At 29.1% G+C, this 120,000-nt stretch overlaps 8 protein-coding genes and 1 pseudogene across 13 annotated transcripts; 6 read left to right on the forward strand and 3 right to left on the reverse strand.

Annotated features, from left to right (window-relative positions):
• Positions 1–16,474: 16,474 nt before the first annotated feature.
• LOC145963994 (uncharacterized) lies at positions 16,475–22,334 on the forward strand. The gene is made up of 6 exons (XM_083086348.1): positions 16,475–16,597; positions 16,837–17,112; positions 18,614–18,896; positions 19,189–19,522; positions 19,884–20,250; positions 21,229–22,334. The coding sequence occupies exons 1-6, from the start codon at positions 16,475–16,477 to the stop codon at positions 21,811–21,813; spliced, it is 1,968 nt and encodes a 655-aa protein (XP_082942474.1). The 3' UTR covers positions 21,814–22,334.
• Positions 22,335–32,552: 10,218 nt separating this feature from the next.
• On the reverse strand, positions 32,553–38,171 carry LOC145963825 (LIRP-like). Its single transcript, XM_083086077.1, has 3 exons — positions 38,000–38,171; positions 35,675–35,933; positions 32,553–33,353 (listed from the first exon to the last, which is right to left on the reverse strand). Exons 2-3 carry the CDS (start codon positions 35,931–35,933, stop codon positions 33,178–33,180), a joined length of 435 nt encoding a protein of 144 aa, XP_082942203.1. The 5' UTR covers positions 38,000–38,171; the 3' UTR covers positions 32,553–33,177.
• Positions 38,172–43,470: 5,299 nt separating this feature from the next.
• Positions 43,471–45,397, forward strand: LOC145963995 (uncharacterized). Its single transcript, XM_083086349.1, has 2 exons — positions 43,471–43,821; positions 44,852–45,397. Exons 1-2 carry the CDS (start codon positions 43,471–43,473, stop codon positions 45,395–45,397), a joined length of 897 nt encoding a protein of 298 aa, XP_082942475.1.
• Positions 45,398–47,401: 2,004 nt separating this feature from the next.
• Positions 47,402–52,054, reverse strand: LOC145964111 (F-box only protein 21-like). Its single transcript, XM_083086521.1, has 8 exons — positions 51,789–52,054; positions 50,761–51,084; positions 49,237–49,678; positions 48,949–49,085; positions 48,735–48,849; positions 48,437–48,550; positions 47,930–48,227; positions 47,402–47,679 (listed from the first exon to the last, which is right to left on the reverse strand). The coding sequence occupies exons 1-8, from the start codon at positions 51,944–51,946 to the stop codon at positions 47,525–47,527; spliced, it is 1,743 nt and encodes a 580-aa protein (XP_082942647.1). The 5' UTR covers positions 51,947–52,054; the 3' UTR covers positions 47,402–47,524.
• Positions 52,055–54,011: 1,957 nt separating this feature from the next.
• On the forward strand, positions 54,012–57,671 carry LOC145964109 (F-box only protein 21-like; annotated as a pseudogene). Its single transcript, XR_014436345.1, has 8 exons — positions 54,012–54,294; positions 54,958–55,283; positions 55,418–55,859; positions 56,011–56,147; positions 56,249–56,363; positions 56,540–56,653; positions 56,863–57,160; positions 57,409–57,671. The product of XR_014436345.1 is annotated as an F-box only protein 21-like (transcript).
• A 5,334-nt stretch (positions 57,672–63,005) lies between these two features.
• Positions 63,006–66,107, forward strand: LOC145963996 (uncharacterized). Its single transcript, XM_083086351.1, has 3 exons — positions 63,006–63,181; positions 63,648–64,014; positions 65,439–66,107. Exons 1-3 carry the CDS (start codon positions 63,006–63,008, stop codon positions 66,105–66,107), a joined length of 1,212 nt encoding a protein of 403 aa, XP_082942477.1.
• Positions 66,108–67,456: 1,349 nt separating this feature from the next.
• LOC145964199 (F-box only protein 21-like) lies at positions 67,457–71,096 on the reverse strand. Its single transcript, XM_083086672.1, has 9 exons — positions 71,086–71,096; positions 70,833–71,013; positions 69,927–70,226; positions 69,282–69,723; positions 68,994–69,130; positions 68,780–68,894; positions 68,487–68,603; positions 67,980–68,277; positions 67,457–67,723 (listed from the first exon to the last, which is right to left on the reverse strand). The coding sequence occupies exons 2-9, from the start codon at positions 70,988–70,990 to the stop codon at positions 67,569–67,571; spliced, it is 1,722 nt and encodes a 573-aa protein (XP_082942798.1). The 5' UTR covers positions 70,991–71,013; positions 71,086–71,096; the 3' UTR covers positions 67,457–67,568.
• A 1,496-nt stretch (positions 71,097–72,592) lies between these two features.
• LOC145964119 (F-box only protein 21-like) lies at positions 72,593–76,276 on the forward strand. 2 transcript variants are annotated; one of them, XM_083086538.1, is made up of 9 exons: positions 72,593–72,646; positions 72,719–72,899; positions 73,544–73,867; positions 74,037–74,478; positions 74,630–74,766; positions 74,870–74,984; positions 75,161–75,274; positions 75,484–75,781; positions 76,030–76,276. In XM_083086538.1, exons 2-9 carry the CDS (start codon positions 72,742–72,744, stop codon positions 76,182–76,184), a joined length of 1,743 nt encoding a protein of 580 aa, XP_082942664.1. In that variant the 5' UTR covers positions 72,593–72,646; positions 72,719–72,741; the 3' UTR covers positions 76,185–76,276. The 2 variants fall into 2 exon arrangements, with proteins under 2 accessions (XP_082942664.1, XP_082942663.1); XM_083086537.1 differs by having other exon boundaries at positions 72,600–72,899.
• A 26,010-nt stretch (positions 76,277–102,286) lies between these two features.
• On the forward strand, positions 102,287–105,130 carry LOC145964007 (uncharacterized). 4 transcript variants are annotated; one of them, XM_083086360.1, is made up of 3 exons: positions 102,287–102,610; positions 103,637–104,201; positions 104,687–105,130. In XM_083086360.1, the coding sequence occupies exons 1-3, from the start codon at positions 102,347–102,349 to the stop codon at positions 104,908–104,910; spliced, it is 1,053 nt and encodes a 350-aa protein (XP_082942486.1). In that variant the 5' UTR covers positions 102,287–102,346; the 3' UTR covers positions 104,911–105,130. The 4 variants fall into 4 exon arrangements, with proteins under 4 accessions (XP_082942486.1, XP_082942489.1, XP_082942488.1 ...); XM_083086363.1 differs by having other exon boundaries at positions 104,704–105,130; XM_083086362.1 differs by lacking the exon at positions 104,687–105,130 and adding an exon at positions 104,274–104,546.
• The last annotated feature ends 14,870 nt before the right edge of the window (positions 105,131–120,000 follow it).

Below are 120,000 nucleotides of genomic sequence, written 5' to 3' on the forward strand. Positions count from 1 at the left end.
TGACCATATATTTAAAATTTTGTGAGATATAACCATATATTTACCATTATCGCGGAGATAAAAATGGATCGATTAATATTATAATTATTTTTTATTTCTAGTAAAAGAAGGAAAAAATTATAATTTATCGCAATTCAGAATATTTAAACAGCTATTTTATAAGTAATAAATAATAAATTAATTATAAAGGATAGATGTACTGTTAAAAGCAGATGTACTGTTTTGATAATTAATTAGAAACGTAAGGAGTAAAATATTCTGTGTGAAATTATATATTATAAAAAATGAGAAGTATATGTGTGTAATAAAAAGTAATCTTATAGAATTATAATTATAACAAATCGATTAGTATACATTCTTCATAAACAAAGTGCTTTGATTATGCTGATCGAGATGCTCTGTGTAATGTTCCTTGCAATCATTATTCACAAACAATTAGCAAACAGTTCGAATAATTAATTAACTTCACGGTTAAAGATTTATTAAATGTGTCAAAAGAGTGTGTGATAGATGAGTTATTTACTGAATTAAATATTTCGCGCACAATTTATTCATTCTCAAAGTAAAGATCAAAGCGACGAAAATAGATAATTATTAACTAATACCTCATTGTAATATATTTACAAGCAATAATTATTTTCATTATGATTCTCATGTACATTTCTTATATTCAAATATAATGTCGAATAGTAATAGATCGAATGACTAATAATTAATTTCCGATACAATGTTTTAAATAAATTTGAATTGTGTGATATGTATACTATATAACTTTATAATATATATATTATATATATTTTATAATTTATTTTTTAATTAAAAGGCGAATTAATCAGGACTTGAAGCTTATTTTTTAGAAACATATCTGCATCTTTCTCTTTTTTAATCGAGAAAAAAGAGAGGTGCTATATATAGATAATTTTTCAAAAATTTTATAAAATAAATTTCACACAAATTATATATTAAATTATAAATATATATAATCCACCCCTGTATGGGTACACCTTGACGCGGTGGGGTGGCTCAGTACTTGGATGGTGCCTTGAGGTTTATTTTAAATTTTTTAATTTAGGATAAATCTCAAGGAGTCTGAAGGGGAAGCTAAGTACCCAGCACAGCATTGCCACGAGTCGCACAATGGCTCATATGTGGCACGCGCATCTAATGCGTTGGATGCATTGCGTCGTCGACTTTCCGTCGTCGGTGCCGTCAACGTGTCGCGGACGGCGGCGTTTCGTTTTCGCGTTTTCGCGCTTAGCTTTCTCGCGTCATCGCGTTTTCGCGCTTCCGCGTTGGACTTTTCGTATAAAAATCCCAATTTCATTATTGTCACGAGTCTCTACTTCCGATGCCAACTAACTAGGATTTCGAGTTTGCACACGTTGCTATGCAACGTACATTCGCGCTTCGTGCTTCGTGCTTCGTCAAGTGATTCGGCCCGAATTAGTTAGAACTCGATCAATTGCTCGGAATGGTCGTCAATGGGTCCCTTCTCTTTGCTCATTTACAGCCACACGCACTGCGTGTGTTAACCCTGTTGAGGAGTCGAGTGGATTCCCCTAGGCACGATTTTCGCTCGGTAAAAGGGGTTGCTTCCCCATTTTCTAAATTGCTGAATGTTAGCATTTAAAAAATGTGGGTATCCTCTTCTTTTGCCGTCTACTAGCCTGGTGTAGCATATAGCAACCGCGAGAGGCATAATATGTCCGGGCGGAGCACCTGAAATCGTGCTTAGCGGATCCAGGTTCGATACGAGATAGGATAATTATGCGCGAAAAAGAGCTGGTGAACTTCATTTTCCTCTATTTCCGTCAATCATTTCGTCTTCTTTCCGGTTTGGGCTTAGTCTTTGCTCGTTGTATCGTTGCATTCCCGACCGGTTGACTCGAAGTTGATTCTCGTAAGTGAAATGGGATTTTCGCTCGTACCGAAACCGGGAGTGCCGTTCAAAGTATATACATATTAAGTATATACATCGCGCGATCAAATATAAAATTTTTAATCGCATCGAAATAGTGCGGGAACCGCTCAGTATCGCGCGTAAAAGTGCGAAAATAGCGATAAAAATATCGCTCGTGAGTGCGGGAGTGCCGTTAAGTATCGCGCGTCTAAGACTGAGAGGAGGAGGAGGCCTAGGAGAGACATCAGGCTCCGGCAGAGCAACCTTCTGGTAATTTATTTATTTGTAATTATATATTAAATATTAAATATATTTATTATAATTTAAATTAAACAATTAATCGCAACAATTAATTTGATGTTTTTATTTATATTTAACGCGTTAACTGCCGCGGGTATTTTTGGAAAAAGGTCCTTCAGGCCACACCACTTTTTTTTATTAATTTTCTTAAGAATGATGTATTTAGGACTTTCTAACATTTTTTCAAAAAAATTTCGGCTAAGTTGCAAGGTGTGTAACTTCACGCCACGCCAACCATCCCGCCATAAGAAACCTATGCTAAGCGTGCCCTGGTAGCATACACACGGCCAGAAGTTATTGTTCGTGTATACGAAATTATACACGCGGCGTACTGGACTCAACTAGCGTGTATACTTTTTCATGCACATGGCATTTAACGTGTTAAATAAGAGAGAATTAAAGAAAAAGATTTTTAAATTAAAGCTATAATCTTGTAAAGGTGTAAACTTTTATAAAGTTATAAGAGAATTATTAGTAATGTTTTTTAAAATTTATAGAATTATTTTATTAATCTGCTATTATTATATGCATCGAATATAAAATTCAATGTATACAATAATTTTTGAAATATTAATTATTTTGAACGCTGCTACATTGGAATCTTCTTTTGTATGTTATAGATATATAGATCGATGCAACAACCCTGATGATCTGAGAGGAGGAGCAGGCCTAGGAGAGGCATCCTGCACCGGCGGAACAACCTGATAGTGAATATTATTATTTATATATTAATTGTTATAAATCGTTAACTTGTTATACACGAACAATAATTCGATCTTATTATTTAAATGAATTAAAGAGAAAGATTTTTATAAAAGTCATATAAAATTTTCTATTTAAAAAACAGTTTCAAAAATTTATAAAATTTTTCCATACGTATTACCTGCTTATTATTTTACACATCGGATATAAAATTCCGCGCGATAAAATTTTTTTTAAATATTAATTGCATTTTGTGAGCATTATTATAAATGAATTTTATATTTGTATGTTACAGACAACTAGCTTCGATAACAACAATTCCGCTGTTGCGCATCAGTGCCGGTGAGTGAAAAAAACTTTTATTTAACTTTAAGGTAACGGATTCATAGAGATTGCAGATGTAGATGTAGATGTAGATTGTAGATTGTAGATTGTAGATAAATCCGTTGCCTTAAAATGGATGAGCTAGGATGGATTAAATTAAATAAATTAAATTAAATAATTAAATTAAATTAATTAAATTAAATTAAATAATTTTAATAAGTTCTTTCGAACTTATGCTTTACATCTATTACGAAAATATATTGAAATATTAATTAAAAAAAGAAGAGATCAAGAAAAGATTTCTTTGTAAAGATTTTGTCTAATTTATTAAATAAAGGACACGCATTAACAATTATCAATTTTATTAATTTTTGATGCTAATTTATTCTTATAATACGCACTCATCTTCTAATTGCTCATAGCTCATCCATCGTAGAATTTGTTTGTAGATATTGTTTTTAAACTTTACTTTAACTTAATATAAAGCCAAATGATTAATTAATTAAATAATTTGTAATATGATAAATACACACATTAATTTTATATTTTATTATAAAATATAATTTATAGAAATTTGTAGTAATTTGGCTTTATTTCAGTTAAAATAAAGTTATATTCAATATTTAACGAACGATCGTGAAATCGAACGATCGTTACTAAATGAGCGTAAATATTTCACGCTCATTTGCCGGTAATTATCCGGCAAAAGAAGGAGTAATTATCTCCTTCTTCGATCTCTGATTAGAGATCGAGAAAGAAAGTGGCCAGGATCAACGAAAGGTAGGTTCAACTGGCCTGAAGAGTACGGTTAGGGTACGCGGTTAGGGCACGCGGTTAGGGCACGTGACTAAAATATACATGATTAGGTGAGGTGATGATTAGAGATAGGTTCCTCAAATCTCGAATAATTTTAGTTAATCAAGAAGTAGGGTTGTTAAGGCTATTAAGTAAAATCATTAGAATTCTTCTATTAATATTAGGGTTGTTAGAGTTCTTAAGATCATTAGAATTCTGTAATAGTAGGATTGCTAGAGTTATTAAAATTATTAGAATCCTTTAATAGTAGTATTGTTAGGGCTATTAAATAAGATTCATTCTTTCTTTTAATATTCCAATAATCTTAAGGGTAAATTAAAATTTTCATTAAATTGAATTTATTTTTAAAAACGTTGTAAAAATAAATATAACATGTTTTAAAAATAAAAATGTTTTAAAAGTGAAATTTAAATTATCAAAATTATCTTCAGAAATATTAAAGAAATTGCATAATTATTAACGTTTAAGAAATCTTAACATGTTATATTTTATTTAAAAATTTAAAAATATATGTGTATTAAATCAAATATAATATTAAATCCAAATGTTAATGCTATCAATATCAAATTATTATATCGATGTTATTAAATATTTGAATAAATGGATTATTATTTGATATTGATAGCATCATAAATTTGTAAATTGTAAATTGTAAATTATAAATAGTTATAATTGTATTTTAATTATAATCTAACATTAATATTTTAATTGTAAAATACAATACAATTATGACTATAATTATATTATATGAAATTGTATTTACGATTGTAAATTCTTATGTAAATTACACGAAAATTATCGAAAGCATACGTATAATGATTACATAATAGTAATTAACATAATAGTAATTCATTATATTAAAATATTTATTTCTGTAGTATATATTTTTGGAATATTCATAAAAGAGTAACTGTTTGTATTTTCATGTCAAAGAGTCATTAATAAATTCGGAAAATTTTTATATAAAATGTAAAAATTTGATGCTAAATTAATGATTAAATATAAGCATTATAAAATTTGACGGACGCCTTCGTTATAGAATCGCGAGTCAATTATTATAAATTTAATGATATGCTTTCTGTTAGCTTTATTTATTTATGAATTCCATATCGCGCGGAACTGAATATTCTTAAAATAAATTATTAAATTATGATTGCGAAAATACCGTGTTCTTTTCGCGTTCTCTTCGCATCCTTATACAAGATTATCATTTTAACAGAAAAATTTTATCGCTGTCCCTCTCGTCAGATAATATTCCTAAATATTGCTAATTAAATATAAAGAAATGTCGAAGAAGAGAGTGAAGATTCGATGTGATAAGTCAACGATTAAATATTAGCTTCACAAAATTTAACGATCACCTTCGATATTATAGAATCGCGAATTAATTATTATGAATTTAATAATTTGTTTTTTCAGTTATATTTGTATTTACGAATTTTTTTTTTCGTATCGGAAGATATTCATAATTAAATTAATAAATTACCATTGCGAAAACACCGTGTTTTTCTCGCGCTTTTTCGCGTTCTTAGACGAGATTGTCATTTTAATAAAAGAGTTATCATTGTTCCTTCCGTTAAATAAACGTTAATGAAAGTTGCGTGGCTCGTACCGCCGAGGAGTCGAAACGATTTTCATCATGGAGAATTATTTCTCACCGGTTCTTGTAAGATCCATTCGCGACGTCTAGTTCGGTACTCTGTTGAAAATGGGGAATTTTTATTGTAAGATTGAAGGAACTAATCCCAGGTTTTCCTAGCAATTTCCGAAAGCAATGATTTCGGTAGTAATTCAACGACGATACGCTTCTTAGCGTCGAATTAATTTAAATAATATATATTTAGATGAGAGAAATGTATCTTTTTTTTTTCTTCACTAAAAATGTTCTATCATTATTAGGATTGGTATTATTATTGTCTATATATATAATGCCAGAAAAATTTAATAGTAGATTAAATATGGATATAGCGTTGTGTATAAATTTTAATTTTTCAAGTAATTTCATATTGTAATTAATTTGTATAAACTTTTTGATAAAAATGATTACGAACGAAATATTTTTAATTAATATAATTTGTCTCTTTTGAAAAATTATTTCTAGTTGCTGGGGATATTAACATTAATTTTTAGTTTCTTTTAAGAAACTATTTGCAGGTATTGGACATCCATCGCCATTTTGAAATATTAGTTTTTAGGTATATACTATTTTATATATATGTATAATAAAATACATGCACAAATTCACGTATCCAAAATATTTTTATAATTTTTAATAATGTTATATATTATATATAAGCGAAATTATACATGAATGTTACATAAAATGTGCGAATACTTAAAAATTTCGAGACAAATCGAATGGGTACCCCTATATCAGTAAGATATTGATTAAAAGAAAAGAAATTATTAATTTAAACGTTATAAGAATAAGAATCTAGAGAATTAATCCAGAATTAATTGTTTAAAATTATTTGATTTATTTTATTTTGCACACTGTTCGAATTGAAATTTTTTAAATCTTGCTGATATCGGGTTCGATTCGTCTCGCGCGCGCGAACGGTACCCCAAATTATATGTGTTCGCACATTTAACACAAACTCCAATAATGCATGTATTTTATTATTTATAAATATAATCGTTCGTAATCACATTTCAATAAAAAAGGTCGTTATATCCATTTAATTTTCAATAAAGAAATATATTTCTTAATAATGGAAGAACATGTTTTCTGATGTGCATATCAATTTCGTCAATTGAAGATAATGACGAGGGATAATTGTCGTTGATTTATTACTGAAATCATTGCTATCGGGAATAGTCCGGAAGATCCAGGATTCGTTCCCTCCTACAGTGAAGTTCCCGACGTTCAATGGATCATTTAACTTTTCTTCGCAGATTGATCTTGCGAAATCTGATGTAGAAACAAGATGTTAATCGTTCTCCATTTTTAAGATCGCTCCTCTTTTTATCGGATTACCGGTATGTCACTCGCGTATCTGCAATTGAATATTCTGAATATTATCGATTTATTTATTCGTCGCGTTTTATCGCGAATTTTAAATCGCGAATTATCTTATAAAAATTCACAAGTAAATCGGTCGGTGAATTGCATATTCACAAACATTACAGACCTCAAATGTTTGTCGAAATATTTTCGATTTTCTATATTTACGTGATAATAATTATATCGCGCACGTGTCTATTGAGAGCTTCGATTATTATATTATAAAAATTATACGTATCGCGATCAAATATTCCGCATATTGTCGACTTATTTATTCGTCGCGTTTTCTCGTGAATTCGAGTCGCGATTTATCTTATAATTTAATCGTTGACTTATACATTGAAGCTTTGTTTATCTTTCCACGTCTTTGAATATATACATATTGTTTTTAATAGTTCGTGCAAAATGCTGGTAGTGCAAATATTTTCTTTTATAATTTAAAAGACGATCGATAACTTTATCAATGACTGTTTTAAACGTGATTCTTTACATTATTTAAATCTTATTAAACTCTACAATTACATCGATTATTAGAGGGACTTTGAAAATCATTCGTTTCGTTATTTTCTATTAAACGTGGCCACAACGCGATTTTTAATTATATTTTAAAGCTTATAGAGCTCATTTCATCTTATTCAGCTAATCATGCGCGAAATAGGATATGTATTTTATTTTCAATCGTGAAATTCGTATAAAATCGCGTATTCGCAAATAAATCGGACAGTGAATTTTATGTTCATAAACAATACGGATCACAAATGTTTGTCAGAATATCTTCGTCTGTCATCATTTGTGTGATAATAATTATATCGCACGCGTGTCTATTGATGGTTTCGATTATCATATTATAAAAATTATGCGTATCTCGCAATCGAATATTCCGATTATTGTCGATTTATTTATTCGTCGCGCTTTCTCGCGAATTTTAAATCGCGATTTATTTAGTAATTTAATTGTTGATTTCGAAGTTTATTCTATCTTTTCATTTTGAATATTTCCTTTGATAATCTATACAAAATGCGCCAGTAATGCAAATACTTTCTTTTACAATCGAAGAAACGATCAATAATTTTATTAATGACTCTTTTGATCACGATTATTTACGTTATATAAAACTTATTAAATTCTATTATTGCATATCTATTATTAATAATAACTGTCGCGTAATTAATCTTCACTAATCAGTCTCGTCTGGACTATGTAAAAATTTTTAATAAATTTTATATTATACGTATATTTTGGACATTTTCGTGTAATAAATTATTCCATGTAATAAATTATTTTGAATTAAATTTCGAATTATATTTTATATTAAATTTGTATTATATTTTGTCATATATTTTGTAATATGTATTTAGCATAAAAATATTATGTTGGTATAAAAATTATAATAAAAATATATAAAAATAATGTTAGCTACATTAAAATAGAACATATGAATTCTTTATATTTTACATAAAGGAAGAGACTTAAAGTATTTTGCAACATCTATATTTTTCGAGTCTTAATTATAAAAACTTCAGAAGAATCAGTGATTAATTTGACAAATTCTATACATGTATTAATAATTAAATGTTTAAATAATTAAAAAAATGATTGATAAATATCAGAGATCAGTTTACTGCTAATTAAGAAGATTTATAGAAATACGGTTAAAAATGTTTTTATCCCACAGCAGGCATTTTGTGTTTTGTAAATAAAAAGATATAAATATGACAATGAATATAGAAAAATATTTATTTCATCTTTGAATATTACAGTATCTTTCGCGATTGAATAATTTATTTACTATCAATTTACATACATAAGTATCTTGTTATACAGCACTGGTGCTACCGGCATTTCGTGCACATAGCACGGAACAAAACCAGAAATTGTGCACATTATATATTACCCTCTGAGAACATTCATGGACGTTGGCTTTGTAGTTCATGTCCACGTTTTTCAATGTCCATAGAGGGAGTATCGCTTTCAGGGATCACCTAAAAGCAGGCCATGACATCTCTCAGTCTTCTCTCTGGTTATACATATACACAATATATATATGTGTGTGTGTGTGTGTGTGTGTGTGTGTTGCGTGCGTGCGTGTGCGTGTGTGTGTGTGGATGTGTGTGGGTGTTGGTGTGGGTGTGTGTATGTATGGACGTATGTATGTACAAAAGTGATGCGAGAGTTACGTGAAGAAGCGAGAAGGTAATAAGAACGAGCAAAATAACAATAAGAGCGAATGAGATAGAAATAGCACGAACAACGAGGACTCGAACTCGAGAATCGGATCTTTCTTTCACACTATTATTTTCCTCTCGCTCGCATCTAGTACTGTCTCGCTCGCTCCTATTATTGTCTCGCTCGCATCTATTACTGTTTCGCTCGCTTCTATTATTGTCTCGCTCGCATCTATTATTGTCTCGCTCGCTCTCGATTCTTGGGTCCGCTTATCTTTTCGAGCTGTCTATCACGATTGTCAAGTGTGACGGAGAAAGCAAGACCATGAGTAAAGAGCGAGCGAGATGACCTATCATCAAAGAGTTCCGAAGTCTCTTACAATCGGTTTCTTCGCTTCCTCTATCCATTCCGAATTCATGAAAATGTAAACATCTTATAAAATAAAAATTGAAACTTTTATTTTTAATTTCATCGATTTGAAAATAATTTTAATGAATTAATAAGATTTTTGCGATTAAAATGATATCAAACACGGCGTAAATCGGGTAATTTTTAATTAGTCTGATAATACAAGTTTTATAATTATATATTTAACTAAATTTATGCCACTTATATCGTGTTTGATATTATTTTAATTGTAACATTCTCATTATTCTATTAAAATTACTTTCAAATGAATAAAAAATGCATTTTATTTTCTGACATATATTCGTGAATATTATAAATAAAGTCTCATGTAAGAGACTTCGCAATGTTCGACATCGGAAACTTTTTCGTTTTTTATTTATAATAATTTACGACTTTAAATTTCCATAAAATAAAAAGTAAAACTTTTATATTTTATTTGATCTTTTTTGATAAAAAGGGATTAATGAAATTTTTGCGTTTAAAATGACATCGAACACAATATAATTCGGATAACTTTTACTTATTGTTATATAAGTAAAAGAATGTATCTAATTGAAAATTATTCGAATAAAATGTTGGGTTGTTTAATGTGATTTTAGTCGTAAAAATCATATTAATTCTAAAATTATATTCAGTAAGGTAAATTAAGTAATGTAAAAATTTTAGTTTCTAATACATTTTCAATGTTATCAATTGTGGTGTTCACATGACGTCTTCTGGTCTAAATATGGTCGATATAATTAATATTAAATGATCTATATATTGTGCAGTGAAACAAATTATCTTAATTTATTATACATATTAAAATAATTTATTTATTTCTTTCACATATTTAAATGTACCAGAAGATGTCATGTGAACATCACAATTGATAACATTGAAAATGTATTAGAAACTACAATTTTTACATTACTTAATTTATCTTACTGAACATAATTTTAGAATTAATATGGTTTTTACGACTAAAATCACATTAAACAACCCAACATTTTATTAGAATAATTTTCAATTAGATACATTCTTTTACTTATATAACAATAAGTAAAAGTTATCCGAATTATATTGTGTTCGATGTCATTTTAAACGCAAAAATTTCATTAATCCCTTTTTATCAAAAAAGATCAAATAAAATATAAAAGTTTTACTTTTTATTTTATGGAAATTTAAAGTCGTAAATTATTATAAATAAAAAACGAAAAAGTTCCCGATGTCGAACATTGCGAAGTCTCTTACATGAGACTATATTTATAATATTCACGAATATATGTCAGAAAATAAAATGCATTTTTTATTCATTTGAAAGTAATTTTAATAGAATAATGAGAATGTTGCGATTAAAATAATATCAAACACGATATAAATCGCATAAATTTAGTTAAATATATAATTATAAAACTTGTATTATCAGACTAATTAAAAATTACCCGATTTACGCCGTGTTTGATATCATTTTAATCGCAAAAATCTCATTAATTTATTAAAATTATTTTCAAACTGATGAAATTAAAAATAAAAGTTTCAATTTTTATTTTATAAGATGTTTACATTTTCATGAATTCGGAATGGATAGAGGAAGCGAAGAAACCGATTGTAAGAGACTTCGGAACTCTTTGATGATAGGTCATCTCGCTCGCTCTCTACTCATGGTCTTGCTTTCTCCGTCACACTTGACAATCGTGATAGACAGCTCGAAAAGATAAGTGAACCCAAGAATCGAGAGCGAGTGAGACAGTAATAGATGCGAGCGAGAGGAAAATAATAGTGTGAAAGAAAGATCCGATTCTCGAGCTCGAGTCCTCGTTGCTCGTGCTATTTCTATCTCGTTCGCTCTTATTGTTATTTCGCTCGTTCTTATTACCTCGCTTCCTCATGTAACTCTCGCATCACTTTTATACATACATACGTCCATACATACACACACCCACACTCACACCCACCCACACACACACACGCACACACACATTAATATACACGTACAGATTATATATTTTACCAGATGCGGTTTGCATGTGCGCTTTAGTTATTAATTAAAAAATACTTTTTAAAAAATATTTATCCCAGAGACGATTTATTCGTGGACTGGTGGTTTTTAGAAATATTTCATACCAGATGCGGTTTGTATGTGCGCTCTGGTTATTAAAATATTTATTTCAGAGGCGATCTATTCGTGAGCTGATTATTAAAAAGAATTCCAGAGGCGATTTAATTCGTGTGCTGGTTATTCAAAAAAAATCCAGAGGCGATTTAATTCGTGTGCTGGTTGTTTTTAGAAATGTTTCATACCAGATGCGGTTTGCATGTGCGCTTTGGTTATTTAAAATATTTATTTCAGAGGCGATCTATTCGTGAGCTGATTATTAAAAAAAAATCCAGAGGCGATCTAATTCGTATGCTGGTTTAAGAAAAACCCAGAGGTGATTTAATTTTGATGCTGGCTATTCGAAAAGTATTCCAGAGGCGATTTAATTCGTGTGCTGGTTATTCAAAAAAAATCTAGAGTCGATCTAATTTGTATGTTGATTATTCAAAAAAAATTCGAGAAGCGATCTTAATTTGTGTGCTGGTTACTTTCAAAAATGTTTTACATCAGATAAGATTTGCATGTGCATTCTGAAAGCGAAATTTAAACGAAATTTAATTCAGAGATCATAAAGACACTGCCTCAACTAAAAGGCATATTTGATAAGAATAAAAATCCAGATAAAATGAATCATTGAACCGATTTTTACATGTTATAAGAGGATTCTTATTTTGAAAGTGTGCTATATATTGCGATAATTCTTATATAATTGTAGCATGTCATATAGCGACAAAAGCTAACAAATTATTGGAGCAAATTATACTGATCGCTGGCGATTTTTTTTTATGACACCAAGCTTCGAATGTACGATAGCCTACCCGGCTATGTGGTGTCTATTGGTGCCTAAAAAAATTACTTTCATTGCCGTTTCCTACAAATAATATAATATTTGAAAAGCTTCGACTTGATAGCATATGCTGTGAAATTTATGCTGCGGCTTTCACTATACTACTATAAACTATAGCCTTAGAAGGAAATCCTTGTAAGGAAAAATATTTCAATAATGTGAAATGTACAAAGCAACATTTTTTTAAAATTATAGCAGAAAGTAAATTGCCTTTTCCAAAGTGATAAATTATTCATATATCTTACATTTATCATATCTGATCACGATATTCCAATGAATATCGTTAGAAAAAGACGCATCAGTACAAATATCTCATTTGCATATATCGGAGAAACGAAAAGAATATATATTATGGTTGCGTCTGGAAATGGACGATGAAACCTATTATATTATCGATATAAATCTATCATTTCGATGCTTTTGAGACAAAGAATGTATTATAAAAATATTTATATTATTTATAAATTTTACATTACATCAATTTGCATAAAACATTTTATATTGTTAGCTTTTGATTATATCGATTTAACAAATGTCGTGCATAAATTGTAATTTGTAGATATATGCAAATATCTTTTTTATTGTATATACAGAATGTCACAGAGTACTATACATATATAAGCGCTTGTGAGGAGCGCAGTAAATTGAAGAAACAAGTCCCATAGCATTTTACGATTTTCGCGATAATAGAAATTATAAAATAAATAAATTATATAATAATATTAAATAAAATCGAACGAATGTGTATCTACGTGTGTGTTTGTGTGTTTGTGAGAGAGAGAGAGAGAGAAGTGCTCGGCCATTCGAGCTATCGCATGATCCAGTGTTTTGGCATTTTGTCGGCGCGCGGCAAGGGGAGGGACAGCGCGGCGCGGTGATGACGTTGTAACGAATGACAACGACATGTCCCGCTGTTCTTCCCCTTGCCACGTGCCGACGAAATGCCTAACACGCTGGACCATGCAATAGCTCGAACGGCCGAGCGTTTCTCTCTCTCTCTCACAAACACACAAACACACACGTAGATACACACATTCGTTCGATTTTATTTAATATTATTATATAATTTATTTATTTTATAATGTATTATATTTATAATTTATTATATGTATAGTACTCTGCGACGCTCTGTATATACAATAAAAAGGATATTTGCATATAACTTTCTACAAATTACAATTTATGCACGACATTTGTTAAATCGATATAATCAAAAGCTAACAATATAAAATGTTTTATGCAAATTGTTTGATGTAATATCGTATTCGTTTATAAGTATATAATATTTATAAATATTTTCACAATATATTTTTATTATATATATAAAGAGACATAGCTAAATGAGAGCAATGATATTAGAATTATGTTTAATATGTACGCAATAAAGACAGATCTATGCTCTAAAATCGTTGCTTGTGCGAGACGATAGAGCAGTGAAAATGCAACATATTTTTTGTTCCAATAAACACAATTAAACACAATGTAAAGAAAAGCTTTCACATTGCTCTTTCTAAAATATGCATGTCTTTTTATTCTAGACAATACTGTCGGTAACATAACTATAAGTGTTGGTAATGTACCGACACTTTTAGTTATGTTAAAATGAGGGCGCCTACCCGTCGGAGTTCGGCTGCGACTCCGGCATCCTCCGAAAAAGGAGCCGACAAAGGATCTATCATCAAGATGCGACCGATTTATTTAAATCAATTTATGACCTCAATTTGCACGAGCTTTTTTTTGATAAGGTGAATAATAAAAGAGAATGAGATACTGTAATTATTAAAAAGTTTTGCCTTTATATTGATCAATTGCCTTTATATCATTGATGTATAAGATAAGCCATCTGGAACGTTTACGAAATATGTTCGTCGGAGGATGTTACAAATCAATTCGCGATGTTACAAATAAATTTGCGGTGATTTATGGTCGGGCACATTCGTTATTTATGTATATTTCGGGAATTACGCATGTACGTGTATCAATTTATGTCTGCCCCTCTATGCTAATGTATCAATAATTAACAATTAAAATAAATAGAAGAAAAAGCAAATAGATAATTAGATCTCATTAAATAATATAATTTGGTCTCTCCTTGGTGCAGTTTGTCATTCACATGTATATTCTTCGATTCTTTTGTTTTATTAATGCCCACCTACTATTATTCTTCTATATTTATTCTCAATTTTCCAAGTTATCCTTCCGTCTCCATGTCTATCATTAAATAATTCGTTGAGAATGTTATCAATAATCGTATAGTTAGTCGATATGTATAGTGTATAAGTCTATGCTTTGTGTATATATGTATGTATATATCTACATGTGTATACTTATATCTCAGCACGTATACCATATGATCCTAGGACGATCCACTACTCGATTCCCGGTGAATGACGCATCGTGTCCTTTGCTTTTATTGGATCAGAGCTTTCCAAGGAACCAATTTCCGATTCCCTCCACGAAGAAATGCCGAACGAATTTGCTATCCACTTAGATGCATACATTTTGATCATATAAACCAAAAATGGAATGTAAATGAGGACTTTCGACAAAAACAATAGAGTATATACATGTAATTAAGTTATTCACGTATATTCATTTATTCACAGTCATGCAATTCATATTCGACAATTATTTCAATATTATACATTATCCGCGACTCTTGTTTGTGTGTCGTGTTGATTCAAAACTAAGTAAAACTTAATTCGTGTATAAACGATTTCATATCTTTGACCTTTTCGGCCTTCCTGCCGGTTCGGAAACCGAGGCATCCGCCCTCAAGACACCTCCTCTCTGGATTGTTACGCATTTCCTTCGGCCTATTTTTCCTCGGGCTTGGACGTAACAATATTTTACACGATGTTATTATTTGTCATTTATCACTGTAGCAAGATATTATCTCGTTTCCGTCCATGTCCATAATTTAAGGGGCATAACATTCATATGGAATTATATGTAATTATATTCCTACTAAAATGTGATGCTCTATTCTCTCCTTTTATCAGAAACAAACAAAAATGCGAATCGCATTTGTCATCAGACTATCACATAATCACTGTAGTCCTATTACTGTGAAAGTAATAAGACAAATGTATTAGTACATTAAAAGAGAGTTATCTCATAATCACATGGAAATTATGCATAATGAGAAGAATCAATTGAGGTAAAACAAACATATAATTGTTTATAAGAAAAAATATGAATTTGCAACATGCAACATGCAGCTGTATATTTTTTATGTTAAGAATTATGTGTTTTCGCAAGGATTAAAAAATATTTAATAGCAAATAACGTCAATAAAAGTGAATGGAGATATTTTATTATTGCTTCTGGTAATATTCTGGGTATATATTGTTATTATTACAATACATATATAATTATTTTATTACAAAATCCTCTTTTAGATATATAAGAAATTAGTAGTACGTAGAAAATAATTCATAAAAAGAGAAATGTGTAAATTATATTATTGCAATGAATGCTGGATTATACAATGTAAAACGAGCAACGTTAAATGCCTTTCAACCCTGTTCCATCGGGTTGTCGATTATGAACCCGCTTATTATACCGACATATTCATTTATTATATCACATCACATACGTCGAAGAAAGATATTACTACAGATACATTTCTTCTGATGTCATAATTCTTTTATAATTATAGCTTATAGCATGTGTTATCTTTTTATCCAAATGAATGAAAGTATAAAACACAGTTAAATTAAAATATGACACATATACACACGTGCGCTTATCTGAATAAAATCGATCAACCATGTAATTGTTATAAAAGCATGATATTATAAATATGCCTGACATTCGATTCTCTTCCATCGAAAGAGTAAAGTTAGCAGATTTTCTCTTTGTAAAAAGAGCATTTATTCTCAAGTGTTTAATATTCTACGATTATATAGTAAAATTTTCGAAAGTATGTGGAACGTGTCTCTCTGTGTTCTCTTCTCGTTATTAATTGTAGGCACATTTTCTCTTATTATTAATAATGATGTTACATCGTCAAAAGAACGGCCTTCCTATACAGATTTAGTAACATCGGTAAGTAAATTTTCAAAGAATATGTAGAGATAAAAACTGAAATATTTTTATTTATTATAAAAACGACCCTATCCGCGTCATACACGTTTATTATTGTATATTATTATAACAAATTATCATATAACATTATCATTATAAACTTACAGAAAAAAATTATTACTTTTTTATTTATAAGTACATAATAAAATTATCTTGAAATATTCTCTCTTTATTATTATAATTTTATATTAATTTCATAGGTATTTACTTTAATGAGATGTCTACCAACGGAATCTGATTTGACTTTACTGCTGGGCGGAGATTGTAATGACTTTCTTGTATACTCACATAATAATATGATACCCACAGCATTGATAGATGAAACGAATCCTCGATTTGATACCCTCCGGAAATTTGCTCTGTCAAAATACTCCTATCTAAAGTTTAAGAATGACAATTACCTTCATTTTCTTCGAAAGGCGCATCGTTTCGTGTTAGTGACATCTTCTCAACCTCTCTTGCGAGCTCTGTTACAGGTAAATAATAATAAAACAACGTAATAGATAATAACGTAATAAATATGATAATAAATAGATTATAATGTAATATCTTTATGAAAAAACATATACAATATCAGATACTTCAAAATTGATGATATAAGCAAGAAGCAGATAGTTCTATATGAAAAAATAAGTTGAAAATATTATTATACGAAGTATTATTATATAGTAAAATTTTATTATATGAAAATTTGTCTTTCAGAAAAGCAAATTTAATATTCCAATACACGTGTACTTAATTATCTTTGCTCTGTCTCAACAGGTTTTGTCTCTCTCAGCTTAAACTATATATTAGCTCATAGCTTAAACTGTACAGAGTTTCTAAAAAGGTATGTCAAAAATTTAAGAAGATATTCCTCACACCTGAAGGATGAAAAAATGTTATATGGACATAGGTGCGGAAATGCTTATTTCAGGAGTTATGTTGAAAATACTGTTAGCTGTATTACTTACACAAGGAAAAATTTAGGATTAATTATTGTAGACGACAATCGTTTAATTAGGCTTATTTACATTTGGTTTTAATGTGACCTTGAGTATGTTACAATAAATGTTGAAAATGTTCACCATTTTCCTGAATACAAGCAGTGACACGTCGACGCATCGATTCACGGACACGTTCAAAAATGCCACCAGTGCGTGATATTCAAGATCTTCGTGACCGTATCACTGCAGGTTGCAAGACAATCCGCTGTACGCCAGGCATTTTTGAACGTGTCCGTGAATCGATGCGTCGACGTGTCACTGCTTGTATTCAGGAAAATGGTGAACATTTTCAACATTTATTGTAACATACTCAAGATCACATTAAAACCAAATGTAAATAAGCCTAATTAAACAATTGTCGTCTACAATAATTAATCCTAAATTTTTCCTTGTGTAAGTAATACAGCTAACAGTATTTTCAACATAACTCCTGAAATAAGCATTTCCGCACCTATGTCCATATAACATTTTTTCATCCTTCAGGTGTGAGGAATATCTCCTTAAATTGTTGACATACCTTTTTAGAACACTCTGTATATTAGCTCATAGCTTAAACTATATGTATATTATTACTACTCACAGTTATATTGCTCTTTTGTATCATTTCTGACAGCTTACACTTGTCGATGATAATTTGTTTTTTTTTCTCCGTCTCTTCAACTTTCGATATTCAAACTATGCAATTAAATATTTATATTTATTTAATAAATGATATTTAATAAATAAAATAAAAACTTTTATATATGTATATATATAGGTGTGTATATATATATATATATATATATATATATATATATATATATATATACTTGCGACTCTATTTGTAGTCGTAATAATTAATCTGTGAAAAACTATTTTTTATTTTTAATCGTCGCAAAAAAAGAAGTCTTTTAAATATAACCATATTTACATAAATCTTTGTTTAAAACTCAATTTTTTTAGTCAATAAAAACATTAATTTTATGATTATATACTCTTTTTCTCCATATAGAAAGCAAAAGACTCGCCATACGCGAATCTGGAAGGATTTTATATTCTAGTCGATAAGCAGACCGAGACTCGGGGTTGTATAAATGCTCGCTCATATCTCTGGACAGCTTGGGAATATGATTTGCTGTCGGTCATATTCATATGCATTGATCCAGACGATGGAATTGTTCTTTATACGTTTAATCCGTATTCGAACACTGCGCCAGACAACTGGAGCGAAGTAGGACATATCAAAGGGCGAGCGGGTCATCCTTGGATAATATTGAAGAGGAAATTCATAAATGGTATTTCTTTCTTTCTCTCTCCCTCTTTTCTTCGTTTTCATCTAAAAAGACATACATATTAGCGCGCAAATTAATTTTCAATAATATAAAATATCTTAATATGGTGAATAATTTGTCTATTATTTGTTATATTATTTTAGATAAATACTTTTTATTTAAATTAACAAGACATACTTTTTTTCCTAATTATTATATAATTCATTATTAATAAAACATATTACTAATTTTGCGTGATCCTTAGAAAAATGTATTAAAAAGTTTGAACAGCTATCACTTTTATATCACTTTTTAGACAGTAATATATGCATAGACCTGGATTTTGATAAAACGACCACTCTGAACGGATATCAAATTCGATTAAATGTCATGGAGATGGAACCATTTGTCAAAATCAATTTGAGTTTACCAAAACGAGAGAGATTACGTGGTGAAGACAGTGATATCATTAAAGTACTTTTAAATAAACTGAATGCAAGTCGCGAGATCACTATCCTTCATAGGTTCGTTTTTTCGTTGGGCCGTCTAGAATCGAATGGTACTTATCAAGGTAGGATGGCTGTTGCGAGCGACAGAAGAATAGACATTACCATGAATGCAGGATATATACTCGTATGGTGGAAAATCAAGTATGTCGCTCAGTAATTTCCAAGGAAATAATTATAAAAATAATTTATGTTAATATTTTAAGAGGAATCCTCAAGTATCCTTCTTCAAGAATTTCTCAAAAATCTAACTAAATTATTAACTTCTTATATTAAATAGATTTATATCCATGGAACAATCAATTATACGTCATATATAATAATCTTACAAAAAAATGTTTGTTGAAATATATCTTTTATTGCATTGTTTATTACAACACCTTTCACAAAATAATAAGAAAGAAGAGAGAAGGAACAGAGAAAAAGAGGAACTTCCTTTTCTATGTATTGCATAGCAAATGAAAACATCAGACGAGATAAAAAAGTAAATTTTATTTATTTTCAGTCATCTATATCCCCATATGAGAACAAACATTTGCGTGATAGCGCAACCAAAAAAACAGATCTCCGAATTTATCAAGATAATAACCTTTCTGTCACCGGGAGTAATGGCAAAAATACTCGGGATATGTTTGTTAACTTACATAGTTTTTGTGAAAAGCGTGGGATATGTAAAGGCTGGACTAGAGGTGACAAGACTCATAATCTCTGTAGGATTTTTATATGTGCCCAAAATGGATTCCGCAAGGATCTTCATATGTATGGCATTGATTTTGTTCCTTAATATAAACGCTATCTTCCAAAGTCACTTGTCATCTTTGCTCACTGTGCCGGTCTATTATCGCGACATAGACAGCATACAAAGTCTCAAGGTAATGAAAAAATCTTATTTTCTTGTTTTTCCTCCTTAGATTTATATCTTAATTCTCGCTAAATTAATAATAAATTTTGTATGTATAATGTGTCTTTAATCTTATTTAAATAAATATGCCAAATTATTTTACAAGCAATTAACGAAATGTAAAAATTGTTCCTAAATTATTTTATTTAAAAAGTGAAGTTATATATCTACATAGTATAATTAGTTTTTTGTAAGTAATAATAGAAGATATTTTAAAAACAATTTTATTCTTTAAATGATATCATCTTTGATGTGATATTAATTGTTGAAGTGAATTAAGAAATTTACTTATTAAAAATTATTCAAAATTATGAAAGATTGTAAATTAATATGAAACCCTTTTAAAAGCAAAACGTAAATACTACTAAATTATAGTTATTATATGAAATTATATGAAATTAATTATTGGGGGTAAATATAAAAGATATTTATTGAAATTTAATGAGAAAGATGTTTAATTTACCTTCCATGATTTTAAGTAACTCTTTATTAAATTACTGTTTTAATAAGCGCCATCACATTAAGAGCAAAAAAATAATGTTCAAGAAAATTGAATTGATTTTTAAATCTCCTTCATTAATACTTTAAAAAAAAATATTCAATAATGTTATCACGTAACGTTACCTTCGAGCAATTTTTAGAACTTGTAATACTCCGTATCTTTAATTGTCTATAAAATATATCTAATTAAATCAGGCACAGTGCATATTATGGAGCAAATAAGATCCTTTTATAAACTTTACAAAATACAAATGTTTTATAAACTTTACAAACTCTCATCATTTAGGAATCTTTATATTATGCATAAATTTACTTTAAAGTAAAGCAGCTGTTATATTTTAATTTCAATTACAAATTTTTTATTAAATTTTTTAATAAAATAGTGTGAATTTAATGATATTTTGATATATAAGTAACACATCTTAGTTTAGTTGGTACTTTTTTTTAGGATGCCGGATACACTTTCTATGGACCGAAGGTCTTCCAGAATCAAACTAGCGATCCTGTAATCAACTCGCACTTCGAGAAGGCTGAGTACAAAGGTTGCATGGAACATGTCAAAAATTCGTCGACTGCCGTATGCGTCAGTGACTGCTACCACTTGTATTATACGAACAAGGATAATGATCTTGTTAGATCAAAAATGTTGCATCAAATATTACGATCGTATGCCACTCGTGAGAATTGGCCGCTATACAATCGCGTAAACGATATTATACATCGAATGATGCAGGCTGGATTAATTAAGAAAGCTGAAGATGAGATTCTCTGGCAAATAAAATACGAGGAAGAGAGAAAAAACGCTTTAACGAAAAAAAAATTTAATACAATATCGCTAAAGCAGCTAACATTCAGTTTTTATATTCTTGGATTTGGATACATTTGTGCCATTATAGTCTTTGTGCTGGAGTTGGCAATCGGTAGATCTATTCCCGTATGTCAAAACAGGAAAGTGGCCGTGAAGAAAGAAAAAAAGAATACGAGAAAAAAAGTGAATTTGAAACGGACAGTAATCTTTCGACATTGGCATTAAAAACCGACTTAGAATTTAAAAGAAAGCTTATAATTAAAAGATTATGTGAACGTTAGACATATGAATAGAAGAACAGTGCATATTTAAATTATGCACATCAACAGAGATCGAAGATCAAGAACGATATGTATCAAAATACTAAGTTGTATACTTTTGAGTTTAATCTTGAATTCCTCATAGATCAAGAGAATTAGCAGAATATTTATGACGAAGCTGCAGGAGAGACTGAAACGTTTAAATCAGAAAAAAAGGAAGAAAAGTAGATCAGAGATAGCTTGACGTTTGCTTTTTATATTTATATTATGTTATTCGATGTCTTCGATGTATTGATATTTCGGAGTTATATCGATTACACGTTGAAGTAAATTGTATGAAATAAAAAAAAAAGAAAAAACAAAAAAGATTATGAATGAACGGAGAAATGAGCAAAGTATATCAATGATGAAAAAGCACCGCCTGTTGGTCAATATTTTATGTTTGATCAACATTTTTTCTTCATTTTAGTTTAAACAATTTGTTAATCTGGGAGAGTTTAATAATAATAATAATAATAATAATAATAATAATAATAATAAAGAGTTCTCAATATAATATTATAATATAATGATTAAAATTATTAATAATAATTAGAATAATGATAATAATATTAACTTATCAGGCACAAACATAAATAAAAATATACGATACACGTTATGGTGAAACCGTTCCCATTAAAGGATGGCATTAGTGTTATTGTACGTGAGCATTAATAAACCAATAACAACTGCTTATACGTCATTTCATGAACATCCTCTCTCATCCATCACTTCATTTTAATAAAAGGCATCCTTGCTTCCACTCTCTCCTGAATCTGTTTGTAAGAAATTAATATAAAATAGATAAAAAAAGCCCTATTTCACAAAATATCGCAAATATATAGATATATGTATATACCGTCACGGGTCTTTTTCTCAAACGTTTTATCTTCCTCGTCCCCGTTATCTTACATGATATGTTTTAATTTGTTTTGTCTTCTTATTCTCTCTTCGCATATGAACGTAAGTTGAAAATTGCCAATCCGTAAAGAAAATATGCGTTTTGCAGCACATTTCTGTTCTTTATGGGAAAAGTAATGCACGCGCAAAAAGTGAGGAAAGATATCTAATCAGATGGTCGTAAAAGGCAAAAGCAAAACGAAGTCGAGAAAATTTCTCGGCTAGCATTGCAATTGAGTGAAAATGAAAGAAGCGAGATCGCGAAAATAAAATAAAAATAGAGCACGTCGACAAAGGATTATCATCTGACCGATTTATTTAAATCAATTTATGACGTCAATTTGCACAGAGCTCTTTTTTGGCAATGTGAGTAATAAAGGGATAGTGTAACTATATTAAAGAATTTTATCTATTGATCATTTGATGTACAAGATGAGGTATTTGAAACGTTTACAAGATACATTCATTAAAGGATATTACAAGTCACTTCGTGTGACCACTACGTAAATTTTTTACTTTGTTCCTTCCTTTATGCGTCGAAAAAATGGTATCAACGACGAAATATAAACAATCCGTAATTAATGAGGAAGTTACATTTTTATGACGGATAATGTGCACAGCCGAAAATATTGATCGATCGACTTTCATATCATTTATATAATATTCGTAAACATGCGATAAATATGAATCACATAGAGTGCGAAATTGTGTACGCGAGTGAAGTTCAATCATGCAGCGTCAAATCTATCAATTAAGTTTAATTGCATTTACATTGTAATTTGGACAATCAAGTATTGATACATTTCCAATAGTCGTATAATACACAATTCTGTAAAGATAGTCTTTTCTTAGTCGCATTATTCGCATTCATTCGACACATTATCCGCGACTCTTATTCGTGTGCCGTATTAAGCAATCGCCTTTCCGAAAACAATCAAGCAGCAAGTTATCAATTATTATCAATTATCAATTTTCTTTTTCTTTATACTTCATCTCTTCTGATATGTTCTATGAAAGATGTATAATCTCTTATCTAATTAGATATCCATACCCATGCACAAAAACACACAAATACACGTTCATATATCATTATTATTTCATGTATTAATCTAATTATTATCTATTAATTGATTTTGTCGTTATAAATTACGTTGACTAATCTTCTCTGATTAATAATAAATTCACTCGGTAATTTTAATGAATTTTTGCATTCTATTTAATTAACACCTTTCACCATCCCTACTCCTGAATCGCACTAACTGTAAGTCTTGTCCCGAGTAATAAGAATTAAATTCCTTTACCAAAAAGAGATCATCGAGTGAATATAGGAAACGTAAATAGAGTGTAAAATCTCTCTTTGGCGTTTTCGGCCTCTGCTGATTCTATCCCGACCTCTCGGGAAGTGATTTTTACAATCTTTCTTCTTCCTCGGGATTGGACATTACAATCTTGCATGATGTTATCATTTGTCATTTATCACTGTAGCAATATATTATCTCGCTTCCGTATGTCCATAATTTAGGGGGCATAACATTCATATGGAATTATATGTAATTATATTCCTACTAAAATGTGATGCTCTATTATCTCCTTTTATCAGAAACAAACGAAAATGCGAATCGCATTTGTCATCAGACTATCACATAATCACTGTAGTCCTATTACTGTGAAAGTAATAATAAGACAAATGTATTAGTACATTAAAAGAGAGTTATCTCATGATCACATGGAAATTATGCATAATGAAAAGAATCAATTGAAGTAAAACAAACATATAATTGTTTATAAGAAAAAATATGAATTTGCAACATGCAACATGCAGCTGTATATTTTTTATGTTAAGAATTATGTATTTTCTCAAGGATGAAAAAATATTTAATAGCAAATAGCATCAGTAAAAGTAAATAGAGATATTTTATTATTGCTTCTGGTAATATTGTTATTATTACAATACATATATAATTATTTTATTACAAAATCCTTTTTTAGATATATAAGAAATTAATAATATACATAAGCAGAAAATAATTCATAAAAAGAGAAATGTGTAAATTATATTATTACAACGAATGGATTATAGAAAGTAAAACGAGCGAAATCAAATACCTTTCAATCTGTTCCATCGTTTTATTGTCGAGGATGAACCCGCTTATTATACTGACACATTCATTTATTATATCACATCATATGTCGAAGAAAGATATTACTTTAGATACATTTCTTCTGATGTCATAATTCTTTTATAATTATAGCTTATGTTATCTTTTTACCCAAATAAATGAAAGTATAAAATACAGTATTATAAAAATTAAAATATGACATATACACACGTGCGCTTATCTGAATATAATCGATCAACCATGTAATTGTTATAAAAGCACGATACTATAAATATGCCTGACATTCGGTTTTCTTCTATCGGAAGAGCAAAGTTAGCAGATTTTCTCTAAGTAAAAAGAATTTATTCTCAAAAGTTTAATATTCTATTATTATATAGTAAAACTTTCGAAAGTATGTCAAACGTGTCTCTCTGTGTTCTCTTCTCGTTATTAATTGTAGGCACATTTTCTCTCACTATTAACAATAATGTAACACCGTCAGAAGAACGGCCTTCCTATACAGATTTAGTAACATCGGTAAGTTAATTTTCAAAGAATATATACGAGATAAAAACTGAAATATTTTTATTTATTATAAAAACGACCCTATCCACGTTATACACGTTTATTATTGCATATTATTATAACAAATTATCATATAACATTATCATTATAAACTTACAGAAAAAAATTATTACTTTTTTATTTATAAGTACATAATAAAATTATCTCGAAATATTCTATCTCTATTATTGTAATTTTATATTAATTTTATAGGTATTTATTTTAATGAAATGTTTACCAACGGAATCTCATTTGACTTTACTCCTGGGCGGAGATTATAATGAATTTCTTGTATACTCACATAATAATATGATACCTGTAGTATTGATAGATGAAACGAATCCTCGATTTGATGCCCTCCAGAAATTTACTATGACAAGGTATTCCTACCTAATGTTCAAAAATTACAATTTCATCAATCTTCTTCGAAAGGCGCATCGTTTCGTGTTAGTGACATCTTCTCAACCTCTCTTGCGAGCTCTGTTACAGGTAAATAATAATAAAACAACGTAATAGATAATAACGTAATGTAAAATAAAATATGATAATAAATAAATTATAACGTAATATCTTTATGAAAAAACATATACAATACCAGGTACCTCAAAATTGATGATATAAGCAAGAAGCAGATAGTTCTATATGAAAAAATAGTTGAAAATATTATTATACGAAGTATTATTATATAGTAAAACTTTATTGTATGAAGATTTGTGTTTTAAAAAAGCAAATTTAATTCAAATAGGCGTATGCTTAATTATCTTTGTTCTGTCGCAATAGGCTTTGTCTCAATAATCTAAACTATATATTATTTCTACTCACATTTATATTGCTTTAGTATCATTTCTGACAGCTTACATTTGATAATTTCTTTTGTTTCTTCTTCTCTTCGAACCTTAAACTATGCAATTAAATATCAATATATATTTAATAAATGAAATTTAATATATAAAATAAAAACTTTTATTTGTATATATGTATATTTACGAATCTATTTGTAGTCATAATAATTAATCTGTGAAGAATTATTTTTTTATTTTTAATCGTCGCAATTCAAAAAAGATGTCTTTTAAGTATAACCATATTTACATAAATCTTTGTTAAGAACTCAATTTGTTTAGTCAATGAAAACAATAATTTTATGATTATGTATTCTTTTTCTTCACACAGAAAGCAAAAGACTCGCCATACGCGAATCTGGAAGGATTTTATATTCTAGTCGATAAGCAGACCGAGACTCGAGGTTGTATAAATGCTCGCTCATATCTCTGGACAGCTTGGGAATATGACTTGCTGTCGGTCATATTCATATGCATCGATCCAGACGATGGAATTGTTCTTTATACGTTTAATCCGTATTCGAACAGTACGCCAGACAGCTGGTACGAAGTAGAACATATCAAAGGGCGAGCGGGTCATCCTTGGATAATATTAAAGAGGAAATTCATAAATGGTATTTCTTTCTTTCTCTCTCCCTTTTTTCTTTGTTTTCATCTAAAAAGACATACATATTAGCGCGCAAATTAATTTTCAATAATATAAAATATCTTAATATGGTGAATAATTTGTCTATTATTTGTTATATTATTTTAGATAAATACTTTTTATTTAAATTAACAAGACATACTTTTTTCCTAATTATTATATAATTCATTATTAATAATACATATTACTAATTTTGCGTGATCCTTAGAAAAATGTATCAAAAAGTTTAAACAGCTATCATTTTTATATTTTTAGATAGCAATATATGCATAACTCTGGATTTTGATAAAACGATCACTCTGAACAGATATCCAATTCGATTAAATGCTATTGATATAGAACCGTTTGTCAAAATCAATTTGAGTTTACCGAAACAAGAAAGATTACGTGGTGAAAGCAGTGATATCATTAAAATGCTTTTAAATAAGCTGAATGCAAGGCGCGAGATTACTATCCTTCATAGAGACGCTTTTTCGTTGGGCCGTATAGGATCGAATGGTACTTATGAAGGTTTGATGGCCTTTGTGAGCGACAGAAGAATAGACATTACCATGAATACAAGATATATATTCGAATGGTGGAAAATCAAGTATGTCTCTCAGTAGTTTCCAAGAAAATAATTATAAAATAATTTATATTAATTTTTTAAGAAGAATCCTCAAGTATCCTTCTTCAAAAATTTCTTAAAAATCTAATTAAATTATAAATAATTATAAACTTCATATGTTAAATAAATTTATATCCATGGAAATATCAAATATATGTGATATATAATAATATATACATATATGTATGATATATAATAATCTTTGTTCGACAAAAAATATTTGTTGAAACTTACTATCGCTTATTGCGTTGTTTATTATAACTTCTTTCACAGGATAATAAGAACGAAATATAAATAATAAATATAAATAATAAATAAATAGCTAATAATAAAGAGAAAGAGAAGGAACAGAGAAAAAGAGGAACTTCCTCTTTTACGTATTGCATAGCAAATGAAAACTCCATAGACGAGATAAAAAAGTATATTTTATTTATTTTCAGATACCTATATCCCCATATGAGATCAGGCATTTGCGTGATAGCACAACCAAAAAAACAGATCTCCCAATTCATCAAGCTATTAACCTTTCTGCCACCAGAAGTAATGGTCGGAGTACTCGCGATATGTTTGTTAACTTACATAGTTTTTGTGAAAAGCGTGGGATATGTAAAGGCTGGACTAGAGGTGACAAGACTCATAATCTCTGTAGGATTTTTACATTTGCCCAAAATGAATTCCGCAAGGATCTTCATATGTATGGTATTAATTTTGATACTTAATCTAAATGCTCTCTTCCAAAGTCACTTGTCATCTTTGCTCACTGTGCCGGTCTATTATCGTAACATCGACAGCATACCAAGTCTCAAGGTAATGGAAAAATCTTATTTTCTTCTAATATTAAATTCTTATTTCTTCTCCTTAGATTTATATCTTAATTCTCCCTAAATTAATAATAAATTTTACATATATAGTGTCTTTAATCTTATTTAAATAAATATGCCAAACTATTTTATAAGCAATTAAAAATATAAAAAAATGGTTATTTAGAAATTAAAGTTATATATCTATGTAATATAATTAATATTTTGTAAGTGAAAATGTAGAAGAGATTTTAAGGATAACTTTATTTATTAAATGATATGTTTTCTATTTTTGATATGATAGTAATTTTTGAAATGAATTCAGTAAGCTACTAATTAACCATTATTCAAAATTATGAAAGATTGTAAATTAATGAAAATCCTTTTAAACATAAAGATAAACACTATTAAATTAGAGTTATTACATCAAATTAAATATAATGGTAGACATAAAAAAATATTTATTGAAATTTAATGAGCAAGAGATTCAATTTACAACCTTCGATGATTTTAAATAACTTTTTATCAAGTTATTATTTTAATAAGCGTTGTCACATTAAGAGCGAAAAAAAATATCGCTCAAGAAGATTGAATTGATTTTGAAATTTCCTTTATATTAACGCCTTTAAAAAATATTCAATAATATTATCATATCACATTCGCAATTTTTATATAAATTTGTAATATTCCGTATATTTAATTGCTTATTATAAAATAATATATCTAGTTAAATCAGCCACAGTACTATATTATGGAAATAAAACGATTTTCTAAACTTTACAAAATACAAATGTTTTTATAAACTTTACAAATACATCCTCTTATTACTTTTAAGAACATCTTCTTTATACCATGCATAAGTTACAATATTTATTTTAAAGTAAAGCTGCTATATTTGAATTTCAATCAAAAAACAATTTTTTATTAAAAGTTTTTAAATAAAATACTATGAATTTAATGATATTTTGATATATAAGTAACATATGTTAGTTTGGTTGGTACTTTTTTTTTAGAATGCAGATTACACTTTATACGGACCGAAGTTCTTCAAGAATGACGATCTTATATTCGAATCACGCTACAAGAGGGTCAGCTACAAAGATTGCATGGAACATGTCAAAAATTCGTCGACTGCCGTATGCGTCAGTGACTGCTACCACTTGTATTATGCGAACAAGGATAATGATCTTGTTACATCAAAAATGTTGCATCAAATGTTACGATCGTATGTCACCCGCGAGAATTGGCCACTATACAATCGCGTAAACGATATTCTACATCGGATGATGCAGGCTGGATTGATTAAGAAAGCTGAAGATGAGATTCTCTGGGAAATAAAATACGAGGAAGAGAGAAGAAACGCTTTAACGAAAGAAAGCTTCCATGTAATGTCGTTAAAGCAGCTAACATTCAGTTTTTATTCTCTTGCATTTGGATACGCTTGTGCCATTATAATCTTTGTGCTGGAGTTGGCAATCGGTGGTTCTATTCCCGTATGTCAAAACAGGAAAGTGGTCGTGAAGAAAAAAAAGAAGAATACGAGAAAGAAAAGTAAATCTAAAACGAATAGTAAACTTTCGATATTGGCATTAAAAGCCGACTTAGAATTTAAAAGATATCTTTTAATTAAAAGATTATGTAAACGCTAGGCATATGCTCAAAAGAAGGAACAGTGCATATCTAAATCATGCACATCAACAGAGAATGAAGATCAAGAACGATATGTATCAAAATAAGTTGTATACTTTTGAGTGTAGTCTTGAATTCCTCTTAGATCAAGAGAATTAGCAGAATATTTATGACGAAGCTACAGGAAACGTTTAAATCAGGAAAAAGGAAAGAGAAGTAGACAAGATGGCTTGATAGTTGCATTTTATATTTTATTTTTCATATTCGATGTCTTCAATATATTGATATTTCGGAGTTATACGTTGAAATAAATTGCACAAAATTAAAAAAAGGAAAAGAAAGAAGAGAAAAGATTATGAATGAAGAGAGAAATGAGCAAAATACATCGATGATGAATAAAGAACTGCCTCTAGTCAATATTTTATGTTTAATCAATTACTTTATTTTAGTTTAAACAATTTGTTAATCCGGGAGATTTTTCGTAAAATGAATATGATAATAAATATATTCCTCTTTATAATTTATATCATATACACAATGATGATGATGATGATAAAAATAATAATAATGATAATAATAATAATAATAGTAATAATAATAATAATAATAATAATAATAATAATAATAATAATAGTAATAATAATAATAATAATAATAAAGAATCCTCAATATAATAATATAAGGATCAAAATTATTAATAATAATTAGAATAATGATAATAATGCTAACCTATCAGGCACAAATATAAATAAAAATATACGGTACGGTTATGGTGAAACCGTTTCCGTAAAACGATGGCATTTGTGTTACTGTACGTAAGCATTAACAGATTAATAACAACTATTTATACGCCATTTCAACTACTTATGAACGTTCTCTCTCATCCATCTCTTATTTCATTTTAATAAAAGGCATCCTCGCACTCGCTCTCTCCTGAATCTGTTTGTAAGAGATTATTATAAAATAGAAAAAAGCCCTATTTCAAAAAATATCTCGCAAATATATAAATATATGTATATATTGTAACAGGTCTTTCTTTCAAGCGCTTTATCCTTGTCACCATGATACGTTTTAATTTGTCTTCTCATTCTCTCTTCGCATATGAACGTAAGTTGAACATTGCCAATCCAAAAGTAAGGAAATATGCATTTTGCAGCATGTTTATGCTTATGGGAAAAGTAATGCGTGCTCAAAAAGTGAGGAAAGATAAGTAATCAGATGGTCAGAAAAGGCAAAATCAAAACGAAGTCCAGAAAATGTTTCGGCTAGCGTTGCAATCGAGTGAAAATGAAAGAAGCTAAATCACAGGCTATCACAGTTAATCAACTTTTTTTTGTTAATAACTATTTAATAAATAACAAGGCTAAAACCTTCTGAAAATTAATCAGAAAGATGACCTCGGTAAATGTAAACAGAAAAATATAAACATATTTAGAATGTAACGAAAAGATGATACAAGTAAGTATAAAATTTCAAAATCGCATATCTCAGGAACGAAGAAAGACCGCCACAAAATTCAAACGGTGTATTACTTAGGAATGTATCCTCTACAACATATGTGAAAATAAAAATTTTTCGGTTACTGCGTAACCTAAAGTAAACATTTACCGCAAGTAGGTAATTAGATTTCATTAAACGATATAATTTGGTCTCTGCTTGGTGCGGTTTGTCATTTATATGTATATTCTTCGATTCTTTCGCTTCGTTAATCCTGCCTACTATTATTCTTCCAATTTTTCAATTTACCCTTGTATCTCCAATGTCCACCTATTATTCAATGATTCTTTAAGAATGTCATTAGTAAATGGATAATTAGTCGATGTATAATTCTATGCTTTGCGTATATGTGTATGCATATATCTATATGTATATATATATATATATATATACATATATATATATATATATATATATATATATATATTACCTACTATAGATTCGTGATTGGTTTCTCTCTTTTTTTCAATGTTGATTCTTTATTCCGATTTAACTTTCGTAGACTGATCCACAAAATGTAGTCTGCTTTCTTTGACCATAAAAAGTATGATAAATGTCACATACAATTATAAGCTATATAAATATTTAATTTGACTGCAATTTGATGTCTTTTCGAGAAATCGTTAATCTTTCCTTTTACACATTCTCGATTGTATATTATGGCTTATCTATAAATCGTAACCCAGAGCTCTTTTTTTTTTTGATCACTGCATACATTTATAACGGAAGGATTATATTTACAGAAACAAAATGAAATTTGTCATAATACCTGTGTGATTCAATTTATTATACTATCAATTTATTAAATTATCAACAATTTAAGTAAAATAATTTTTTTTTATTAAAATGTTGTTTTGCACGTATAATGCTAATACATTGTCCGAAATTTCGAAAACAATAATTATTTTATGATGATAGAAAAGACAGTGTAAGCGAAGGAAAAATTATTCAAAAAATATTCGAATTTGTAAAATATTTGAATAAATATCAAGACTTAAAAACCGAAAAAACTTAAATCGGATTAAATAGATTTTATTTTTAAATTACTTTATATTAATCAATATTTATATTAATTATTATTTTATAATAATTAATATATATTAATTATTATTTTATAATAATTTTAATATCTATTAATTATTATTTTATAATAATTTATCTACATAATAGATTCTCACATTATTACAGTATATAAAAGCATTCTCACAAAAAAGTCATTTTCAATTTTAGAGAAATATAATAATATTTATTTAAATATTATTATAATTAATATTAAACAATATTATGACGATTAAGTTAAAGAGCATAAGATTTCTGATTTTTTATATCTCATTTTAAGACTACATTTCTTTCATTTTCTTAAGTTTTGCCTTCTCTTCGCTGCTTCTTCGTCTTTCGGAAGGGAATCGTGAACAAAAGAATTCCGCATACGATCATACGTCAAGAGAATCAGTTTCTTCGCAAAAAATTACGTAAATATATACATAATTATCACGTCATTATGGAATCAGTCTCCAGCATGAACGATGATGCAACTAGTAAACTTTCCAATCCTGTATTGTACATGTGTAATGTATGTGTGTGTGCATATGTGTGTATGAGTATATAGATATATGCACTTATGTCTGAGATTATTCGGTTGCATGGTGATCGAGCGGTAAAGCGGAGTTCGAAGGATTACTGATTTCCGGACAAGCGCTTAGGGACAGTTAAGCGCAATAGTTGAACAGGTCTCTTAACGTGCATTTATTGAGACAGCATTCGTCGTGGATGCCTCGCGATATCCTTCGCCTGCTGACGAGTCTATCCAATATCTCCCGTGCTCTTGTTCGGGGCAGGCACGTGGGAGAGTTGTCAGCAAACCGATAATCGGGCATCTCCATTTCTGAAAGAAAAGTGCAAACTTCTAGTAGCAGTGTGTACAAATAATATAAAAAGATCGTATCGTTCTAACACATTCTCTATCTATATGCATCACCGGTTTAATTGAACAATTTTTACGGGCATTTTATTATTGTTTATTTATTACATTCCGCTTCTTATTTTTTCTCATTTAAAAATCTAAGAAAGTTTTGAGATTTTCCAGAAAGCTCTTTCTTGTCACATGCCATCTTCAAGATCATATCTGGAGTGTATACGTAATCAAAGTTGATACCCTTAACCGTAGTCGATATTCGCTTCTTCCCGGTTCGGAAAATACTCAAGATAGAAGATTATTGTTTTGAAAATCTCAAAACTTTCTTAGCGATAATAAGTTAAAAAAGATACACATTAATACAATTCATTATAATTTATAAAGATAAATTATTTTTAAATATTTTAAATGAATTATAAACATAATCAGCAAAAAATCAACTTTAATAAAGTTAAACATCTAATTTGATAGCAATGAAAATGTCTTAAATGACAATCGTGCTAGTTTTGATTGGCAAACTTTGTTTTAGAAAAAAAACAGGGTATCTTTATATTTGCGTGTTATTTGCGTCATACAAGGCATATGCACCTATATTATTTGATGTAAATGACTAGAAGTGCTTTCCATGATTGTCAATAAACGGTATATCTAGATTTCAGTGTCAGATTATATGGATTTATTTGACCGATTAAGCCCAGTGATAAATCGATTTATGTCTCCGAAAAAGATTCATACAAATTTCTGATGTAAATTCTTATATTTAGTTTCTATGAAAAATTGAATCAGCGAATAAAGATACTCTTATAATGCTTCTATTTTTTATTGGCATATTTAAAAGTGTGACGATTATAGAGAGTGCCTTTGTCGACATAGATGATTCCACTCGGAAATACGTAATACGAGCTTACATGCATTATTCATCAGTGACAAAGTGGTGATTGGTTAATTGCAGGCACAGAGATTGATCATGTGCTTAATCGCCTTTCATATAATATTGTGCTTAAGGAGTTATTAAGAAATTGATGGGTTTAAAGCAAAAATTCTCTCATAATTGGAAGCAACCCATAGTCCGTAACGTTCGCTTTAAATGTGAAGTTGTATTTAAAGTGAACATTTTAAATTACTGACTGACCTCATTCTTATATTGAGCCATTCAATTAGAAGTCCAGAACAAATTAAACGTTATTTGTACTTTCAAACGAGTCGTTTTATATATTTATGTGATTAATATTATAATTATTAAATATATTTTAAATTGTAAAATTATTTCACACACACACATGTATATATTTTTTCAAACATTCAAATATTTTGCGACATTCAGATTTGTATTTGATAATTTAGACGATAATTTATCTCGATAATTCCACTTTAGTTGCATTATGAAATATTCGTCGTATCATCGCGGGTGATATTAATCGAGAAAGAAGGAATGCGAACATTAATATTAATGATCCAATCGTTGCATTAAAAAGGCAAATTTTATAACTAATAGACTGCTGTCGCACGTGAAAAATCTTCCTGTGCGTGTGAATATTATCTTTCAAACTTTTCCTATTAACTTTCTAAACATTATGATTATTACATATGCGCAAAATCGTTCCCTCGAGAATTTCCGCAAATCATATATACAATGGTTAAAATGAGATGGTCAATAATATTATAATAAGGCATTATTTTAGTAAACAGTTCATTTGGTCCGTGCGCATTTCAGATAGCTTCATTTTTTAAACTCGTTTAGGCTGCGTAATGACATCGATAAATAATCGCTGTCCAAAAAAATGCCTTATTATAAATATTTCATGTTCTTTAAAAAAACAACTATCTCATTTATGTGATTTTTAATAGATTACAGAATAGATTTATCAGTATATCATATTAATAAAAGTATTTAAAAAATTTTTATAAAATATTTTATAAAATATTTATAATTTAAATGCCAATTAAAACAATATTTAACAATTAATTAAAATTTCTTCTATTTTATTGTATAAAACACACACGCATATGCGATTAAATTCTAACAATAAGAGATACATTAAATAATTCATAAATGAATCATGCTAAGTTAAACTATCATCTTCAACTATAATTACAAATGTTAAAATCTGATAAAGAAAACATTGCATACATTTAGGAAACAAATATAGGTATTATTTAACATTGTTACAGAAATAGAAAATTTTGCTTATTAATCCATTACCGATATATTATTTATCCTATTTGGCGTTTGGATTCGTGTATATAAGCGAAAAAAAATATCTTCTGTATTGATTAGCTTTTATGCTTACCTTGATCTAGACTATTATCTGGACTATTATCTGGACTATTATCTGGACTATTATCTGGACTATTATCTGGACTATTATCTGGACTATTATCATACATGGAATTGTACCTGCCATCACAGAGTACATGTAGAGTATCAGAGAGCTGCTTGCCACAATATCTCTTGGGCACGCTCATGAGTGTCTGGTTTCTTGATTCCGACACAAGAAACGCGATGGCGATCATCAGGCACACAAGCACGTTCAATTGGTTCGTGGACATCTGAAAGTATTCGTTCTCATTTAATTACGCGAACGCATACACGAGGCTGGATTAAAAAACGAAAGGAGGGAATATATTATATATTTATATTTATCAGAGAAATATTTATTATATATTTTATATTTATATCAGAGGGAATAAGCTTTTTCGGAGATAGAAAGATAAATAAAGAATAGAAAAATAATTAGAGAATATAAAACATAATAAGCATGTGTTAATTAAAAGTAGATTGAAATTGTGAACAGCGGTGTCATCATGCAGCCTTCGACCAAATGAATTAAAAAAATGAAGTTATCTGGAACACGCGCGGACCAGACAAATTGTTTATGTTAAAATCTCATAAATACTGATATATATATATATATATATATATATATATATATATATTTAATGTCTACTCTTTATATATTCGACATACATCAGCATAGAGATATTTATATATTTTTCTAATTGTCCATTTAAGTGACACGGTGCCACTTAAGCGTAGAAATGGATGCCACTCATCGTCCAAGAAACCTCAATAACCAATGTTGCTTCTGTTTACGTATCGCGTTTAATTAAATGCGGGTATAATATCGCGGCATTCCAACGATCGCGTAGGGTGCGTAGGGTCTCTATTTTTAGATATCTCTCACTTAAATATAAATCTCACGATGCAAGAAAGAGAGAGATAGACCGCGTATTTTCGTTCACGCGTGTCACGCAATCGTCGCGATGAGAATTGCCTCCGACAAAACAAGAAAAAAGAGAAAACGCTTCTCTGTATGCTTATCCATGATAGCGACCTTTGTTCACACGTTAGCGCCAGTATTATGTTATCCCGCAATCAAATGGAGATTGATACGTGGAAATCTTGTTATTTTAAGGTATTGCACGTGCAATGTTCATTTCACGTCTATTTCGATAATTTTGAAGGCATTCAATATATTTTATCGAAGGAGTGCGTTTTTGAAAACTACATTTGTGAAAACAGCAAAAACTATCTCGGACAAACAGATAATTATATGCAGATTGTATTTTAAAGAAATAAAAAGGTTTTATACAATGCACGGGCATCTATATAAAAATATAAATAAATACGAGTTTAATAATTCAAAATTATATTCTCATATATTTCAGTTAGGATTAACGATATTTGTGTCGCGATTTTTCAAGGATGTGACCTTCCAATAATGACACCGTATATTGTTCATAATTTGTACGAAAATACAGACATACATGTGCGCATGTATTTCCGTTAAATTTGAAAGTAAAAAGTCTTGTTTTTAGTAAAGATATCGAGAAAGATCAATAATTGAGTTTTAAAAATTAAAAATCTATTAAAATGTCTTTAGAATTAATGAACGAATAATTTTATATAAATATATTTTATACAAATATACGAAATTTCGAAGCTTGTTTTATAAAAAGCAAAATTTCATTTTCAATAGCTTACAACTAAATAGCGATAACTATCTCAGTGTCTCAATATTTTCATTATATCAATAAAGATCGACTCTAAATGTGCTTTCGATATAATATCAATTTGTATATCGGTATTCTTTTTAATTTTAACTACATCGTTTTAGGCTTCAATTTATATAAATGCACTTTTATTTTGATGTTTCAAGGTTGATGAAGGGATTTATTCGCGATCGATTCGCAAACATCATATCATTAGACGTGTCAGAGTCATTACCGCAGTAGACACATTGGCTTGCCCCTTTCAACACGCGTAACGCGAATATAGGGCAAAACACTTCTATTTCCGGCGCATCATAGCGATAGAAATTAGCGTTCAACTAAGCTATAACTGAAAGAAATGACGCATGTTGATGTCGAATTAGTTCTAACATTATTTATCTTTTCCTCGCGATTAGTAGGGCTGAAAATACGCGTACATTTACAATCCGTAGCATTATTGCGCCGATGGATCAAACTTTAATTATATTCACGATTTATTATAAAACTTTAAATATATATGCTGAAATTAAATTCCAAACTAAATCAACATTCTGTCTTTAAAGTTGATGAGGCAATTTCTAAACGTTATTTGTAATATCTACTTTAAGATTTCTTTTTCATACCTTAAGAGATTATAAAGATTTTGCACTCTAATCCGGAAATCTTTCTTAAATATCCAGAACGGTAATCCAACTATAATTTTTCTTTATAGTCTGAAAGAAACTGCGTGATTGTCGGTGAGTCGTTCTCGTCAATCTGAAGAAGGTCGTACATCTTTTAAAATATGAACCCGGATGAGGGAAATAATTGTGTTTATGTCTTGCGAACGCGGGCAACGAGACTCGTGGCATCTTACTGCGAAAATGATAAGCGCGATCGCACGTCGTCGATACGCCGTGAGAGCAAAACAAATAAAAATATATCGGCCTAATTTATCGGCGAAAATTAGTTCGTACGTGGTACACGATATAACTCATTATTCTTAAATTTATTTTCGTAATCTATTAATGCAGTAATCCATTTACGTAAGGTATTTCTAAGAGACTAGCTAACAATAAGTTTAAAATTAGTTTTTTCGCAAGAGTGAATGAAAAGTGAAATGAAGAGATCGGGAAATGAATTGTTTTTTGGAACACAAATTTAAGATATTATGTTAATGCATTTTTTCTCATGCACTTGTTTCTCTTTAATATTACAATTTTGTCAATTTAGACCGATTAAGAATTTATTGATTTCTTTGAATTCGCATAATTTTGCGCATGAAATAAGATGTTTCAAATTCTCTTAAATAAAATGAGATTAAACAACAATTATACGTGTCGATAATAATGTGTGCCGTTCATTGGCTTCTCGTCTGGCGCCTTCGATGATCGTAAACAGAGTACTGAACTACATAGATCCACCCGACAATCTCAAGAAGAGACGCATTTTACGATAGCGAAAAGTCCCGTAAATTGAAAAGAGGACTCGTTTATCTTAATCGCTTTCCCTCTCCTTCCTCTACTCCGGAGCTATTCTCTCTTGATCTTTTTTCCTCTCTCTCGTTTACTGTCTCTCGAAAGACTGACGCATTTCTATTCTTGTCTTTGTCTTTTCTCTTAATATTTTCTTATTATTCTCTTTTCTCTTAGTATCTGCGAAGTACTGCCGGCAGACATCACGAATAATAATGCATAAACACGTAAATATAACACTCGGAAAGATACTAAACAAATCGCACTGATGTCCGATCGAGTGCAAACCGGCCAGGGGTGGTCGACTTTTCCGATCAAAGCGCAAATGCATACAAGGGAAATCTTTCCGTATTCTCGCAGTTATACAGGTGTGAAAGAAAATAATTGAAAAATCCCAAATCTCTAAATGGCTTCGATTGCATATGGATTCGCGTTGTTTTGCTATCAAATTGCGCGATTTCTTGATTTTACAAAAGTCTAATTAAAAATAAATTACATATCTCATTATGTGGCAACAAATGCAACTTTTAACATATATATTCATTATCTTTAATCTCTTTATCGTGTATATAACTCTCTATATAAATTCAAATAATGATGTTTTGTAAATAAATTAATGAATACACAAGTGTATAATATAAATTGATTAATGATTGCGATCATTATTGTTGTTCATTTTGACATTATTTTATATTTATCAAGAATTATATTTTATTTCTTAAATAGAAAAGTTTTTAGAGAGGGAAAATTATGCTAGATCAATGGAGACTCCGTTGCGTGAATCATGAACGATAAAGTGTAATTTAGTTGTTGGAGTTAATTTAGTTGTTCGTCTATAATATATATGATTCTTTGAATGAATATAATTCACACACACATGTCAAGAAATCTATCCAGCGTGATCGAGCACAATAGTAATTGTCAAGTATCGATTAATATATGTAAATGTTTTAAAAATAAATTTTTGAGAAAGATTAATATTTAATAATCAATTCCATAGTTTGATCTTAACATTAAAAATAAATTGCCTCGAAATCGAAATAGTGTTCCGATGTTGTTAAATGTAATTCGTAATTAATTAAAACACACTCCGTTATACAGAATTCTGTGCTGTAATTTTATGCAGGACATAACAATGAGAGTACCCATTTATGCGTTAAATTGTGCGTGAAGTGCAAGTAACGGAAATAAGTGTTTTCGCATATTTCTTATGCATATCTCAGCAATTGCGAAGAAAGATTTAGCCACATTAGAAGATTGACGATTAAATATCAAAGTTATGAAGATTAATTTAATTTTAATGATGTGATAAATGCATTTAATTTTTCCATAATTGACGCTGCGCAATTTGGGCTGACACATAATTTGAAGAAATGAGCTGAACCAATAGGCTCTTTTAAGAGGCAGATGCACTCTCTAATAATACAATTGTACGGTACACGAGTACCAAGTATGCTACGCTCATATACGTCAATTTGAAGAGGTCTCGTATTGTATTTGAAACAGCTAATTCATTGGTAGAATTAGTGGTAACCGTTTGTCCTAGAATAATTTGAAATTCGTATAATTTGCTATTTCTTGCGACAATTTAAAGTAATTTTAATGTATTTTTTGAAAGATAACACTTTGAGCAATATATATATGTATATGTATATCTTAACACGTGCTATATGGTCGTAGGATGATCCACTGCCCGATTCCCAGAATGACGCATCATGTCCTTCATTCTTATTAGATCAGAGTTTTTCAAGGAACCAATTTTCGATTCCTTCCACGAGAAAAGGAGGGACAGATTTGCGATCTATTTAGATGCATATACTTCGTTAATAACACGAAATTCATTTCTTTTTTCCGATACGTCTTTCTCCGTGATGATGCGGAATCTGCGGAATGAGAAGAGCGCCTTTCTCACTTCGAGTCAATCATTTTCATCTCCGTTCGCTACGATGCGCGAAGTTGTCTTCTCGCGATCATTAATTCATTCAATCCGCTAAGTGATATTATCTGCGAATTAAAATTATAGAATATGTTAAAATTTTAAACTTTCCTCCGTAAACTCCGCAATCAATGCGTTTCCCAGATGCATTAACTATGTCGAGGGATTCCCATTCCTGTGCAAATTCCTTAACGAATTGAGAAATTGATGAAAATTCGATCAGATTTCAACTCTTTTATAATTATTTGTAGATATAAAAATATTTTTTAACAGAATGTGTATAACCTAGACGGCGATGGTCTGATACAAAAGTTTTTAAATTCATTATTAATTCATTATTTTAAATTCATTTTTAAATTCACATTTGTGCCTGACCTGAAAGTTTCTGTTGCTAGAGAAAAATATTTCTTGATTTTGAATATTATAATTTACATCACAATAACACTTCTTCATGTTTACAATATAGAGTATACAATATATGCTATACACGCACACACGCTCACATATATATACATATGTTGTACGATATTATCATTTACTCTATCAAGATATTATCTCATTTCCGTATATCCATAATTCAGAGAGCGTAACATTCAGATGTAATTACATGTAATTATATATTACAGAATATATATATATTCTCACTAAAATATGGTGCTATATCATCTCCCTTTATCAGAAACAGACGAAAATGCGACTCGCATTTGTCATCGGGCTATCACGAAATTACTGTGAAAATAACAGAACGACTACATTAGTACAATAAAAGAGAATTAACTCATGGTCATATGGAAATATGCCTTAAATATTTACTTGTAAACTAATGAGAAAAAGACGAACGTTTTCCGACGAAAAACAACTACGTTTTTTCTTTACACCAATTGATTCCTCTCATTATTTTGTACATAAAAGTATTAAGGTAAGATAATCGAAAAATGAATATTTTACTAGATATTTTATGGTTTATGTAAAATTAAGAAATAATTTCAAGCCTCACAACTCGGAAAGTACTTAATGAAAACTAACTTAATTATAGTATTTTGGAAAGCTCTCGAGATGAGTTATAAGAATATGCAAAACCATATAGGGTATCCCATTTAAAAAGTTGGAGGTAACCTTCACGTGACCATCAGGTGACTCTTCAAGGTCAAACCAATGGTACCCTCTTATGGCCCCCTCGAAACCATACAACTTTTGTCTGAAACATTTTTGTCTTAAACTTATGGATTTTGAGATATTTCAGTGCGTAGATTAAAATGGCCAACCCTGTATATATTATACATAAACATATATAAATATATTTTACAAATCTATTTATAGTCATAATAATTAATCTACAAAGAATTTTTTATTTTTAATCATTGCAATTCAAAAACGAAATTTTCTAAGCATAACGATATTTAAATAAATCTTTATGTATCATTTTTTGAGCCGCAGAGATTTCAAAACCCGCGTTTACTATAAACAATTAAATTATAAAAATATAAAAGATATCAATATATATTATAATTGATTAATTAAATAATATAACTCAATTTTTTTAATAAATGAAAATGATAATTATATTATTACTCTTTTTCTCCACATAGAAAGCAAAAGACTCCCCATGGGCAAATCCAGAAGGATTTTATATTCTAGTCGATAAGCAAACCGAGACTCGGGGTTGCATAAATGCTCGCTCATATCTCTGAACTGCTTGGGAATATGATTTGCTCTCGGTCATATTCATATGCATCGATCCAAACCATGGAATTGTTCTTTACACGTTTAATCCGTATTCGAACACTACACCAGACAGCTGGCACAAAGTAGAATATATCAAGGGGCGAGCGAGTCATCCTTGGATAATATTGAGGAGGAAATTCATACATGGTATCTCTCTTTTCTTCAGTATCTAACTTTCTCCTTTTTTTATCTAAGGAAACATATTAGCGCGCAAATTAAAAATTAAATAAATTGAAATTTGGATCGGATAATAATCAAAAAATAAATCAAATCGAGCCACAGTGCGGTAGTAGGAACGCAACGAAGTAACAACTTTCTGCTTTCTGATTACTCGTATATTTTAAATTAAAAATAATTACATTAACAAAAAAACGAACATTTCATCTTTTGATCTCTCTTCAGCGACGTTAACAATATGCGTTATAAAGTGTTGTACTGTTGTACTGTGTACTTATAAAGGTTTGATGGCCTTTGCGAGCGACAGCAGAATAGACATTACCATGAATACAAGATATATATACGAATGGTGGAAAATCAAGTATGTCTCTCAGTAGTTTCCAAGAAAATAATTTTAAAAATAATAATTTATCTTAATTTTTTAAGAGGAATCCTCAAGTATCCTTCTTCAAGAATTCCTTAAAAATCTAATTAAATTATAAATTTCATATATTAAATAGATTTATATCCATGGATCAAATATATGTGATGTATAATATATATATGTGATATATAATAATCTTACAAAAAATATTTGTAGAAACTTATCTCTTATTACGTTGTTTATTACTCCTTTCTCGGGATAATAAGAATTAAATAATAAATAGCTATATAATAATAAAAAAAAGGAAAAGAGTAAGAGAGAGAGAAGAAATAAAGAAAAAAAGGAACTTCCTTTTTTATGTATTGTATAGCAAATGAAAACTCCATAGACGAGATTAAAAAGTATATTTTATTTATTTTTAGATACTTATATCCCCATATGACATCAGGATTTTGCGTGATTGCGCAATCAAAGAAACCGATTTCCGAATTTATCAAGATAATAACTTTTCTATCACCGGAAGTAATGGTAGGAATAATCGGAATATGTTTGTTAACTTACATAGTTTTTGTGAAAAGCGTGGGATATATAAAGGCTGGACTAGAGATGATAAGACTCATGGTCTGCTTAGGATTTTTATATTCACCCAAAATGGATTCCGTAAGGATCTTCATATGTATGGTGTTAATTTTGTTTCTTAATATAAATGCTCTCTTCCAAAGTCACTTGTCATCTTTGCTCACTGTGCCGGTCTATTATCGCGACATCAACAGCATACAAAGTCTCAAGGTAATGGAAAAATCTCATTTTTTGTTTTTTCTTCTTAGATTTATATCTCAATTCTCGCTAAATTAATAATAGATTTTGTATGTGTAGTGTGTCTTCAATCTTATTTAAATAAATATGCCAAATTATTTTACAAATAATTAACGAAATATAATAATTGTTCTTAAGTTACTTTATTTAGAAATTGAAGACTATATATATTATATATTATATATCTATGTAGTATAATTAATTTTTGTAAGTAAAAATGTAGAAAAGATTTTAAAGATAATTTATTCTTTTAATGACATATTTTCTATCTTTGATATGATAGTAATTGTTGAAATGAGTTCAGTAAGCTACTAATTATAGATTATTTAAAATTATGAAAGATTATAAATTAATGAAGCCCTTTCAAGAGCAAAACATAAATACTACTAAATTATAGTTATTATATTAAATTAAACATATTGGTCAATATAAAAGATATTTATTGAAATTCAATCAGAAAGATATTCAATTTACAATCTTCCATAACTTTAAATAACTTTAAATAACTTTTTATGAAGTTATTGTTTTAAGTACTATCACATTAAGAACAAAAGAAATAACGCTCAAAAAAATTGAATTAATTTTTAAATCTCCTTTATATTAATATCTTTAAAAAAATATTCAATAATGTTTTCATATCACCTTCGCAATTTTATATGAACTTGTAATATTCCGTATCTTTAATTGCTTATAAAATAATATGTCTAGTTAAATCGGACACGGTGCATATTATGGAAGAAATAAAACATTTTTATAAACTTTACAAAATACAAATATTTTTATAAACTTTACAAATACATCCTCTTATCATTTAGGGCCATCTTCTTTATACTATGCATAAATTACAATATTTATTTTAAAGTAAAGCAGTTGTTATATTTGAATTTCAATCACAATCAAAAAACAATTTTTTATTAAAAGTTTTTAAATAAAATAGTATGAATTTAATGATATTTTGATATATAAGTAATATATATTAGTTTAGTTGGTACTTTGCTTTTAGGATGCCGGTTACACTTTATACGGACCGAAGTTCTTGAAGAATTACGATCTTGCGCTATTCCAATTGCGCTACAAGAGTGCCAAGTACAAAGATTGCATGGAACATGTCAAAAATTCATCAACTGCCATATGTCTCGGTGACTGCTCCTACTTGTATTATACGAACAAAGGTAAAGATCTTGTTAGATCAAAAATGCTGCATCAAATGTTACGATCGTATGTCATCCGCGAGAATTGGCCGCTATACAATCGCGTAAACGATATTATACATCGGATGATGCAGGCTGGATTGATTAAGAAAGTTGAAGATGAGATTATCTGGGAAATGAAACGCGAGGAAGAGAGAAGAACCACTTTAACGAAAAAAAGCTTCCATGTAATGTCGCTAAAGCAGCTAACGTTCAGTTTTTATATTCTTGGCTTTGGATACGCTTGTGCCATTATAATCTTTGTGCTGGAATTGGCAATCGGTGGTTCTATTCCGATAGGTCAAAACAGGAAAGTAGTCGTGAAGAAAGAAAAGAAGAAATACGAGAAAGAAAAGTGAATCTGAAACGGCCATAATAAACTTCTAAAGAAGAGAAAAGATTATGAATAAACGGAGAGATGAACAAAGTATATCGATGATAAAAAAGCATTTGCCTTTTAGTGAATATTTTATGTTCGATCAATTCCTTCTTTTTAGTTTAAACGATTTGTTAATCTGAGAAAATATTCGTAAATGAATATAATAATAAATATATTCTTTTTTATAATTGATATCATATACACAATGATGATGATAATAATAACAATATTAATAATAATAATAATAATAATAATAATAATAATAATAATAATAAAGAATCCACAATATAATAATATAATGAAAATCAAAATTATTAATAATAATTAGAATAATGATAATAATACTAACATATCAGGCACAAATATAAATAAAAATATACGATACACGTTATGGTGAAACCGTTAAACGATGCCATTTGTGTTACTGTATGTAAGCATTAATACACCAATAACAACTGCTTATACGTCATTTCATCAACATCCTCTCTCATCCATCCCTCACTTCATTTTAATAAAAGGTATCCTAGCTTCCACTCTCTCCTGAATCTGTTTGTAAGAGATTGCTATAAAATTGATAAAAAAAGCCCTATTTCGAAAAATATCTCGCAAATATATAGAAATATGTATATATTGTCACGGGTCTTTCTCCCACGCATTTTATCTTTCTGGTCGCCGTTATCTTACGTGATACGTTTTAATTTGCTTTGTCTTCTCATTCTCTCTTCGCATATGAACGTAAGTTGAAAATTCGTAAAGGAAATATGCATTTTGTAACATGTTTATGCTTATGGGAAAAGTAATGCATGCGCAAAAAGTGAGGAAAATCTAATCAAATGCTCATAAAAGGCAAAACCAAAACAAAGTCGAGAAAGTTTCTCAGCTAGAGTTGCAATCGAGTGAAAATGAAAGAAGCGAGATCACGCGCGAAAATAAAATAAAAAAAGAGCATGCCGACAAAGAACTATCATCTGGATGACCGGATATATTTAAATCAATTTACGACCTCAATTTGCATGTAGTTCCTTTTTGACAATGTGAGTAATAAAAAATGATAGTGTAACTATTAAAGAATTTTGCCATACTGGTCACTTGATGTACAAAATGAGGCGTTTGAAACGTTTACGAGATACATACATTCATTAAGGGATATTACAAATCACTTTGTGTGGCACTATGTATTAAATTTTTTACTTTTTTCGAAATTATGTACGAGAGTGAAGTTTGATCATGTAGCGTCAAATCAATCAATTAAGTTTAATTGCATATTATTATATAGTAATTTCGACAATTCAAGTATTGATATTTTTCCAATAGTTGTATAATACACAATTCTGTAGAAATAGTCTTTCCTTAGCCGCGCGTTATTGAATTTTGACGTATTATTTTTACGCGATCGTTGTATTTCGGGCAAAAGCGACAATATACAATTTTCATTTTTAAGTTGCTTGATTTCTATTGCGTAAAACGGAGAGAAAGTAGGAGTAATCTCAGTCGAAATTATTAACATGAGCTTTAACAATGTCTTCAATCGTTCCATTTGTTTTAGCAAGCCGTTCTCTATCGCTTCGTTCATAACAGAGGCAACGTTCAAACTTCTCTAACAATTAAAAGATCTGCGATAATTTTGACTTGTTTTATGTAAATTTGTGATTTATGGTAACTCGGTCAGGCACATTCGTTAACAAAAATAAAGATACATTCTTTATATAATTCAAACTCGCTCTATCGATTAAGGCTAGTAAGAATTCGATCCGAATTCAGCCGTTATTGAAATACAATAATCTGAGTTACTCTCATCTGTTCGATTCGCGTATAGATACACGGAATGTCGCGCTAATGCTTCGCATGAACTTGGCGCGAGGCACTAATGTGTCTCTTGATGACAACATTTTTCAATAAAACTCTTGTACATATAATTGTAACATTTTAGAATTATATTGTTTATTTTGCGCAATTTCATAATTTATATTATATTTTGACTTAATATAATAGGTGAGTTCTTGGTGTTTTAATATAACAATTTGTCAAACGTCTTATATAACATGATATTTAACGAGTTTTATATATTCTAAATATTACACACATTATACAATTTATATATTTCTATCTAATCGTCAGATATCGTTGCAGTTATAGCGGCATCATGCGGGTAATATCTCGCCAGCATTTCGTTTGGCACATAATGCGTGTCTTCAAATTTACAAAAGTAGCGCCCTATTTCGTTATTATCGATCCATTTCGGCGTTGTTTCAGTTATAGCATCTAAAGTAAAAAGTAAAAAATAAATTAATATATGGAAAACTAAATAACATATATAGATCAAATAAGATTATATAAATAAAAAAATGATTAAAATATAAGACAACTAAAGTATAAAAAGAATAAACATCTAAAATATCTAAAATAAATTTAAATAAAATAAAATGTCCTGATTTTATGTTATATATAAAGAGGCGAGTTCGTACAATAAACAAATGTAATTTAAAATAAAAATTTAAAATGATATTCATACCCTCTTCGACGTAACACATTTCGTTATTTTCAGTAAGGATTATGTAATGTGTTTGCCGTTTTGTATTACTAAAATTGCTACATATCTTTAATGGCAAAACAGGATCCGATAATTTGTTTATGGAGAACTTAACATTATGTCTGTCCACATATCGGTGCCATCCGATTATCACGCCGGCAGAACTATCCGCAGATTGATCAAATTTTTTTTGATTATGTGTTACGACCATTCCAACTGCAAATTTTACTTCCTTCGGTCTTATATTTGTTCGTTCTATTTCATTAACGTGAAAAAAGAGCTGGAAAATGTAAAATCAGATGTTAATGGATATCTCTTGTCAAGTAATTTCTAGAAATGGAATTTTGTAGAAAGCCTTTCAATTACAGCTAATTAAATTATAAATAATTATAATTCATATATAATTGTATGCGTTATTAGAGAGAAAAATGTCAGGGATTTTTTATTATTATTATATATTAATATGTGATATATATAATGCTAAAATACCTCTTTTAAATTCGTACTCCAGACGTATCCAAATACCATTTCCTGCGGCATAACCATTAAAGTGTTATTACACCATTCCAAATTCACAAGTATTTCTAGCATCTCTAGCAGTATCTGAAAAAAGATGTAATATGTGAACAGAGCTCCTATTACAAATAGAAAAGAAGAAATTGTATATTTTTCTGCCTATATAAAGTGTTTAATTGGCTCACATCTTTGTCAAGGTGTTACAAGTCAAGGTGTTTAATAAATTGATTAGAGTTAAATTTATAGAAAAATCATATCATATGAGTAATACCTCGTTAGCTGTTACTGCAAAAGGTTCTCTAGAACACCGTTGCTCGATGAGACAATCCGGGAATGTGTTAAAACTTATGCTAAAACATCTTACATCTTCTAAACTACTCGTGGTACTATAAACAATAAAATAAATTACATATGTGTGTGTGTATGTATGATAAGAAGAAAATACCGACAAACTCGGATAACTATTAATTTAATATTATACTTACTATTTTGGTTTCCAAAATATACATATACGGGAGCAATGTGGCAACTTTCTTACATCGCAACGTAGGCCAAGTCTCCTCGCCACACTGTGATATATTATTAATAAAACTATTTCTTGGCCATATTTGTTTTCTAAGACCTGTGTCAGTAATTAGAATACAATAAATTAATTACAGAGAAAAAGAGAGAGAAGGAGTGTTTTTTACATAATAATACGAATATATTATCATGTTTAAGGCATAATTGGACATAATTTCAATGTATTATAACATAAATCTTTAATAACTTACATTATCTATACACAGATATTCCAAATCTGTGTTTTTCGATTTGTTTGGTCTGAAGTTTAACTTGTCAAATATATATTCCTCCAGTGCATCCATAATCTGCGTTCCTTCCATTTCATCCCAATGATTATCGTCGATGTTATTGTTTTTCCAATAGACAAAATATTCAGCAGATGTCGAAAATATCGAATGGTCGGGGTGTTCTTCTCTGAGGAAATTCAATACTTCTAATGCGATATTATCTAATGACGTTTTCACAAATGAATAAAATACATCCTTTTGGGGTTGGAACCATTGCGCTACAATAGTAGCACCCCGTTCCAAAAGCTGCTCTCTGAGAGGTTGTTCTTTAAATCTTTCCCACTTCTCTTTCACCAAACATTGCCTCAGATAGTGAAACAATTTCATATTACAATATCTTTCCGTTAGGTCGCAACCCGCTCTTCTGAAAAATTTATATACATATATATATATATATATTGTGTGTGTGTGTATATATATATATATAGGTATATTAATATATATAGATATCATTTCTATACATGTTTATATATATATAGAAATATATATACAGGGTGAGCCATTTTAATTAACGCACGCAATTATTTCGGAAACAAAGCATTTTAGAGAAAAATGTTTCAGACAAAAGTTTTATGGTTTCGAGGGGGCCATAAGATGGTATCATTGGTTTGACACTGAAGAGTCATTTGAAGGTCACGTGAAGGTCACTTCAATTTTTTTAAATGGAATAACCTATATATTTTTGCACACTCTTGTAGCTTATCTCGAGAGCTTTCCAAAACACTATAATTAAGTACCTTTTCGTTAAGTACTTTTTGAGTTATGAGGCTTGAAATCATTTCTTAATTTTACATAAACCGTAAAATATCTTGTAAAATATTCTTTTTTCGATTATCTTACCATAATACTTTTATGTACAAAATAATGAGAGAAATCAATTGGTGTAAAGAAAACACATAATTGTTTCGAAAAAAAAAATGTAATTGTTAATTGCAAATTACATTTTTTCTTTCGAAACAATTATGTGTTTTCTTTACACCAATTGATTCCTCTCATTATTTTGTACGTAAAAGTATTAAGGCAAGATAATCGATAAATGAATATTTTACAAGATATTTTACGGTTTATGTAAAATTAAGAAATGATTTCAAGCCTCATAACTCAAAAAGTACTTAACGAAAAGGTACTTAATTATAGTGTTTTGGAAAGCTCTCGAGATAAGCTACAAGAGTGTGCAAAAATATATAGGGTGTTCCATTTAAAAAAATTGAAGTGACCTTAACGTGACCTTCAAATGACTCTTCAGTGTCAAACCAATGATACCATCTTATGGCCCCCTCGAAACCATAAAACTTTTGTCTGAAACATTTTTCTCTAAAATGCTTTGTTTCCGAAATATTTGCGTGCGTTTATTAAAATAAATCACCCTGTATATATTAAATATATATATATATATATATATATATATATATATATATATTAAAAACATTTTAATTTTGTACCTACCGTGGAGATTGGGCAAGCAAGCTTTTAATCTCATCCATAAAGAAAGAATTATTTACAAAATTATCGGGCCTACAAATTATTTCATTTAAATGTTTATCCAAATAAAAGATTTGTTTCAAATTTGTGAAATTATCTATTAAAGCATTGAAGTTATAGTAATGATCATGAATTATTTGAGACACGTAATTCCGTAATTGTCTCGCACAATTAATGCCCGTTTCCATAAAGTTTAAACTTCTTTTATCCTTTTGTTCGTTCTTTTCTGATTCCTTTTGCTCATTTTCCTTATATATCTTGTCACAAAGTTTCTTCGCAGAAGGCCACCTAAAATTAAAACGAAAAATACTTTAATAAACTTTTGAAAATCACATCAAACGGTGTTATTGCATCAATAATAAATTTTCAGTGGAATAAACTTTTTGACATATTCAAAGTATCACTTAAAAAATCAATCTTCTTGTCTCTTTACGTAGAAAACATAAATATGCAGAAAAATATATAACGTACAATCTTTATCAATTTTCAATTATAATTAAACTTTACACTAAGAATGTACATAATAATAGTAAATATAAATATATATATATATAATGAACAATACAAAGCAGTATTTACATTACTCCATTATCTAAATCTTATTACGTAATTATTATATAAAAAATTACTTAGCGCTCTCCCTCCCTCTCTCTCACCCTCTCTCGCGCGCGCGCGCGCGTTCACTCACACACGCACACACGCACACACACACACACGCACACACACACACGCGCGCGCGCGCGCACACACACACACACACACACACATTATTCTATATTCATAAAATAAGGTTACTATATTAAAATTAATAAAACAGAAAATAATTAAATTAACAAAATAAACATGTAAAATTTGTAATTTTCAAGATTTCATTTCTTCTTATAATTATATTATCAGTATATTATATTTATTATATTTATTATATTACTCAAGTGATACATTGCGCGATTAATGGAATAAAATTACAAAAAATGCATAAAACAAAAAATTACCTCTGAGAAAGCTTTTTTTCCCAATACTTGTCGTATTTGGCTGCCCACTCGAATTGTTTGCACGTGCATCTAAAGTTAATGATATCCTCAACACTGATATCATTATAGCTAAGAATATGAGCTATCAACTCTTCAGGTAAGCACATTATCGAAGCCATTACGAAAAGAATTCAGTAAAACACTGCGAAAAAATGTAATTTAAGATAATCACAACTATATTCTCGCATATAATTAGTTCTCTATGAGAAAGCGCACACGACATTTACTGCAGTACAGTTGCTATGAGAGTTCTTCACACTTTGTCCACCCTCACTCTGGACTGTATACCTGTAGTTTCGAAAATTTTCAGTTTCCCCCACCATAATTGTCACGTGACCATGCTTATGGAAAAAAACCGAAAAGATACGGAAGACGACACTTTCATTCTGCGCATGCACCTTTAAGATAATAGAAGATGGGAAAAAGGGAACACATTTTCTCGAAATCTGTTTTCAGAAATCGACATTTCCTTGCGATAAAATATTTGATCATTGATTCTTCTGTCTCGATATCGACCATCTCTAAAACTCACGTGTAACACATATAGGATCCTAAGAAAATTCAATTTTTACTAAATGTACGCATAAAGTAAACGGTTTCTAGACAAAATAATTTTAAAAAGATCTTTCTCTTTTGGGCATAAAATTTCTTTCGAACTAAAAGGAAGGGAGAGAGTCCTTCGGATGATAAATCGGCACATCAATCTTTTGTTCAATACATATGTTTTCGCCATAGAGGATCAACGTAGTATCTTACTTGCATGCAAGATAGAAGATAATCTTAAATATTTTTAGGATAAGGATAAAATATGTAAGATAGAGGATTATCTTAAATATTTTTAGGATGCGATAAAGGTAAAATATGTAAGATAGAGGATTATCTTAAATATTAGGAAATAAATAGGAAACGAACTATTTACTTTACCCAATCTAATCGTTATCTCTGTGCGCTTTACAAAAAACTTTTGTTTAACACATATGTTCTTGCCATAGAGGGACAGAGCACAGATATAATGATTAGATTCGGTAAAGTAAATAGTTCGTTTCCTATTTATTTCCTAATATTTTGTAATCAAACACAGATTAAATATTTAATTACATAATGTCTAAAATTTGACATTTTATTGGGAATATATTTATTTATAATGTAAACGATCCGGGCACCCCAAGTTTTCATAATTTACTTCGATGTAAATACTGTGCGATTTAAAACTTGCGCAAAACATTTTTTTTAAATTATATACATTATATAAAAAATGTCAAATCTTAGACATTATGTAATTAAATATCTAATATGTGTTTAATTACAAAATATTAGGAAATAAATAGGAAACGAACTATATACTTTACCCAATCTAATCATTATATCTGTGCTCTGTCCCTCTATGGCAAGAACATATGTGTTAAACAAAAGTTTTTTGTACAGCGCACAGAGATAACAATTAGATTGGGTAAAGTAAATAGTTCGTTTCCTATTTATTTCCTAATATTTAAGATAATACTCCATCTTACATATTTTACTCTTATCGCATCCTAAAAATATTTAAGATAATCCTCTATCTTACATATTTTACCCTTATCGCATCCTAAAAATATTTAAGATAATCCTCTATCTTACATATTGTACCCTTATCCTAAAAATATTTAAGATTATCTTCTACCTTGCATGCAGGTAAAAGATACTACGTTGATCCTCTATGGCGAAAACATATGTATTGAACAAAAGATTTATGTGCCGATTTATCATCCGAAAGACTCTCTCCCTTCCTTTTAGTTCGTAAGAAATTTTATGCCCAAAAGAGAAAGTTCTTTTTAAAATTATTTTGTCTAGAAACCGTTTACTTTATGCGTACATTTTGTAAAAGTTGAATTTTCTTAGGATCCTATATGTGTTACACGTGAGTTTTAGAGATGGTCGATATCGAGACAGAAGAATCAATGATCAAATATTTTATCGCAAGGAAATGTCGATTTCTGAAAACAGATTTCGAGAAAATGTGTTCTTTTCTTTCTCATCTTCTATTGTCTTAAAGGTGCATGCGCAGAATGAAAGTGTCGTCTTCCGTATCTTTTCGGTTTTTTTCCATAAGCATGGTCACGTGACAATTATGGTGGGGGAAGCTGAAAATTTTCAAACCTACAGGTATGCAGTCCAGAGTGAGAGTGGACAAAGTGTGGAGAACTCTCATAGCAACTGTACTGCAGTAAATTTCGTGTGCGCTTTCTCATAGAGAATTAATTATATGCGAGAATAGTTGTGATTATCTTAAATTACATTTTTTCGCAGTGTTTTACTGAATTCTTTTCGTAATGGCTTCGATAATGTGCTTACCTGAAGAGTTGATAGCTCATATTCTTAGCTATAATGATATCAGTGTTGAGGATATCATTAACTTTAGATGCACGTGCAAACAATTCGAGTGGGCAGCCAAATACGACAAGTATTGGGAAAAAAAGCTTTCTCAGAGGTAATTTTTTGTTTTATGCATTTTTTGTAATTTTATTCCATTAATCGCGCAATGTATCACTTGAGTAAAATAATAAATATAAAAAATATAATATACTGATAATATAATAATAAGAAGAAATGAAATCTTGAAAATTACAAATTTTACATGTTTATTTTGTTAATTTAATTATTTTTTGTTTTATTAATTTTAATATAGTAACCTTATTTTATGAATATAGAATAATGTGTGTGTGTGTGTGTGTGTGTGTGTGCGCGCGCGCGAGAGAGAGAGAGAGAGAGAGAGAGAGAGAGAGAGAGAGAGAGAGAGAGAGAGAGGAGAGCGCTAAGTAATTTTTTATATAATAATTATATAATAAGATTTAGATAATGGAGTAATGTAAATACTGCTTTGTATTGTTCATTATATTTACTATTATTATGTACATTCTTAGTGTAAAGTTTAATTATAATTTAAAATTGATAAAGATTATACGTTATATATTCTTCTGCATATTTATGTTTTTTATGTAAAGAGACAAGAAGATTGATTTTTTAATTGATACTTTGTAATACTTTGAATATGTCAAAAAATTTATTCTACTGAAAATTTATTATTGATGCAATAACACCGTTTGATGTAATTTTCAAAAGTTTATTAAAGTATTTTTCGTTTTAATTTTAGGTGGCCTTCTGCGAAGAAACTTTGTGACAAGATATCTAAGGAAAATGAGCAAAAGGAATCAGAAAAGAACGAACAAAAGGATAATAGAAGTTTAAACTTTACGGAAACGGGCATTAATTGTGCGAGACAATTACGGAATTACGTGTCTCAAATAATTCATGATCATTACTATAACTTCAATGCTTCAATAGATAATTTCACAAATTTTAAATTTAAATCTTTTATTTGGATAAACATTTAAATGAAATGATTTGTAGGCCTGATAATTTTGTAATTAATTCTTTCTTTATGGATGAGATTAAAAGCTTGCTTGCCCAATCTCCACGGTAGGAACAAAATTAAAATGTTTTATATATATATATATATATATATATATATATATATATATACATATATATATATATATATATATATACTATATATATATATATATATATATATATGTATATAAATTTTTCAGAAGAGCGGGTTGCGATCTAACGGAAAGATATTGTAATATGAAATTGTTTCACTATCTGAGGCAATGTTTGGTGAAAGAGAAGTGGGAAAGATTTAAAGAACAACCTCTCAGAGAGCAGCTTTTGGAACGGGGTGCTACTATTGTAGCGCAATGGTTCCAACCCCAAAAGGATGTATTTTATTCATTTGTAAAAGCGTCACTAGATAATATCGCATTAGAAGTATTGAATTGCCTCAGAGAAAAACACCCCGACCATTCGATATTTTCGACATCTGCTGAATATTTTGTCTATTGGAAAAACAATAACATCGACGATAACCATTGGGATGAAATGGAAGGAACGCAGATTATGGATGCACTGGAGGAATATATATTTGACAAGTTAAACTTCAGACCAAACAAATCGAAAAACACAGATTTGGAATACCTGTGTATAGATAATGTAAGTTATTAAAGATTTATGTTGTAATACATTGAAATTGTGTCCAATTATGCCTTATACATGATAATATATTCGTATTATTATGTAAAAGACACTCCTTCTCTCTTTTTTTCTCTGTAATTAATTTATTGTATTGTAATTACTGACACAGGTGTTAGAAAACAAATATGGCCAAGAAATAGTTTTATTAATAATATATCACAGTGTAGCGAGGAGACTTGGCTTACGTTGCGATGTAAGAAAGTTGCCACATTGCTCCCGTATATGTATATTTTGGAAACCAAAATAGTAAGTATAATATTAGATTAATAGTTATCCTTGTTTGTCGATATTTTCTTCTTATTATACATACACACACACACATATGTAATTTATTTTATTGTTTATAGTGCCACGAGTAGTTTAGAAGATGTAAGATGTTTTAACATAAGTTTTAACACATTCCCGGATTGTCTCATCGAGCAACGGTGTTCTAGAGAACCTTTTGCAGTAACAGCTAAAGAGGTATTACTCATATAATATGATTTTTCTATAAATTTAACTCTAATCAATTTATTAAACTTGTAACACCTTGACAAAGATATGCGCCAATTAAATACTTTATATAGGCAGAAAAATATACAATTTCTTCTTTTCTATTTGTAATAGGAGCTCTGTTCACATATTACATCTTTTTTCAGATACTGCTAGAGATGCTAGAAATACTTGTAAATTTGGAATGGTGTAATAACACTTTAATGGTTATGCCGCAGGAAATGGTATTTGGATACGTCTGGAGTACGAATTTAAAAGAGGTATTTTAGCATTATATATATCACATATTAATATATAATAATAATAAAAAATCCCTGACATTTTTCTCTCTGATAACGCATACAATTATATATGAATTATAATTATTTATAATTTAATTAGCTGTAATTGAAAGGCTTTCTACAAAATTCCATTTCTAGAAATTATTTGAGAAGAGATATCCATTAACATCTGATTTTACATTTTCCAGCTCAGTTTTCACGTTAATGAAATAGAACAATCAAATATAAGACCGAAGGAAGTAAAATTTGCAGTTGGAATGGTCGTAACACATAATCAAATAGAATTTGATCAATCTGCAGATAGTTCTGCCGGCGTGATAATCGGATGGCACAGATATGTGGATAGACATAATGTTAAGTTCTCCATAAACAAATTATCAGATCCTGTTTTGCCATTAAAGATCTGTAGCAATTTTAGTAATACGAAACGGCAAACACATTACATAATCCTTACTGAAAATAACGAAATGTGTTACGTTGAAGAGGGTATGAATATCTTTTTAAATTTTTATTTTAAATTACATTTGTTTATTGTACAAACTCGCCTTTTTATATATAACATAAAATCAGGACATTTTATTTTATTTAGATTTATTTTAGATATTTTAGATGTTTATTCTTTTTATACTTTAGTTGTCTTATTTTAATTATTTTTTTATTTATATAATCTTATTTGATCTATATATGTTATTTAGTTTACCATATATTAATTTATTTTTTACTTTTTACTTTAGATGCTATAACTGAAACAACGCCGAAATGGATCGATAATAACGAAATAGGGCGCTACTTTTGTAAATTTGAAGACACGCATTATGTGCCAAACGAAATGCTGGCGAGATATTACCCGCATGATGCCGCTATAACTGCAACGATATCTGACGATTAGATAAAAATATATAAATTGTATAATATGTGTAATATTTAGAATATATAAAACTCGTTAAATATCATATTATATAAAATTTTTGACAAATGTTATATTAAAACACCAAGAACTCACCTATTATTAAGTCAAAATATAATATAAATTATGAAATTGCGCAAAATAAACAATTTAATTCTAAAATATTACAATTACATGTACAAGAGTTTTATTAAAATAGGTTGTCATTAAGAGACACGGCAGTGTCTCGCGCGCGTCTTGGCGTGCCCGGATTGTTTACTTTATAAACAAATATATCTCCAATAAAATGTAAAATATTAGACATTATGTAATTAAATATTTAATCTGTATTTGATTACGATCCGGGCATGCCAAGTTTTCATAACTTACTTCGATTTAAAGACTGCGAATTAAAACTTGCGTAAAACTTTTTTTTTTTTAATTATTTAGAAAATGTTAAGAATTAATATAATCCTAATTTTCATTAAATATTTTAAACATCAATTTTCTCTGAATAAATATAAAATGCGTTTTAATTTCTTAGGAGAATTTATGTATAATATTTCTATAATGTAAGATTGATATTTCGTGGCAAATATTATATCAAATTTACAAATTGCTCTTAAGTACTTGGCTAATAATAATTATTAATTTCATATTTAGTTTTGATACTTTATTTTTTAATATTTTTTTAGGAAAATTATTTGTTGAGGTTTTATTTTTTAGAAAAATGATTTTGTGAGGGAAAATTATTGTAAATTTCTTTTAAGGACTTTCTTCATTAAACATTTTGTTGCATACAAAGTAGAATATTTTTTATGTACGTGGCGTATTTTTTCTTACCTTTGTAAGGATTTTTTTAAAGGGATATACGTATTTAAGTTATTCACGTATTCGTGTACATTGATTCACAGTCACGTAATTCGCATTCATTCGATAGTTATTTCGATACGTTATCTGCGACTCTTATCCATGTGTCGTATTAAGTTGATTTATAAATGAATAAAACTTAATCTACGATAAAAACCATAATGCCGCCAATTCGCATGATAGTCATCAGAGTCATTACCGACCTTTCATTGGACTTCCAAAGCAATCGCCTTTCCGAAAACAATCAAGTAGTAAGTTCCATTATTTTTTATCAATTTTTTTTTCTTTATATTTCATCTCTTCTGATATATGTCCTATGGGAGATGTATAATCTCTTATCTAATTAGATGTTCATACCCATGCCCAAACAAACACACACACACGCACACATATACACACATGCTCATATGTAATTATTAGAGAATCATACCTAATTATTATCTATTAATTGATTTTGTCGTTGTAAATTACGTTAACTCTTTTCTGATTAATAATATATTCACTCAGTAATTTTAATGAATTTTTGCATTCTATTTAATTAACTCCTTTCACCATCCTTACTTCTGAATCGCACTAAGTCCTCTGTCTCGAGTAATAAGGATTAAATTCCTTTACCAAAAAGGGATCATTGAATGGATATAGGGACATACCATAAACAGTGTAAAATCTCTCTTTGATGTTTTCGGTCTCTCTGACGGTTCGCTCGAATCGAGGTATCCGCACCTGCTGTCGGAAAATGATTGTTACGCCCTTTCTTCTTCCTTTCCTCCTCGGGCTTGAACATAATAATGTTGCACAATTATTGTTATTTATCACTGTAGCAAGATATTATCTCGCTTCCGTATGTCCATAATTTAGGGGGCGTAACATTCATATGTAATTATATGTAATTATATTCCTACTAAAATGTGATGCTCTATTATCTCCCTTTATCAGAAACATACGAAAATGCGAATCACATTTGTCATCAGACCATCACTTAATCACTGTATTCCTATTATATACTATTGTGTGTATTATATACTATTGTGAAAGTAATAAGACAACTGCGCATTAGTACATTTATGCATTTAGTATATTTATTAGTATATTTATTACAAAATCCTGTTTTAGATAAGAAATTAATAATATGCATACGCAGAAAATAATTCATAAAAAGAGAAATGTGTAAATTATTGCAACAAATGCAGGACATACAATGTAGAACGAGCGAAGTCAAATACTTTTTAATCTGTTCCATCGCTTTATTATCGATGATGAACCCGCTTATTATACTGACATATTCATTTATTATATCACATCACATACGTCAAAGAAAGATATTATTATAGATACATTTCTTCCGATGTCATAATATTCTTTTATAATTATAGCTTTTAGCATGTTATCTTTTTACCCAAATAAATGAAAGTATAAAACACAGTATTATACAAATTAAAATATGGCACATATACACACGTGCGCTTATCTGAATAGAATCGATCAACTATGTAATTTTTTTTTTTATAAAAGCACGACATTATAGGTATGCTTGACATTCGATTCTCTTCCATCGGAAGAGCAAAGTTAGCAGATTTTCTCTGTAAAAAGAATTTCTTCTCAAGAGTTTAATATTCTATTGTTATATAGTAAAATTTTAGAAAGTATGTCGAACGTGTCTCTCTGTGTCCTCTTCTCGTTATTAATTGTAGGCATATTTCCTCTCACTATTAATAATAATCATCATCAAATAATTATATTGTCAGAAGAACGGCCTTCTTATACAGATTTAATAACATCGGTAAGTTAATTTTCAAAGAATATGTAGAGATAAAAACTGAAATATTTTTATTTATTATAAATACGACTCTATCCGCGTCATACACGTTTATCATTGTATATTATTATAAATTATCATATAACAATATCATTATAAACTTGTGGAAAAAAATTATTCCTTTTTTATTTGTAAGTACATAATAACATTAACTCAAAACATTCTCTCTCTATTAATGTAAATTTATATTAATTTCATAGGTATTTACTTTAATGAAATGTCTACCAACGGTATCTCATTTGACTTTACTGCTGGGCGGAGATTATAATGAATTTCTTGTACACTCATATAATAATATGATACCCGTAGCATTGATAGATGAAACAAATCCACGATTTGCTCTCCGGAAATTTACCCTGTCAAGATACTCCGATTTAATGTTCAAGAATTACAATTTTCTTCGAGCGCATCGTTTCGTGTTTGTGACATCTTCTCAACCCTTCTTGCGAGCTCTGTTACAGGTAAATAATAATAAAACAACTTAATAAATATATCATTTTATGAAAAAACATATATAATAATATCGAATACCTTAAAACTGTTAATACAAAAGGGATGTGATTCTATAATATATAAAATATAAGTCGAAAATATACAGTAAATATAGTAAAATTTTATTATATAAGGATTTGTTTTCTAGAAAAACAAATTTGATATTCAAATAGGCATACATCTCTTTAGTCTTAACAGCCTAAATTATATGTTACTTTTACTTACATTTATATTTCTTTTGTATCAGTTCTGATAGCTTACTTTTGAAGATGATAAAAATTTATTTTGTTTCTCCTTCTCCTCGAATCTTTATATTTCAAACTAGGCAATTAAATATTAATATATTCTGGGTAATAATACTAAATATACAAAAAAAATGGCATCACTGTATCCATGTTTAAGTTAACATAACAAGAAATTTTTTGTAAATCCTTGTAGTAAATTCTATTAAACGTTCTAGTTATAAAAAAACGAGTTCTATCGTGATAACTAGAAATTCTGCTTGGTTTAACCAAAATGCCTTCTATCAGATATGTCTTCTTGATAGAGTCAAACGATTTTTCTCAGTGCGTTTACTACAAACAATTAAATTATAAGAATATGAAAGATATCAATATATTATAATTTATTAATTAAATAATATAACTCATTTTTTTTAGTAAATGAAAATGATAATTATATATTATATACTCTTTTTCTTCACAGAGAGCAAAGGACTCGCCATGGGCGAATTCAGAAGGATTTTATATCCTAGTCGATAAGCAAACCGAGACTCGGGGTTGCATAAATGCTCGCTCATATCTCTGGACTGCTTGGGAATATGATTTGCTCTCGGTCATATTCATATGCATCGATCCAAACGATGGAATTGTTCTTTACACGTTTAATCCGTATTCGAACATTACGCCAGACAGCTGGTACGAAGTAGAACATATCAACGGGCGAGCGAGTCATCCTTGGATAATATTGAAGAGGAAATTCATACACGGTATCTCTCTTTTTCTCATTTTTTTACTTTCTTTTTTTTCATCTTAGGAAACATATTAGCGCGCAAATTAAAAATTAAATACATTGAAATTTGGCTCGGATAATAATAATTAAAAATTAAATCGAAATTATATTAAATTAGAGCGACAGCGCGGTAGTTGGAACGCAAGGAAGAAACAACTTTCTGCTTTCTGATTACTCATATATTTTAAATTTAAAAAAATTACATTAACAAAAGAACATTTTATCTTTTGATCTCTCTTCAGCGCGACGTTAACAATATGCGTTGCAAAGTATTGACCTACTTAATTATAAAATTATATGTCCTCAACACTGAAAAAATTGTATTCTCAAATTAAGAATGTGCCACTTATCTTTAGAAATAGCGCCAAGAGGATTTCCCTTTTTTTAGTATATATTCTAAAGATAAGTGGCATATTCTTGGGTTTGAGAATGCAATTTTTTCATTGAACGCATACGTAACGTTACAAACACATTGTTTCTAATAATTCTTCAAATTATTGTAATTATAAAATGGAAAATTGTTAAGTACTAATAAATCAGATGACGCGTTTTTTCACAAATTGATAACTGTATGCTGTTGTATATATATATCTCATGCTGGCTTGAGATATGCTTACCAAATCTCTGCGAGATACAAATTAACGTTACCTATGCATCAAGGACATATATTTTTATAATTTAATGCGTCACCGTACAACATTTTGTAACGCATATTGTTAACGTTTGAAGAGGGATCAAAAGATGATCCGTCCGTTTTTTTTGTTAATGTAACTATTTTTAATTTGAAATATACGAATAATCGCAAAGAAGGAAGTGTTATTTCTTTCGCGCGCTCCAATTATCGGACTATAGCTCTATTTTGCGCAAAATTAATTTTCAATAATATAAAGTATCTTAATATGAGGTGAAATTTAATTTATATATTATTTGTTATATTATTTTAGATAAATACTTTTTAAATGAATTAACAAGATATATACTCTCTTTTTCTAAATAATCTAATGCATTACTAATAAAACATTATTAATTTTGATATTTAGAAAAATTTATCAAAAAAGTTTATAATTTAAACAGCTACTATCACTTCTATATTTTTAGACAGCGATATATGCATAGATCTGGATTTTGATAAAACGACTACTCTAAACAGATATCAAATTCGATTAAGTGCCATTGAGATGGAACCGTTTGTCTAAGTCAACTTGAGCTTACCGAAACAAGAAAGATTTCGTGGTGTAAGCAGTGACATCATTAAAATGCTTTTAAGTAAGCTGAATGCAAGTCGCGAGATCACCATACTTGATAGAGATGCTTATTCGGTGGGTCATATAGGACCGAATGGTACTTATGAAAGTTTGTTCGCCCTTGCGAGCGACAGCAGAATAGACATTACCATGAATACAAGATATATATACGAATGGTGGAAAATCAAGTATGTCTCTCAGTAGTTTCCAAGAAAATAATTTTAAAAATAATAATTTATCTTAATTTTTTAAGAGGAATCCTCAAGTATCCTTCTTCAAGAATTCCTTAAAAATCTAACTAAATTATAAATTTCATATATTAAATAGATTTATATCCATGGATCAAATATATGTGATGCATTATATATATATATATATATATATATATAAAAGGAAGGATTAATATATATGTGATATATAATAATCTTCAAAAAATATTTGTAGAAACTTATCTCTTATTACGTTGTTTATTACTCCTTTCTCGGGATAATAAAAATTAAATAATAAATAGCTATATAATAATAAAAAAAGGAAAAGAGAGGTAAGAGAGAGAAAAATATAGAGAAAAAGTGGAACTTCCTTCTATATGTATTGCATAGCAAATGAAAACTCCATAGACGAGATTAAAAAGTATAATATTTTATTTATTTTTAGATACGTATATCCCCATATGAGATTAGGATTTTGCGTGATTGCGCAACCAAAGAAACCGAATTCCGAATTTATCAAGATAATAACTTTTCTATCACCGGAAGTAATGGTAGGAATAATCGGGATATGTTTACTAACTTATATAGTTTTTGTGAAAAGCGTGGGATATGTAAAGACTGGACTAGAGGTGATAAGACTCATGGTCTGCTTAGGATTTTTATATACACCCAAAATGAATTCCGTAAGGATCTTCATATGTATGGTGTTAATTTTGTTCCTTAATATAAATGCTCTCTTCCAAAGTCACTTGTCATCTTTGCTCACTGTGCCGGTATATAATCGCGACATCGACAGCATACAAAGTCTCAAGGTAATGGAAAAATCTCATTTTCTTGATTTTCCTCCTTAGATTTATATCTCAATTCTCGCTAAATTAATAATAAATTTTGTATGTGTAGTGTGTCTTCAATCTTATTTAAATAAATATGCCAAATTATTTTACAAGTAATTAACAAAATGTAAATTAAATTTTATTTAACAGCAGAAGTTCCGTATTTTTACGGATTGTTTCTAACAATAAGATATTAAATTCCACCCCGAAGGGGTAGTTTTGAAAATAGTTACTGTACGATAAATTAATCTCTTACACGTACGTACAAACATACATATACATATCACACGTGTATATGTACGCGCATACACACGTATGATTTTGTCTCTCAAGGCGTATTTGCATTCTCAAATGAATAATCGCACATGAGCGCAAAGGGCCTTGAGGGACAAACTCGCTTTGCGTGTGTGCGTGCGATCCTACATACGTGAGCTTGGAAATGGAGAAGAATGAAAAATGTCACAATTCTGATATTCGATCATCATTTCTCAGGATTGACTGCACCGATTTTATTCAAACTGGTCACAATCAAAAGGTCGTATTCATATTATATGATGAAAGTGCCGTTAGATTTGTGATTACGGCTTTAGTTTCTGAAATATCTTAATTCAAAGTTTATTAGACTCAAAATTCCGGAAAAGCTATTTGGTAGCGTTGCGTCGAGAGCAGTGACTCTCAATGTTTTGATCCCGGTTTTTTTTTTTGTACTTGGCGTCACGACGCTACCGCGTCGCTTGGTCTATGCAGTATAATTAGTTTTTTGCAAGTGAAAGTGTAGAAAAGATTTTAAAAACAATTTTATTGTAATTTAAATGATATATTTTCTATCTTCGATATGATAGTAATTGTTGAAATGAGTTCAGTAAGCTACTAATTGAAGATTATTTAAAATTGTGAAAGATTGTAAATTAATAAAATTCTTTAAAAAAACCTAACATAGATACTATTAAATTAGAGTTATTATATCAAATTACACATATGGGAAACATAAAAAGATATTTATTGAAATTTAATGAGAAAGATATCCAATTTACAATCTTACATAACTTTAAATAACTTTTTATAAAGTTATTGTTTTAAGCGCTATCACATTAAGAATAAAAAAAATAACGCTCAAAAAAATTGAATTGATTTCTAAATCTCCTTTATATTAATAAAACATTTTTATAAGCTTTATAAAATACAAATGTTTTTATAAACTTTACAAATACATCCTCTTATCATTTAGGATCATCTCCTTTATACTATGCATAAATTACAATATTTATTTTAAAGTAAAGCAGCTGTTATATTTGAATTTCAATCACAAACTTTTTATTAAAAATTTTTTAATAAATTAGTATGAATTTAATGATATTTTAATATAAGTAACACATGTTAGTTTAGTTGGTACTTTTTTTTAGGATGCCGGTTACACTTTATACGGACCGAAGTTCTTGCAGAATTACGATCTTGTACTCCAATTGCCCTACAAGAGTGCCGAGTACAAAGATTGCATGGAACATGTCAAAAATTCATCGACTGCCGTATGCCTCGGTGACTGCTCCTATTTGTACTGTATGAACAAAGGTAAAGATTTTGTTAGATCAAAAATGCTGCATCAAATGTTACGATCGTATATCATCCGCGAGAATTGGCCGCTATACAATCGCGTAAACGATATTATACATCGGATGATGCAAGCTGGATTGATTAAGAAAGTTGAAGATGAGATTCTCTGGGAAATGAAACGCGAGGAAGAGAGAAGAAACGATTTAACGAAAAAAAGCTTCCATTTAATATCGCTAAAGCAACTAACGTTCAGTTTTTATATTCTTGGATTTGGACACGTTTGTGCTATTATAATCTTTGTGCTGGAATTGGCAATCGGTGGTTCTTTTCCCGTATGTCAAAACAGGAAAGTGGTCGTGAAGAAAGAAAAGAAGAATACGAGAAAGAAAAAAGAATCTGAAACGGTCAATAAACTTTTGATATTGGCATTAAAAACCGACTTAGAATTTAAAAGAAAACGTACAATTAAAAGATTATATGAACGCAAGGCATACTCAAAAGAAGAAACAGTGCATATCTAAATCATGCACATTGACAGATACCGAAGATCAAAAACGATATATATCAAAATACTAAGTTGTTTTAATCTTGAATTCTTCATAGATCAAGAAAATGAGCGGAATATTTATGACAAAGCCATAGAATAGACTGAAACGTTTAAATCAGAAAGAAAGGAAGAGAGGTAGACCAAATGGCTTGATGTTTGCTTTTTATATTTTGTTTTTTATATTTGATGTCTTTGATGTATCAATATATTACGGAGTTATATCGATTATATCAATATATTTTAAACTTGTATCGATTATACGTAGAAGTAAATTGTACAAAATAAAAAAAAAAGAAATAAAGAAGAGAAAGGATCATGAATGAACGGAGAGATGAGCAAAATATATCGATAATGAAAAAAGCACCGCCTTTTGGTCAATTTTTCATGTTTGATCAATTCTTTCATTTTAATTTAAACAATTTGTTAATCCGGGAGGGTTTTTGTAAAATGAATATGATAATAAATATATCCCTTTTTATAATTTGTATCATATACACAATGATGATATTAATAATAATAATAATAATAATAATAATAATAATAATAATAATAATAATAATAACTACATTACAGTACATGTACGTTATTATATTGTAATTTCGACAATCAAGTATTGATACATTTCCAATAGTCGTATAATACACAATTCTGTAAAGATAATCTTTTCTTAGCTGTTTTATTGAATTTTGACACATTATTTTTATGCGATCGTTGTATTTCCGGCAAAAGTGACAATATACAATTTGTATTTTTAAGTTACGCAATTTCTCTTGCGTAAAATGGAGAGAAAGTAGGAGTAATTTCAGTCGAAATGATTAAGATGAGCATTAACAATATCTTCAATCGTTCCATTTTCTTAGCAAGCCGTTCTCTATCGCTTCGTTCGTAAAAGAGGCAACGTTCAAACTTCTCTAACAATTAAAAGATCTGCGATAATTTTGACTTGTTTTATGTAAATTTGTGATAATTTATGGTAACTCGATCAGGCACATTCGTTAACAAAAATACAGATACCTTCTTTATATAATTCAAACTCGCTTTATCGATTAAGGCTAGTAAGAATTCGATCCAAATTCAATCGTCATTGAAATACAATAATTTGAGTTACTCTCATCTGTCCGATTTGCGTATAGATACACGGAGTGCCGCGCTAATGCTTCGCATGAATTTGGTGCGAGGCACTGCCGTGTCTCTTGATGACAACCTTTTTCAATAAAACTCTTGTACATATAATTGTAACATTTTAGAATTATATTGTTTATTTTGCGCAATTTCATAATTTATATTATATTTTGACTTAATATAATAGGTGAGTTCTTGGTGTTTTAATATAACAATTTGTCAAACGTCTTATATAACATGATATTTAACGAGTTTTATATATTCTAAATATTACACACAATTTACAAATATTATACAATTTATATATTTTTATCTAATCGTCAGATATCGTTGCAGTTATAGCGGCATCATGCGGGTAATATCTCGCCAGCATTTCGTTTGGCACATAATGCGTGTCTTCAAATTTACAAAAGTAGCGCCCTATTTCGTTATTATCGATCCATTTCGGCGTTATTTCAATTATAGCATCTAAAGTAAAAAGTAAAAAATAAATTAATATATGGTAAACTAAATAACATATATAGATCAAATAAGATTATATAAATAAAGAAATGATTATATATAAAATATAAGACAACTAAAGTATAAAAAGAATAAACATCTAAAATATCTAAAATAAATCTAAATAAAATAAAATGTCCTGATTTTATGTTATATATAAAGAGGCGAGTTCGTACAATAAACAAATGTAATTTAAAATAAAAATTTAAAATGATATTCATACCCTCTTCGACGTAACACATTTCGTTATTTTCAGTAAGGATTATGTAATGTGTTTGCCGTTTTGTATTACTAAAATTGCTACAGATCTTTAATGGCAAAACAGGATCTGATAATTTGTTTACGGAGAAATTAACATTACGTCTGTCCACATATCGGTGCCATCCGATTATCACGCCGGCAGAATTATCCGCAAACTCATAAAATTCTTTTTGATTATGTGTTACGACCATTCCAACTGCAAATTTTACTTCCTTCGGTCTTATATTTGATTGTTCTATTTCATTAACGTGAAAACTGAGCTGGAAAATGTAAAATCAGATGTTAATGGATATCTCTTCTCAAGTAATTTCTAGAAATGGAATTTTGTAGAAAGCCTTTCAATTACAGCTAATTAAATTATAAATAATTATAATTCATATATAATTGTATGCGTTATCAGAGAGAGAAATGTCAGGGATTTTTTATTATTATTATATATTAATATGTGATATATATAATGCTAAAATACCTCTTTTAAAATCGTACTCCAGACGTATCCAAATACCATTTCCTGCGGCATAACCATTAAAGTGTCATTACACCATTCCAAATTTTTTACAAGTATTTCTAGCATCTCTATCAGTATCTGAAAAAAGATGTAATATGTGAACAGAGCTCCTATTACAAATAGAAAAGAAGAAATTGTATATTTTTCTGCCTATATAAAGTGTTTAATTGGCTCATATCTTTGTCAAGGTGTTACAAGTTTAACAAATTGATCAGAGTTAAATTTATAGAAAAATCATATCATATGAGTAATACCTCTTTAGCTGTTACTGCAAAAGGTTCTCTAGAACACCGTTGCTCGATGAGACAATCCGGGAATGTCTTAAAACTTATGTTAAAACATCTTACATCTTCTAAACTACTCGTGGCACTATAAACAATAAAATAAATTACATATGTGTGTGTGTATGTATAATAAGAAGAAAACACCGACAAACTTGGATAACTATTAATCTAATATTATACTTACTATTTTGGTTTCCAAAATATACATATACGGGAGCAATGTGGCAACTTTCTTACATCGCAACGTAAGCCAAGTCTCCTCGCCACACTGTGATATATTAATAATAAAACTATTTCTTGGCCATATTTGTTTTCTAAGACCTGTGTCAGTAATTACAATACAATAAATTAATTACAGAAAAAAAGAGAAAGAAGGAGTGTTTTTTACATAATAATACGAATATATTATCATGTTTAAGGCATAATTGGACATAATTTCAATGTATTATAACATAAATCTTTAATAACTTACATTATCTATACACAGGTATTCCAAATCTGTGTTTTTCGATTTGTTTGGTCTGAAGTTTAACTTGTCGAATATATATTCATCGAGTGCATCCATAATCTGCGTTCCTTCCATTTCATCCCAATGATTATCGTCGATGTTATTGTTTTTCCAATAGACAAAATTTTCAGCAGACGTCGAAAATATTGAATGGTCGGGGTGTTTTTCTCTGAGGCAATTCAATACTTCTAATGCGATATTATCTAGTGACGCTTTTACAAATGAATAAAATACATCCTTTTGGGGTTGGAACCATTGCGCTACAATAGTAGCACCCCGTTCCAAAAGCTGCTCTCTGAGAGGTTGTTCTTGAAATCTTTCCCACTTCTCATTCACCAAACATTGCCTCAGATAGTGAAACAATTTTATATTACAATATCTTTCCGTTAGATCGCAACCCGCTCTTCTGAAAAATTTTTATACATATATATAAATATGTGTTTATATATATATATATATATATATAGGTATATTAATATATATAGATATCATTTATACATGTTTTATATATATATATATATAAATATATATATATATATATATATATATATATATATATATATATATATATATATATATATATTAAAAACGTTTTAATTTTGTACCTACCGTGGAGATTGGGCAAGCAAGCTTTTAATCTCATCCATAAAGAAAGAATTATTTACAAAATTATCAGGCCTACAAATTATTTCATTTAAATGTTTATCCAAATAAAAAATTTGTTTAAAATGTGTGAAATTATCTATTGAAGCATTGAAGTTATAGTAATGATCATGAATTATTTGAGACACGTAATTCCGTAATTGTCTCGCACAATTAATGCCCGTTTCCATAAAGTTTAAACTTTTTTTATCCTTTTGTTCGTTTTCCTTAGATATCTTGTCACAAAGTTTCTTCGCAGAAGGCCACCTAAAATTAAAACGAGAAATACTTTAATAAACTTTTGAAAATTACATCAAACGGTGTTATTGCATCAATAATAAATTTTCAGAGGAATAAATTATTTGAAATATTCAAAGTATCAATTAAAAAATCAATCTTCTTATCTCTTTACGTAGAAAACATAAATATGCAGAAAAATATATAACGTACAATCTTTATCAATTTTCAATTATAATTAAACTTTACACTAAGAATGTACATAATAATAGTAAATATATATATATAATGAACAATACAAAGCAGTATTTACATTACTCCATTATTTGAATCTTATTACGTAATTATTATATAAAAAATTACTTAGCACTCTCCCTCTCTCTCTCTCTCTCGCGCGCACACACAAACACATTATTCTATATTCATAAAATAAGGTTACTATATTAAAATTAATAAAACAAAAAATAATTAAATTAACAAAATAAACATGTAAAATTTGTAATTTTCAAGATTTCATTTCTTCTTATTATTATATTATCAGTATATTATATTTATTATATTTATTATTTTACTCAAGTGATACATTGCGCGATTAATGGAATAAAATTACAAAAAATGCATAAAACAAAAAATTACCTCTGAGAAAGCTTTTTTTCCCAATACTTGTCGTATTTGGCTGCCCACTCGAATTGTTTGCACGTGCATCTAAAGTTAATGATATCCTCAACACTGATATCATTATAGCTAAGAATATGAGCTATCAACTCTTCAGGTAAGCACATTATCGAAGCCATTACGAAAAGAATTCAGTAAAACACTGCGAAAAAATGTAATTTAAGATAATCACAACTATTCTCGCATATAATTAATTCTCTATGAGAAAGCGCACACGAAATTTACTCCAGTACAGTTGCTATGAGAGTTCTCCACACTTTGTTCACCCTCACTCTGGACTGTATACCTGCAGGTTTGAAAATTTTGAACATTCTCCCACCGCAATTGTCACATGCTTATGAAAGAAAACTGAAAAGATACTTTCTCCCACCACAATATTCACGTGAGCATGCTTATAAAAGCAAACCGAAAAGATACGGAAGACGATACTTTCATTCTCCACGTGCACCTTTAAGATAAGAAAAGATAGGAAACACATTTTCTCGAAATCTATTTTTAGAAATCGGCATTTCCTTGCGATAAAATATTTGATCATTGATTCTTTTATCTCGATATCGACCATCTCTAAAACTCACGTGTAACACATATAGGATTCTAAGAAAATTCAACAAAATGTACGCATAAAGTAAACGGTTTCTAGAAAAAATAATTTTAAAAAGAACTTTCTCTTTTATGGGCATAAAATTTCTTTCGAATTAAAAGGAAGGGAGAGAGTCCTTCGGATGATAAATCGGCACATAAATCTTTTGTTCAATACATATGTTTTCGCCATAGAGGATCAACGTAGTATCTTTTACCTGCATGCAAGGTAGAAGATAATCTTAAATATTTTTAGGATAAGGATAAAATATGTAAGATAGAGAATTATCTTAAATATTTTTAGGATGCGATAAGTGTAAAATATGTAAGATAGAGGATTATCTTAAATATTAGGAAATAAATAGGAAACGAACTATTTACTTTACTAAATCTAATCATTATATCTGCGCTCTGTCCCTCTATGGCAAGAACATATGTGTTAAACAAAAGTTTTTTGTACAGCGCACAGAGATAACGATTAGATTGGATAAAGTAAATAGTTCGTTTCCTATTTATTTCCTAATATTTAAGATAATTCTCCATCTTAAATATTTTACCCTTATCGCATCCTAAAAATATTTAAGATAATCCTCTATCTTACATATTTTATCCTTATCCTAAAAATATTTAAGATTATCTTCTACCTTGCATGCAAGTAAGATACTACGTTGATCCTCTATGGCGAAAACATATGTATTGAACAAAAGATTTATGTGCCGATTTATCATCCGAAGGACTCTCTCCCTTCCTTTTAGTTCGAAAGAAATTTTATGCCCAAAAGAGAAAGTTCTTTTTAAAATTATTTTGTCTAGAAACCATTTACTTTATGCGTACATTTTGTAAAAGTTGAATTTTCTTAGGATCCTATATGTGTTACACGTGAGTTTTAGAGATGGTCGATATCAAGACAGAAGAATCAATGATCAAATATTTTATCGCAAGGAAATGTCGATTTCTGAAAACAGATTTCGAGAAAATGTGTTCTTTTTTTTCCCATCTTCTATTGTCTTAAAGGTGCATGCGCAGAATGAAAGTGTCGTCTTCCGTATCTTTTCGGTTTTTTTCCATAAGCATGGTCACGTGACAATTATGGTGGGGGAAGCTGAAAATTTTCAAACCTACAGGTATGCAGTCCAGAGTGAGGGTGGACAAAGTGTGGAGAACTCTCATAGCAACTGTACTGCAGTAAATTTCGTGTGCGCTTTCTCATAGAGAATTAATTATATGCGAGAATAGTTGTGATTATCTTAAATTACATTTTTTCGCAGTGTTTTACTGAATTCTTTTCGTAATGGCTTCGATAATGTGCTTACCTGAAGAGTTGATAGCTCATATTCTTAGCTATAATGATATCAGTGTTGAGGATATCATTAACTTTAGATGCACGTGCAAACAATTCGAGTGGGCAGCCAAATACGACAAGTATTGGGAAAAAAAGCTTTCTCAGAGGTAATTTTTTGTTTTATGCATTTTTTGTAATTTTATTCCATTAATCGCGCAATGTATCACTTGAGTAAAATAATAAATATAAAAAATATAATATACTGATAATATAATAATAAGAAGAAATGAAATCTTGAAAATTACAAATTTTACATGTTTATTTTGGTAATTTAATTATTTTTTGTTTTATTAATTTTAATATAGTAACCTTATTTTATGAATATAGAATAATGTGTGTGTGTGTGTGTGTGTGTGTGCGCGCGCGCGCGCGCGAGAGAGAGAGAGAGAGAGAGAGAGAGAGAGGGAGAGCGCTAAGTAATTTTTTATATAATAATTATATAATAAGATTTAGATAATGGAGTAATGTAAATACTGCTTTGTATTGTTCATTATATTTACTATTATTATGTACATTCTTAGTGTAAAGTTTAATTATAATTTAAAATTGATAAAGATTATACGTTATATATTCTTCTGCATATTTATGTTTTCTATGTAAAGAGACAAGAAGATTGATTTTTTAATTGATACTTTGTAATACTTTGAATATGTCAAAAAATTTATTCTACTGAAAATTTATTATTGATGCAATAACACCGTTTGATGTAATTTTCAAAAGTTTATTAAAGTATTTTTCGTTTTAATTTTAGGTGGCCTTCTGCGAAGAAACTTTGTGACAAGATATCTAAGGAAAATGAGCAAAAGGAATCAGAAAAGAACGAACAAAAGGATAATAGAAGTTTAAACTTTACGGAAACGGGCATTAATTGTGCGAGACAATTACGGAATTACGTGTCTCAAATAATTCATGATCATTACTATAACTTCAATGCTTCAATAGATAATTTCACAAATTTGAAACAAATCTTTTATTTGGATAAACATTTAAATGAAATAATTTGTAGGCCCGATAATTTTGTAAATAATTCTTTCTTTATGGATGAGATTAAAAGCTTGCTTGCCCAATCTCCACGGTAGGTACAAAATTAAAATGTTTTTAATATATATATATATATATATATATATTTATATATATATATAAACATGTATAGAAATGATATCTATATATATTAATATACCTATATATATATATTCACACACACACAATATATATATATATATATATGTATATAAATTTTTCAGAAGAGCGGGTTGCGACCTAACGGAAAGATATTGTAATATGAAATTGTTTCACTATCTGAGGCAATGTTTGGTGAAAGAGAAGTGGGAAAGATTTAAAGAACAACCTCTCAGAGAGCAGCTTTTGGAACGGGGTGCTACTATTGTAGCGCAATGGTTCCAACCCCAAAAGGATGTATTTTATTCATTTGTAAAAGCGTCCCTAGATAATATCGCATTAGAAGTATTGAATTGCCTCAGAGAAAAACACCCCGACCATTCGATATTTTCGACATCTGCTGAATATTTTGTCTATTGGAAAAACAATAACATCGACGATAACCATTGGGATGAAATGGAAGGAACGCAGATTATGGATGCAGTGGAGGAATATATATTTGACAAGTTAAACTTCAGACCAAACAAATCGAAAAACACAGATTTGGAATACCTGTGTATAGATAATGTAAGTTATTAAAGATTTATGTTGTAATACATTGAAATTGTGTCCAATTATGCCTTATACATGATAATATATTCGTATTATTATGTAAAAGACACTCCTTCTCTCTCTTTTTCTCTGTAATTAATTTATTGTATTGTAATTACTGACACAGGTCTTAGAAAACAAATATGGCCAAGAAATAGTTTTATTAATAATATATCACAGTGTAGCGAGGAGACTTGGCTTACGTTGCGATGTAAGAAAGTTGCCACATTGCTCCCGTATATGTATATTTTGGAAACCAAAATAGTAAGTATAATATTAGATTAATAGTTATCCGTGTTTGTCGATATTTTCTTCTTATTATACATACACACACACACACATATGTAATTTATTTTATTGTTTATAGTGCCACGAGTAGTTTAGAAGATGTAAGATGTTTTAACATAAGTTTTAACACATTCCCGGATTGTCTCATCGAGCAACGGTGTTCTAGAGAACCTTTTGCAGTAACAGCTAAAGAGGTATTACTCATATGATATGATTTTTCTATAAATTTAACTCTAATCAATTTATTAAACTTGTAACACCTTGACAAAGATATGCGCCAATTAAATACTTTATATAGGCAGAAAAATATACAATTTCTTCTTTTCTATTTGTAATAGGAGCTCTGTTCACATATTACATTTTTTTTCAGATACTGCTAGAGATGCTAGAAATACTTGTAAATTTGGAATGGTGTAATAACACTTTAATGGTTATGCCGCAGGAAATGGTATTTGGATACGTCTGGAGTACGAATTTAAAAGAGGTATTTTAGCATTATATATATCACATATTAATATATAATAATAATAAAAAATCCCTGACATTTTTCTCTCTGATAACGCATACAATTATATATGAATTATAATTATTTATAATTTAATTAGCTGTAATTGAAAGGCTTTCTACAAAATTCCATTTCTAGAAATTATTTGAGAAGAGATATCCATTAACATCTGATTTTACATTTTCCAGCTCAGTTTTCACGTTAATGAAATAGAACAATCAAATATAAGACCGAAGGAAGTAAAATTTGCAGTTGGAATGGTCGTAACACATAATCAAATAGAATTTGATCAATCTGCGGATAGTTCTGCCGGCGTGATAATCGGATGGCACAGATATGTGGATAGACATAATGTTAAGTTCTCCATAAACAAATTATCAGATCCTGTTTTGCCATTAAAGATCTGTAGCAATTTTAGTAATACGAAACGGCAAACACATTACATAATCCTTACTGAAAATAACGAAATGTGTTACGTTGAAGAGGGTATGAATATCTTTTTAAATTTTTATTTTAAATTACATTTGTTTATTGTACAAACTCGCCTTTTTATATATAACATAAAATCAGGACATTTTATTTTATTTAGATTTATTTTAGATATTTTAGATGTTTATTCTTTTTATACTTTAGTTGTCTTATTTTAATTATTTTTTTATTTATATATTCTTATTTGATCTATATATGTTATTTAGTTTACCATATATTAATTTATTTTTTACTTTTTACTTTAGATGCTATAACTGAAACAACGCCGAAATGGATCGATAATAACGAAATAGGGCGCTACTTTTGTAAATTTGAAGACACGCATTATGTGCCAAACGAAATGCTGGCGAGATATTACCCGCATGATGCCGCTATAACTGCAACGATATCTGACGATTAGATAAAAATATATAAATTGTATAATATGTGTAATATTTAGAATATATAAAACTCGTTAAATATCATATTATATAAAATTTTTGACAAATGTTATTTGGCTAATAATAATTATTAATTTCATATTTAGTTTTGATACTTAATTTTTTAATATTTTTTTAGGAAAATTATTTGTTGAGGTTTTATTTTTTAGAAAAATGATTTTGTGAGAGAAAATTATTGAGGGTAAATTACTTTTAAGGACTTTCTTCATTTAACATTTTGTTGCATACAAAGTAGAATATTTTTTATGTACGTGGCGTATTTTTTCTTATCTTTGTAAGGATTTTTTTAAAGGGATATACGTATTTAAGTTATTCACGTATTCATGTACATTGATTCACAGTCGCGTAATTCGCATTCATTCGATGGTTATTTCGATACGTTATCTGCGACTCTTATCGATGTGCCGTATTAAGTTGATTCATAAATGAATAAAACTTAATCTACGATAAAAACCATAATGCCGCCAATTCGCATGATAGTCATCAGAGTCATTACCGACCTTTCATTGGACTTCCAAAGCAATCGCCTTTCCGAAAACAATCAAGCAGTAAGTTCCATTATTTTTTTATCAATTTTTTTTTCTTTATATTTCATCTCTTCTGATATATGTCCTATGGGAGATATAATCTCTTATCTAATTAGATGTTCATACCCATGCCCAAACAAACACATACACACATACACACGCACACATATACACACATGCTCATATGTAATTATTAGAGAATCATACCTAATTATTATCTATTAATTGATTTTTTCGTTGTAAATTACGTTAACTACTCTTTTCTGATTAATAATATATTCACTCAGTAATTTTAATGAATTTTTGCATTCTATTTAATTAACTCCTTTCACCATCCTTACTTCTGAATCGCATTAAGTCCTCTGTCTCGAGTAATAAGGATTAAATTCCTTTACCAAAAAGGAATCATTGAATGAATATAGGGACATACCATAAACGGTGTAAAATCTCTCTTTGATTTTTTCGGTCTCTCTGACGGTTCGCTCGAACCGAGGTATCCGGACCTGCTCTCGGAAAATGATTGTTACGCCCTTTCTTCTTCCTTTCCTCCTCGGGCTTGAACATAATAATGTTGCACAATTTTTGTTATTTATCACTGTAGCAAGATATTATCTCGCTTCCGTATGTCCATAATTTAGGGGGCGTAACATTCATATGTAATTATATGTAATTATATTCCTATTAAAATGTGATGCTCTATTATCTCCCTTTATCAGAAACATACGAAAATGCGAATCACATTTGTCATCAGACTATCACTTAATCACTGTATTCTTATTATATACTATTGTGTGTATTATATACTATTGTGAAAGTAATAAGACAACTGCGCATTAGTACATTTATGCATTTATTATATTTATTATATTTATTATATTTTTTATGCATTTAGTATATTTATTAGTATATTTATTACAAAATCCTTTTTTAGATAAGAAATTAATAATATGCATACGCAGAAAATAATTCATAAAAAGAGAAATGTGTAAATTATATTATTGCAACAAATACAGGACATACAATGTAGAAGAGCGAAGTCAAATACTTTTTAATCTGTTCCATCGCTTTATTATCGATGATGAACCCGCTTATTATACCGACATATTCATTTATTATGTCACATCACATACGTCGAAGAAAGATATTATTATAGATACATTTCTTCCGATGTCATAATATTCTTTTATAATTATAGCTTTTAGCATGTTATCTTTTTACCCAAATAAATGAAAGTATAAAACACAGTATTATACAAATTAAAATATGGCACATATACACACGTGCGCTTATCTGAATAGAATCGATCAACTATGTAATTTTTTTTTTATAAAAGCACGACATTATGGGTATGCTTGACATTCGATTCTCTTCCATCGGAAGAGCAAAGTTAGCAGATTTTCTCTCTGTAAAAAGAATTTCTTCTCAAGAGTTTAATATTCTATTGTTATATAGTAAAATTTTAGAAAGTATGTCGAACGTGTCTCTCTGTGTCCTCTTCTCGTTATTAATTGTCGGCATATTTCCTCTCACTATTAATAATAATCGTCATCAAATAATTATATTGTCAGAAGAACGGCCTTCCTATACAGATTTAATAACATCGGTAAGTTAATTTTCAAAGAATATGTAGATATAAAAACTGAAATATTTTTATTTATTATAAAAACGACTCTATCCGCGTCATACACGTTTATCATTGTATATTATTATAAATTATCATATAACAATATCATTATAAACTTGTGGAAAAAAATTATTCCTTTTTTATTTGTAAGTACATAATAACATTATCTCAAGACATTCTCTCTCTATTAATGTAAATTTATATTAATTTCATAGGTATTTACTTTAATGAAATGTCTACCAACGGTATCTCATTTGACTTTACTGCTGGGCGGAGATTATAATGAATTTCTTGTACACTCATATAATAATATGATACCCGTAGCATTGATAGATGAAACAAATCCACGATTTGCTCTCCGGAAATTTACCCTGTCAAGATACTCCGATTTAATGTTCAAGAATTACAATTTTCTTCGAGCGCATCATTTCGTGTTTGTGACATCTTCTCAATCCCTCTTGCGAGCTCTGTTACAAGTAAATAATAATAAAACAACTTAATAAAGATATCATTTTATGAAAAAACATATATAATAATATCGAATACCTTAAAACTGATAATACAAAAGGGATGTGATTCTATAATATATAAAATATAAGTCGAAAATATACAGTAAATATAGTAAAATTTTATTATATAAAAATTTGTTTTTTAAAAAAACAAATTTGATATTCAAATAGGCATACATCTTTTTAGTCTTAATAGCCTAAATTATATGTTACTTTTACTTACATTTATATTTCTTTTGTATCAGTTTTGATAGCTTACTTTTGAAGATGATAAAAATTTATTTTGTTTCTCCTTCTCCTCGAATCTTTATATTTCAAACTAGGCAATTAAATATTAATATATTCTGGGTAATAATACAAAATATACAAAAAAATGGCATCACTGTATCCATGTTTAGTTAACATAACAAGAAATTTTTTGTAAATCCTTGTAGTAAATTCTATTAAACGTTCTAGTTATAAAAAAACGAGTCTTATCGTGATAACTAGAAATTCTGCTTGGTTTAACCAAAATGCCTTCTATCAGATATGTCTTCTTGATACAATCAAACGATTTTTCTCAGTGCGTTTACTATAAACAATTAAATTATAAGAATATGAAAAATATCAATATATTATAATTGATTAATTAAATAATATAACTCAATTCTTTTAGTAAATGAAAATGATAATTATATATTATATATTCTTTTTCTTCACATAGAGAGCAAAGGACTCGCCATGGGCGAATCCAGATGGATTTTATATCCTAGTCGATAAGCAAACCGAGACTCGGGGTTGTATAAATGCTCGCTCATATCTCTGGACAGCTTGGGAATATGATTTGCTCTCGGTTATATTCATATGCATCGATCCAAATGATGGAATTGTTCTTTACACGTTTAATCCGTATTCGAACATTACGCCAGACAGCTGGTACGAAGTAGAACGTATCAAAGGGCGAGCGGGCCATCCATGGATAATATTGAAGAGGAAATTCATACTCGGTATCTCTCTTTTTCTCACTATCTCACTTTCTTCTTTTTCTCATCTAAGGAAACATATTAGCGCGCAAATTAAAAATTAAATAAGTTGAAATTTGGCTCGGATAATAATTAAAAATTATATCGATATTGGCAAATTAGAGCGACAGTGCGATAGTTGGAACGCAAGGAGGAACAACTTTCTTCTTTCTGATTACTCGTATATTTCAAATTAAAAATAATTACATTAACAAAAAATGAGCATTTTGATTCATTTTTGATCTCTCTTCAGCGGGACGTTAACAATATGCTTTACAAAATATGGTACAGTGATCTATTAAATTATAAAAATATATGTCCTCAATGCATACGTAACGTTAAATCTCGCAGAGATCTGGTAAACACATTGTTTCTAATAATTCTTCAAATTATTGTAATTGTAATGTGCTAAATTGTTATGTCCTAATAAATCAGATTTCGCGCATTTTAACAAATTTATAACTGTCTGCTGTTGTATATATCTCATGCTGACTTGAGATATACTTGAGATATGCTTACCAGATTTGTGCGAGATACAATTTAACGTTACCTATGCGTCGCGGACATATAATTTTATAATTTAATGCGTCACCGTACAAAATTTTGTAAAGTATATTGTTAACGTCACGCTGAAGCGGGATCAAAAGATAACCTAAAGCATAAGTTTTTGGTTAATGTAATTATTTTTAATTTGAAATATACGAATAATCAGAAAGAAGGAAGTGTTGTTTCTTCCTTGCGCTCGAATTACCGGGCTGTGGCTCTAATTTGCGCAAATTAATTTTCAATTATATAAAATATCTTAATATAAGATGAAATTTAATTTATCTATTATTTGTTATATTATTTTAAATAAATACTTTTTAAATAAATTAACAAGATACATACACTTCTTTTCTAATTATAATCTAGTGCATTATTAATAAAACATATTATTAATTTTGCATGATGTTTACATAAAAAATGTATCAACAAAATTAAAATTTAATGTATCAACAAAATTAAAATTTAAATAAAATTTAAACAGTTATCACTTTTATATTTTTAGACAGCAATATATGCATAGATCTGGATTTTGATAAAACGATCACTTTGAACAGATATCAAATTCGATTACGTGCCATTGAGAAGGAACTGTTTGTCAAAATCAACTTGAGCTTACCTAAACAAGAAAGAGTTCGTGGTGCAAGTAGTGACATCATTAAAATGCTTTTAAATAAACTGAATGCAAATCGCGAGATCACCATCGATTATAGGGACCCTTATTCGTCGGGCCGTATAGGACCAAATGGTACTTATGTAAATTTGTTGTCCCTTGCGAGCGAGAGCAGAATAGACATTATCATGAATACAAATTATGTATTGGAATGGTGGAAAATCAGGTATGTCTCTCAGTAGTTTCCAAGGAAATAATTATAAAAATAATTCATATTAATTTTTTTAAGAGGAATCCTCAAGTATCTTTCTTCAAGAATTCCTTAGAAATCTAACTAAATTATAAACTTCATACATTAAATAGATTTATATCCATGGAACAATCAAATATATATGATATATAATAATAATAAGAAAAATATTTGTTGAAACTTATTTCTTATTACACTGTTTATTACAACTGCTTACACAGAATTACAAGAACTAAATATAAATAATAACTAGCTACTAATAAAGAAACAATGACAAAGAAAATGAAAGAAGGAAAAGTTAAAAACAGAAACTTTTTCTTCTCTTGCAAATGAAAATTCCATAGACGAGATTAAAAAATATAATATTTCTTTTATTTTTAGATACCTATATCCCCACATGAGATCAAGCGTTTGTGTGATAGCGCAACCAAAGAAACCGACTTCCGAACTCACCAAGATAATAACCTTTCTATCACCAGAACTAATAGTAGGAATAATCGGGATATGTTTGTTAACTTTCGTAGTTTTTGCGAAAAGCGTAGGATATGTAAAGGCTGGGCTAGAGGTGATAAGACTCGTGGTCTCTGTAGGATTTTTACATTTGCCCAAAATGGATTCCGCAAGGATCTTCATATGTATGGTGTTAATTTTATTCCTTAATATAAATTCTCTCTTTCAAAGTCGCTTGTCATCTTTGCTCACTGTGCCAGTTTATTATCGCGACATCGACAGCATACAAAGTCTCAAGGTAATGGAAAATTTCATTTTATTGTTTTTCCTCCTTAGACTTATATCTTAATTCTTCCTAAATTAATAATAAATTTTTTAGGTAAATGTGCTAAATAAGGGATCCAGCCCCAACAACCTTGACCTTGACGTATGTTGTTAAGGTCGCTGTCCTACGATATTCAAAAGGTTTTGCCGTCGTTTGTCATTTATTAAAAAGTTTATTAACAAAAATAGTTTTACGAATTATGTGCAAGTTTTAGACACTATATACGTTTTAAGAGTCAAGGTGAAATGTACATGGGTGGATACAATGGGTTCGACCGTCCTTTATGGTGGGGGGCTCCACTTCTGAAAGGTATAAGCTAACCCAAACCTATTTCTGATTTAAAACTAAAATTTGATTTGGGGTGAACCTTGCTTTGCGTGAAAAGTTGTAAACCCATGTGAACTTCGTTTTATCTTGCAAAGTACATGTGTGGCTACAGTGTGTTCCGCCCCCCCTAGGGGGGCGCTCCACTTCCGGAAGATATAACCTAACCCAAACCTATTCTGATTTAAACCAAATTTTAATTTTAAATCAAGAATAGGTTTGGTTTAGGTTATATCTTCCGGAAGTGGAGCTTTCCCACCCCCTACGGGGGGGGGGGGGCGGAACCCACTGTGTTCACGCATGTACTTTATAAGATAAACCGAAGAATTCTTAATGAGAGTCAAGATCAAATTTGATTTGAGTTAAATTCTATAACCCAAATTGCATCGTGCTTCGTATTGTACACTGTCCTTCAATAATTCATTCCATTTTTCTAGCGAGGATAGGTAATATCTATCCTTTGTTAATGCAGGATTCTTATACATTGGCAAAGGATAAATTGTTTTTTCTCGCTAGGGAAACGGAACGAATTATTGACGGGTAGTATACACAGAATCTTTTTTTCGAGATAAGGGTGGATGGAAAGGGGCGGAGCCCCTCTCTTGTTTACGTGTTTTACTTACTATACATAAATGAATGAATCTGGTAGAGATTCACTTTGTAAAACGTACATAGTGTCTAAAAATTGCACATAATTCGTAAAACTTTTTTTGTTAATAACTTTTTAATAAATGATGAGCGACGACTAAAACTTTTTAAATGTCACTCAGGACAGTGAACTTGACAACATATGTCAAGGTCAAGATCATTGGGGCTGGGTCCCCTATTCAGCACATTTACCATTTTTTATGTATAGTTATGTATGTCTTCAATCTTATTTAAATAAATATGTCAAATATTATTTTATAAGCAATTAAAGATACAAAAAAGTTTTTCCTAATTTATTTTATTTAGAAACTGAATTTATATATCTATATAGTATAATTAGTTTTTTGCAAACGATAATGATAATGGAAAAGATTTTAAAGAGACAATTTTATTCTTTAAATGATATATTTTCCATCTTTGATGTGATATTAATTGTTAAAGTGAATTCAAAAATCTATATATTAAAAATTATTCAAAATTATGAAAGATTATAAATTAATGAAGCCCTTTTAAGAGCAAAACATAAATACTACTAAATTATAGTTATTATATTATATTATATTAAATTAAACATATTGGTAAATATAAAAAATATTTATTAAAATTTAATGAGAAAGACATTTAATTTACAAGCTTCCATGATTTTAAATAACTTTTTATTAAGTTATTGTTTTAAGAAACGATATCACATTAAGAGCAAAAAATATAATGCTCAAAAAAATTAAATTAATTTTTAAATCCCTTATTATTATTAAGACCTTTAAAAAAAATATTCAATATTATTATCATATAACATTATATTACATATCATGTAATATTCCGTACCTTTAATTGTTTATAAAATAATATATCTAGTTAAATCAGACACAGTGCATATTAAGGAGAAAATAGAACTTCACAAAATATAAAATACAAAATACTTTTTATATACTTTATAGAATACTTTTATAAACTTTACAAATCCACCCTCTTATCATTTAGGAACATCTTTATATCATACATTACAATATATATTTTAAAGTAAAGCAACTGCTGTATTTGAATTTTAATCACAAACTTTTTATAATAAAATGATACGAATTTAATGATATTTTGAGATATAAATGATACATGTGTTAATTTAATCGGTACTTTTTTCAGGATGCCGGTTACACTCTATACGGACGGAAGACCTTCAAGAATATGTTTGACGAATATGATCCTGTATTCCAATCGCGCTACAAGATAACTACCTACAAAGATTGCAGGGAATATGTCAAAAATTCGTCGACCGCTGTATGTGTCGGTGACTGCTATCATTTGTATTACAGAATCAAGAATGGAGAGCTTATTAAATCAGAAATGTTGCGTCCAATGATACGATCGTATGTCACCCGCGAAAATTGGCCACTGTACAATCGCGCGAATGATATTATACATCGGATGATGCAGGCTGGTTTGATTCAGAAAGCTCAAGATGAATTTTTCTTGGAAGTCAAACGCGAAAAAGAGAAACGTATCGCTTTAACGAGGAAAAGCTTCAGTGTAATATCACTAAAGCAGCTAGCGTTCAGTTTTTATGTTCTCGGATTTGGATACGCTTGTGCCATTATAATCTTTGTGTTGGAGTTGGCAATCGGTGGTTCTGTTCCCGTATGTCAAAACAGAAAGACAGAAAAGAAAAATACGAGAAAGAAAAATAAATCTGTGACGAATAGTAAACTTTCAATATTAGCATTAAAAACCGACTTGCGACTTAAAAGATCGTATGAACGACAAATATTCTCAGTTGAGCAACAATGTACATTTGAATCATGCACATCAACAAAAAACGAAAATCAAAACCGATATGTGTCAAAACAATAACTTGTATACTCTTGAGTATAATTTTGTTATTTCTCACAATTCAAGAGAAGAATATTTATGTTAAAGTCACAGAATAAAACTGGACTTCTTAAATTAAAAGAGAAGAAGAACTAAACTAGTTGACTTGCTATTTTATTATATATTTTGCTTTTCGATTTGATATTGATATTTTTTTCGGATTATATCGATTACACGTTAAAATAAATTGCAGCAAATAAAAAAAGGAAAAAGATGAAAAAGATAATGAATGGAAGGAGAATTGGATGAAGAATCTTAAACATAATAATATAATAATTAAAATAATCAATAATAATTAGAGTAATAGTGCTAATCTATAAGGCGCGAAAATAAACAAAAATATAGGACACGTTAATATATACACATAACACGTACATAATATATACATATAATACGTTAATATATGCATGGTTATAGTGACACCACTTCTGTTAAATAACGACATTTGTACTATTGTATGTATGTATGCATTTACAGATCGCTCATCCACCGTTTATACGACGTTTTAGCAACATACTCATTTTTCATTTCATTTTAATTTATTATTTTCGTATTTAGTAAAAAACTCCCTCGCTCCCACTCTCCTGAATCCCTTTATAAATTGAGAGTACTATAAAATAGTTAAAAGAGCCTTGTTTCACAATATTTCACAAATGTATAAATATGTACATGTATGTATTTTGTCACAGGTCTTTCTCCGACGCGTTTTATCTTCCCTGTTACTGTTATCTCATATATATCTCACAGTACGTTTTACTTTGTTTTATCCTCCTCTCGTAATACAAGCGTAAGTCAAAAACAATTCGTCAAGGAAATATCCGTTTCGCAGCGCGTTTATGTCGGAGAGAAGCAAAGCGCGTGCAAAAAATGAGAAAAGATGAGAAATAATTTGGGAACTCTAGAACTCTACGGAGGGCACCCAGAACTCTAATAATTTTTTTCAAATTTGAAGAACGAGGGGCCAACTTCACAGAGGTCTCGGGCTTGGACATAACAATATCTTGCACGATGTTATCATTTGTTATTTATCACTGTAGCAAAATATTATTTCACTTTTGTATGTCTATAATGTAGGGGACGTAACATACGTAATAATATGTAATTATATTCTTACTAAATATGTATTATATTATAAATATGTGTTATATTATCTCCCTAAAATAATAGGACATCCGCATTAGTATAATAAAAGAGAATTAACTCATAATCACGTGGAAATGTATCTTAAATATTTATATTTCTAAAGGAGAAAAGGACGATCTTTTCAGTAAAATACGAGTATTAATCAATTATTTAAAAAAATGAGATATTAGAAATATTATGTTTATGCACATATACATATAAGGTGTCATATTTTAATAGCTCATCAAATATTTCTTAGATGACATATTTTCGTAGAAAGTATTTCAGGCAAAAGTTGTAGGAAGGAAGGGCAAAAAGATACGAATATTGGCTATACCTCAGGTGTAAATACTGAGGCCATGTGACAGTCAACCTAGTTTTTTAAATTAATTTGGAAACTAATTTGTTTATATAAACCGATTTTTCACAATATTCCACACTTAAAAAGTTTTAAATTTAGAGTAATAAAAAATTGATTAGTTTATGAAATATTTTATACTTTCAATGGTGACATAATTTAATATAAACTATAAAATATTTATAAAATAATCATTTTCGATTTTCGATAAATTTATCTTAATACTTTTATACATAGTGAGAAGAATCTATTGAAGTAAAGAAAACGTATAATTGTTTTTAAGAAAAAACATGAATTTGCAACATGCAGCTGTATATTTTTTATCTTAGGAACAATTATGTGTTTTCTCATGGATAAAAAAATATTTAACAGCGTCAATAAAAGTGAATAGAGATATTTTATTATTGCTTCTGCTTATATTGTTATAATTACAAAACATATATAATTATTTTAATACAAAAAATCAAAATCAAGCTATATAACTTTTATTCAGTAGCGAAAATCTTTTTTTACATATGAGAAATAGATAATATGCATACACAGAAAATAGTTAATAACAAAGAAATGTGCAAATTATATTATTGCAACAAATATAGAACTAAATAATGCAGAACGAGCAAAATAAAAACTTTTCAATCTGTTCCATTATATTAAGCACTATTGATGGTTAACCCGCTTATTATACCGACATAATTTGTTATATCACATCACATATGTCGAAGAAAGATATTATTATAGGTATGTTTCTTCCGATGTTATAATATTCTTTTATAATCATAGCTAACATATAAATATATAGTATATAGTATAAAATATAATATTATAAAAATTAAAATATGTGCGGCACATAAACACACACATCCACTAAATACACACAGTCGATGAATTATATAAATATTATAAAAGTACGATTCTAACAATAAGTCACGCCAGATATTCGATTATTTTTCATCGGAACAGCAATGTTAGCAAAACTTCTCTCCGTAAAATAGATTTTATTAAACTTTTTAGAGTATAATATTGTGTATTATTATGCAGTAAAATTTTCAAAAGTATGTCGAACGTGTATCTCTGTGGTCTCTTCTCGTTATTAATTGTAGGCATATTTGTTTCTGCTATTAATAAAGTTATATCATCAGACGAACAACCCTATACAGATTTGGTTGCATTGGCAAGTTAATTTTTCCAGATTATAATGTTTGACAGAGTGAAATATTTTTATTTATTATAAAAACGATTCTGTCCGCATCACACACGTTTATTATTGTATATTATTATAACAAACATTATCATATGACAATATTATTTTAAACTTTTCAGAAAAAGCTATTTTTTTTTTTATGTAAATATTTTCCAATCATTATTCTTGCCAATGGAGAGAATTTTTTCGTTAAATTTCTTACTTAAGGACTGTAAAAAAAGAACAAGATCAGTGTCATAAAAGGGAGCTAGTAGGAATGAACACACTCAAATCAAAAAGAAATTTTAAACAAAAACAGAGGTTGAAAAAATGTATAGTAAAAGATAATTATTCTCAAGAAACAGATTAATAAGTTTATTAAGATTCTTTTGGAGGTATCTTGGATGTGATAGTTTAAATACTTTGTCTACTAAATCAATGCTAATACTCTTTTTATAGTATATCAAGTGTTGTGAATGAAAATATAAAAGTCCAAGAAAGTCGGTTGAGTATACTAGTCAAATTCAATAAAATCTTCTTCAATCATAATGATCACATCTAAAAAATTGATAACATTATTTTTTGCTATTTCGATCGTAATTTAAAGTCTGTGGTGGAAAGAATTAAATATAGACTAATAATATAAAATAAAAAGGAAGAGGAGCAGCACACAAGTATAATATCCAAAATAAAAAGAGAGTAAAAGGCAACTTAGAACTGGCATGCTCTTCAAGGTCTTAGAGAGGCAAATCCGCCATGATAGGAAAGAGAATAGAGCCCTTGAAAGACTGTCGGTATATTTTGTTATTGAATTTAAAAAATTCGAATGTAGCACTAAGCGTATACCAATGATAAATAAAAAATGTCAGTATTCTTACTAATGAGAGGCCGTTTTCCAATACTCCTAATGACAAGCTCCAATGGGACGTTCATAAATGATGAAATGAAAAGGAATGAGCTTGTGTTGTTCATTTGTAAATTGACTTCATAATTTATTTACGGCCAATTATATAAAAATCGCATTATAAAATTAAAATATGCCATACACACACACACACACACACACACACACACACACACACACACACACACTCGCGCTTATCTGAATGCAATCGATCAATTAGGTAAATAATATGAAAGTACGTTCGTGCAATACGCTTAACATTCGTTTATTGTTCATTGGAACAGCAATGTTAGCAGACTTTCTTTCCGTAAAAAAGATTTTATTCTAAAGAGTTTAATATTTTATTATTATGTAATAAATTTCTGAAAAGAATGTCAAACGTGTCTCCCTGTGTTCTTTTTTCGTTATTAATTGTAGGTATATTTCCTTTTGCTATTAATAAAAAAATTAAATCGTCAGACGAACAGCCTTATTATACAGATTTAATCGCATCGGTAAGTTAATTTTACCGTGAGAATATATATTGAATTTATTGAAATTGAATTTATTTTTATTTATTACAATAACGACTCTATTCGCATCATACACGTTTATTATAATATATTATTAATCGTATATTAATATAATATATTATCATATAAATATCATTATAAACTTGTCGAAAAAAATTATTCCTTTTTTATTTGTAAGTACATAATAAAATTATTTCAAAACATTCTCTCTCTATAATGTAATTTTATATTAATTTCATAGGTATTTATTTTAATAAGATGTCTACCAACGGAATCTCACTTGACTTTACTGCTGGGCGGAGATTATAATGAATTCCTTGCACAATCATATATCAATATGATACCCATAGCATTAATAAATGAAACAAATCCTCGATTTGATACGCTCTGGAAATTTATCCTGTCAAGATACTCCTATTTAATGTACAAGAATTACAATTTCAACCATTTTCTTCGAGCGCATCGTTTCGTGTTAGTGACAGCTTCTCAACCTCTCTTGCGAGCTCTGTTACAGGTAAATAATAATAAAACAACTTAAGAAATATGTAATTTTATGAAAAAACATATATAATAATATGAATGCCTCAAAACTAATAGTATAAAAAAGGAGGTGATTCTATATAAAAAAAAATAAGACGAAAATATATAGTAAATATAGTAAAATTTTATTATATACAAATTTCTTTTTTAGAAAAACAAATTTGATATTAAAATAAACGTGCACTTAATTTTCTTTGGTCTCAATAGCCTAAATTATACGTTACTTTTTCTTATATTTATATTTCTTTTGTATCAGCTCTGATGGCTTACTTTTGTCGATGATAAAAATTTATTTTGTTTCTCCTTCTCTTCGAATCTTTATATTTCAAACTAGGCGATTAAATATTAATATATTCTGGGTAATAATACTAAATTTACACAAAAAGAATGACATCACTGTGTCAATGTTTAGTTAATATAACAAGAAATTTTTTATAAATCCAACTAGAAAATACTAACCAAATCCTTGTAATAAATTCTATTTAACGTTCTAGTTATAAAAAATCGAGCCTTATCGTGATAATTAGAAATGGTGCTTGGTTTAACCAAAATGCCTTCTATCAGATACGTCTTGTTAATACAATCAAATGATTTTTCTCAGTGCGTTTACTATAACCAACTAAATTATAAGAATATGAAAGATAACAATATTATAATTGATTAATTAAATAATATAACTCAATTTTTTTAGTAAATGAAAATGATAATAATATATCATATTCTCTTTTTCTTCACATAGAGAGCAAAAGACTCGCCATGGGCGAATCCAGAAGGATTTTATATTCTAGTCGATAAGCAAACCGAGACTCGGGGTTGCATAAATGCTCGCTCATATCTCTGGACAGCTTGGGAATATGACTTGCTCTCGGTCATATTCATATGCATCGATCCAAACGATGGAATTATTCTTTACACATTTAATCCGTATTCGAACACTACGCCAGACAGCTGGTATGAAGTAGAACATATCAAAGGGCGAGCGGGTCATCCTTGGATAATATTGAAGAGAAAATTCATACACGGTATCTCTCTTTTTCTCACTTTCTTACTTTCTTCTTTTTTTCATTTAAGGAAACATATTAGCGCGCAAATTAAAAATTAAATAAATTGAAATTTGGCTCGGATAATAATAAAAAATTAAATCAAAATTGTCAAATTCGAGCTACAGCGCGGTAGTTGGAACGCAAGGAAGAAACAACTATCTGCTTTCCGATTACTCGTATATTTTAAATTAAAAATAATTACATTAACAAAAAATCGAACATTTCATCTTTTGATCTTTCTTCAACGCGATGTTAACAATATGCGTTACAAAGTATTGTACGGTGACGTATTTAATTATAAAAATATATGTCCTCAATGCATATGTAACGTTAAATTGTATCTCGCAGAGATCTGATAAGCATATTGCTTCTAATAATTCTTCAAATTATTGTAATTGTAATGTGCTAAATTGTTAAGTCCTAATAAATCAGATTCCGCGCTTTTTTACAAATTGATAACTGTATGCTGTTGTATATCTCATGTTGGCTTGAAATATATTTGAGTTATGCTTACCAGATCTCTGCGAGATTCAATATAACGTTACCTATGCGTCGCGGACATATATTTTTATAATTTAATGCGTCATCGAATAATATTTTGTAACGCATATTGTTAACGTCTGAAGAGGGATCAAAAGATGATTCGTTTGTTTTTTGTTAATGTTATTTTTAATTTGAAATATACGAATAATCACAAAGAAGGAAGTTGTTTCTTCCTTGCGCTCCAATTATCACGCTATGGCTCTTTCGCGCAAATTAATTTTCAATGATGTAAAGTATCTTAATATAAGGTGAAATTTAATTTATTTATTATTTGTTATATTATTTTAGATAAATACTTTTTAAATGAATTAACAAGATATATACTCTCTTTTTCTAATTATAATCTAATGCATTATTAATAAAACATATTATTAAGTTTGCGTAATACTTAGAAAAATGTATCAAAAAGTTTGAACAGCTATCACTTCTATATTTTTAGACAGCGATATATGCAAAGGTCTGGATTTTGATAAAACGACCACTTTGAACAAATATCAAATTCGATTAAATGCCATTGAGTGGGAACCGTTTGTCAAAATCAACTTGAGCTTACCGAAACAAGAAAGAGTTCGTGGTGCAAGCAGTGACATCATTAAAATGCTTTTAAATAAACTAAATGCAAGTCGCGAGATCACCATATTTGATAGGGATACTTATACGTTGGGCCATGTAGAACCGAATGGTACTTATAAAGGTTTGATGGCCTTTGCGAGCGACAGCAGGATAGACATTACCATGAATACAAAATATATATTCGAATCGTGGAAAATCAGGTATGTATCTCAGTCGTTTCCAAGGAAATAATTATAAAAATAATTTATATTAATTTTTTAAGAAGAATCCTCAAGTATCTTTCTTCAAGAATTCCTTAAAAATCTAACTAAATTATAAACTTCATACATTAAATAGATTTATATCCATGGAACAATCAAATATATATGATATATAATAATAATAAGAAAAATATTTGTTGAAACTTATTTCTTATTACATTGTTTATTACATCTGCTTACACAGGATTATAAGAACTAAATATAAATAATAAATTGCTATTAATGAAAAGAAAAAGACAAAGAGAAAGAAAAAAGCAAAAAAAAAGAGAAACATTTTCTTCTCTTGCATAGCAAGAGAAAATTCCATAGGCAAAATTAAAAAATATAATATTACTTTTATTTTTAGATTCCTATATCCCCATATAAGATCAAGCATTTGCGCGATAGCGCAACCAATGAAACCGGTTTCTGTATTTATCAAGGTAGTAACTTTTCTGTCGCCGGAAGTAATAGTGGGAGTAGTCGGGATATGTTTGTTAACTTTCGTAGTTTTTGCGAAAAGCGTGGGATATATAAAGGCTGGGCTAGAGGTGATAAGACTCATGGTCTCTGTAGGATTTTTACATTTGCCCAAAATGGATTCCGCAAGGATCTTCATATGTATGGTGTTAATTTTATTCCTTAATATAAATGCTCTCTTCCAAAGCCGTTTGTCATCTTTGCTCACTGTGACGGTATATTATCGCGACATCGACAGCATACAAAGTCTCAAGGTAATGGAAAATTTTATTTTCTTGTTTTTCCTCCTTAGATTTATATCTGAATTCTCGCTAAATTAATAATAAATTTTTTATATATAGATATGTATATCTTTAATCTTATTTAAATAAATATGCCAAACTATTTTATAAGCAATTAAAGATATGAAAAAATTGTTATTTATAAATTAAACTTATATATCTATGTAGTATAATTAGTTTTGTGTAAGTGAAAATGTACAATAGAAGAGATTTTAAAGAAAATTTTATTCTTTAAATGATATATTTTCCATCTTTGATGTAATATTAATTGTTGAAGTGAATTCAGAAATCTACTTATTAAAAATTATTCAAAATTATAAAAGATTGTAAATTAATGAAATCCTTTTAAAAGCAATACATAAATACTGCTAAATTATAGATATTATATCAAATTAAATATATTGGTAAATATAAAAGATATTTATTGTAATTTAATGAGAAAAACGTTTAATTTACAAGCTTCCATGATTTTAAATAACTTTTTATTAATTGTTTTAATAAGCGATATCACATTAAGAGCAAGAAATGTAATGCTCAAAAAAATTAAATTAATTTTTAAATCTCCTTTATTATTATTAAGATCTTGAAAAAAATATTCAATAATATTATCATATAACATTACTTTGGAGTAATTTTTATAATCCTCAAAAAACTTACCTTTTTAAAAAGAAGGTAGAAAAAGGGCGCCGAGTTCATGTACAAATTATATCTAACTGTTGTCTTATCTACAAAAATAGTGATATATAAAAATTGCGCCAATTAAGGATAAAAATTTCTACAAGATAAATAAAAGTACAAGGAAGAAAACTTCTACAAGTTAACTTGTATAAATTAATATAAAACGAAAAAGTAAAAAAAATTTAATTTAAAAAACTTGTAAAGCATCTGCTATATTTGAATTTTAATCACAAACTTTTATAATAAAATGATATGAATTTAATGATATTTTGAGATTTAAATGATGCATGTGTTAATTTAATTGGTACTTTTTTCAGGATGCCAGTTACACTTTATACGGACCGAACATCTTCAAGAATATCTTTGACGAATATGATCCTGTATTCCAATCGCGCTACAAGATAACTAACTACAAAAATTGCGTGGAACATGTCAAAAATTCGTCTACCGCTGTATGTGTCGGAGATTGCTACCATTTATACTGCAGAATCAAGAATCAAGGTCTTATTAAATCAAAAATGTTGCGTTCGATAATGCGATCGTATGCCACCCGTGAGAATTGGCCACTGTATAATCGCGCGAACGATATTATACACCAGATGATGCAGACTGGCTTGATTGAGAAAGTTCAAGATAAATTTCTCTTGGAAATCAAACGTGAAGAAGAGAAACATATCGCTTTAACGAAGAAAAGCTTCAATGTAATGTCACTAAAGCAGCTAACGTTCAGTTTTTATATTCTTGGATTTGGATACGCTTGTGCCATTATAATCTTTGCGCTGGAGATGGCAATCGGTGGTTCTATTCCCGTTAAAACAGAAATGTAATCGGAAGAAAGAAAAGAAAAATACGAGAAAGAAAAATGAATCTGGGACAAGTAGTGAACTTTCGATATTAGCATTAAAAATCGACTTGCAATTTAAAAGATTGTATAAACGACAAGTATTCTCAGTGAAGAAACAATGCATATCTAAATCATGGACATCAACCAAGAACAAAAATCAAAAACGATATATGTCAAAACAATAACTTGTATACTCTTGAGTTTAATCCTGAATTCCTCACAGTTCAAGAGAATTAGCAGAATATTTATGTTGAGATCACAGGATAACTGAACTTCTTAAATCAAAAAAAGAAGAGGGAGAATTAAACCAGTTGACTTGCTTTTATGCTAATGTATGAATACAATAATTAACAATAAAAATAAATGGAGGAAAAAGCAAATAAGTAATTAAATCTTATTAAATCATATAATTTGGTCCCTCCTTGGTGCGATATGTTCATTCACATGTATATTCTTCGACTCTTTTGCTTCCTTAATTCTGCTTATTATTATTCTTCCTAATTTTTCATTTTTCCTTCTCCGTCTCCATGTCCATCTATCATTAAATGATTCGTTAAGAATGTCATCAGTAAATGGATAATTAGTCGGTGTGTGTGTAAACCTATGCTTTGTGTATGTATGCATATATCTATACGTGTATAAATCTTAGCACGTGGTCGTAGGACGATCCATTGCCCGATTCCCGGTGAATGACGAATCGTATTCTTTGCTTTTATCGGAAAGCTTTTCAGGGAACCAATTTTCGATTCCACGAAGAAATGCAGAATGGATTTTCGATCTGTTTAGAAGCATACACGTTGGTTATAAAAAGCAAAAATGGAATGGAAACAAGAGAGTATTTACACGTACTCAAATTATTCACAAATTCACGTATATTTATTCATTCTCAGTCACGCAATTCGCATTCACTCGACAATTATTTCGATATATTACCCGTGATTCTTATCCATGTACCGTGTTAAATTGTTTCAAAACTGAATGAAACTTAATCTACAATAAAGACTGTAACGCATCGTCATCAATCCGACAGCCATCAGATCCATTGCAGACCTTCCATCGAACTCCCAAAGTAATCGCCTTTCTGAACACAATTATTTTTTATCAATTTTCTTTTTCTTTATACTTCTTCTCTTCTGACACATGTCCTGAGAAATGTATAATCTCTTACCTCATTGAATATCCATATCTATGCACAAAAATACACACAAATCCTGTCCTGAGTAAGTAAGGATTAAATTCCTTTATTAAAAAGAGATCATCTAGTGGATATAGAGACCGTAAACAGTGTAAAATTGACGCGTCTTTGATGTTTCGGTATTTCGGTTCGCTCGACCCGAAGCATCCGCACATGCTCTCGGGAAATAATCGTTACGCTCTCTCTTCGGCTCATCCCTCCTCGGATTTGGACATAACAATATCTTACACGATGTTATCATTTGTCATTTATCACTGTGACAAGATATTATCTCGCTTCCGTATGTTTATAATTTAGCGGGCGTAACATTCATATGTAATTATATGTAATTGTATTTCTACTAAAATATGATGTTATATTATCTCCCTTTATCAGAAACAAAGGAAAAAGCGTATCGCATTTGTCGTCAGACTAGCATGTAATTACTGTGGTCCTATTACTGTGAAAGTAATAGGACATTTGCATTAAAAGTACAATAAAAGAGATTTAACTCATGATCACATGGAAATGTATCTTAAATGTTTATATTTCTAAACTAATAAGAAAAAGACGAACTTTTTAGTAAAGTACGAGAAATTAATCCATTATTATAAAGAAATGAGATATTATAAGAAATATTATGTTCATGCACATATAAAATGCCACATTTTAATAGCTCATCAAATATCTCTTAAATGATGTATTTTCGTGGAAAATATTTCAGGCAAAAGTTTTAGAGAGGAAGGATAAAAAAATACGGATATGCTACACTTCAGGTGTAATGCTGAGGTCATGTGACAATCAACCTAGTTTTCTAAATAAAACTAATTTATTTATATAAATCGATTTTTCACAATATTCCATACTTAAAAAGTTTTAAATTTAGAGTAATATAAAATTGAATAGTTTATGAAATATTTTATTTTACTTTCAATTATAACATAATTTAATATAAACTATAAAATATTTATAAAATGTTTATTTTCGATTTTCGATTATTTTATCTTAGTACTTTTATACATATATAGTGAGAAGAATCAATTGAAATAAAGAAAACGTATAATTGTTTTTAAGGAAAAATATGAATTTGTAACATGCAGCTGTATATATTTTATCTTAAGAACAATTATGTGCTTTCTCATAGATGAAAAAATATTTAATAGCAAACAGCACCAATAAAATGAATAGAGATATTTTATTATTGCTTCTGGTAATATTGTTATTATTAGGAAACATATATAATTATTTTATTACACAAAATCAAAATCAAGTTATATAACTTTTATTCAATAGTGAAAATCCTTTTTTTTTTTACATATAAGAAATAGATAATATGCATACGCAAAAAATAAATCATAAAAAAAGAAATGTGCAAATTATATTATTGCAAGGAATATAGGACTAAATAAACAGGACGAGCGAAGTCAAATACCTTTCAATCTGTACTATCATTTTAGGCGCTTTTGATGGTTAACCTGCTTATTATACCGACATAATCATTTGTTATATCACGTCACATATGTCGAAGAAAGATATTACTACAGAGATATATTTCTTTCGATGTCATAGTATTCTTTTATAATCATAGCTTATAACATAATTCAAAATGTTATCTTTCAACCCAAATGGATGAAAGTATAAAATACATTTATTCTAAAAATTAAAATATGACACATAAACACACATATCTGCTTATCTAAATACACAATTGATGAATTATAGTATAATTATACTATAAAAGTACGATCCTAAGTCACGCCAGACATTCGATCATTTTTCGTCGGAACAGCAATGTTAGCAGACCTTCTCTCTATAAAATAGATTTTATTAAAATTTATAGAGTTTAATTATTGTATTATTACGCAGTAAAATTTTCGAAAATATGTCGAACGTGTCTTTCTGTGTTCTCTTCTCGTTATTAATTGTAGGCATATTTTCTTTTGCTATTAATAATAAAGTTACATCGTCAGACGAACAGCCATCCTATACAGATTTGATCATATCGGTAAGTTAATTTTTTGAGAATATAATGTTTGAAGTGAAATATTTTTATTTATTATAAAAACGAGACTCTGTCCGCATCACACATGTTTATTATTGTATATTATTATAACAAATTATCATATGACAATATTATTTTCAATTTTTCGAAAAAAGCTATTTCTTTTTTTATGTAAATATTTTCTAATATTCTTGCTAATGAAGAGAATTTTTCTGTTAAATTTCTTACATAAGAACTGTAAAAAGAAGATCAGTGTGACAGGAGCTAGTAGGAATGAACACATTCAAATCAAAAAGAAATTTTAAGCGAAAATTTAAATGGATGTTGAAAAATGAATTCTAAAGGATAATTATTCTCAAGAAACAGATTAATAATTTAATTAAGATTCTTTTGGAGATATCTTGGATGTGATAGTTTAAATACTCTGTCTGTAAGCCAAATATAACGCCTTTTTTATGGTATATCAAGTATTGTGAATGAAAATTTAAAAATTCAAGAAAGTCGATTGAGTATATACTAGTCAAATTCAAAAAAATCTTCTTTAATCATAATGATCACATCTAAAAAGTTGATAACATTATTTTTCCTATTTCGATCGTAAGTTGAAACGATGGAAGGAATTAAATATATGTCCAATATATAATAAAATGGAAAGAAAAGAAAGCAGCAAATATAATATCAACGTATTCAAAATAAAAAGAGAGTGAAATAGTCAACCTAGAAATGGCTTGCTCTTCAAGGTCTTGAAAAAGCAAATCTGGCATGATAGGAAAGAGAAGAAAGCCTGTCGAAAGACTGTCGGTATATTGTGTCAATGAATTTAAAAAACTAGAATGTAACACTAAGCGTATACCGGTGATAAATTCGGAGTAAAAAAGTCAGTATTCTCACTAATGAGATGCCACCGTGTTCTAATACTCCTAATGACAAGCTCCAATGGGATATTCATAAAGGACGAAATGAAGAGAAATGAGCTTGTGTTGTTCATTTCTAATTTGACTTCATAATTTATTTACGAAGCCAATTACATAAAAACTGTATTATAAAATTTAAATATGGCACATATACACACACACACTCGCGCTTATTTGAATACAATCGGTCAATTATGTAAATAATATAAAAGTACATTCGTGCAACACGCTTAACGTTGGTTTATTTTTCATTAGGACAGCAATGTTAGCAAACTTTCTTTCCGTAAAAAAGATTTTATTTTAAAAAGTTTAATATTGTATTATTATGTAATAAATTTCTGGAAAGAATGTCAAATGTGTCTCCCTGTGTTCTTTTTTCGTTATTAACTGTAGGCATATTTCCTTTCGCTATTAATAAAACACCTAAATCGTTAGACGAACAGCCTTCTTGTACAGATTTAATCGCATCGGTAAGTTAATTTTCCGAGAATATATTTCAGATAAAAAGTTAAATTTATTATAATTATATTGAATTTGTTAAAATTTAACTCTACCCGCATCATACACGTTTATTATTGTATATTATTATAACATATTATCATTATAATAAATCATATATAAATCATATATAAATCATATATAAATATCATTATAAACTTGTCGAAAAAAGTTATTTGTTTTTTATTTGTACATAATAAATTTATTTCAAAACATTCTCTCTCCATTATTGTAATTTTATATTAATTTATAGGTATTTACTTTAATGAGATGTCTACCAACGGAATCTCATTTGACTTTACTGCTGGGCGGAGATTACAATGAATTTCTTGTACAATCACATATCAATATGATACCTGTAGTATTGATAGATGAAACGAATCCTCGATTTGATGCCCTCCAGAAATTTACTCTAACAAGGAATTCTTACCAAATGTTCGAGAATCACAATTTTATCCATTTTGCTCGGGCGCATCGTTTCGTGCTAGTGACATCTTCTCAACCTCTCTTGCGAGCTCTGTTACAGGTAAATAATAATAAAACAGCTTAAGAGAGAGAGAAATATATAATTTTATGAAAAAACATGTATAATAATATCGAATGTCTGAGTATAATACATGCTATAACCAAAAAGGAGATGATACTATATAAAAAATTAAGTCAAAAATAAATATTGTATGTAGTAAAATTTTATTATATGCAAATTTCTTTTTTAGAAAAACAAATTTGATGTTAAAATAGGTGTGCATTTAATTTTCTTTAGCCTCAATAGCCTAAATTACATGTTATTTTTACTTATATTTATATTTCTTTTGTATCAATTCTGACAACTTACTTTTATCGATAATAAAAATTTATTTTATTTCTCCTTCTCTTCGAATTTTTATATTTGAAACTAGGCAATTAAATATTAATATATTTTGGCAATTTAATTGAAAATAAAAACTTTTTATTTTTTAATCATCGCAATTCAAAAACGAAGTCTTCTAAGTATAATCATATTTAAATATATCTTTATTTATCATTTTTTGAGCCGTAGAGATTTCAAAATCCGTATCGCGTTTACTAAACAATTAAATTATAAGGATATGAAAAATATCAATATTATAATTGATTAATTAAATAATATAACTCAATTTTTTTAGTAAATGAAAATAATAATTATATTATTTCATACTCTTTCTCCACATAGAAAGTAAAAGACTCACCATGGGCAAATACAGAAGGATTTTATATTCTAGTCGATAAGCAAACCAAGACTCGGGGTTGCATAAATGCTCGCTCATATCTCTGGACAGCTTGGGAATATGATTTGCTCTCGGTCATATTTATATGCATCGATCCAGACGATGGAATTGTTCTTTATACATTTAATCCGTATTCGAACAGTAAGCCAGACAACTGGTACGAAATAGAACATATCAAAGAGCGAGCGGGTCATCCTTGGATAATATCGAAGAGAAAATTCATTCATGGTATTTCTCTTTTTCTTACTATCTCTCTTTCTTCTTTCTTTCATCTAAGGAAACATATTAGCAAGCAAATTAATTTTCAATAATATAAGATATCTTAATGTAAGGTAAATAATTTGTCTATTATTTGTTATATTATTATATTATTTTAGATAAATACTTTTTATATAAATTAACAAGAAATATACTTTCTTTTCCTAATTGTTATATATATAAAATGCATTATTAAGACATATAACTAAAGGAGGAGGGTCCCTAAGGCCTGTTTTCGACACCCTTCAAAATTGGACCTGGAAAATGGCTGGAATCATTTCCTTATACCCTTGGAAGTAATATTTAGTCAATTCCAGCCTAAACGGAAGTATTTAGAGTGTATACTTCAAGTATACATGGTGCATCAGCGCGCCTGTATCAAGCATTTCTTTGGAAAACTAAGCGTTTTTGAGAAAAATGTTTCAGATAAAAGTTGTATGGTTTCAAGGGGGACATAAGATGGTGTCATTAGTTTGACCTTCGATAGTCATTTGAAGGTCACGTGAATGTCGATTTCAATATTTTATATAGAACCCCCTATTTTTACATATCTTGTAGCTTATCTCGAGAGCTTTCCAAAACACTATCGTAGATCACTTAAAAACACTTATTACAAATACTTCTGAAAGAAATGACTGACGTATTTTCTGCCGCAAGGCTTAATACGAAGTTTTGAAAAGAACTGTTTTAAGAACTGTATGCACCTTTTTGAGCAACTACGATCAAGCACCCCAAAAGGTGAGAGGCAAGGGGACTCACCTTAATCAAGCACCCCATAAAGTGACAAGCAAGGGGACTCACGTAAATCCAACACCCCACTCTACGTGGCTTCTTAATGGAAGATTACGTTTACGATTTTACTGTTCACGTGTGGAGAATCAACAAGAATAAATAATATGATTTCAATCTCGGATCTCCTTAAGTAACGTTTCTACAAATCTATCTGTAAGAAGCCTCATAACTCGCAAAGTACTTAATGAAAAATGACTTAGTTATAAGTGTTTTGGAAAGCTCTCGAGATAAGCTACAAGATATGTAAAAATAGGGGGTTCTATATAAAATATTGAAATCGACATTCACGTGACCTTCAATGACTATCGAAGGTCAAACTAATGACACCATCTTATGTCCCCCTTGAAATCCTACAACTTTTATCTGAAACATTTTTCTCAAAAACGCTTAGTTTTCCAAAGAAATGCTTGATACGGGCGCGCTGATGCACCATGTATACTTGAAGTATACACTCTAAATACTTCCGTTTAGGTTGGAATTGACTAAATATTACTTCCAAGGGTATAAGGAAGTGATTCCAGCCATTTTGGTCCAATTTTGAAGGGTGCCAAAAACAGGCCTTAGGGACCCTCCTCCTTTGCGTGATCCTTAGAAATGTATCAAAAAGTTTGAACAGCTGTCACTTTTATATTTTTAGACAGCAATATATGCATAGATCTGGATTTTGATAAAACGATCACTCTGAACAGATATCTAATTCGATTAAATGCCATTGAGTGGGAACCGTTTGTCAAAATCAACTTGAGCTTACCGAAACAAGAAAGATTTCGTGGTGTAAGCTATGACATCATTAAAATGCTTTTAAGTAAGCTGAATGCAAGTCGCGAGATCACCATATTTGATAGGGATACTTATTCGTTGGGCCATATAGGACCGAATGGTACTTATGATGGTTTATTGGCCTTTGCGAGCGACGGCAGAATAGACATTACTATGAATACAATATATATATGCGAATCGTGGAAAATCAAGTATGTATCTCAGTCGTTTTCAAGGAAATAATTATAAAAATAATTTATATTAATATTTTAAGAGGAATCCTCAAGAGTATCCTAATTCAAAAACTTCTTAAAAATCTAACTAAATTATAAACTTTTTTACATTAAATATATTTATATCACAGACGAGATAAAAAAGTATAATATTTTATTTATTTTCAGATACTTATATCCCCATATAACATCAGGAATTTGCGTCATTGCGCAACCAAAGAAACAGATCTCCGAATTTACCAAGATAATAAGATTTCTGTCACCGGAAGTAATGGTAGGAATAATCGGGATATGTTTGCTAACTTACATAGTTTTTGTGAAAATCGTGGGATATATAAAGGCTGGACTAGAGGTGATAAGACTCGTGGTCGGCGTAGGATTTTTATATTTACCCAAATTGGATTCCGTAAGAATCTTCATATGTATGGTATTGATTTTATTCCTTAATATAAATGCTCTCTTCCAAAGTCACTTGTCATCTTTGCTCACTGTGCCGATTTATTATCGCGACATCGACAGCATACAAAGTCTCAAGGTAATCGAAAATTTCATTTGTTTGTTTTTCCTCCTTAGATTTATATCTCAATTCTCGCTAAATTAATAATCAATTTTTTATGTATAGTTATGTATGTCATCAATCTTATTTAAATAAATATGCCAAATTATTTTATAAGCAATTAAAGATACGAAAACACTTTTCCTAAGTTATTTTATTTAGAACCTGAAGTTACATAGACTAATTAGTTTTTTGTAAGTGATAATGGTAATAGAAGAGATTTTAAAGACAATCTTATTCTTTAAATGATATATTTTTCATCTTTGATATAATATTAACTGTTGAAGTGAATTCAGAAATCTACTTATTAAAAATTATTTAGAATTATGAAAGATTGTAAATTAATAAAACCCTTTTAAAAGCAAAACATAAATACTACTAAATTATAGTTATTATATTAAATTAAACATATTGGTTAATATAAAAGATACTTATTGAAATTTAATAAGAAAAACGTTTAATTTTTATAGGCTTTCATGATTTAAAATAACTTTTATTAAGTTATTGTTTTAATAAGCGATTACATTAAGGGCAAAATATATAATGCTTAACAAAATTAAATTAATTTTTAAATCTCTATTATTATTAAGAACATTAAAAAAAAAAATTCAATAATATGATCATATAACATTATCTTCGAGCAATTTTTATATAAATATGAATTTTTATATGAACTTGTAATATTCCGTATCTTTAATTGTTTATAAAATATCTAGTATAATATATCTAGTTAAATCAGACACAGTGCAAACACAGTATTATGGGGCAAATAAAATATCCTTATAAACTATACAAAATACAAATATTTTTATAATATTTACAAATACATTCTCTTATCATTTAGGAACATCTTTACATCATACATAAATTACAGTACTTATTTTAAAGTAAAGCAACTGTTATATTTAAATTTTAATCGTAAATTTTTTATAATAAAGTAGTATGAATTTAATGATATCTTGAGATATAAGTGGCACATGTTAATTTAATTGATACTTTTTTCAGGATGCCGGTTACACTTTATACGGACCGAACATCTTCAAGAATATCTTTGACGAATATGATCCCGTATTCCAATCGCGCTACAAGATAACTAACTACAAAAATTGCGTGGAACATGTCCAAAATTCGTCGATCGCTGTATGTGTGGGAGACTGCTACACTTTGTACTACAGCATCAAAAATCGAGATTTTATTAAATCAAAAATGTTGCGTCCGACGACAGCATCGTATATCACCCGCGAGAATTGGCCACTCTATAATCGTGTAAACGATATTTTACATCGGATGATGCAGGCTGGCTTGCTGAAGAAAGCTCGAAATGAGATTCACTGGGAAATGGAACGCGAGGAAGAGAGAACCGCTTTAACGAAAAAAGGCTTCAACGTAATTTCGCTAAAGCAGCTAACATTTAGTTTTTATATTCTTGGACTTGGATACGTTTGTGCCATTATAATCTTTGTACTGGAGTTGGCAATCGGTGGTTCTATTCCCATATGTCAAAAGTGGGAAGTGATCGGGAAGAGAGGAAAGAAAAATACGAGAAAAAGAAATAAATCTCGAACGAACGGTAAACTTTCAATATTAGCATTAAAAACCGACTTGCAATTTAAAAGATTGTGTAAACGACAAACTTTTTCAGCGAAGAAACAGTGCATATTTGAATCATGCACATCAACAAGAAACGAAAATCAAAGACAATATGTGTCAAAACAATAAGTTGTATACTCTTGAGTTTAATCCTGAATTTCTCGCAGTACAAGAGAATTAGCAAAATATTTATATTAAATTCACAGGATAATTGGACTTGTTAAATTAAAAAAGAAGAGAGAGGACCAGTTGTTATTTTTTATATTTTGCTTTTAGATTCGATATTGATATTTCTATTAGATTATATATATATAAGATAAAAAAACCCTGTTTCACAAAATATCTCGCAAATATATATATATATAGATATTTCTATTAGATTATATATATATATATATATATATATATATATATATTTGCGAGACAGATATTTTGTGAAACAGAATTTTTTTATCTATTTTACAGTAATCCCTTACCAACAGATTCAGAAGAGAGTGGAGCAAACATATATGTATATGTATATATTGTCACGGGTCTTTCTTCCACGTGATTTATCTTCTTTGTCGCCGTTACATTTTAATTTGTTTTGTCTTCCCGCTTACGAACGTAAGTCGAAAATTGCTAATCCGTCAAGGCAATATGCGCTTTTGAAAAGTAATGCGCGCGCAAAAAGTGAGATATCTAATTAGATGGTCATAAAAGGCAAAACTAAAACGAAGTCAGGAAGCTTCCTCAGCTAGCATTGCAATTGAATAAAAATGAAAGAAGCAAGATCACATGCGAAAAAAAAATAAAAAAAAGCACGCCGACAAAGGACTATCATCTAGATGACCAATTTATTTAAATCAATTTATGATCTCAATTTGCACGGAGCTTTTTTTTTGGCAACAAGAATAATAAAAAATGATAGTGTACTATTAACGAATTTCATCTTTATATTGATCGCTCGATGTATGAGATGAGGCGTTTGAAATATTTACGAGATACATTTATTAAAGGATATTACAAGTCACTTCGTATGGCTACTATATAAATTTTGTACTTTCTTTTTTCCGTTATGCGTCAAAAAAATGGTATCAACGACGAAATATATAAACAATCCGTAATTAACGAAGAAATTGTATTTTTACGATAGATAATGTGCACAGCCGAAAATATTGATCGATCGACTTTCATATTTGTATTCGTATAATCACGCGATTAACATAATCACATAGTCTAAAATTGTGCACGCGAGTGAAGTTCGAGTATGCAGCGTCAAATCAGTCAATACAGTATAATTGCATTATACTGTAATTTCGACAATCAAGCATTGATACATTTCTGGTAGTCGTATAATACACAGTTCTGTAAAAATAGTCTTTCTTTAATCGCGTCATTAAATTTTGACACATTACTTTTACGCGATTCTTGTATTTCCGTCAAAAGCGATAAAATAATTTTTATTTTTAAGCTGCTAATCGATTTTTAAAACGGAGAGAAAGTAGAATAGAAATATTATATAAATATATAATAGAGAAGAAGAAATATTTCGATCGAGATGATTAATATAAGTCAATCTCTTCAGTCGTCTCTTTTTCTTCAGCTGTTGGCTATTATTTTGTTCGTAACAGGAACAATGTTTAAATTCCTCTAACAATTAAAAGCTCTGCGATTTAATTATGCCTTGTTTTATATAAATTTGCAATGATTTATGGTACCTCAGTCGGGCACAATCGTTATTTATGTATATTTCGGAAATTACACATGGACATGTATCAATTTATAACAGCCCTTTTATGCTAATGTATGTGTGAATACAATAATTAATAATTAAAATAAGTACAAGATAAAATATATAGGTGATTACATCTCATTAAATGATATAATTTTGTCTCACCTTGCGGTTTGTCATTCACATCTATATTCTTCGATTCTTTTGTTTTATTAATCCCCACTGCCTACTATTATTCTTCCCAATTTATCCTTCCGTCTCCATGTCCATCTATCATTAAATAATTCGTTACCAATGTCATCAGTAAACGGATAATTAGTCGGTGTGTGTAAGCATATGCTTTGTGCATGTATGCATATATTTAAACGTATATAAATCTCAGTACGTATACCATGTGGTCGTAGAACAATCCACTGGACAATTCCCAGTGAATGACGCATCGTGTCCTTCACTCTTATTGGAATTGAGCTTTCTAAGGAACTAATTTTCGATTCCACAAGGAAATGCGGAACGGATTTTTGATCTATTTAAAAGCATACACGTTGTTTATATGAAATAAGAAGCAAAAATGGAGTATAAGCGAGAACTTTCGACAAAAACAAGAAAATATATACACGTATTTAAGTTATGCACGTATTCACGTATATTCATTTATTCACGCAATTCGCATTCGTTTGACAATTATTTCGATACATTATCCGCGGCTCTTGTCCATGTGCCGTGTTAAGTTGATTCAAAACTGAATGAAACTTAATCTGCAATAAAAACCATAACGCATTGCCGCCAATCCGCACGACAGCCATCAGAGCTATTACCGACCTTTCATCTGACTTCCAAAGCAAACGCCTTTCCGAAAACAATCAAGCAGCAAGTTGTTATTTTTTATCAATTTTCTTTTTCTTTATACTTCTTGTCTTCTGATACATATCCTATGAGAAATGTATAATCTCTTACCTAATTAGATATCCATACTCATGCACGAACACATATACACACACACACATATATATATATACACACACGTTTGTATATAATTATTACATCATATATTAATCAAATTTAATTATTAATGATGTAATACTCTAATTATTATCTATTAATCGATTTTGTCGTTATGAGTAACATTAACTGCTCTTTTCTGATCAATAATAAATTCACTCTGTAATTTTAATGAAATTTTGTATTCTATTTAATTAACTCCTTTTACTACCTCTACTCGTGAATCGCACTAAGTCCTGTAGTCTCGAGTAATAAGGATTACATTTCTTTACCAAAAAGGGATCATCAAGTAGCTATACGTAAGGGGTGTAAAATTGACGTTTCTCATCCTTGACCTATTCGGCCTTCCTGCTCGTTCACTCGACCCGAAGCATCCCTTAAGACACCTGCTCTCTGATTGTTACGCTTTTCCTTCAGCCTATTTCTCCTCGGGCTTGGACGCCTCGGGCTAACACTATTTTGCACGATATTATTATTTGTCATTTATCACTGTAGCAAGATATTATCTGGCTTCCATATGTCCATAATATAGTAGGCGTAACATTCATATGTAATTATATGTAATTATATTCTTAAAATGTGATGCTCTATTATCTCCCTTTATCAAAAACAAACGAAAATGCGAATCGCATTTGTCATCAGACTATCACATAATTACTTTAGTTCTATTACTGTGAAAGTAATAAGATAATTGCATTAGTACAATAAAAGAGAATTAACTCATAATGACGGAAATGTATTATGCATAATGAGAAAAATAAATTGAAGTAAAGAAAACGTATAATTGTTTTTAAGAAAAAATATGAATTTGCAACATGCAGCTGTATATTTTTATCTTAAGAACAATTATTTGTTTTCTTAAGGATGAAAAATATTTAATAACAAATAGTATCAATAAAAGTGAATAGAGATATTTTATTATTGCTTCTGATAATAATGTTATTATTACAAAACATATATAATTATTTTATTACAAAATCCTTTTTTAGATATATAAGAAATTAATAATATGCATACGCAGAAAATAATTCATAAAAAGAGAAATATGTAAATTATATTATTGCGACTAATACAGAATTGTACAACGTAGAACGAGCGAAGTCTAATATCTTTCAATCTGTTCCATCGCTCTATTGTCGATGATGAACCCGCTTATTATACCGACATATTCATTTATTATGTCATATCACATACGTCGAAGAGAGATATTACTATAGATACATTTCTTCCGATGTCATAATATCCTTTTATATTTATAGCTTGTAATATGTTATTCTTTTACCCAAATAAATGAAAGTATAAAATACAGTTAAATTAAAATATGACACATAAACACACATATCCGCTCTAAATACATACAGTCGATGAATTATAAAAATATTATAAAAGTACGATCCTAAGTCACGCCAGACAATCGATCATTTTTCGTCGGAACAGCAATGTTAGCAGACCTTCTTTCCGTAAAATAGATTAAACTTTATAGAGTTTAATATTATTACGCAGTAAAATTTTCGAAAGTATGTCGAACGTGGCTGTCTGAGTTCTCTTCTCGTTATTAATTGTAGGCATATTTTCTTTTGCTATTAATAATAAAGTTACATCGTCAGACGAACAGCCATCCTATACAGATTTGGTCACATTGGTAAGTTAATATTTTGAGAATATAATGTTTGACAAATTGAAATATTTTTATTTATTATAAAAACGAGACTCTGTCCGCATCACACACGTTTATTATTGTATATTATTATAACAAATTATCATATGACATTATTATTTTAAACTTTTCGAAAAAAGCTATTTCTTTTTTATGTAAATATTTTCTAATATTCTTGCCAATGGAGAGAATTTTTCTGTTAAATTTCTTACATAGGGATTGTAAAAAAGAAGAAGATCAGTGTGATAGAAGGGAGCTAGTATGAATGAACACATTCAAATCAAAATGAAATTTTAAGCAAAAACAGAGGTTGAGAAAATGTATAGTAAAAGATAATTATTCTCAAGAAACAGATTAATAATTTTATTAAGATTCTTTTGGAGGTATTTTGGATGTGATAGTTTTAAATACTCTATCTACTAAGTCAATGCCCTTTTTATAGTATATCAAGTATTGTAAATGAAAATTTAAAAGTCCAAAAAATTCGATTAAGTATACCAGTCAAATTCAATCAGTCAAAATCGTCTTCAATCATAATGATCACATCTAAAAAATTGATAACATTATTTTTTTCTATTTCGATCGTAAATTGAAGTCTGTGATGGAAGAAGTTAAATATAGTCCAATAGAGTAAAATGAAATGGAAGAAAAGCGGCACACAAGTATAATATCCTCAACGTATCCAAAATAAAAAGAGAATGAAAAGGCAACTTAGAACTGGCTTGCTCTTCAAGGTCTTGGAGAGGCAAATTCGCCATGATAGCAAAAAGAATAGAGACCTTGAAAGACTGTCGGTATACTTTGTCATTGAATTTAAAAAATTAGAATGTAGCATTAAGCGTATACCAATGATAAATTTGGAGTAAAAAATGTCAGTATTCTTTCTAATGAAATGCCACCGTTTTAATATTCCTAATGACAAGCTCCAATGGGACGTTTATAAAGAATGAAATGAAGAGGAATGAGCTTGTGTTGCTCATTTGTAAATTGACTTCATAATTTATTTACGGCCAATTATATAAAAATCGCATTATAAAATTAAAATATCCCATACACACACGCACACACTCGCGCTTATCCGCGCTTATCGGATTGTATTATGGAATATTAGGATTGTATTAAAAGGTACGATATACTTGTACATTAGCAGAGGATAGATATTACCAATCATTGCTAGAAAAACGGAATAATTGACGCGCACTGTATGTGTGTGTACATGTGAATTTACCGATTGTCTTTTTCTTCTGTTTTTGAATGCATTGGATTCTCAATACGCCGGCCACGATGAATCAAATTGTCACAGATTTCATCCTGATGTGCATTCTGTGGATGTGCGGATGACCTAAACTGCTCTGCAGTCCTTGTCCTGAAACTCGGAAAATGTTGCAGGGTAATTTAATACATCATTTTGTACGTGTGATGTGTAATCATGTGCTGAAGAATATGTGTGCGATGTGTAGGTATGTAGTGGCACAAGTGGGTTTTATTTGAATATGTGTCTAAGTTTGTGTATGACGGAGTATTTGTATACGTTATATGAGTGTGTGTATGTGTTTGTGATGACAAGTATTGTGTCTGTGGTGATAAATGTTGTGTTTGTGTCTCTAATTCTTTATCAAAAGTATTGTTCTCATCTATGGCGCTGTCCTCTTCTAATACTGTCCAATTCTTCAATATTCTTTTCGATTTCTCCTTCCTTGGTATTGCTTCGTATTTTTTTGCGCTTCGGAGCCTCTTCTGAAGACTAGGTTATTACATAACGCGATGGCTTATGGTATTAATCACTCGCATCGGCGGTCGTTCCATTTACCTAGTAAGCGAATATACAGTACCCTCCATAAGTCCCAATGAGAAAGCTAATATCAATTCGATGTCGAATCGATATCAATACCGTCAAAATATATCAATGTGCCACAAAGAATGCAAACATCAACGAATTTTTAAATTTCGATCTTTTCTCGATATATGTCTGTAAGATTTATATTTTAAAATATAATTAAGAGTCGCTTCAAACATTTTTTTACTCGAATTTATGAATATGTTTGAACGTAACTAAGCTAATTTTTCAAAAATTGTTATAATTAGTACTAAAGCTTGTAAAATCAATTATATTTTAAAATATAAATCTTACAGAGATATCTCGAGAAAAGATCGAAATTTGAAAATTCGTTGATGTTTGCACTCTATGTGGCATATTGATATATTCTGACGGTATTGATATCGATTCGACATCGAATTAATATTAGCTTTCTCACTGGGGTATATATAAAGAAAATAACTTTAATTTCTTCAATATTTGCCGGATGTTATATCCTTCTTCTTGTAAAATAATAATCTTGACTCGCAATTCATATGGAATCTGGCACGTCGGAGCCATTTTTAATGATTGTAGTAATTTTTGTTACTTTTACAGAAACTAAAATCAAACTGCACTTAAATAAGTTCTTATTACTCTGATGTATGTTTCTAATGCGCGTAAACATTACAGGCATTCCACTACAGCATCTGATATGCTGTAGTAGCACTAATTGGCAGAACAAATCAACGCGCGAAATTTAACTCCGAGCAGTTCGGTGCCGCGTAATAGTTATTCGATATATTTTCGGTATAAACAGGCGTCATATCATCATTTAAATATCTTGCAATATATTCATATGAAAAATCTGCACAGATTGCTGCCATGCGATTGTTTATCTGTAAAATGCAATGTGTTTCCAAACTTGTGAAGGGTAGTGTACGTACTCATAAATTACATTATCTTTTATATGCATAGGTACATTCTTAATGACAAAATATACATCTGTATTTCTTAAAAAAATTAATAATATTCAAAGTGGTAATGTTTAAAGAAAATGCAATGAAATATCTATTTAATAGTGAATGAATTATCAAAATTTAAACATTTAATAAATATTTAAAAAGTCTATCTTAAAGAAATTAGAATTAACACAAGACTTAGACAATTTAACATTGAAGATTGTAATATATTAATGGATTGAAAAATTTGCAATTAATAACAATGATTTGTAAATTTTTAAATTAAAAATGAAACTCAAGTTAAGAAAGAAACTCAAATAGAAATAAAAAATTAATTAAAAGAGAAATCATAAATATACAATAAATAAAAATAAAAAATGAAAAATACTTTCTGCAGTTCCTGTAGAAAGATCGAAAAAAGCATGAATCTTATAGATTCTCGCTATATAGAGTAATGACGATATATTGCGTAATTTCCAAATCGTCTTCGTCACTGTTGCCATCATTCATTGAAATACAATTCCAAAAAGGCATTCTATAACACTTAGTATTAACTTCATGCAAAGAAATGTAAAATATGTCATTGCTTAACATCGCACACTTATATACTCGCACATTTGAAAATAATATGCCAATATCATAAAAATCATGGACTTCTAAAAATCTTTTTACACCTAAAGTGTAGGAGTTATTGTGTGGAACAATGTTAAAAACAATGCAGATGGATCCATCATGTAAAATGTAGCAATTATCGCGTACATCAATACTAAGTAATATTTTATTAAATTTAATTTTGCGATATTGATGATAATTAGTATCCTTATTTTGCACTATGGATGTATGAATGAATGAATTACAATTGCGAAGTTATTTTTTTGCTAAACACAACTATTAATTTTGCAAATCTTATTTTATTTGAATATTTCTTATTTTCTGTTAAAATTATTAAATCTTTCATGTCATTGAATACTTTGTTTTTATGATCATACTCTATAGCCAGTATTCATACTCGGTTTTTACATTTAAAACAATTTGAGAAGATTTTATATTTATTTATTTTTTCTCTTTCTCTCTCTCTCTCTCTCTCTCTCTCTCTCTCTTAAGATGTTATAAACCAATCATAAACTTATATTAACGTCAAGATATTACTTAAGACGAAATCAAAACAGATTATGAATATGGGTCTATAAATATTCTTATTATTTATTCAATTATACATTTATATACCTTTTATTTTCTTGTTGAATTTAAAAATGTTGAACTTTTAAAATATTTATTATATTTTTTTATTTGACGGAATTTCCTGATTTTAACACTTAAATAAACATTTAACACTTAAAAAAACATTTTTAAATACTGAAATGTTAAACAACACCTATTAGCCATTTTTTGAACACTATTTATACTGTGATGCATCATTTCATATTTATGATTGGATGTATAACAATTTTATGCAACAGATTTTTTAAATATACGACAATTATCATGCTGGCGCCTGCACTTGGCGACTTTTTTATCTTTTTTAAAAAAGATCATTTTTCCGCGATATTCTATTTGTGTAATGTTAAACATTTTTTAGTAATATATACATATGTACACACACACACACACACACACACACACACACACACACACACACACATATGTATTTATATATTACATTTTTATTTTTAAATGTTTTATTTTTATGTAAAATTATCAGATAAATCCCAAATGTCTACGTATCTTCTTCAATTGACTAAACATGCGTACCATATGAAATCCTTCATATTTTGTACGATAAAGTATATGATAAAGCAGTGCTGTCACTTACTTGCAACTTTCGGCCAGATTTCTTAGCTTACGCCTACTGTTCCCCTTTTACCGCTCGCGCTGCTCGTAACAAAGTAGCGCTCAGGAACGTGCGCGTCACAAATGTAATGTGGCAATCTATTTATCTAAGTTCTCTTTATTGTAATTACGTTTCAGAACACAGATATTTTAAATTGTTACAGAACATATACGTAATTAATAATAGAATAATTATTTTTATTATTAATAAACAGTAAAGAGAACTTAGATAGATTGTCACATTACATTTGTGACGCGCACGTGCCTGAGCGCTACTTTATTACGAGCAGCGCGAGCGGTAAAAGGGGAACAGTAGGCCGTACCGCCGCGCTCTTTAGTTACGAGCGTTCGTTGGCGTGGTTGCTAAGGCGCGCGCGGTAAGAGGAGAGCGGTAAGCGTGAGCTAAGAAATCCGGCCGAAAGTTGCAAATAAATGACAGCACTGTGATAAAGGGCCATTTATATTTTTCATGTATTTCCTATTTACAAAAAGATATTGATTATTCTGTGTGCTATATTGCGTATATAATAATTTAAAATGTAATCTTTCATAAATCTTATAGAAAATATAAAATTAATGAGATATTTAATCTTACAGCTCTATATCACGTATTATTTTTATTTATTTTTTTCCTTGCGTGTTAAAGGTATAATTATGTTAAGAAGGAAGGATATCTGAGATTACTCAAAATCACATGAAAGGCTATTGATTAAACGAGCAGCTTCAATGACAATTACAACAGCACTTTGTAAAAATAGACAAGCAGCAAAATATATTGCAATATCAGAAAATATTGATACTATTTATAGAGAATTATTTAGAAATAATGGATTATCGACTTCAATAATTCAAAATAATGATATTGATAGAGAGCAATTGATGACATTGCAAACTACACATGCTACACATGCTACATGTAACAAGTCTAGCAAATATATAAATTTGCTTACAAAGAGACGTACATTTCTTTTTTCTGATGTACAATCTGATGATGCTCCAGAAAATTCTGAGGAATGCTGTAGTGAGGATAAAAATGCTGAAAATAATATTTGTAGTGATATTGCTAATTGGGCAGTACAGTATAGTATTACTCATGCTTCTTTGGAACGTTTATTACAAGTCTTGAGAAAGTCGAATAGATATTCACAATTATACACAATTATACATATTAATATATATATATATATATATATATATATATATATATCAGATGATATAGTGAATTTCTCTTCATCAGTGCATTTAAAGGATTTCTTTTCGAATTTCTTAGACCTTAAAGAGAACAAACTTTTAAATACAGTTATTTGAAATTAAATACCTCTTAGTCACTAATATAATAAACACTTACATAGGTCCCAATAATCTGAGTTTAGCATTTATTAATTATCTGCTAATTATTGATTTTATTGTTATTAAACCTTCGTTTAGTCATTGACGTCTTACTGCTCCTAAAATATATGACATTTCACATAGAATCTAAAACTAGTTAATGTTTAAGAACATTTAGAAGAACTAACTTATAATTTCCTTAAGTATATGTAAATTACGAAAACATTCTTTTTTTCGGTCGTCCTAACTAAATACGAACATTTACGTTTCATATCTGTGAAATACACGGAAATATTGAAATTGAATGAGAACACAATACAATAATAGAATTATGTATAATAAAGATATAAAACAACTTGAGAACAATAACAATCTGAAAACACTAAATAATATATAACAATTATGTAATTGTGTGTCATAAAAACAATAATTATTTTATAAAATAATATAAGATTTATCTGATTTCAACGCAAATGATTAACTCTAATGGACATATTATTATTGTGATATAGAATATATATATATATATATATATATATATATATATATATAATAAAACAAATGCGACATTATTATACAATAGTGATTTGTACACAATTTTTAATATCTAGCGCGCAGATCTCTTATTATTGTCAGATTCATTTATTATATAATTACAATTCGTTCTATTGAAAACAAAAGATACAAAAATCAGAATAACAAACTCGTGCATCACTGACCACATTCGACTTATTATATTGATGGTTCTCAGGCAACCACGACTTATCAAGTATTTTATCAATAATTTAGTCGACCACTCTTGCAAAAACTATATGATTTCAGCTATTCGAAATTTCAATTTTATAAAGCAATATTACTTTTGCTACATTCCAAAGAGAAAACAAGAAATAAAAAAGCAGGTATGTCCGCGGAATTCGATCTTTCGTCTTTGCGACTTATAGAAGAAAAGCACACTCACCGATAAAGAAGATCTTGTTCCTGGAAAATTCTCGTTTTGGTTATCTCCGTAAACGTACACGGGGTTTGCACACTTTCATTTGTGAACTTTTTTTATTATACACAGCCACGGTTTAATATATGATAATAACCGAGAAATGATACAGACACTGCGACAAGAGAGTGCAGGATCACGATCGAATATGTGATCGCGTCAGACATACATATAACTTGCGCAATAAGAAGGCAAGAGTCAATCATGTGGCTGCTACCAAGTGTTTCCTTTTGCGTACATAGAGAAATAAATGTTAAATAAATGAAAGTAATTTAATCGACCACACCGGCAATATTTATTGATGAAAAAATTCACAACGTTTCGACCATGGGTTTTGGTCCTTATCAAGTGAACTGAAATTATTACATATAATATAAACAAATGAATTACAATAAGATGTGACCAAAAAATGGAGAAAGAAGAAAAAATCATATACATACATTGTCTTAGGTAACTAATACGTGGTGAGAAATAAAGAAATCACTGTGTCAAGTCATGTCGACCTCTCGATCCAACACAAAGAGAAAGACTAAACCGCCTTTATTAGTCTATCATAAATATCGTTTAAACTTTCAGTGTCCTTTTGTAAGTTAACAGTGTTGTCAGACTTTTTGATGAAAAACATTTCAGCAATTTCTCTCTTTCTCACATGTCTCTCATTATGCAGAATAATCGGTGTTGACCAATCGAAGTCATGATTAAGTTCCAGTTTATGTTTACTAACCACAGAAAGATTGCTTTCGTGCAATTTAATGTTGTTGCAATGTTCTTTGATACGGGTGCCTAAATGTCTTTTTGTTTGGCCAATATATGACATATTACAATTTTTACAGTTTAACTTGTAAACGACCTCAGTCCTGTTATTAATAGGCAATCTATCTTTTCCACGTTTGATTAATGAGTTCAGTTTATTAGGTACATTATAGACAACCTTCAGACCAACATTTTTAAAAAGGCGACTAATCTCATCGCTCAAGCTCTCTACAAACGGCAACGAGATGTAACATGATGTAGTCGCATTATCACATTCCGTATTCATATTTACATTGTCGCGATGTTTCAAAAATTCTAGTCTTTTTTTAACGTAACGGTTTGTAATTTGAGTTGGAAAACAATTGTTGGAAAGAATCTGTTTAATAATATCGATGTTCTTAAAATGAAATCGAGCGTCAGATAATAAAATTGCGCGGTCAACAAGGCTATAAATGGTGTTAATTTTATATTTAAACGGATGTTTGGAATGAAAATTAGTGTATCTATTAGAACAAGTAGGTTTTCTGTACCAATCCGTCAAAAGCCGACCATCCGAGCGAATAACAGTCGTGTCCAAAAAACCAATACGCGAATCAAACTCAGTTTCATGTGTAAATGTCAAACGTTGATGATAGTCATTGAAAGTCGATATAATCTCGTCAATTTTTGAGCGTGGAACAATGGTAAAAATGTCATCAACATATCTATAATACAGCGGCACATCAAAGCTCAATAAACTCAAGCAATGCGTTTCTAGATCATCCATCACGATATTTGCCAAAATAGGTGACAAGGGAGACCCCATGGGGCTACCAAAAATCTGTTCGTAAAACTGTCCATTAAACGAAAAACTAGTGGAATCCAAAACCGTTTCAATCGCGTATAAAAACTGAGACAAGTTAAATTTAGTGTTAGGCGCAATGTAATTCCAACGTTTAGTAACACCATTTACAACTAAATCTTTAGGAATATTAGTAAAAAGTGCAGCAACATCAAGTGAAATCATTAAATCGTCATCGTTAATAAATTTATCTTTCAAACTATTGGCAAAAGTCCAACCATCCTTAATGTGAGATTTAGGTTCCAAAATCGAAATCTGTAGTATATCGTGAATGTATTGCGCAACATTATATAACGGACTGCCAAGTGATGACACAATAATCCGTAGTGGAAAACCCGCTTTGTGAATCTTAGGCAGACCATAACACCGCGGCAAGTTACCATTAGTAGAGTTTAATTTTCTATATGTAGTCTCATTAATTAAATCGTTACTTCGCCAGGACTTAATAATAGTATTAATTCTATTGGTTAATTTTCTGATCGGATCGGATAAATGTTAAATGTTAAATGTTAAATGTTAAATGCATAAACGGTAGAATTTGTTCAAGTAGATTACTACTTAAACTGCATAATATTTTTCTTTGATAGTTGGAATGTTTCTTTTCATGCACATGTATTCCTATCATTTGGTTTTTTTTCTATTAATCAGGACAAGAGTTCATGCATTCAGAATGCTATTTCTGTTTTTTCATAGATTTTCCCTGCCTTCAAAGACCGGTTTGCTAACTATGTTATTGAAGCTAGCTAGTCTTTCTAGTATCATGTTGGTAGCATAAGTAGAAAACATATCGATGGAAAGGTTGTGGAAAGGTATAAGTTATAATTTATTTATATGTGTTAATGCTATATGTCAATTATGTAAAAATATATACGGTAACAAATTATTTGAAGATTAAATGTCCTAAAATATAAATTTAAGACCTCTAAACCAGTATCGGTATTGTAATATTATTCCTAACTTTTCTGTAACTTTAGATGTGAAATGACATATATTGCTAGATAAAAAAGAAGCACACGAGAAGGATTTTTCGCGATTCAAAAATTAAGTACTTTTTAAGTACTAAGTACTAAGTACAAAAATTAAATACTTTTTAAGCATTTTTTGTTTTATCTAAAAGGAACTTATTTACAAAATTTGACCCAAATCGGAACATGGTTTCGGAAGAACAGCCGATAAATAGACGATTGCTACACAAAAAGCAGCAATATATATCATTTGACATCTAAAGGAAAGTTAGGAATGATATTACAATACCGATACTTATTTAGAGGTCCTAAATTCATATTTTAAGTTAGGACATATTTTAAGTTAGAAATCTTGAAATAATTTGTTACCGTATATGATATTTTTACATAATTGCATTGACATATAGCATTGACATATATAAATAAATTATAAAATGTACTTTTCTACAAATATCGATATTTTTTATTTATGCTATCATGTGTTTCCTTTTGCGTACATAGAGAAATAAATGTTAAATGTTAAATGTTAAATGTTAAATGCATAAACGGTAGAATTTGTTCAAGTAGATTACTACTTAAACTGCATAATATTTTTCTTTGATAGTTGGAATGTTTCTTTTCATGCACATGTATTCCTATCATTTGGTTTTTTTTCTATTAATCAGGACAAGAGTTCATGCATTCAGAATGCTATTTCTGTTTTTTCATAGATTTTCCCTGCCTTCAAAGACCGGTTTGCTAACTATGTTATTGAAGCTAGCTAGTCTTTCTAGTATCATGTTGGTAGCATAAGTAGAAAACATATCGATGGAAAGGTTGTGGAAAGGTATAAGTTATAATTTATTTATATGTGTTAATGCTATATGTCAATTATGTAAAAATATATACAGTAACAAATTATTTGAAGATTAAATGTCCTAAAATATAAATTTAAGACCTCTAAACCAGTATCGGTATTGTAATATTATTCCTAACTTTTCTGTAACTTTAGATGTGAAATGACATATATTGCTAGATAAAAAAGAAGCACACGAGAAGGATTTTTCGCGATTCAAAAATTAAGATACTTTTTAAGCATTTTTTGTTTTATCTAAAAGGAACTTATTTACAAAATTTAACCCAAATCGGAACATGGTTTCGGAAGAACAGCCGATAAATAGACGATTGCTACACAAAAAGCAGCAATATATATCATTTGACATCTAAAGGAAAGTTAGGAATGATATTACAATACCGATACTTATTTAGAGGTCCTAAATTCATATTTTAAGTTAGGACATATTTTAAGTTAGAAATCTTGAAATAATTTGTTACCGTATATGATATTTTTACATAATTGCATTGACATATAGCATTGACATATATAAATAAATTATAAAATGTACTTTTCTACAAATATCGATATTTTTTATTTATGCTATCAACAGGATATTCTAAAGACTAGCTAGCCTTATTATTAGTAACATATGTAATAAATCGATCTCTATTCTAAGAGACAGGAGAAATCTATGAAAAATAGAAATAGCTTTCTGAACGCATTTCTCTTCGTTAATAGTAGAAAACCAAATATCTTTTAAACAAAATACTTATAAGCACATTTTTAGAGGAAAATTTTTTTCTTGCGGTCCTAAAATTATATTTTAAATTAGGACATTTAACACATCCTGAAATATCCTGTATATATAAACATACATATATACATTTAATCTTTATATATATATATATATATATATATATATATATATATATAAACATACATATATGTACATATCTAATCTTCATATATGTAAACATACATATATACATATGTAAACATCTATACAATACACATCTACAATGTTTCTATAATAAATAATCCTAAAGAACAAGAGAGAGAGAGAGAGAGAGAGAGAGAGAGAGAGAGAGAGAGAGAGAGAGTACCAAAAGTAGGATTTATGTTGATT

This window comes from Camponotus vicinus, unplaced genomic scaffold (assembly GCF_025532165.1).
Source record: "Camponotus vicinus isolate PSW18456_S1 unplaced genomic scaffold, iyCamVici1.0 SCAF_13, whole genome shotgun sequence".
Lineage (NCBI taxonomy): Eukaryota > Metazoa > Arthropoda > Insecta > Hymenoptera > Formicidae > Camponotus > Camponotus vicinus.

Bases quoted from the DNA above. Each gene is read 5' to 3' on its own strand.
- LOC145963994 (XM_083086348.1), top strand. From the start codon at position 16,475: ATGTGGAACGTGTCTCTCTGTGTTCTCTTCTCGTTATTAATTGTAGGC. The intron at 19,523-19,883 runs GTATGTCGCTCA...ATTTATTTTCAG, and splicing joins CTCGTATGGTGGAAAATCAA to TCATCTATATCCCCATATGA. The intron at 20,251-21,228 runs GTAATGAAAAAA...ACTTTTTTTTAG, and splicing joins ACAGCATACAAAGTCTCAAG to GATGCCGGATACACTTTCTA.
- LOC145963825 (XM_083086077.1), bottom strand. From the start codon at position 35,933: ATGTCCACGAACCAATTGAACGTGCTTGTGTGCCTGATGATCGCCATC. The intron at 33,354-35,674 runs GTAAGCATAAAA...CTTTTCTTTCAG, and splicing joins AGATAATAGTCTAGATCAAG to AAATGGAGATGCCCGATTAT.
- LOC145963995 (XM_083086349.1), top strand. From the start codon at position 43,471: ATGACATCAGGATTTTGCGTGATTGCGCAATCAAAGAAACCGATTTCC. The intron at 43,822-44,851 runs GTAATGGAAAAA...CTTTGCTTTTAG, and splicing joins ACAGCATACAAAGTCTCAAG to GATGCCGGTTACACTTTATA.
- LOC145964111 (XM_083086521.1), bottom strand. From the start codon at position 51,946: ATGGCTTCGATAATGTGCTTACCTGAAGAGTTGATAGCTCATATTCTT. The intron at 49,086-49,236 runs GTAAGTTATTAA...TTACTGACACAG, and splicing joins AATATCTGTGTATAGATAAT to GTCTTAGAAAACAAATATGG. The intron at 48,551-48,734 runs GTATTACTCATA...ATCTTTTTTCAG, and splicing joins TTGCAGTAACAGCTAACGAG to ATACTGCTAGAGATGCTAGA.
- LOC145963996 (XM_083086351.1), top strand. From the start codon at position 63,006: ATGCTTTTAAGTAAGCTGAATGCAAGTCGCGAGATCACCATACTTGAT. The intron at 63,182-63,647 runs GTATGTCTCTCA...ATTTATTTTTAG, and splicing joins TACGAATGGTGGAAAATCAA to ATACGTATATCCCCATATGA. The intron at 64,015-65,438 runs GTAATGGAAAAA...ACTTTTTTTTAG, and splicing joins ACAGCATACAAAGTCTCAAG to GATGCCGGTTACACTTTATA.
- LOC145964199 (XM_083086672.1), bottom strand. From the start codon at position 70,990: ATGGCTTCGATAATGTGCTTACCTGAAGAGTTGATAGCTCATATTCTT. The intron at 69,131-69,281 runs GTAAGTTATTAA...TTACTGACACAG, and splicing joins AATACCTGTGTATAGATAAT to GTCTTAGAAAACAAATATGG. The intron at 68,604-68,779 runs GTATTACTCATA...ATCTTTTTTCAG, and splicing joins TTGCAGTAACAGCTAAAGAG to ATACTGATAGAGATGCTAGA.
- LOC145964119 (XM_083086538.1), top strand. From the start codon at position 72,742: ATGGCTTCGATAATGTGCTTACCTGAAGAGTTGATAGCTCATATTCTT. The intron at 72,900-73,543 runs GTAATTTTTTGT...TTTTAATTTTAG, and splicing joins GAAAAAAAGCTTTCTCAGAG to GTGGCCTTCTGCGAAGAAAC. The intron at 73,868-74,036 runs GTAGGTACAAAA...TAAATTTTTCAG, and splicing joins TTGCTTGCCCAATCTCCACG to AAGAGCGGGTTGCGACCTAA.
- LOC145964007 (XM_083086360.1), top strand. From the start codon at position 102,347: ATGGTAGGAATAATCGGGATATGTTTGCTAACTTACATAGTTTTTGTG. The intron at 102,611-103,636 runs GTAATCGAAAAT...TACTTTTTTCAG, and splicing joins ACAGCATACAAAGTCTCAAG to GATGCCGGTTACACTTTATA. The intron at 104,202-104,686 runs GTAAACTTTCAA...TCTATTTTACAG, and splicing joins AAATAAATCTCGAACGAACG to TAATCCCTTACCAACAGATT.